General features: G+C 37.2%; 4 protein-coding genes, 1 non-coding gene and 1 pseudogene across 7 annotated transcripts; 2 read left to right on the forward strand and 4 right to left on the reverse strand.

The window, feature by feature from the left end:
* Window positions 1–3,546: 3,546 nt before the first annotated feature.
* On the reverse strand, window positions 3,547–13,934 carry LOC104229955 (serine/threonine-protein kinase ATG1c-like). 2 transcript variants are annotated; one of them, XR_011404271.1, is made up of 13 exons: window positions 13,402–13,934; window positions 12,262–12,382; window positions 12,080–12,138; window positions 11,259–11,323; window positions 10,756–10,849; window positions 10,597–10,677; window positions 10,363–10,471; window positions 10,097–10,169; window positions 9,664–10,025; window positions 9,145–9,535; window positions 4,568–4,856; window positions 4,047–4,117; window positions 3,547–3,916 (listed from the first exon to the last, which is right to left on the reverse strand). XR_011404271.1 is itself a non-coding variant. In XM_009782689.2 (13 exons), exons 1-13 carry the CDS (start codon window positions 13,648–13,650, stop codon window positions 3,677–3,679), a joined length of 2,169 nt encoding a protein of 722 aa, XP_009780991.1. In that variant the 5' UTR covers window positions 13,651–13,934; the 3' UTR covers window positions 3,547–3,676. The 2 variants fall into 2 exon arrangements, 1 of the variants encoding a protein (XP_009780991.1); XM_009782689.2 differs by having other exon boundaries at window positions 9,180–9,535.
* Window positions 13,935–47,450: 33,516 nt separating this feature from the next.
* Window positions 47,451–47,524, forward strand: TRNAV-CAC (transfer RNA valine (anticodon CAC)). Its single transcript has one exon. It is a non-coding gene; the product is annotated as a tRNA-Val (tRNA).
* Window positions 47,525–47,577: 53 nt separating this feature from the next.
* On the forward strand, window positions 47,578–50,352 carry LOC104239751 (PRA1 family protein A1-like). Of its 2 annotated transcripts, none has more exons than XM_009794473.2 (7): window positions 47,578–47,944; window positions 48,030–48,070; window positions 48,173–48,251; window positions 49,457–49,543; window positions 49,622–49,710; window positions 49,834–49,905; window positions 50,009–50,352. In XM_009794473.2, exons 1-7 carry the CDS (start codon window positions 47,787–47,789, stop codon window positions 50,110–50,112), a joined length of 630 nt encoding a protein of 209 aa, XP_009792775.1. In that variant the 5' UTR covers window positions 47,578–47,786; the 3' UTR covers window positions 50,113–50,352. The 2 variants fall into 2 exon arrangements, with proteins under 2 accessions (XP_009792775.1, XP_009792776.1); XM_009794474.2 differs by having other exon boundaries at window positions 47,600–47,944; window positions 50,034–50,352.
* A 5,645-nt stretch (window positions 50,353–55,997) lies between these two features.
* LOC104239753 (cell wall / vacuolar inhibitor of fructosidase 2-like) lies at window positions 55,998–56,501 on the reverse strand. Its single transcript, XM_009794475.1, has one exon. The coding sequence runs from the start codon at window positions 56,499–56,501 to the stop codon at window positions 55,998–56,000; it is 504 nt and encodes a 167-aa protein (XP_009792777.1).
* A 22,514-nt stretch (window positions 56,502–79,015) lies between these two features.
* Window positions 79,016–88,300, reverse strand: LOC104243360 (NADPH-dependent aldo-keto reductase, chloroplastic-like; annotated as a pseudogene).
* A 10,430-nt stretch (window positions 88,301–98,730) lies between these two features.
* LOC104238278 (uncharacterized) lies at window positions 98,731–100,120 on the reverse strand. Its single transcript, XM_009792602.2, has 2 exons — window positions 99,528–100,120; window positions 98,731–99,049 (listed from the first exon to the last, which is right to left on the reverse strand). The coding sequence occupies exons 1-2, from the start codon at window positions 100,118–100,120 to the stop codon at window positions 98,731–98,733; spliced, it is 912 nt and encodes a 303-aa protein (XP_009790904.2).
* Window positions 100,121–141,178: the final 41,058 nt, after the last annotated feature.

Genomic DNA, 141,178 nt, shown 5'->3' on the forward strand with positions numbered 1-141,178 from the left:
TTGAGTGAGGTTGAACGTTTCTCGTTTTTCTTTGATGGCGAAGGCCCTTGGTTTTAAAGGGTGTTATTTCGAACTTATCAAAATAACAGCCCGTCATAGTTCGTAGTTCCTGGGGAGTCGGGCATCTTTTGTAGAAGTCCCAGTTTGCTTGGTATTGCTTGCATCATATGGTCCAACGCTGGTGGACACGAGGTGTCAACGTTTCATGTGGGCTCGCGCTGTGCACGCGTTATACTTTTCCTGCCCGACTTCGACCGTTTATCTTGGAGATACTGCCGGCAGGGAGGGTTTCGGCTGCATCGAAATAGTTTTTTTGGTCAATCTAGATGTCCCTGTGTACGTTCGCCCACGTGGATCTTATGTACCCGTTTTGGCGAAGTGCGGGAGGCGAGGGTGAGATGTTCTTCGCTTCCGTCTGGTAGTTCGAGGGGGGGAAGCTGGATTGTAGCGCCGTTTGCCTTGTTTAGGATGTTCACAGTCGATAGGGCGAGGAATTCCAGGCTTCGCGAATCCGTTTGGTTCTCCTTCCCTCAACGCGTTGTTTCCGTGTCTCGCGTGAGTTAGGTTCTCCTTTCGTGCTTCTTTCGGTGAATGATCATGTTTCTCAGCTTATCTGGGAAAAACTAGGGGTTTTCACTAGGAAATCCCCACAGACGGCGCCAAATTGTTTGACTCAAAAGATATTAAAATCTTTTGAACAAATCAATCAAAGATGAAGGGGTAAATCGTAGTCAAACTTAATTGATTCCAGACCAAGCGATTTCATAACAATGAATATATATGAGATGAACAAGATATCGTCAGTCTCATTAAGATTCAATATTGCATTCCTCCTCAGTTTCTGAGGAAAGAGAGCTACAATTGCTTTTTCTTTTTATACAAGAATGGAGCTCTTTGCTCTATTTTTCCTAGATGAACCTGGAGAAGCCCCCTCTTTGAAAGCCTTCCTGGGCTATATATATAGTCGAAACCTCTTGATCCCCACTGTGACTTGGTGTGCTGGGGTCAGTGGTGCGTTCTGGTCGTGACTTTAGGCATTGCTCTTTTCGATGTATCGGATATTTTGGAGGAGAAATGAAGTGGACCCTATTGACTTCCATTACCCGATCAGTTAGGGTCAGGTAATCTGCATCCTGAGGCTTAGATCAGTTTTTAAACTGCTTCTAGTCCTTGGCATGTAGATTACCTATCTCTCACTGCCAATATGCAAAACTTTTCCTCTGTCAAGTTCTATGGTGCGTTGTTGTAGCTATGACAACGAGCTATAAGGTAAAGTACATTGTCATTCACTGAGGAACTATTAGCATTTTTTTGTTTCTTATAAGCGCTGTTGTGTTTGGATTGTCTATTGAATAAGATGCCTACACTTTCTTTTACACTTTATAGATACCACACGTATGCTTTTTGAGAACGCCCAACTATGTCTTATAAAAAGGATTAAGCGGTTGCTGTAAATATAATCCGGTTTTAAGTCCGGAATCGAATCCTCAGGGAAGTAACCTATCTATTACACTCTTCGGCAATGTTATTATCAACTCAATCAATCTCTAGATGCAAGATTTTTTATCAATAAAGATTGGGTTTTTGTTTAACTACTTCAACTACTATTAAAAACAACAGTAAGCTAAAACAAAGATAATTCAATGGTAAGAAGTTCTAGGGCAGTGATTTCCCCAATTGCTAGTTTAGGTCTTGACTCTTCCGCTATAATCTCGCCATAATACTCTATGAGGATTAAGAGTTATGGATTATCGTAATTATCTCTCGATCAACCACGATAATTTACTAGAGCATTCTCTCGAACTACTCTAGCTGACAATAGTTATGCAACTCTAAATTATCCCACCAAAGTTTTGTTATCTCTAAACCCGCTTTTAAGTTCAAGTAATGAATCTCTTCAATTACCCAAAAGTGGTGTTGTTCAACAGCTATCTAACCTAATATTCTTTCTCAAGCAATATAAGGTAATTAGACACGATTAATCAAGGGCTCATTCAATTAATCACCATACAAAACGTAGTTGAACAATCATATCATACATCCGGCTCGATTATAACAACTTGAGTCAAAACTTCAACCAACAATTGGTTCCATCAACCCTAGATAAGTATTTAGCTACTCATAACAAAATAAGAGAAAACTACTAAAGTGTTCATAATGTAAAGTTGCAAGAATTAAAAGGAGATAGAAAAACTCTAATGTTTGGTTGATCTTCTCACTCTTGTTTTTACCTCCAAAAGTAGTCTAAAATCAGCTTTTTTTCATCTTGGGCGAGTTTCTAAAGCATATAAGGGTTTTACAAAAGTTTTCCCGATTTACACTTTGGTCCTCAAACTTTCCAGCAGCGTGAACAGTGCACCGCGGTCGCGGCCAACCGCGGTGACCTTTCTGCCTCGCGTTGTTAATCTACCGTGGCCTTCTTGCCCAGGCCATTTATGCTTCTTTGTGTTCGGGTACTTCTTGAGTGGGCGTTTTTCTTCACATTATCGCCTCCAAAACACTCCATGTTACTTCCTCTCATATAATATTCCCTGCTAAACAAAAGAACACTATTTAGAGCATTTTGTTGGCAATTTATCTAAAACAACAACAAAGTATGATCATATTAAGGTGTAAATATCAACTATATAGCCTACTATCACTTATAAAATTATTCCTTGACACCAAATTCAGTCTTAAAATGATTAAAATATGCATCATAAGCCCGGAAAAGATTTACAATCATATACAACTAATTTTTAAATCAAATATGTAAGAAAATGTGCCTTTCATGATCCCGAAATATCTTGCTACAAAAAAATCAGCGACGAAGTAAGATGAAAGGATACTCACTAAATACACGTTGTCTTTCGCACTCGCAAGGCCTACGCAGACTAAGCGATGTCGATATGTAAAGAAGTTAATAAATAAATAAATAAATCACTGATATCATATATAAAAAAATATAATTCAAATACACTACTACAAATTCGACCAATTTTTCCAAAATTTAAGGTTTAAAGGATGTTCGAATAATCCCATCTAGAATGGTTTTAAACTACATGTTGTCAATAAGACCAATTTTTCCAAATTTTAAGGCTTAAAGGTTGTTCGAATAATCCCATCTAGAATGGTTTTAAATTACTTCTTGTCAATAATTATGTGCCAGCTCCTGTGGTTTAATTTTGGAGTCCCCTTCCCATTTATTCCATATTTTCTTGTTCCAGACAGTATTTCTGGATTTAAGACTATGTTGCATTCCAATTAGTAGCTCATGATTTGTATAACCGGATTTTGGAAATTGATGTAGTATTTCCGCACTTGATGTGAGAGGACTGCAGCCTTGATAGAGAATAGTGAAAGCAGGTTTGATCTAAAGAGTTGTCAGAAAGAACCAAGAGCGAACAAAAATTACAGTAACTAGAAAGTAGAAACCAATGTGACTTAACTAAATTAAAGAAACACACACAAGACTTCTGCCAAATTCTCCAAGGAAATCAAATTTTTGAAATTGCCGAAGAAAATTTTTTTTAATTGCAGTAATAGCTTTCGGAACTCGAAACCAAGTAAAAGAACATTTCACTTTCCTTAAATTAGTGAAGAAATAACTGTACAGATAAAGAGCTATACAGAATAAGTTGTGATATGTTAATCGTCATTATATATTAACAGTTTTCTCTCACTCGGTCTATCGCCTTCACGGGGAACAGTGCCGATCCTCACACTTGAGGAGAGTCATGATTTGAGACCTCGAAACACTTTGCCTATTATTGAGAATATCAATGTAACTTCCAAGCCTATAGCGATCGGAGTCTGTCAGTGAGAATGGAGGGTTTAGAAGAAGTAATGGTGCTTCCACCTGAAGGAATGCTAACAAGCGCACTGCTTTTGAATAAAAAACCACTGCACTTTCAGTCCGACCCATGTACTCTTCAACCTGCCACATATTTCAATATCCAGTAAATCATTTGAGTTGAATCTAAGAGATTTAAGGATTTTTGTGTCCCCTAAATGTTGCTGGTGGAAATTTGTTCCACCAAAAACTACAAGATATAATAAATACTTACAGCCCCCTTTCTGCCGAGATCAAGCGCAGATTGAAATATCATCTCCATTGCATCTGGCACCTCTGTATTTCCTAGAAACAAGCAACAAACATACATAAATTTCTTCATCTTGTTAGCTACGGCCATAAAAGTAGCTCTGGGATGCTCTCAAGCTGTGATGTAAAACAATAGCTAATGATAACATTTGATGCATGTAAACATAATACAAGTAGCAGCTACAGAAAAGAGAGATAATTCTATATCTCCAGATCCTTCTCAGAAACAATCAAGATGGCTAGCATACTTGATAATACCAATGGCATTAAAGCTACGCCAGGCATATGACAACTAGAATCATCCTACTAGAAGAGCGAAAAAACAGAGAACAGAGGACAAGCCAAAAGCAGAGTAGCCTTTAATAATGTTCACCTATAAGCACAAAGAGGCCGGATAAAACAAGGGAGGCACACAGCACAAGTTTCAATACATGTTTTTTAATTTATAAAGACACAAGTTTCACTACTTAGTCACCAAATACATACCAGGCTCTATATGTTTGGCAAGTTCCTCTGCCTTCCCAATTTCATTCAGAAATGCTCTTTCAATATGAGAGTACACATTCTCTGGCCGCAAAATGTTACAAGTGTCCTCTTTAATGTTGAGACCAACTCGACTCTCCCTCAAAATCTCCCTCAATTTGGTAGTCTCTTGGTTTGGAATTCCTTCAATTGCCGATGCCACTTGCATATGACATACATCCAAGGCTTGTTTCCATATTGCAAGCATGACAAGCTCAATTGAAAATGCTTCCAGATGCCTCTCTGCGGCAATCTATAAACAGAACAGAGAAGTATTAGTGAGAATATATCAGTAATGATCCAGTAGTAGCTTAAACAGCAGAATTGTCTGCCAAGTCAAAAGGAATCACGAAGAGGCAGTACTTCTGCAATATAGTATCTAGTGAACATTGACAAGTTGAATGTGTACATTTCCGCAAACAAAAAATTCTAAAGAGTAGGCAGATACAGATACAGATACAAGGGAAAAGGTTCGGGTTTGCCCCTCTACAATGTATATTGTTTACATTCATCCCCGTTACACTTTTCGTCCAGATCAACCCCTACCGTTAACAAACTTGTTCGAATTGCCCCTAGCCCCAACAGTCCTCCACCGTGGCAGCCGACCTCTCTAATATTTTGTCCATGTCAACATCCTAGTCAGCAGGTCCCACCAAATAAAAACTCCCTAGATCCATAACAACCATCTAAAATTCTCCATTGTTTAACTACCCGATTTTAACTCTGAAGGAAACCACCAAGGAAGAATGTGAATAAGCTAATGAAACTTGACAGTTTTAAGGACGAGCAACTATGAAGCTTAAACCAAAACGAAAATCTCTTGGGAACTGAGAGACAACGGGTCAATATCATGTTTATCAACACAAAGCACAAAATAGTAAAGAGAAGGGAAAGAGATGGACCTCAGTAAGCAAATTCATTGTAATTAAATTTTGGTTGAGTGTACAAGCAAATGAAATGCCGATGACAAAAGCTCGACCGGAACAGAAATGAAACAACAACAAAACGAACAAACTCTATGGTTTAGTGTAGTAATAGAGAGTGTGCGTGTGTGTTTGTCGGATGAGACAGTGGCGCTTTATGATGGTGTTTCCGAAGTGGGTTTACATGGAGTTCAGGTGGTTGTTTAGGACTTTAGGGTAGTTTTCATGGGGGTTTTGCGGTGTTTGGATGGTGCTTAACGACTTGTTTAAGGGGGTAAGCTACGGTTCGACGGAATGGTAATATTTCTCGGGGCTAAATGAGTGGGTTATGTGGTGGTTAACAGATGAAAGGAAAGTTCTAAAAAAGGTGAAATCGAAGAGGACAGGGATGGTGCTTATGGATCTAGGGAGTTTTAATTTGGTAGGACCTGCTGACTAGGAAGCAGATACGGACAAAATATCAGAGGAGTCAGCTGCTACAGTGGAGGACCGTTAGGGCTAGGGGCAATTCCGATAAGTCTGTTAACAGTAGGGGTTGATCTGGACGAAAAGTGTAACGGGGGACGAATGTAAACAATATACCATAGTAAAGGGACAAATTCGGACCTTTTCCCCAGATACAAATACAAAGAGACACCAGCATCCAAACATTTCGCACCACCTGATATTAACAAGGTTGGTGCATGTTCAAGATATATCAACCAGATTGCTATAGTTGTAAAGGACCGAGGAGTTTAGACTCAGAGCTAAAGTTTTGATCAGAAGACTTGATTTACTGAATGAATCCAGAGCAGAAATCACAGCTCATTCTTTTCATTTTCGTCTTTTTTCTTTTACACTCTCAGAAATGAGAAAAGGCAAGTTTTAAAGAATCGGGTGGCAAATATGGAGCAGCAGATTGGAGCAGTATACAAGAGGGGCGGAGCCAGCATTGTGGCTCCGGGTTCAGCTAACCCGGTAGCTTTGGTTCAATTCCTGTATTTGTCTTGAAAAATTCATTAATTAGTTATAAATTAATAATTTAGAACCCAGTAACTTAAAAGGCTTAGAATGCTGAACCCATAAGCTTGAAATTCTAGCTCCACCTCTGTACAAGAGGAAGATATCCTACAAAGTGAGACAAACTTCATAGAACATTTGTGAGCCCAGTAATGTTATGAGGGGGTAAAGGTTGTGCCTCATAGAAATACGAATGTTAACATGGATTTGCAATCACACAAAATTAAACATATTAGTCACATCAAGCAGAGGATCAAGTAGCACATAAAGAATAAATAAGAGGTCATCTAAGATGATTTTGGTCATATTCTAGATGGACCTTCATATGTACTGTTCAGTAGGTGCCACTATGATGATTGAACGTGACAAAAAGGGACTATATAAACTTAAAATCAGAGGGAAGTCCTCTCAGAAAACCTATGATCTCGCGAATCAATACGGACTTAAAGAACAAAACCAATAGGAGACATCAACTAGATATGATTAGGCTAAGATCTTATCATTGCACTTGCATTTGGTCCGACATTATCAGTCACTTGTATATCTTGGTAAAAGTGCAAGATATAAAGAACACCTCGTTTTGGAGAAATCCTGCCTTAAAAGACGAACTATCTAGTGTTGAAATAAAATAGGAATGAATGGAGCGAAACAGAACAAAGGATTCGTTAGCCGACACAATTAATTTGGGATTGAGGGCAGTTCGGTGTTGATCACACAAGTGTAATGTTTGGCTAAGTCGAACGTGCAAAACTAGATATCTCCAATATAAGTAGAAATTTATTTTTGGGAAAATGCATAAAGTACCCATTAAACTTGTCCGGAAAAATTATTTACACACCTAAATTTTATGGGCAACCTTTTACCTCACTATTCACATCTAAACTAAATTTAATACTTCCTTCAAAATACTGAACCAGTCTTGTGGTGGGTTGTGCAAACACGCGCCATACATGTATCAAATGCTACACTATTTCATTTTTTTCTTTTGCTTCTTCTTTCCTTTTCTACTCTTTTTTTCATTTCATCTTCCTCACCTTCATTCCTCATTATTTTTGCCGCCACTACCTTGAAAGTCATTCACAGTCATAACCTCCCTTAAACCCATCAACTCTATCTCTATTCTTCTCTTTTCATTGTAGATAAATTTATTTGTGGCTTTGACATTACACGAAATTAAGGAGAAAAAGAGTCGGAAAGCTTGGGATAGAGAGAAATGTTTGGTTGGCCGGAAAGCTTGGTGTCGTCGGTACCGTATTTTTTGACAAGGGGGTTTGTGCTCCTAATTCCCTTCGTCTGGGTTTCCGTAGGAGAATTTTGTCACTTTAATCCTCCTAGTTTTGTATTGGAAGAGTGAACAAAACCTGAGATAAAGCCATTGGTTAAGGACCTATAAATTTTCTCCGGCCGAAGAATTTTCCGGTGACACCTTTTCTTCTTTTCAACACTACTTCTGGTTCTAAAGAAGTATTTTTCAGCAAATAGATGAAAAATCGAATGGAGAAAAACTCAATTGAAGAAGGACGGAGATCAGAATAAGGTCACCGGAAATGGATATTTTAGCCAAGCTAGAGCCATTGGTTCACTGCTTCTATTAAAATGAAGAAAGATAAAAAAAACGAAAAAGAAAAGAAAAATGAATAAGAAAAGAGAAAAAAAATAGTAATAAGTTTAATTAGTTATAATATCCAATAGGAAAGTGACACGAGGACAATTAAATTAGTTTTAAGCTGTTTTGTTTTTTTTTGCCTTCACACGCACCTACAAAATGAACTACACGTTTTACGCCAGGTCATCACTCAAGAGGTATTAAATTCACGTAAGTTTAGAATAAGGGGGTAAAAGGTCGCCCGTAAAGTTTAGGTGTGTAAATGATTTTTCCGGACAAGTTTAATGGGTACTTTATGCATTTTCTCTTTATTTTTCCTAGAAAGATAAATAAATGAACCTCGGATCATAAGTTACAAAACCAAATAGAACATTTATACCATGTAAATGACCTGGTCCACCACAGAAAAAGCTTTGCTTTGCTTTATGAAATTTTTTAAAAGGTTTTTTCAGAAATTAAAAAGTTGACTTTATGTATGTAAAGCATACTTCAGAAACAACTCAAGTTTGTACTGTACACCTTCTATTCACATTTGTCACAACAGAGACTGTTACAACTCAGACAAAGAAAATAATTTCGAACTTATGACAGTGAACACAATCCACAGCAACAAATACGTTCAACCAAATTTCCAGGAATAAACAGAAAAAGGTGAAGCGAAGGTCTATCTGCACCAAGATGAAGATGTTCATACTTCTGCTTTTTATTATTGATAAATGATTAGGAAACACACATTTTCATCATGCCTAGGTAACTTTGAAGTATACTTTTTGAAGTACACAGAGATGAACAAGTTGATAAAGTTAGATGAGTCCACTTGAGCAAACTTGTTAGACTCCTATGGTCCTACCTTGGATGCCACAAAATCAATGCTAAACAAAAGTGGCAAGGCTGCTACAGAACTGTATTACGCTCTAAACGAAGCTTAGGAGAAAAAAAATTGCGGATTCATAATGAAGTAGACAGAACTGTAGAACCACGTAACTAGCTTAATAAGATAGAGAACCACCCACATTTTTAAAGGGAAGACGCCATCGACGTGAGTTACCTTCTCATTTACTAAATCTGTGATAGCAGAAGCAAATTGTTGCAGTGATCCAATTCTGGCCATGCCATCAGTCGGCTGCTCCAGAGGGTCTATAATATCTGCGGATCCTTGTGAAGCTCCTGGAACAAAAGAGGAACTTTCCAACCTTCCTACAGGACCTATTCTATTAGTTGCAGGACCAACAGTAAGCACCGGCTCACTTACTCTAGTTTCTATGTTCCCAGAGGCTTGCAGAGAAAAACTTGATCTGAATTGCATATTGCTAAGCCTAGATGCAGCTGCTGAAGAAGATGAGTCCATGAGGGACCTAGATACAAGGACATATTCCTTCTCAATCAGCTCGAATGAATCCGACACTGTTGAATCAGGCGAATATCAAATCAGGAAATTCAATTCTGATCAAACTAATTATAGATAAGCAAAAGGCAATTTAACTAAATATGTAGGCAAAAATAAAATTGGGAACATTATTGCAAAAGAGCACCTTTTGAACATAGTCTATGGTCCATTAAACTAGATTCCTTCAGGTTCCCTTCTGAAGGTCCGTGTTCGCTAGGGCTAAAACCAGTAGTATCTGATTTGTGTGTGATGTTACTACAATCCAGAGGAGGATCAGTTTTGCTTGGTGCACTAGAAAATTCTTTCCTGTCAGCTCTTGCATCCTGAGAAAATCCACACGAAGATCTCTGTGGTATTCCAGCAAAAGAAGGACCACCACGATGACTGCTGGAATCATCATCTAGAATAAAAGGTAAACCATCTTCTTGAAAAGTTTCCTCAGTGCTCCTTCCAGGATTGGATTTTTCCAGAGAAAAACCATCTATTACCCTTTGAGGTTGCTGATTCCTGTGTACCATGTCCAACGCATAAAGTCCGAGTATATGGAGCCAAGAACTCTAATTCATCAACTAGCTTACCGAGACAGCTCATCTGGCTGCTTCTGTGCAAGAAATGGGTGGTTAAAGAACTCTTCAAATGTCAAGCGCTCCACTGTGTTTTCAGATATGCAGAAAAAGAAAATTTTGAACTTCGCATTAGAAAATGGCAGGTAATGGTTACTCTGGCTTTAAATCTTATGGCCTTCTCAATGTCAAAGCATGTAGAGAACTACGACATATGTACTCAAGTTACCGTACATGAGGGAGTTTAAACTGTTGAAATCTAGACAACATAAATGAAGTACCTGGATAACGGCGCAATAATTTTTGACACAAATCTATGCAATGAGGACTTAAATGCTTGGCATCTAGAGGAAACTGCAATTTAGTGGACTTCACTATGTTTTGGAGCAACTACAGGAAGAATGGAGAGAAATTTTTTAGAACAAGGCTACAAGGCATTTGAATTTCACCGATCAAACTGAAAATGAAAGAAACAATAAGGTAAGTTACTATGCACAGCTGAAAAGGTATTAAACCTGTATTTGATTGTTTCCAGTAAACGGGGTTTTGCCAGTTACAAGCTGAAACAGAATGGCACCAACACTCCAGAGATCTGCCTGTGTTCGGGGCCAAAAGTTAACAGGAACTTAAAAGAGAATAGCCTATGGACTGGTTTCGTAGAAAGAGAATACCACCTTCGCATCATACTTCTGAAGCTGCATTATTTCAGGAGCCATGTACAATGGCGACCCACATAGAGTTTCTGCAAGCACCCAAGGCTGCAAAGACCTGATAAGAAGGAATGGTACTTTTTAGTCGTTTGGAGTTTTGAGTGAATTACTTAGGAGAACCTTTAACCCTAAGGGGTCGTTTGGCTGGAAAAAAGTTATCCCAGGATTAATTATCCTGGGATTAGTTATTCCACCATTTCATGGGGATAAAAAAGCACTACAATCCCGGGATTAATTATACCTCAATTTTCTCCCAACCAAACATGGGATAACCTCTTCTTAAATTTAGTCCCGGGATTAATCTATTTCTTATCCCTCATACCAAACGTACCCTAAGGCTGCAAATCTAAAACAGAAGGGAAGAATGAAAGAAAATCTGGCAAATGTGTTTTCTGAAAAGAGATGAAATGTAAAGGAAGGGTGGGCATTAGGAGAATGACGTATCAAACAATGTACTATAACTTCACCTTGCAAACCCAAAATCAGCAATCTTCAGGGTGGAGTTGTCATCAGCTGCGGACAACAGAAGATTCTGTTTGATCAAGGCAAAGGACACCAGTCAATGAGTTGACAATTCTACCTAAAAAACCATTCAATTTCTGAAAAAGTTTCCAAAATAGCTCCTATCTCCCAAAGAAAGAATTACTACCAAAGAGACACTATTCATTCATAGAAAACCACATATTTGGTTCCGTTCCCTCAACTAAGATACCAAATTGCGGATGAAAATACTAATATCTCTGTCTACAGACAGTCATCTCATTGAATGAGCTTCCTTTTCCATTGGTATTTCGTTTTGACTAATGAGTTAATAATGAGAAACCTACATTGGAGAAATGTGATTTGCTATTCAAGAATAAAGCAACTGAATGCCTCAATCACCTGTAAGTCATGCCAAGTACTTCCTAAAGTTAATTTTTTTTTTTCTCCAAAGCCTTAGCTACTAGAGCTGGTTATAAATATAACATGTGGCTTAAAAAGAACATGGGTGGTTCTACTTGAACTCAAATCATTAGTAAATGACTAACGAGTAGTCCCTTTGAAACTGTTGTTTTCTAATATTTATACATAGAGAAAAGCTACAGTGATAGACATTACATGCTCATGACTTCAAAGAATCAAAGTGAACTTCTGGAAAGGAACACAGATTTCAGCAGCTAAATGCTCCTCCTTAAACCCAAAAAAAAAAAAGAAAAAAAAAAATCATATGTTTAAATTTGTAACATAGGTTGTCAAGGCAACCACCAAAGCAAACTAAATTTAGTGCAACACTGGAAGTAAAGCATACCTGAGGCTTTAGGTCCCTATGGATTAGATTGTTTTCGCGAAGGATTTTTAGACCTGATGCTGTGACATGGATATGAATATGAACATGAATATTACCACGTGGAATTCATCTAGAAAAGAATGATTCAGTCTAAAAGTGAGAAGAGGAAAATAGGCAAAAGAAAATAGAAGCTTTACACAAACCTAGCTGCTGCATGAAATGTTTTGCAGTTGCTTCTGCGATCCTCCCTTGGCGTCGTTGTATGTACATTGAAAGATCACCTCCTCTGCAGTACTCCAAAACAAAATATATTTTTCCCGGCTCCTATAAACCATGCACATGAGGGTTCATTTAAGAAAAAGCAAAAGCACAGAAATGAAGGTCGAGAACACATTCTGTTAATCTTCTAAGCAGATTATAAATCAGTCACGCCACGCAACTCCAAATAGAAAAGATACAATGCCAATGTGTAAATCTAGGATGGATTTACTAATCAGGTCTCAGATACTAGTATCAAAATCCATCCATAGCTAGGAATATATTATCATGTAGAGTTACAACAACAACAATTACAACAACTACGACTCAGTCCCAAACAAGTTTGGGTTGACTATATGATTCCTCACTTCTCCATTGAAGCTCAACTCATGTCATCATTAGTTGAGCTTCCATTGAACTTAAGAGAACAAAGCTACTCTTTACACTGGGAGCTAAATCTCCCTAAAACCAAGTTAGACACTTATCATAATTAAACAATATGTTGTTTGTTTAACTTATTATTTCTTCCTAAGATTTTCAAATCAGATTTCTTAACCCAAAAAAATATATATAAAAAAATTAAGCGCTGGATTTGTCGCTTGAAGATACAACAGCATAAAACATGATCCCAGAACTCCATTCAACGAAACAAGCAGTCAGATAAACCTTCACTGTTTCCTTCTTATTTGCATAATCCTTGGTATGTAGATTTATCCAAAAAGTGCAATGATACTCAGCGGGAATAGTCGAGGTGTGCACAAGTTGATCCAAATACAATTGTTAAAATAAATCAATAAATAGATCTCTATCATTTTCAATTCTTCTCTAGTACTCAAAACAAAACAGCACACAAGCACCTAGATGTAAATTCACATGACAACCTACATATAATAGTATTTTGCAAAGCAGAAAATTACACTTCCTTGTCTCTTAAGTTGGTGGGTGATGGGTGCAAAATTTCGGAGCCACTATAGTTTGTAACATCTACGAACTTGAATAAAAATATACTAACATATTACTCTAAAATTGTGCAACTAAATATGAAGTTAAAACGCTGAAATTGAATTAGAGTTGAGTAGTGGGACCTCAATCATGTCATGCAAACGAATAATATTAGGATGATTAATCTTCTGCAAAATGATAATTTCCGACTTGAGGCTCTCCCGGAGTTTCGGGTCGAGCCTAGCAGTAGCAATCTCCTTGATTGCAACGTCTGTACCATCGACACGGTGGCACCCGTGCCACACCGTTGAAAACGAACCCGTCCCGATTTGCTTCACAATCACATAATCCCCAATCATAAACCTCCCACCTCTGTTCATCGATTGAGCCATCCCCGCAAAAATTATGCCAATTGCAGAATAATTCAAAATTTTCCTCTTGTTTTTTAAAAAAAAAAATTCTGATACGGGAGGCGTACAGAGATGGAGATGATACTAGGCAGAGGGGATTTAGAATTTTAGATTATCAGTAAGAACTCTGTTGATGGTGACTGAACATCAAAATAATATTACTACTGTATTGAGTAGAGAGATAACAAACAATGGCCTTCGCCTTCTTTTATCAGTGTCTGTATTGGATTTGGAAGTTTGATGATAGTGTGCCGTGTCACTGTACTTGGTGAACATATTGACTTTGCTTCAACTGGATTCTTTATTTATGTACTCCTCTTGTTTTAATTTATGTGTCGCTATTTTAATCAAATTTTTTAATTTTAATAATAAATTTGTAGGTTAAAGAAAAATTAATTAACTCATGCTCATACAATTAATTCATTTATACCTATTCTAAATTCTCTATTGTAAGAATTGGTGATAATTTGTTTTGTCGGTTTCATGAACGATTTTTGATCGAGTAAAATCATATATCATATATTATATCATCATATATGATATCATATACTAGATTATAAGTGTGAAGACCAAAGTATAAGATTAAATTAGCAAAGTATTCATCAAAAGTTGAAAGACCATTTTGCCCTTTACTTTACTACACTCTCTCTCAATAAATAGTGTGAATGAAAAGACAATAACTACGGACTACCCAAAAAATAAATTTGCATTTTAATTATAATAATAAGGTAAATCAAAAGACAATTATTGCTTGGACGTTCCTTCATTTCTGCAGCCACTTGAATTATTTTGGAAAAATGCATAAATACCTCCTAAACCTATACCTGGATTTCCAACTATATATTTTTTCTTTGCGTGAATCTATTACCCCTAAACTTATAGGAGTACAATTTATCTAAACCTTCGGAATATTTTTCTTTTCAGATTTCAACAATTATGCACATTAATATACGCCTCCTCTCATTTTTATTTTCTTTAAAAGCATGAGCTGAACTAGATTTAAGAGTTACCTATTCTATCTCTGAAACAAAATATTTATCTACACCTATCAAATTAAGGTAAACTTTCTTCTTTACATGTTATTTTTCATTTGAGTTTTGTTAATTTCTAAACTCTTTCTTTTGCTCTTCTTTACCAATTCTTTAAACACGATAGTAATTGGATAGTGTAGGCATATAAATTTTATTAAAATTAAATCCATAAAATAATTTGGATTATATTTTAAATTCAAGATAATATTGGCACAAATAAATATTATGAGCTAATATAATTGGATTAATTATATAAATCAAGTATATATGGATTAAATAAATAGGTCTTAATCCATTGGGCTAGCCCATTTAATTGGGCTAAAGTGATGAGCCCACTTCATTAAGCCCAAGATAACATCTTTCTAGAGGCCCAGTTTGGTGCCACGTGTCAAATGATGTGGCGTGCCAAGTCAAACAGAAGAGCCAATAGGATCATGCCACGTGTCAAAATGACAAGGCATGCCAAGTCACACTAAAAAGCCAATAAAATCGTGCCACGTGTGCAAGTGACATGTTCTGGCTAATCAAATGCGGCCATGTCACACTTCAATTTGATTGGTCGGAAAGAGTTTGTTCTTATCACAACTCTTCCCTCCCACAATTATAAATAGGGGTCTTCATAACCTAGAAAAGACACTAGAAGTTATAACAAGAAGCAAGAGAGAGCTCGGGGATCAAGCGTCGCAAATTTCTCTACAAGTTTCAGACTTCAAGCAACCAAGTTCAAGTTCAAGAACAAAGAACAAATCAAGTATTCAAGCTCAAGAACGAAGAACAATTCAAGTATTCAAGATCAAGAACGAAGTCAAATCGAATACAAGGCGTTCAAGATCAAGGTTACTTGTTCGTGATACAATTCGTGGCAACAATCAAAGTGTTCGCGACGGTTAAATCAAATTCAAATTCAAGATCAAGCTCAAAGGCCCTTAAATTTATACTAGAAAAGTAGAATCAGAGGAATCATAGAGATTGTACACTCAAATATTCAAAATAAAATACTACGATTGTTGCGATATTTTTCGGTCTTGATTTTATTTTCTCGACGCAATTTATTGTCTACAAATTCTGGCACGCCCAGTGGGACAATCTCTACCTCTCATCTCAACTTTTCAATCACCAAAGTCCAAGAACATTGAAATGGCTTCAAAGAAAATCAACTCCAGTTCAACTTCCACCAAGGCTGCTAACTCCAGGTTCTATGCTGATATGGAAAGCATCCTCGATGTTACCTTTGGAGGCTTCAGACAAGTTACGAGGAGCAAAGCAAGTTCTTTAGGACAACAAGCACCCCAAGTGTTGTCCGCATCAACCCCTGTTTTCGTATTTTCATCCTCAAAAGGAGCAAGATCTTCCACAAACGCATCTGAAGGAGGAAGCGATGTTGCTGAAAAGATCAAGAAAACTCTTGCTCTGCTTGACCTCTCCGGATCCAAGCACTCTGCTGTGAAGGAGGATGATGATGTTTTAAGTGATGGATCCTCTCCATTTACACCACATAGCGTGAGCCGATCAAGGATCAATCTGTGTGAAAATCCATGCTACTCTCCGTCGTCCACGATAATCATACAAGCCATGGTGACAAATACTTCATCCGTTGAAGAGCAGTTGGCAAACTTGATGGAAGCAATCGTTGGCTTGACCAAATGCATGAAAAATCAAGAGGCTAGAATCGATAAGCTAACAAATAGGGTAGGAATCTTGATGGAAGAAGAATCCAACCATGCACCTGGTAAGCTCCTAAAAGCTCTAGAGAGTAACTCTCCCCCAAGACAAGTAGCATCCACTAAGGCTATCCCTGTCTCATCTGAAGGGATGATTCCAATCGATCAACTGAAGGAGTACATTGAAGGAACCATTAAGAACAAATATGAGGTTGCTGCCAAATCCTCCCTTACGTATGCAAAGCCGTACACTGCAAGGGTCGATATGTTGAAGATGTCTACTGGCTATCAACCTCCAAAGTTTTAACAATTTGATGGTAAAGGTAACCCAAAGCAACATGTGGCGCACTTCGTGGAGATGTGCAACAATGTTGTGACTTATGGAGATTACCTCATCAAGAAGTTTGCCCGCTCGCTAAAAGGAAATGCATTTGACTGGTACACAGACCTCGAGGCTGGATCTATTGATAGCTGGGATCAACTAGAGCAAGAGTTCCTCAATCGGTTTTATAGTACGAGACACACTGTGAGTATGATAGAACTTACAAATACTCGTCAACGAAAGGGGGAACCAGTTATCAACTTTATCAATCGTTGGAGGAATGCAAGCCTCAACTGCAAAGACAGGCTTAGTAAAACTTCAGGCATAGAGATGTGCATCCAAGGCATGCATTGGGGATTGCGCTACATCTTGCAAGGTATCAAGCCTGGCATATTTGAAGAACTTGTAACTCGTGCCCATGACATGGAATTGAACATGGCCTCCATTGGAAATGAAAGGCTGCCCATCTATGAACCTCGCAAAGGGAATGACAAGCAAGAAGTCGAGAAGTGGGGCAAGTTCGTACAAAAGTCTGAAAGCAAAGAAGCTATGAATGTCAATACGTCATCTGTGAAGTTCACGACGAAGGTGAGAAAGAAGTAGAGTATGAAATCCACTTCTTTTCAAGATAAGCCAAGTGGAAAGTTGACTCTAAAAGAAATGTAAGAGAAGGAGTACCCATTTCTGGATTTTGATGTGCCAGCCATTTTCAAAGAACTCCTCGAGTTAAATCTTATTGAGCTTCCGGAGATGAAGCGACCAAATGAAGCTAGGAAAACAAATGACCCAAATTACTGCAAATATCACCGACTTGTAAGCCACCCTCTGGAGAAGTGTTTTGTCTTTAAGGACAAAGCCATGGACTTGGCTCGCAAAAAGAAGATCGTGCTTGAAGATGAGAAAGCAAGCGCAAACCAAGTCTCTATCACTTTTGGCTCATTCAGTCCGGATGAATTATGTGGTTTTAAAAAAATTAAAGATGAATAATTACTGGAGAGCGACAAAGCCGAAGTCAATCAACCTGATGATGATGAAGGTTGGACATTGGTGACTTGTCGTAGGCACCACAAAAGGAGCCTACGAAAAGAATCAATAGAACAACCAACAAGGAAAATGATGGTGAAAAGACCAAGGAGATGTAATCCAGTTAAATATTTGAAGAAAGCAAAAGTAGAGGTGCACCATCCTCAAAAGTCACGACATCCAGTGACCTTGGAGGAGTTCTTACCAAGTTAGTTTCGCACGAAGATTTCCCATGAGGTTATTGAGGCCTCTTGTTGCAATGCTGATAAAGGGGAAGAAGAGAGTGATGTCCTACCGTTGGCACCATCTTTGGAAAAGCTCATCGAGTACACTCGTCAAGAAGTTAATACTTGTGAGGAAAAAGTCACGTTCACAAATGACGATCTTTTGCTAGGTGACACTCTTCATAACCGCCCATTGTACCTAATTGGCTATATGCGTGATGAAAAGGTAAATCGAATTTTAGTTGATGGAGGATCCTTAGTGAACATTTTACTAATTTGCACTGTGAAAGAACTTGGTATCCCTATGAACGAACTCTCAGAAAGTCGTGTGATGATCCAAGGATTCAACCAAGGGGGTCAAAGAGTCATAGGCGCGATCAGGTTGGAAATCACCATTGAAGATATTCAATCAAGTGCATGGCTACATGTGATCGATGCAAAGACTTCATACAATGTCTTGCTTGGAAGGCCTTGGATACATGAGAACAAAGTGGTTCCATCTACCTACCATCAATGTCTTTCTTGTGGCCCAAAATCGTTTGCAGAATGTGGCACTCCCTACAAAGCGAACAGATGAAGGTTTTGATCCTAACGCTTACACTCTATTTGCAAAAACTGGATACAATCCTAATGAGCCATCAAAGTTAGGGAAGCTACCATCAGAAGCTGCAACGAGACAACCACGTGACGATTTAGGATACAAGTAACCTTCACCAGTGCGCATCTCAATAAGAAGGGTGAGTAGCAATTATATCACTGTAGAAGACGAATATGCCGCTTCTAATAGGACTTCCGTCTTTGACTGACTTGGAAAATCAACTGCGAGAACTTCTGTATTTGAGAGATTGGGTCCATTAAAGAAGGGGAACAAGTTCCAGAGAAATTTTCAAAGCATAAGAACACCCGCTCCACCCAAAATTCAAAAGATCTCTAATGATTTCCAAAGTTTGGTTCCTTCAAGAATGAGGCGACAAAAAAAACTTGTGGTTTCAAGGTAAAGCCATATACTGTGGTCTACACTAAGGAACATGACGAAGATGAAGAAAGTGTGGGTTCTTCGTATCATGTCACTGTACAAGGCGAGAATGGTGTTCCGTATTTGATGGAGGATAATGCAGAGTTGGAACATGTTTCACTGTATTATCACATATCCTTCAACGATGGGGACCCTCAAGAAGATGAAGATGCAAAAGATGCTCCACCTGAACTTGAAGAAGTAGTGAAGACGACAGTTGATGCCTTAAAAGAAGTCAACTTTGGCACCGACGAAGAGCCAAGATCCACCTACCTAAGTGCTTTACTATATGCTGATGAAGAGAGCACTTATATTGAGTTACTCAAAGAGTTCAGGGACGTCTTCGCTTGGAGTTACAAAGAGATGCCTAGCTTGGACCCGAAAGTAGCAGTCCATCACCTTGCAGTCAAAAATGGTTCTCGCATGTTAAACAAGCTCAAAGGCATTTTAGGTCGGACTTGGTTCCCTTGATTGAAATAGAAGTTAACAAACTCATCGAAGTTGGCTTTATTCATGAAGTTAAATACCCAACATGGGTTTCAAGTAATGTCCCTATAAGGAAGAAAAATAGCCAGATTTGAGTGTGCATTGACTTTAGGGATCTTAACAATGCATGTCCGAAAGATGAGTTTCCGCTTCCCATTCCAGAACTGATGATCGATGCTACTACTAGGTACGAGGCAATGTCATTTATGGATGGTTCATCGGCTATAACCAAATATGCATGGCGCCAAAAGATGAAGAGCTTACTGCATTCCGTACCCCAAGGGTATTTACTGCTACAAGGTAATGCCTTTTGGCTTGAAAAATGCTAGTGCTACTTACCAAAGGGCTATGCAGAATATTTTTGACGGTCTTCTCCACAAGAATGTCGAATGCTATGTTGACGACTTAGTGGTAAAATCAAGAGAGAAAGGCGACTACTTAAAAGACTTGAGAGTGGTGTTTGAGTTGCTCCGGAGGTACCAACTTAGGATGAATCCATTGAAATGCGCCTTTGCAGTTATTTCCGGAAAGTTCCTTAGTTTCATTGTTCGACATCGAGGGATTGAAATGATCAAACCAAAATGCCTGAGCCTCAGTACATTCACGAGTTGAAAAGTCTACAGGGAAAGTTAGCGTACCTTAGGAGATTCATCTCAAACCTAGCTAGGAGGTGCCAACCGTTCAGTCGCCTTATGAAGAAAGGTGTCCCTTTCAAATAGGACCAAGCGTGTAGCAATGCCTTTGAGAGCATTAAATACTACTTGATGAAGCCTCCTGTTCTGGAATCCCTATACTTGGAAAGCCGCTGATACTATATATTTCAGCAGAAGAAAGTTCTGTTGGAGCACTATTGGCCCAAGAAAATAGTGAAGGGAAAGAAAACTCCCTTTACTACTTGAGCAGGATGATGACACCAAATGAGCTAAATTATTCACCAATTGAAAATTTATGTTTGGCACTAGTCTTCTCAATCCAAAATTTGAAGCACTATTTTCAAGCTCATGTCGTTCGTTTGATTTCTAGAGCAAATTCCATCAAGTTCGTGATGTCAAAACCTGTCCTTAGTGATTGACTAGCAAGGTGGTACCTCCAGTTTCAACAATTTGAAATCGTATACATCCCTCGAAAGGCTATAAAAGGACAAACGTTGGCAGACTTCTTGGCAGATCACCCTATACCTTATGATTGGGAGCTAACTGACGAACTACCTGATGAGGACGCCATAGTCATCGAAGTTCAGCCTCCATGGAAGATCTACTTTGATGGTGCTGCACATCGCGGAGGAGCTAGTGCTGGTTAGTATTTGTCACTTCTCAAGGTGAAGTTATGCCCTACTCTTTTACGTTGACGCAACTCTGCTCTAACAACGTTGCTGAGTATCAAGCACTAATACTTGGGCTCGAAATGGTTGTCGAAATGAAGCGATTGCAATTGCAAGTCTTTGGTGACTCTCAGTTAGTGGTCAATCAACTTTTAGATAGTTACGAGGTCAAGAAGCCTGAACTACGCCCATATTATGATTACGCAAAAAAGTTAATAGGGTGGCTCGATGATGTGACTATTCAGCATGTGCCAAGGAAAGAAAATTAGAAGTCGGATACTTTAGATGCCCTAGCTTCATCTTTAACCCTGCCTGATCAAGCGCAAGTTAATATCTGCCAAAAATGGGTAGTACCACTACCAAATGAGGCTGAAGATGAAGAAAATGAACTCAAGCATCTTGTCGATGTTTTTGAAGTCGAGAAAGAAGAATGGAGACAACCCATTATCGACTACTTGTGCTATGGGATACTTCCAGAGAATCCGTGGAGAAAAACTGAAATCCGTCGTCGTGCACCTCACTTCCTTTACTATAAAGATACCCTATACAGAAGATCATTAGAGGGAGTACTCTTGCGATACTTAGGGGAAGATGAAGCATTCCAAGCTTTGCAAGAAGCGCATTATGGGGTATGTGGGTCACACCAGTCTGGACCAAAGCTCCACTTCCATATAAAAAGGATGGGATATTACTGGCCAACGATGGTAAAAGACTGCTTGGACTATGCTCGAAAATGCAAGACTTGTCAATTCCATGCGAATATTATTCATCAACCTCCTGAAGTGTTGCACCCAACTGTTGTATCTTGGCCGTTTGACGCTTGGGGATTGGATGTTGTTGGACCACTGCTAAAGTCCTCTGGTGGGAACCTATACATCTTGGCTGCAACTGACTACTTCTCAAAATGGGTCGAAGTTGTTGCTCTTAAGGAAGTAAAGAAGTAAAATGTTGCAAGTTTCATCCGAGTAAACATTATTTATCATTTTGGCATTCCTCGTTACATAATAACGGATAATGGAAAGCCATTCGATAATATGCTGATAAACAAGATTTGTGATCTCTTTGGCTTCAAGCAACGTAACTCTTCGATGTACAGTGTTGCCGCCAATGGTCTAGCTGAGGCATTCAACAAGACTCTATGCAACTTGTTAAAGAAAGTCGTCTCCAAATCCAAACGAGATTGGAATGACCGTATGGAAGAAGCTCTATGGGCATATAGGACGACTCACCGCGCGCCAACACAGGGGACTCCTTATTCACTCATTTATGGAGTCAAAGTTGTCTTGCCACTTGAGCATCAAATACCTTCATTACGATTGGCTATTCAAGAAGGGATCAATGATGAAGAAAATGCTCGACTTCGATTAGCAGAGTTGGAGGCTCTTGATAAGAAGAGGTTAGAATCTCAACAGAGTCTTGAATGTTATCAAGCTCGATTATCTCGCGCCTTCAATAAAAGAGTTCGCCCGAGATCCTTTCAAGTAGGAGATCAAGTCCTTGTTGTACGAAGACCCATAATTACTTACCATAAACCTGTAGAAAAGTTCACTTCAAAATGGGATGGGCCATATGTCGTACAAGAAGCTTACTCAAGTGGGGCTTACAAGTTGGTTGATGCAGATGGCATGAGAATTGGCCCTATCAATGGCAAGTTTTTGAAGAAGTATTATCCTTAAAGTTACAATGCTCCTTGACGCATGATCCTAAACTGCATGTTGCTACACTCCTGGCCCGCATGAGTCTAAACTGTGTACGACCCCTGCAATAAAAAAAAATCACCCAGTCTGAACTACGGTATGACTTGATCCTCTTCACCGAGGTATGGAGGCAGCTTAGAGTTTCATTCTAAGTTCAGTTGCATAAGTTCAAAAGATATATATTGCCCCAATTGTTGTTCGAATGAAGTATGAAGGAATGTAAGATCAAGCTGAAATGCCAACCTTCTGTTGAACTTTGATCTCATTTGATTTAAAGGGGGCAACCCTCCATGGTAAATTGATATTTTTTCAATAGGCCGATTTTAGGAGGATGTCAAGTATTTGCATTGAAGTCCAGGGATTCTCTATGTCTTCAGGTTCACCAAACCTTCAAGTTTGTTGGTCTCCAAGTCCGCCTCTGCCTTAAAAAAAGGGAAGAGAAGAGAGGCGTCAAAAGGAAACACAAGTATAAGGAAAAGATTGCTTGGCACTACGTTTCAAATTCAGTGAGACTTGAACCCAAAATATTTGTGAGAATATAGCTCTTGAATTCCGATTGAAGGCAAGTAATACATCTTCTGATCTCGAGGCTTCCATACCAAGATACAAAAACTTTGGTGAAGTCGCACAATCTGAAATCGTCAGGGTGTCAGAATTTTATGTTAATTTTGGAATATTATTTGAAACTATCCTTAAATTATTAAATTTTGCATTTTGGATATGTTCTAGATCTTGAAGTCTAGTTTTTATGAAATCAAACGGTTCACAATTTTGACGTTTCTGCACCAAGATATGTTTTTTTGGTGAGACTACGCAAATCTGGAATTGATAGCATAGTACAATATAAAGTTGATTTCAAAATATTATCTGGGACGATTCTGAAGTTTTTTGATAGAAAATTTTGGATATTTTTTAGATCTTGAAGTCTAGTTTTCAAGAAATCAAACGGTTCATAATTTCAACATTCCTACACCAAGATATGATTTTTTTTGTGAGACTGCGCAAATCTGGAATTAATAGCATGGTGTAATATAAAATTGATTTCAAAATATTATCTGGGACGATTCTGAAGTTGTTTGATTGAGAATTTTGGATATATTATAGATTTTGAAGTCTAGTTTTCAAGAAATCAAACGGTTTGCAATTTCAATATTTCTATACCAAGATATGATTTTTTTGGTGAGACTGCGCAAATCTGAAATTTTTAACGTGGTGGAATCTAAAGTTGGTTTCAAAATATTATCTGGGGCGATTCTGAAGGTGTTTGATTCTAAATTTGGATATATTTTAGATATTGAAGTCTAATTTTCGATAAATCAAATGGTTCATTATTTGGACTCTCCCACGACAAAATATGAATCTTTTGTTTCAAGCGCTTAAAGCTGAAAATATGCAACTAGATAAAAGTCGAACAATGTAAAGCAAAAGAGAAGCTAAAAGATTTAAACCCTCGAAGTCTCTAAGTTGAATTTTTCAAGTTCGTCGGTCTTCAAGTTGAAGTTTTCACGTTCGTCACCCTTCAAGTTGAGATAACTAAGCCCTCCAGGTCTCCAAGTTGAAGTCTTCAAGTTGAAGTCCTCAAACTAGTCGGTCTTCAAGTGGAAGAATTTGAGCCCTCAATTTTTCACATTGAAACATCAAAGTCCACCGAATCTTCAAGTTTGTCGGTCTTCAAGTTGAAGTCTGCAAAGTCCACCGAATCGTCAAAGTTTTTCAAGTGTTCAAGTCGACGTCATCAAGTCCATGAAGTCTTCGAGTTGAATCTTTATAACTTTCCAATCTTAAGGTGGACATATAAGTCCCTTTGCACCTTAATCGGCCTCTTTGTGGGTTTTTCCTTAAAAGGAACTATAATTTTCCAATCTTAAGGTGGACATATGAGTCCCTTTGCACCTTAAGTTGGTGTCTCCGGTAGTCAGGTCACATTGAGAGTAATCTCTCCGGTAGTCGGACCACTTTGACCGTAATCCCTCCGATAGTCGGGTCATTTTGAGAGTAATCTCTCCGATAGTCGGGTCACATAGAGAGTAATCTCTCCGATAGTCGGGCCACATTGAGAGTAATCTCTTCGATAGTCGGGCCATATTGAGAGTAATCGCTCCAATAGTCGGGGCACATTGAGAGTAATCTCTCTGATAGTCGGGGCACACTAAGAGTAATCGCTCCGATAATCGGGCCACACTGAGAATAATCTCTCCGATAGTCGGGCCACATTGAGAGTAATCTCTCCGATAATTAGGCCATGAGAATAATCTCTCCGATATTCGGACAAGGATAAATACTCATCCCTTCACACCCCCAAAATTAACTTCTTCATGCATGGATCATCTCATTAAACAAAGATACACCCTTCTCGCCCCAAAATTAACTTCTTCATGCATGGATCATCTCATTAAACAAAGATACACCCTTCTCGTTTGACCTACAAAAAAAAGCTAAAAAGAAAAAACGAAAATTCGGACAAGGATACCTTCACCGATAATCGTCAAAGGCCAACGTGAAGCAGCTTGTTAAGGTTGCAAGTTGATGTTTACAACTGAAGAACATCGTGATATATATAGAGGCAAGTTGCTCTAACCGAACGAATTTGTCACGATGTGGGACAAGATTTCGTTCCCAACATGAAAAGGGAATAAAGTGTTTGAAGTTGCCTTTTAGAATTCTAATAGTCACGGCAGTGTTCTTGTTAGAGACAAAAAGGGAGTGCTTTGCCAAAAAAAGATGGCAAACCAAGTTCAATAAGGATTGCAGAGCCACAACGGAGTGCCAGAATGATCTTGGAATTTAAGTTTAATAGCTTTTACATTCTATGTGTTTGAGGCATTTAACATTGATATTTGAAATATAAAGTTCAAATACTTTAATATTTCATATGATTAATTCAAGCCAGTTCAAGTATACTACAAGCCTAGTATTCAAAAGTTTAGACATTCGACAAGTCTTGAAGTAGGGGGTATTTGTAGACATATAAATTTTATTAAAATTAAATTCATAAAATAATTTGAATTATATTTTAAATTCAAGATAATATTGGCCCAAATAAATACTATGGGCTAATATAATTGGATTAATTATATAAATCAAATATATATGGATTAAATAAATAGGTCTTAATCCATTGAGGCCCAGTTTAGTGCCACGTGTCAAATGACGTGGCGCGCCAAGTCAAACGGAAGAGCCAATAGGATCATGCCACGTGTCAAAATGACAAGGCATGCCAAGCCACACTAAAAAGCCAATGAAATCGCACTACATATGCAAGTGACATGTTCTGGCTAATCAAATGCGGCCATGTCATACTTCAATTTGATTGGTCGGAAAGAGTTTGTTCTTATCACAACTCTTCCCTCCCACAACTATAAATAAGGGTCTTCATAACCTAGAAAAGACACCAGAAGTATAACAAGAAGCAAGAGAGAGCTCGTGGGTCAAACGTCACAAATTTCTCTACAAGTTTCAGACTTCAAGCAACCAAGTTCAAGTTCAAGAAATCAAGCTCAAGTTCAAGAACGAAGAACAAATCAAGTATTCAAGCTCAAGAACGAAGAATAATTCAAGTATTCAAGATCAAGAACGAAGTCAAATCAAATACAAGGTGTTCAAGATCAAGGCTACTTGTTCGTGATACAATTCGTGGCAACAATCAAAGTGTTCGCGACGGTTAAATCAAATTCAAATTCTGTGAGCGTAACTGTGTTAAAACAAAAATCAGAAAACTGTTAGAAGAATAAAGAAATGTATAAAACAGTAAAGAATCAGAAATATTCCGAGTCCACAATTTTTCTTGTGCGTCCTTAAGGAATTTTAACCCCCTCACACATTGCCAAGGTAATGGATTAAATCCTCCCAGGATAAAACGGAATAAACCTTCCTGCAACAGTGGCAATACAAACTGCAGGATACCAACGAACTCAAAGAACGGAGCAAAATCACACTTACGAATTTGAGAGAGAGAGACTGCGAATTAGGATGTAGTATATTCAGAAAGAAAGAAATTCTAGAGTGTTTTTCGTGTCATGAAGATGCAGCCTTGCCTCAGAATTTATAGGCAAATATCAAAAGAGGTGTCTGGAAAGGTGCCTTTGAAGAAAATACGCGGCCTGCCGCGAACCGCGGCCTGCCGCGAACCGCGGCCAGAGAGCCTCTCTGAATCTGACTGCCGCGATTCTACCGCGATCGCGGCAGAACTGCGGCCAGCGAGGTCCTCTGAACTTTCAGCAGTGTTCTGGCGTATTTTCAGCAGTGATTTGGCATTTAATTAATTATTAAATAATTAAATAAATTTTGTCCAAAAATAATCTTATCGATCATTTGACAAATCCGAATCCGAATCCGAGCCGAGCGAGCGACGACGACGGCGCGAGGGTTCATTCTCTTCAACTCCTTTTAAGAGTTTTAAGAAGTGAATCTATATATAAGCACACAAATGTGATTGTCCCTCACCAATGAGGGACAAAGTGCAAGACAAAAGTTCACTTCTTCAAATTTTCATTTTCCCTCCATTTTATTTCCCTCCATTTCCAATTCACACTTCTTCTACTTTAAAGCCCAATGGCTTAAAGTCCAACAATCCCCCACATGAATGAGAATGGTTGTATCAAGAAAGATCATAGATGAAAGCTATGTGATTTTGCAAGTAAGGATTAATTGCATCTGGATAAGTAGGTTTCCCTTTGAACTTTCCGTAGTGAACATATGTCGGATATACTCGGTCAATCGGTAGATTTGATATCTTTGAACCGTCGAACTTTAGTGTATACCTAGACAACCATATGTCACACAACCAACCCTTAACCATCTTTTGGTTCTCATTGTTGTGTTCGTTTTAGCCATGAACACCGCCTGGTTTCATAAGTGCGTAGAGAATTGGCCTTACAGAATTCTCATTGAAGCGGCTTCCACTTCACACTTACATAGGTGATTCCTAAACGTGTAATCCTTTAGATTGACACTATTTGATAAATACCTCATCAAACTTAGGTAATCATTAAAGAACGTGTAAAGTTTTATCCTTGTTACTGAACATTGTCTTCATCACGAGAATGGACCAAAGTTTTTTATTTTGACAATGTTGAACCGGTCAATCATAACTTTGTTTGAGCTCCTTGAACCTAGATCTCGGAACAACCAAAATTCTAGGTAGAGTTACCGCCATGTTGACTTGTCCTCGACCATAGTCCCATTCCCTTGGATGATTTCTCAACTCCCTCTCTAGTTAAGCCTTTTGTAAGTGGATCCGCAACATTATTCTTTGATCTTACATAATCAATAGTGATAATTCCACTAGAAAGTAGTTGTCTCAAAGGCCCTTAAATTTATACTAGAAAAGTAGAATCAAAGGAATCATAGAGATTGTACACTCAAATATTCGAAATAAAATACTACGATTGTAGCGATATTTTTCGGTCTTGATTTTATTTTCTTGACGCAATTTATTGTCTACAAATAGTATCAACATAAGGTAAAATAAACCAATCATCTTGTGAGGGTGAAAAGTTTGAAGCATTGTAAATTCTTGCGGGACTGCTCGAAAACTAAAGATTGATTATGCAGACACAATGCTAAAATTGGGAAGAGGAGAAAATCAGGAACAACTTATAGGTAAATTATATTAGTTAATTAAAAATTAAAAATGTCGAGAACTCTCCTACGTTTTCACTCTTCTTTAAATTCCGTGTAGTTATGGTAGACGAAGCTAAAAAAAATAATAAACAATAAATAAAAGGGGTTAGGATCGGGGAGGAGAGTGGATTAGGGGAATGGGTTGAATATGTAAATAGAGGTAGTGCTGTATTCTGGGCCGGGCCCGGGCCTAAATGGGCCAAACGGGTCGGGTTTAACGGGCCTGGACTCTGGCGGTCCCGGGATTCGTGAGCTCAACGGGTGGAACCAGCCCGTGACGGGCCTAAGCCCATATGGTCCTGGGCTAAATGGGTCGGGCTCGTGGGCTTAGCGGGCCTAACGGGCTTTTTTATTTCGGGGCTTCTTTTTAAAAAAAATGTTTGTTTAAGGCAATTTCTTGTAAAATAAAAAATATATATGTAGAAATTTAATTATTAAAGTGCTTGACGAAAAAGTAAAATAACAAAACAATAGTAAAACTAAATTGTCATGCATAATAAATTAATAAGAAAGTACAACATGAAGCATAAATACGTCTAATAATTTTAAAATAACACAAATTGTTGAAATATCTTAAAGACGAATTTGCGGATAAATACCATCAACACAATACGTTATATGCCTCCTTAAAATGCCTGTGGTACACCCTGAACGAAAATTTAAGACTCTTCTACAGTTCTTGCATTTTAATATTTGGCCTTCTTCATTTTCTTCAAGCAGTTCATAGTAGTGCGAAACAAATAAGCGCACTCTTTCCGAACGAGGCATGATGTAACTTGAAAATTAAGATTGAGACTTGAAGTCTTGAAAATTGGAGATTGAGAGATTGAGAGAAATTTAGATTGAGAAATGAGTATTGAGTATTGAAATGAAGAAGAGGGAGGGGGTATTTATAGTGTTAGAGAAGGTTAGTTTTGTAAATTAAAAAAAACGGCTATTTGTGCAATATGGCCGTTGGTGGTCATTGGGGGTGGGGCCCTCATTTTGAATTTTGAAAAATCTTGTTTTGTAGTATATATAGTATACTAGTATAGTATATAATATATATATATATATATATATACTAGTATACTATATATAGTATGTTATGTATATATATTTCCAAATATAATTTCTTATAATGTTTTGTAATATATATATATATATATATATAGATTTTCTTGTAGTATATATTGTATGTTATGTATATATATTACCTTATATATTTTCTTGTAGTATATATTGTATGTTATGTATATATATTACCTTAGAGATTTTCTTGTAGTAGATATTGTATGTTATGTATATATATTACCTTATATATTTTCTTGTAGTATATATTGTATGTTATGTATATATATAGAGAGAGAGATTTTCTTGTAGTAGATATTGTATGTTATGTATATATATTACCTTATATATTTTCTTGTAGTATATATTGTATGTTATGTATATATATTATAGCTTATAAATAATTGCAAGTTAAAGACAAAAAAATATTGCAAAAAGATATTCAAGGGCATGTATTATAATTTTTATTACCAAAAATGGCATATCTTTCTTAGTCTTCCTCCCCCCAAATGGAATGAGCACAATAAGGTACTAATACCACCATTAAAAGGGAAAAAACTAAAAGAAGATATGCCAAAGTACAAGTTACACCATAATCTACATTGTATCTCTAACAAATTTTATAAATCCTTCAAGGTTCGGAGGCGGTTGCGTTGGTGGTGGTGGAAAAGAAGCTTGTTCATCACCACTTCCGGGCGAAGCAGCATCCTCCGCAAGTTCCGCCATCATTTCTTCATAAGCTTCATCTATCGCCGGTTGTGATTCCGCAATTCCAAAGTTTCTTCTTTCCGAGCGGATCCAATCTCTGAACAATACAGATTTTTCCAAGCTCTCCCTCATTGACGCTCTGTGATCACCTATTTGAAGTCTTGCTTGACTGAAAGCGCTCTCTGATGCAACAGTTGAAGCTTGAATAGATAAAATATCCCGAGCCATCCTTGCAAGAACCGGAAAATATTTTTCCCTTGTTTTCCACTATTCCAAAAGATCAAAAGTGTCGTCTGGATTTTCCTTTTCAAGTCCCTGGGACAAATAAACTTGAAGCTCATTTAGATGTGAAGTTTCATCATAATTATCACCTTGAGAACCCCTGAACTCCGTCCAAGATTTAAGTGCTTTTAAGCCCGCAGCTCTTTTAGACGATTGTGAACTAGACGAAGTAGGGGTTGGAACATTTGGCCTAGCATGCTCTAAGGCAAGTTGATAATCATTATAAATTGTTTGAGCATTAATTTTAATTGAGGCTTTTGCATCTGCAAGTGTAGCAAATTCCTCATTTGAAAGATCTAAAGCCTTATAAATATTTGAGTACCAAAAATGAGGACCTCTTAATTTCATTGTAGGATTTAACATTGCAGCAACACCATAAATTGGAGGGATAGAGAAAAAATATTTTTTAAACTTTTCTTTCATTGCATTTATAGCAAGTTGATAAATTTCCCCACCCTCCGAAAATTCAACAAACAAATCACATAGTGCTGCAATATAAACTAAACAGTTTGAAATAGTAGGATAATATTGTCCAGAAAATGCATTTGTAGCAATTTGAAAATGTTCTAAAAAATCTATAAGAATTTTAACATTCGTCCAATCTTGAGTAGTAAGCATTTCATCATCATCCTCACCACCTACCCGAGCATTAAACGTTGCATTAATTGGGTTTCTATATTCATATGCAACTACTAAACTTTCGTACATATAATTCCATCTAGTCGGGCAAGGTTTAGGAACCTTTCTTTCTCTAAGGCCATATTCATCACATTTTTTAAAATATTCTCTTAGTCTACTTCTACGGTTTGAATAAAAAAGTCAATTAAGAACCATTCTAATCTTTTCAATTTCTAAATTTAAAATTCGCATACCATCACCGACAATTAAATGATAAATATGACAAATACATCTAACATGGAATATATTTCTAAATGCGGGATTTAGTGTTGTTGTAAGTATGCCTATAGCACTAGTGTTACTAGAAGCATTATCCATAGAAATTGACATTATTTTATCTCTAAAGCAAAAATATCTACAAATATCTGCAACAGTGTTAGCTATAAACTTACCTGTGTGACATGAATTAATTATTCTATATGCAATAATGCGTTTTTGCATTGTCCACTCCACATCTATCCAATGACTTGTAACAGTTAGATAATCGCAATCATTACCACTTCTACCAATATCAGTATTAATAGAAATTCGATTACTTATATGAGTAAATAAATACCGCAAATATTGTTCATATTCATGTTTATATTTATAAATATCGTTCTTAACTGTTGCGCGAGGCCAACCTTTATAAGTAGGATTAAAAACTCTTCTAATATAATGCACCCAATTAGGATTAGAGGGAAAAGAATAGGGTAAGCACATAACGGTAACCATCTTTGCTAATTCTTCACGATCTCTATTTGGATCGTAATATAAAATACCTCCGGTCACAGTGTTAATTCCTGGTTGAACTAGATTTGAACCTGTACTAGGGTTAACATCAGAATCTACATGTGTTCTCTCTATCTGCGCTTTCATTTGTAAATATCTAGCTTTATCTCTAGGGTGTGTTTCTATATGCCTAGTCAAACTACCCGTGCCGCTACGGTCTCCAGTATATTTATGCGTCAGTAATTTCCCACATGTTTTACACTTAGCCTTATTTTGTTCTCTTACTTGAGTAAAAAAATTTCAAACTAATGATGTTTCTAGGCGTTTAGAAGGTTGTCTATTAAAACTAGGGGTTTCTACAGGTGGGTCGGGCGGTACATCAGTTGGGTTATTAAAAGGACTAGTATGTGTATCATCTAAATCCGGTTGGGTTTCATCTTCATCCTCATTTTCAAAGATAGTTTCATTAGGATAAAGAGCATTCATAGTTTCATCATCTAAATTTTCACCTGGTGCAACATTATGGCAAAATTGACTATCGAAAAATTGAAAACAGGGGTTATCACTATCAAGAATAATAGGAGTAGCAGGACGTCTACCAGGTCTGGGTCGGGGAGCCGGGGGAAGGGTAGTAGGTTGGCCACTACTTTCACCAATTTTAGCTTTACCCTTACCACCAAAAATATTTTTCAAAGAAAATGCCATATTAATTATAATTATACTAAATAAAACTAACAAAACTATAATATTAAAACTTAAGAGTTGGAACGCGTTTACCGAATTGCCGAACAACTTCTTGAAAATTGAAAATCGTTGAAGACTTGAATACTTCAATTCACCAACTTCACAATTTTTCACGAAATTTCAAAAATAAAATAAGCAATTATAGTAGAGAGATAGAAAGAGATTGATGAATTGGTGAGTAAAAATAAAAGAATGAGGGGGTATTTATAGTTGAGAATTGGGAAAAAGTGTAATTATATAAAGTTTGAGGGCCAAATGGCTATTTTCTAAACATCCAAACGGTCAAAATTGCAGCCCAAACGGCTACTTTTTAAATTTTGACCGTTGGAATTTTTAAATTTTTTTTTAAAATAAAAACTAGCCGTTAGGCCCGGCCCATGCCCGCCAGCCGGTCCCGGGCTTAGCGGTCCCGGGCTCGTGTGCTTTCTAGGAAGAACCGGCCCGCCACTGTCTTTAAAGAACTGTTAAGACCACCCCACCAGGACCGGTCCACCAGGCCCGTTAGGTCCGTTAGGACCGCGGGCCCGGTCCGGTTCAGGCCCGGCCCGCAGTGCACCATTAAATAGAGAATTGCATATTTGTCACTTCTTATTTTTTTTATAAATAAAATTAATGCATAATGTACATGGAACTTATTTTGAATGTTTATAGGAGCAGTTGTATATATTTGAATTTTTAAATCCAAATCTAAATTATGAAATTTTATTTTGGTGAAGTCTAATAAATATATTTTTTCTTATAAATATGCAACAGTGCAGTATATGATCTATATTCTATGTCGAATATGATTCAGATCGTTATCAGTCCAATGAAGTAGTTTTAATAGTCAGAGGAAAAAAATTAGTTATATAATAGTTTTGTTTGATGGAATATATTAGATTGGTGACATATCTGGAAAAAAATATATTAAGCCATTGCTCTCAATTCTCATTTATGGACTTAAATAATTCCAAATTGCTACTTATTTTATCCATTGAGAAAATAGAACTATATTTGTTGTCGACGAACCTTAGAAGCACTTCACATTTACCCACCTCTTGTTCATTTTGCTCTCTAATTTCTCTTTTTACTTATTGTTAGTTGTTGTCAACAAAACTACTTATTTATATTTTTTTCTTGTGTGTTTATAGAATTTTTACATCAAGGTTGTATATTTATATGATTTTTAAAAAGTTAATATTAATTGATATTAAAGTATACGCGCAATGCGCGTGTCCAAAAGTTTTTATGCAGTTCATAAATTTTAATTGTACAAATAAAATTTCTTTGTATATGAAATGTTTTATTTAAATTATATAAGTCATAATTTTAATTTCTTACTGAATAATATTGCCCGATTTGTGTCATTTTCTTAATGGTACGTTTTGCTAGAAGTTTTGTTTGCCGTTAAGTTTCAGTGTGTTTATTCAATTTTTCCTGCCAAGATTGTTTCTATTGAACGGCTAAAACTTTATGTCTCTGACTGAGTAAAAAAAGAAAAGCAAAGTCCAAAACATGTTCATAAGAGCCCAATAAAAATATATAACTAATTAATTTACTAGAAATAACGCTAAAAGTTTGACCTTCCATGGTACATGACGACCAAGCTAAGGCCACATATATATCTATATCTATCTATATCTATTTATCTATCCATATTTATTATAAAAACATGAATATAATATCGATTTACCAAAATACCCTTAAAATATTAAATATAATAACTCCTAAAGAAAGGCCATAATCGGAATTCCAATGTCGGCCCTCTAATCCTATTAACCATAGGACACAACATGTTAAACTTAAAAATTTCCATATACATGAATAGACTAAATCTATCCTAGGAACACATTAAACTTAAAAACTCCTATATACATGAACAGATCCACACGTCCCTAAACCTATCCTAGAAACACATGAAACTTAAAAATTGCTATTTTGATGATGTGATCGCACAAGTAGGTCCATATGATGTTTTTGAGTTAGTATGCACACTTGGTTTGGAGTTCCGAGGGCTCGAGTACGTTTCGGGTAGGTTCCGGGATGTCGTAGACTTAAAAACATAGTTGTTACAGGTTCAGAGGGGTCGAAGACCTCTGAACAGACCAGTGCGGTCCGCACAAAGAGGAATGTTGCCACGGAGGGGCTTGTGCGGCCGCACTGGATTTTGTGCGGACCGCGGTGAGGGCTTTGCGGCCTCACTAGATTCTGTGCAGTCCGCGGTGAAGAACATTTCACTGGTCCAATTTCGGAAGCCTATATCGTTTGATCTACAAGGAAGTTTGAGATAATTCAAAAACAACAGTTGTAGCCCTTCGTGTCTAGTTTCCAGAAAGGTAAAGAAATCACAATTTGGATATCAGTAGAGAAAGTTATGGCCAAAATACTAGAACATGTCACTGCAGTCAACCTGGTGAGCTGCGCGGCCGCACTCCATTTTGTGCGGTCCGCACAGGGGGTCTGAGAGGGGTATATTAAAACGGGATTTTCAGTTATTTTTCATTTTTCAAAACTCCAAAAACATAAGAGGCGATTTTTTAAATAACCTTTCTTCTCCAAAATATTGGTAAGTGATTTCTAACTCGTTTTCTTCAATCATTAATATCTTTTCATATAATTTCAACTCAAAATCAATGATTTTCATGGGGGAAATTGAGTGTTTTGGGTAGAACCTAGGTTTTTCAAAAATTGGGGATTTGGACCTCGATTTGAGGTCCGATTTCAAAACAAATCATATATTTGGGTTCGTGGGGAATGGGTAATCGGGTTTTGGTTCGAACCTCGGGTTTCGACCATGTGGGCCCGGGGGCGATTTTTGACTTTTTGGGTAAAAACTTTGGAAAACTCATTTTCATGCATTGGGGTCGATTCATTTGGCGTTTATTGATGTAATTAAGTAATTTGTGACTAGAGACGAGCGAATTGGCGGTGGAATCAAGGGGTAAAACTGTAATTGAATCGTGAATTGTATACGTGACATCGAGGTAAGTGTTTGGTCTAACCTTAGCTTGAGGGATTAGGAGTTGTGTTCTATTTTCTAATTGCTTATTGTTGAGTACGACGTATAGTCATGGTGACGAGTATCTATACGTTGGTGTCGAGCATGACCGTGAGTCTTAAATTGACATGTGTTATGTTCTTGAATGATTCTACGGATGTTCTGATTGGTGATTCTCAATGTTGAGCAAAGCTTTAGTTTATTTACGTGGAAATTAATTAAGGTTGAGTATTGGTGTTAGCTGAGATGAGTAGGGATTGAGTTGAGATTGGTTATAGCTGATTCTCCCTTGCCGGGACGTATATACTTCAATGTTGAATTCGCTTGCTGGGATAGTGTAGTTTATTGTTGATCCCTTGCCGGGAATCGTGGTACGATTGAGTTTAAGGTATATAAATATATTGGATCGGGTTTCACGCCGCAACAATGCTATATATATTGGATCGGGTTGCACGCCACAATAATGTTATATATATTGGATCGAGTTGCACGCCGCAACAATGTTATATATATATTGGATCGGGTTGCACGCCGTAACAATGTTATATATATTGGATCGGGTTGCACGTCGCAACAATGTTATATATATATATATGGATCGGGTTGCACGCCGCAACTATGTCAGATATATACTGGATTAGGTTGCCGCAACAGTGTTATTATTACTTTTTGTAGATTTTGAGCCGTTTCTCTCATATTTCTCTTTATTTCTGCTGGATTTGATATGTTCCCCGAAGCATGTACCCCCTCCTATTTAAACTGCTTATTCCTGTTTATTTTTTGGCGTATATTATGTAATTGCACAGGTTTATCTGGAGTCTGATCCTAGCCTCGTCACTACCTCATTGGGGTTAGGCCAGGCACTTACCAGCACATAGGATCGATTGTGCTGATACAGCACTCTGCACTCTGTGCAGATATCGGAGCAACACTGGGACAGTAGCACTTGGGGAGCCAGCCTTCAGTCCACAGGGACCCCGAGGTAGTCCTGCCGGTATCCGCATGCTCGTCGTCTCTTCTATCTACTTATATGTTCTGTTTTCATTTGTATCCTGGACAGATTGCATTCCTTTTCTTTAGACATCTGTATGTAGTATTCATAGATAGTCCGTGAATATTGTGACACCGGTTTCTGGGTAGAGACGTATGTTGATATTTTCGTACTGATTTTGGTATTATATTAGTCTAATACTTCCGCATATTTTCGTCTTCCACTATTATTTAAATATGGATCACCTGTTATTACAAATTGTTAAAAAAGACTAAAAATGAAGGAGTTAAAATTTCTAAATTTCGTGGCTTGCCTAGCTCATACGAGTAGGCGCCATCACGACTCCCGAGGGTGAGAAATCTGGGTCGTGATAAGTTGGTATCAGAGGCCTATCAGAGGCAGTTCGAGCGTCTCCAGCAGGGTTCCATGACTGTTACACAGTATGAGACCAGATTCATCAACTTGGCTTGCCATGCTCTTGTCATACTTCCTACCGAGAGAGAGAGGGTGGGGAGGTTTATTAACGGTCTTATTCAACCGATTCGTCTTCAGATGACTAGAGAGGCTATGAGTGAGATTACTTTTCAGGAGGCGACCAATATGGCCCGTAGAGTTGAGATGGTTCTGTCATAGGGAGGTGGTCATGGGTCGGACAAGAGGCCTCATCATTCAGGCAGATTCAGTGGTACCTCGTCAGGAGGTAGAGATTCATATGGGAGAGGCCATCCTCCTAGGCCTTTCTAGTCAGCACTTTAGGTTTCTCACGGTGCTTCAGGTAGCCGTGGTCCTCAAATGTAGTATTCTGATCAGCAGTCCTACAGTGCACCACCAGCTCCTATTAGTGCACCGCCGCTCTAGAGTTTTTGGGGGGGTCATTCAGGTCGCCAGGGTCAGTCTCAGTTTCCTCAGCCGCAGCACTCAGGTGGATGCTATGAGTGTGGTGAGTATGGTCATATCAGGAGGGCTTGTCCGAGATTAGAGGGTACTCAGTCGCAGCAGCAGGGTCCCCGTGCCATGGTTCAGGCACTAGGTGTTCCACTGCCCGCCCAGCTCGCTAGAGGTGGGGGTAGAGGTGCTAGAGGTGGAGGTAGAGGATTTAGAGGTGGAGGTCATCCCGTTGCAGGCCATCCTAGAGATGTAGTCCAGGGTGGTAGGGCCCAGCCCCCGATGTTATGCCCTTCCAGCCAGGCCCGAGGCTGAGGCTTCAGATGCAGTTATTACATGTACGGTTCTGGTTTGTGATAGAGATGCTTTAGTGTTATTTGATCTAGGGTCTACTACTCATATGTGTCCTCTTATTTTGCACCATATCTGGTTATGCCTATGATTTTTTGAGTGATCCTATTTATGTGTCTATGCCGGTGGATGATTTTATTGTGGTAGATCGAGTCCATCGTTCATGTATAGTTGTGATTGGGGGTCTTGAGACTCGTGTAAATTTGTTGCTTCTGGACATGGTAGATTTCGATGTTATATTGGGAATGGACTGGTTATCACCTTACCACGCTATCTTGGTCTGTCATGCCAAGACTGTGACCTTAGTTTTACCAGGTTTGCCTTGTTTAGAGTGGAGAGGGACTCCTGGTCATTCTACTCGTAGTGTTATCTCTTATGTGAAGGCTCAGCGCATGGTCGAGAAGGGGTGTTTGGCCTATTTGGCATATGTACGTGATTCTAGTGTTGAGGTTTCTTCTATTGATTCTGTGCCCATTATTCGTGAGTTTCCTGAGGTTTTCCCTTTAGACCTGTCGGGTATGCCACTAGACAGGGATATTGATTTCTGTATTGATTTGGCTCCGGGCACTCAGCCCATTTCTATCCTGCTGTATCGTATGGCCTCGCCTGAGTTGAAAGAGTTGAAGGAGCAGTTGCAAGACTTGCTTGAGAAGGGTTTCATTAGGCTGAGTGTTTCATCTTGGGGTGCGCCGGTGTTGTTTGTTAAGAAGGAGGGCGGATCGATGATAATGTGTATTGATTACCGACAGTTGAACAAGGTTAGAATCAAGAATAAGTATCCATTGTTGAGGATTGATGATTTGTTTGATCAGCTTCAGGGTGCCAAGATATTTTCGAAGATTGACTTGAGATCTGGCTACCATCAGTTGAGGATTAGGGCATCTGATGTCCCTAAGACAGCTTTCCGCACTTGGTACGGGAATTATGAGTTCTTGATTATGTCATTCGGGTTGACAAATGCCCCAGCAGCTTTTATGGATTTGATGAACCGAGTGTTCCGACCTTATTTGGATTCGTTCGTGATAGTCTTCATTGATGATATCTTGATATATTCCCGCAGCCGGGAAGAAAACCAGCAACACCTTAGAGTGGTTCTTCAGACCTTGAGGGATAGTCAGTTATATGCTAAGTTCTCGAAGTGTGAGTTTTGGTTGAGTTCAGTTGCATTCCTGGGTCATGTTGTATCAGCGGAGGGTATTCAGGTTGATCTGAAGAAGATTGAGGCAGTCAAGAACTGGCCTAGACCAGCATCAGCTACAGAGATTCGGAGTTTCTTGGGATTGGCAGGCTACTATCATCGGTTCGTGAAGGGGTTTTCATCTATCGCAGCCCCGGTGACCAGGTTGACCTAGAAGGGTGCCCCGTTCAGATGGTCGGATGAATGTGAGGCAAGCTTTCAGAAGCTCAAGACAGCTCTGACTACGACACCGGTGTTGGTTTTGCCCACAGGTTCAGGGCCTTATACAGTTTATTGTGATGCATCTCGCATTGGACTTGGTGCAGTGTTGATGCAGGATGTCAAGGTCATTGCCTATGCTTCGCGGCAGTTGAAGATTCATGAGAAGAACTATCCAGTTCATGATTTGGAGTTGGCAACCATTGTTCACGCGTTGAAGATTTGGAGGCATTATCTGTATGGCGTGGCATATGAGGTGTTCACAGATCACAAGAGTCTTCAGTATTTGTTCAAACAAAAAGATTTGATTTTGAGGCAGAGGAGGTGGTTGGAGTTGTTAAAAGATTATGATATCACCATCTTATATCATCCCGGAAAGGGCAATGTGGTGGCCGATGCTTTGAGGAGGAAGTCAGCCAGTATGGGCAGTCTTGCTTATATTCCGGTCGATGAGACCGCTTGCTTTGAATGTTCAGGCTTTGGCCAATCTGTTCGTGAGGTTGGATGTCTCTGAGCCCAGTCGTGTGTTGGCTTGCACGATCGCTCGTTCTTCTTTATTGGAGTGTATCCATGATCGGCAGTATGATGATCCCCATTTGTGTGTCCTTAGAGACACGGTGCAACATAGAAGTGCCAAGCAGGTTACCTTAGGTAATGATGGAGTTTTGAGATTGCAGGGCCGAGTTTGTGTGCCTAATGTAGATGGGCTCCGAGAGTTGATTTTAAAGGAGGCCCATAGTTCCAGGTACTCTATTCATCCGGGCGCCGCTAAGATGTATCAGGATTTGCGGCAGCATTATTGGTGGCGGAGAATGAAAAAGGATATCGTTGCATATGTGGCTCGGTGTTTGAATTGTCAGCAGGTTAAGTACGAGCATCAGAGGCCTGGTGGTCTATTTCAGAGGATTGAGCTTCCTGAGTGGAAATGGGAACGGATCACTATAGACTTCGTTGTTGGACTCCCACAGACTCAGAGGAAGTTCGATGCAGTGTGGGTTATTGTTGATAGGCTGACCAAGTCAGTGCATTTCATTCCTGTGGTAGTCTCTTATTTTTTCGAGAGGTTAGCTGAGATCTATATTCATGAGATTGTTCATCTTTCTGGTGTGCCCAAGTCTATCATTTCGGATCGAGGTACGTAGTTTACCTCATATTTCTGGAGAGCAGTTCAGCAAAATTTGGGCATTCGGGTTGAGTTGAGCACAACGTTTCATCCTCAAACGGACGGGCAGTCCGAGCAGACTATTTAGATTTTAGAGGATATGCTCCGAGCTTGTGTCATTGACTTTGGAGGCTTGTGGGATCAGTTTTTTCCCTTAGCAAAGTTTGCCTACAATAACAGCTACCAGTCGAGTATTCAGATGGCTCCGTATGAGGTTTTATATGGTAGGCGATTTCAGTCTCCGGTTGGATGGTTTGAGCCGGGAGAGGCTCGGTTGTTGGGTACGGATATGGTTCAGGATGCCTTAGAAAAGGTCAGGATCATTCATGATAGGCTCCGTATAGCTCAGTCCAGGCAAAAAATTTATGCCGATCGCAATGTTCGAGATTTGGCATTCATGGTCGGTGAGGGGGTATTACTTCGAGTGTCGCCTATGAAGGGCGTGATGAGATTTGTGAAGAAGGGCAAGCTTAGCCCTAGGTTCATTAGCCCATTTGAGATTCTTGATTGAGTGGGAGGTGGCTTATAAACTTGCGTTGCTGCCGAGTTTATCAGCCGTGCATCCAGTGTTTCATGTGTCCATGCTTTAGAAGTATCACGGTGATCCATCCCACGTGTTAGATTTCAGCACTGTCTAGTTGGATGGACTTGTCTTATGAGGAGGAGCCGGTAGCTATTCTAGACCGACAGGTTCGTCAATTGAGATCGAAGAGTTTTCCTTCTGTTCGTGTTCAGTGGAGAGGTCGGCATGGGAGTCCGAGTCCGATATGCGGAGCCGTTATCCCCATCTTTTTCCCAACTAAGGTACTTCCTTCTTATGTTCGTTCGAGGACGAACGGTTGTTTTAGAGGTGGTGAATGTGATGACCCAAAAGGTCATCACTTGTGTTGCAAGTGCATTCAGTGTTCCAAGGCCTAAAAACCTCTCTTTTACCCCACCTTGATTTGCGTGCATGGTCCGGACATATATCCGGAAAGCCTTCTATGTGAAAATAAGAGAAATAGAAATTTTAGAGTTAAAAATTTGATTATGGTTGACTTTGGTCAATATTATAAGCAAACGGACCCGGATCCGTGTTCTGACTATCCCGGGAGGTCCGCAGTAAAATATGTAACTTGGGCGTATGCCCGGAAATGAATTTCGAGGTTCCAACCCTTAAAAATAAATTTTTGAAAGAAATTGTTTTACTGAATTATCTAAGAAATAAAGAAAAGAATTAATGTTTGAAACCATTGTTATCGGGACCGTATTTTGGTTCTGGATCCCGACACAAACTTGTTATAGTATTTAAAAGATAACTGTGATGTTTGGTGAAAAACGGAGTTTATTTGACGTGAGTTGGACTTCCGGTTGAAGAGTTACGAACTTTGAGAGTTCTTGATGAAAATGTTGAGTTTTGAGGTTTAATTCATGTTTTTACATGTTATTTTGATGATGTGATTGCACGAGTAGGTCCATATGATGTTTTTGAGTTAGTATGCACACTTGGTTTGGAATTCCGAGGGCTCGAGTGCGTTTCGGGTAGGTTCCGGGATGTCGTAGGCTTAAAAACATAGTTGTTACAGGTTCAGAGGGGTGGAAGGCCTCTGAACAGACCAGTGCGGTCCGCACAAAGAGGAATGCTGCCGCGGAGGGGCTTGTGCGGCCGCACTGGATTTTGTGCGGACCGCGATGAGGGCTTTGCGGCCGCACTAGATTCTGTGCAGTCCGCGATGAAGAACATTTCACTGGTCCAACTTCGGAAGCCTATATCGTTTGATCTACAAGGAAATTTGAGATAATTCAAAAACAACAGTTGTAGCCCTTCGTGTCTAGTTTCCAGAAAGGTAAAGAAATCACAATTTGGATATCTGTAGAGAAAGTTATGGCCAAAATACTAGAATATGTCACTGCAGTCAACCTGGTGAGCTGCGCGGCCGCACTCCATTTTGTGCGGTCCGCACAGGGGGTCTGAGAGGGGTATATTAAAACGGGATTTTCAGTTATTTTTTATTTTTCAAAACCCCAAAAACATAAGAGGCGATTTTTTAAATAACCTTTCTTCTCCAAAACATTGGTAAGTGATTTCTAACTCGTTTTCTTCAATCATTAATATCTTTTCATATAATTTCAACTCAAAATCAATGATTTTCATGGGGAAATTGGGTGTTTTGGGTAGAACCTAGGTTTTTCAAAAATTGGGGATTTGGACCTCGATTTGAGGTCCGATTTCAAAACAAATCATATATTTGGGTTCGTGGGGAATGGGTAATCGAGTTTTGGTTCGAACCTCGGGTTTCGACCATGTGGGCCCGGGGGCGATTTTTGACTTTTTGGGTAAAACTTTGGAAAACTCATTTTCATGCATTGGGGTTGATTCATTTGGTGTTTATTGATGTAATTAAGTAATTTGTGACTAGAGACAAGCAAATTGGCGGTGAAATTAAGGGGTAAAGCTACAATTGAATCGTGAATTGTGTACGTGACATCGAGGTTAGTGTTTGTCCTAACCTTAGCTTGAGGGATTAGGAGTTGTGTCCTATTTTCTAATTGCTTCTTGTTGAGTACGACGTATAGGCATGGTGACGAGTATCTATACGCTGGTGTCGACCATGACCGTGAGTCTTAAATTGACATGTGTTATGGTCTTGATTGATTCTACGGATGTTCTGACTGGTGATTCTCGATGTTGAGCAAAGCTTTAGTTTATTTACGTGGAAATTAATTAAGGTTGAGTATTGGTGTTAGCTGAGATGAGTAGGTATTGAGTTTAGATTGGTTATAGCTGATTCTCCCTTGCCGGGACGTATATACTTCACTGTTGAATTTCCTTGCCGGGATAGTGTAGTTTATTATTGATCCCTTGCCGGGACTCGTGGTATGATTGAGTTTAATGTATATAAATATGTTAGATCGGGTTGCACGCCGCAATAATGCTATATATATTGGATCGGGTTGCACACCGCAACAATGTTATATATATTGGATCGGTTGCACGCCGCAACAATGTTATATATATTGGATCGGGTTGCATGCCGCAACAATGTTATATATATATTGGATCGGGTTGCACTCCGCAACAATGTTAGATATATATTGGATCGGGTTGCGCGCCGCAACAGTGTTATTATTACTTGTTGTAGATTTTGAGCCGTTTCTCTCATATTTCTCTTTATTTCTGCTGGATTTGATATGTTCCCCGAAGCATGTACCCCTTCCCATTTAAATTGCTTATTCCTGTTTATTTTCCGCCATATATTATGTAATTGCACAGGTTTATCTAGAGTCTGGTCCTAGCCTCGTCACTACCTCGTCGGGGTTAGGCCAGCCACTTACCAGCACATATGGTCGGTTGTGCTGATACTACACTCTGCACTCTGTGCAGATAGCGGAGCAACACTGGGACAGTAGCACTTGAGGAGCCAGCCTTCAGTTCACAGAGGCCCCGAGGTAGGCCCGACGTCTCTTCTATCTACCTATATGTTCTGTTTTCATTTGTATCCGGGATAAATTGTATTCCTTTTCTTCAGACATCTGTATGTAGTATTCATAGACAGTCCATAAATATTGTGACACCGGTTTCTGGGTAGAGACGTATGTTGATATTTTCGTACTGATTTTGGTATTATATTAGTCTAAGTCTTTCACATATTTTCGTCTTCCGCTATTATTTAAATATTGATCACCTGTTGTTACAAATTGTTAAAAAAGACTAAAAATGAAGGAGTTAAAATTTCTAAATTTCTTGGCTTGCCTAGCTCCTACGAGTATGCGCCATCACGACTCCCAAGGGTGGGAAATCCGGGTCGTGACATGCAATAACCTAATTTTTGGACTACAATACCTTCTTTGATAATTTTTAATATTTAAAATTTTAAAATTAATAATAAAATTCTATTCAATTTTTATTAAAAATATGTAAGAAGGTTTAGTAAAATCAATTTCGGAAGAATTCTCCGTATCATTATCACTCCATAATGTTTAATACCAAAAATAAGTAATATTAGATGGACTTCATAAAGGGTTGAAATTGAGAAAAAAAATATGCCCACGATAGTATATTTTCATATTGTATTTGAACTATTTTTCTACTCAAATAATATTTTTAATCAATTTTTCGTGTAATATTGAAAAATATTCAATTATTAAACAACAACTATAAATGTGTGAGAAAGAGAAAAAAATAGTTAATAAGAGTCAATATCACTAATAATTTTTACAAACATATGTGAAATGTCATATCAATATTTTACTCTTTAAAAATAAAATATATAATATATACAATTATAATTAAGATTAAATATTCAAAACAAGAGATGAACTAATATTAAGATCTGAATCAACATAGAATAAATTATTTTTTATATTAAAATCCAATAATTAAATCTTTTAATTAATTTTTAGCAAGTAAATCTAATTCGATTATTTTTTAAATTCATCATATGAGTAAAAATTTTATTCAAGTTAAAAAAAACTTAGGATACATAAATTTATTCCATAAAAAGAGCGTTAAAATACAAAGTAAAAAGGTTAGTCTATTATTACGAATCAAAATGCTATACAAGCGTCTGCGGAAGTACAACCAAAGCTAAATCATAATCAATAAAAAGCTTTTCAAGACTATATTATAAAGAGTCGACTCTGGTATAACGAGATTATTCTTTATAGATGCCTCCGACAGAATCAAAATAATATTTCTATGTCATACATTACTTGCAAATATCATACAAGAGACATGATATTGTTAGCAATAATAGCAAGTGATGTACCATATATAATTTTATTGTGAGGCAACCCACTTTAGATTTGATATACCTATTCAAACAACTTAAATAAGCATCACAAATATATCAAAGCATAACAATGATGCTATATTTATAAGGAAAGCAAAATTGATAATATGGGATGAAGCACTTATGACAAAGTGTCAAACGATCGAAATAATGCCCAGAATGAACCATTTGGTGGAAAAATTAATGGTTTGGGAGGTGATTTCTGTCAAGTACTACCAGTAGTTCCAAAATCGACAAAATATTGTAAAAGCTAGTATGCCAAAGTTACACTTCTAGCTTCAAATGAAAAAGATTCAACTGACTAGAAATACAAAGTAAGAACAGATCCAGTATTCAGTGTCTTCTTGCTTCGTATCGGAAACGACTAAGAGTATCCAATAAAAGATGATTTGATTTTTCTTGAACACTTGGTTATCAATCTCAATGGTAATAGTAGTGCATTTAATAAGAGAAATATTTCTATCATAAGATTAAAACGTAATTTGTGCAAATCACATGATAGAATTAAAAAGATATCTTAACTAGCAAAAATAAATATGTGATGAACTAAATAAAAGGTTGATTGCAAAATTTTATAATAAAAATAAAATATTTTTTCAAATTTGACTCAGCAGAAATGATACCAATAATTATTACCAAGAAGAATACTTAAATACTTTAATACCATATGACCTTCTACCATACATGTTTGTTGTTAAGTTTAATATTTCTTACGTATTAGCGTCACCGTATATATAATAGACTAGGTTAAAGTTGATCTTCCATTATATAAGTTAATTTTGAAAACAAAAATTGTCCGTCATGCTACTAGAAAACTTAGATATGCCGAATAACTTATGTAATAGCACACAAATGGTATATAAAAAGTTTTGACAATAACATCATACATGCAAAAATTATGATACTGGTCAATGTGCTTCTAAGTACATTCTTAGCCCTCAATTCAACTTTCGTCTTCCGAAACTAAGGAATGTCCTTTTAAATTTGTGTGAAAATAATTTTGAGTATGTTTATGTTTTGAAAATATAACAAATAAAGAACAAGGATAAATATCCTAAATATTGGACTATATTTACCGCAATATTTTTTTGCACGAGCAACTGTATGTTACACTTTCAAGAGGTATATCGAGATCGACAACAAGAATTTTGGTTAAGGTAGAGCAACTAAAGCATTAAGAGAAAACATACACAAAAAAGTATTGTCCACAAAGAATTGTTCGTTAATATACCAGCACATTAAATACTTTTAAACTATAATAGTACATAATTATCTAACTAACATGACAAAATTGATCATTTGTGTAAGTTTTGATGATGTCCTTTTATTTTAAATTCATGTATTATGTATAATAATATTTTTCGGCATTTAGATGATTGTTGTATTATTATATATAAAATTTATCTCTTTAACTAAAATTTATTGTTCTTTCATATAAATAAATATTTAAACCATCACATGTCATTATTAACGTACAACGCACGTTCATAGATACTAGTATACTATAAAATGTCTATTCGTTTATAAAATAATAGTAGTGAGAGACAAAGCTTGTACCTCGTCCATTCCTCGTAACTTTATTTTACTACACATTTAAGGAATATATATACTGCTAATGCAATCTACGCTGTAACTTTTAAGTTCATGGCATGTAACGACTCGACGGGTCGTTTTGAAAATTTAAGCTCTGTTTAATGGCGTAAGGTCTTGAGCAGCTTCATATTATCTGTATCGACCTGTGTGGCATGGTTGAATTCAGTTACCGGGGGTTCGAAGTCGAATTGAAGAAGGATTTTAGTGTGTGTGTATATATATAATTACTATCAAAAGTTATGGTAGAGTGGTAAATACTCATCCATTCTTAATTTTAAGTTAAACTTCACAGCGCAAATCTGAATTAATAGAATACTGGATAGAAAACAATAGACCCTTGTCGTCCAACTCTTCTCTGGACCCGCGCATAACGGGAACTTAGTGCATCAGGCTGCCCTTGGATAGAAAATAAAAAATGAAGGTCCCGCACATCATTAGATATTTATCATTTTTCTTATAAATTAATTTCTAATAAACATCAGTGAATAGTAAATCAAGTTCTCTTTAGACTCGCAAATTTGTTCCTTTGGTTGATTATAGTTACTTAACGTCTATAAATTTCATATTTATCCTTTCCGAATGAGCATTTCGTTTAACGGGTTATCCGTTTATGTTCAGTTCACCTCATTATGTATGCTATATCTTTTTTCTCTTTAACTTATTAATCTTTATTTGTTCACTTTTGAAAAAGTGAAGCTTCAATAATAAAGATGATGAAAATATATAATTTACTGGTGACTGTACAAGAGATTTTAGCTATATATTGAGAATTACAAGGTATTTTCATAAAAAAAATTGTCTTTATCTTAGTTTTTTTGTAAAATTATGCTCTCTAATTTTCTCCTAAAGGTTTTTGAGATTGCAATAACTTTTCGTTACTTTATTGAAAAATATTTTCATGAATTAGTATGAGATAGGCTGAAGACTAGTAAAATTAGAAACAAAAAAAAAATCTCATATCAGACCGTGCTAAATTCAAGAACAATATTGGTCATCTAAAATTTGATTTAGTGCAGTTTTGAAATTTGCATCAAGAGATAAACATTTAGATAAATATCGGATCGATCGTACGTCAGATGTGTCTGGGTGGTGTAGCTGGTTATCACGCTAGTCTCACACACTAGAGGTCCCCGGTTCGAACCCGGGCTCAGACATTTTTTTTTCCCTTTTCTTTTTGTTTTGTTTTGGTATTCTTCATCATTTGTCTAGTGACGTATCATTTGTCCAGTATACTCCCTTTGTTATCATCCTCAAAATTTTGAACCGTTTTACTAGTTACTACTCTCCGGAGGTCATACTTGAATTTTCAGAAGCCTCCACGTTCCACTTTCTTTGTTTTCTCTACCTTTTCTCCTTTCTCTTATCGTAGCTTTGTGTTCCTCTGAATTCTAGGGTTTCGCATAATAATTCTTAGCAATGGATTGGGGCAACGTGAGCACACAAGATCTAATTGAGGCTCTACGCGAAGTCGAGTGGTCATCTCCGCCACGTCCGCCCTCTGAATTCTTCTCTCGATTCACTTTCCCTCGATCTTATACCAAATGGAACAGTCGCCTCAAGTGTAATCTCTACTAGTACGTTTTCCATGCTTTGCTGAAAAAACTGCAAATTTAATAATGAAAAGTCTTTCTGAATTATTTTTAATTTTTTTTTTTGCAGTTACAGGACGAATTACTTTATTATGATTGTGGTTATTCTTGGTAAGGGAAAATTGTTGGGTTTGTTCATTTCAGATATGATTTCAGCATAACAGTTTTTATTTGGAACTAACAAGTACAACTCATGTGTATTTCGTATTGCAGCATTGGGGTTTCTAAGGGGGCCACTTGCAATTGTTGCTGCCCTTTTGACAGCGCTTAGTATTGCTTTTCTAAATGACAGGTATTTCTATTCTATGGATTCTTTTATTAGTGGTGAGGTTTTTGTTTGCCATCAGAGTTTCCCTTCCTACCTTCGGGAACATCCTATAAAATTGAAACGATACTGTGAAGAAGGAAAAAAAAAAAAACAGATTTTTAGTTTACATTTCTTTGGTCTGTTTTTTGCATTTTTGTCTTGGCTTTTCTAAATGACAAGTCGAGGATGGGGAAGAAGGGTAGAGGGGGTTTAAATGGTTAGGGTGACTGACGGGAGGGGGGTTGTTAATGGGTAGAGGGGGTGGTTTTTTTCACGTGCAAATGTGGCAATTTAATAAAGCCAACATGAATTAAATGGGCGAATTGAAGCTTCGTTAGCAAAGAAAGGCAAATATATATGAATAATGGTGAGGGTATTTTTGTTGCCAACTTCTAATAGAGGGCAAAGTTAAGGAAAGTCAATAAGTGGGGAAAATTTGGACCTTTTTTAGATAAAGTAATAACCTTGGTACAAATGAAATATTTTCAATTTTTTGTTAACGCATGGCTAGCGGGTCATCTTGAGTTTGAGTTAACACCTTTGTCATTTCTCCCCTTCTTGGTTTTCTTTTATGCTTTTGTGCAGGTTATATCTTTTGACTTGAACTAAACCTGAAGTTCTGCCCTCTAGACACCATTTTGCAAGTTCTCTCCTATTTACTAAAGGGTTAAATATTAGCTTTTCTAGCCTTGAGTTAATTTCTTAGAGTTGTTTTTTTTTAAAACTGCAGTAGTTTGAACGGCATAGTCTTTTGGTCTTTGGTCTACAAGAAAATAGTATCCTCCTGATGCAGGGATGTAGTAGTGAACTAAATGCGTTTTCATTTGTTACCCATTAGCGTATTCTGCACTCTGTATGGAGAGAAAACGTCCCAAGTCATTTCTGCTTTTGTGAAAGTTTTTCTATGTTTTCCTAGTCAATAGTATTTCTTATGCTTCATATTAGGCTGAACAAGAAGGAAAAGCTTTCATGCTAGTTTGATGTTTCAGTTTTTCTGGTGATGCGTCAATAGTTAGAACAATAACCGATTTCAAATCAGTTTTTTTTTTTTTTTTTTTTTTTTTCTACAGAGATTTTTTATTCAGATATGCATGGGAAACAAAATTTGCTGCTTAAAGATTCTAAGTTTTATAAGTGCATTCATACTTTATTCTTGCATCTTTTAATGTTGCTAAGTGTTGTTCCCGCAGTTTTGCAGGTACTTTTAGTGAAAAGGTGACAAGAACTGTCAGGCAGTTTTCACCTCATTTAGCTGCAAAAATGAGGCCTCCACTCACGTGAGTACACATGTACATTTGGGTTATTATAGCACACTGAGTCTGTGTCGCTGCTTACATATGTTTGATAATGTTCAGGCCTGTTATTCGAGGGCGGCCATCCGCTAAAAGAGCAATATTCATTTGTGGGAGGCCTCGTTGGGTGTTTGTCTTTGTATTTTCTATAGGTACTGGAAGTGTTTGATCTCTTATATGTTTATTATCTTCTTTTCTCTTCCTTTTCCTTCTTGTTGAATCATTGGTAGCTGTAATATGAAATTCTGTTTGATCGCTGTTGTGCAATTATGCAGTGAGTTTCTTCCTCTGGTTTGTTTCCTGTGGCCTCTTAACCGTCTTATGGGCACTTGGTATAGGCCTCCTTGGTAAGTTCTGTCGTTCTAATTGTAAATTTTGTTCAAATTCTATGTATGGATTTAATAAAACACTCTCTCTCTCTCTCTCTCTCTCTCTCTCTCTCTCTCTCAGCCACTCTTGTTCATGCAAGCTTCAGGACTCCTAATCTGAAGGCTCGTCTCAATACATTTCGTGAAGAATTCCGAGCTGTCTGGCGCAACTATAGTGAGCTGTAGCTTCAATGGACTTCCGGTTGCTTTACTGTGATTGCCCATCATATGTATTGATTCATTCATTATATTTTTCTCTGTCTTACTGTCTGTAAATTAACATGGTCTAATCAGTCTTGAAATAGTAACAAATACTTGTGGTTTGGCATTTTACACGCTTGCCAGATAAGGTGTATATTTTCCTTTCTTTAGAAAAAAGTAAATTACGGTCGATCCTGTATTTTTGAATCCAGTTCGAACTGCAAATAATGAAATGTTGTCCTGATAGCAAACTGGATTGATCTATATAGTGTAAGCTCAGATTTAAGCTGCTAAGATCATATGAACTACAAGGTATTGGTTTTGACTGTTATACTGAAGCTTTAAGTAGCTGGTGCATATTCTATAGCAGAGACAGTGTCCCTCTCTATTCACTCATGCAATTTCTTATCCTTACTTGAGAGAAATATCAAACAGGATATGGTATGCCTGCTTCTCGGCTTAAGAAAGCTCTGCATTGATAGCTTGAGCATTATAAAAGGCTTGGGTTATATAAAGCCAAGAGAGGACTGGATCTAGGCCCTAGGGCCAGTAGGAACTGTTATTTGCGGAAGTTTTATCAGTTGCACCACATGACAGTTTTTGGGGCTTTTAGAAATATGTGGTGAGAAAAGTAGAGCCCGTTTGACTTAGCTGATTTAGAGTAGCTGATAAACATTAGGTGTTGAAAAGCACTTTTAAGTGCTAAAACTAATTTAAAAAATAAATAGTTATGTGTTTGGATAAAAGAGCTGAAATTAATAATATGCAGCTGAAGAACTGGGTATATGAAGAGTTTTGTTTTAAAAAGAAGTATTTCAGGGATAGAATAGTAAATATTTTGGTCAAACTTAAAGTGCTTATAAGCTGAAATTTGATAAGTTGGGGGAGACCAACTTATGGCTTTTGGCTTATTTTTGGCTTATAAGCACTTAACTTATAAGCACTTTAAATTTTACCAAACGCATAGATAAGCCAAAAAGTGCTTATAAACCAGTTTGACCAGCTTATAAGCTTAGCCAAACACCTCTTACCCACTGTGCTTGTGACTAGCATGAAATGAAACCACCCGTAATCTTGGATGGAAAGAGAAGGACCAAAGGAAAGATAGTTCAATAGTTGTACTGAATTATCTGAACACATGAATAAAATATTCTCATGATCAAGTTCGACAGCTGAGAGACAATATCACTTGGGTATCCTATATACAGATATAAATTTGATTGGCTTCCTATTGCTTTATATTGCAGTTTGTTGCAGCATAGCATAGAAACTGATTAAATTGCAGTATTAGCAGTAAACTCATCAAACTAATAGCTCCAGGTTACATATATTTTGCTTATTTTCCTTGAAAGTGACTGCTATTTAGACGTGTGTGATAGTCTCACGGCTATTTGTATTGAAGTAGCAGCTTTGGAATATTGCCATCATCGACTGTAGACTTTGTTAAATTCTTACCTCTGTGGTGTATTAAGTTTGTGCAATTATATACATCTGAGAAGCTTTGGGATATCGACGCGCAGCTAGAGTAGTATTTCGTAGAATGTGGCTGTTTCTTTTTCAAGTGCATTTGTAGTGCCTATAGGAAACAAGTCTCTCATAACAATGCACTGTCAAATTAGTAATTCATTAAAGCTTTTCATGTGATTTACTTTAAAATTCAGTGGGTGTGTTTATACCATAGATTCTATGACATAGCGTCTTCTTGATTGTGGCTATTTTTCAATTACTGCAATTACTAACGCACTTAAAAGAGGTCCATGCTTATGACAATCTTTGGTTGTCACCAAAAAATGCCTATAAATAGAGGCACTGGAATTCAATATACTGAATAGTTCTCCTTTTGGGATCTGTGATTTATGTCAAATCGCTCCCTAAACTTCTCCTCTTCCTGCTTAGCCAGACCCTAGAGTAATTTTCTGTTAATTTGACGACTCTTATTGTCCATTAATGAAAACAACAACTTTAAAATATTAGATCCATCAACAACAACAACAAATCCAATGTTAAAAAAACATTAGATCCATCAATTGTAAGCAAATACAACGAGAAACATTTCAAAATTAACGACCAAAAGTGAGTACAAACACGAAATCAGTGTCAATTGTCCAATTAAAATTGCATCACATTTTAATGATCAAATGACAATATTGCTCCGGTTTAATAGCATGAAAGGATAGCGCTGCCAATGTGCAGCCAATAAACAACAAAATCTTAAAAATTAAAAAATCAGCCAATTAATTTATTATTAAAAGGAGAGGACAAAGCCATCTCCTTAAGCCAAGTGGCAGCCTAAAAAAAGCCACATGGCATAATTAGTTACTAATTAGTTATTATTTTTAAATTTAAATATCTATAAAAAACAAAAAAATAAAAAATAAAAAACTACCAACTATATATATATATATATATATATATATATATATATAATTAACTATAATAAAAAACGAAAATATAAATATATAAAAAAATAACTATCATTCAAATTGGGTGGGAGTAGTTTCAAGTTGGAGTTTCAAATTAATTTTAAAATAAAAATGATATTAAAAAAATAAAAAATTACCAATTCAAATTGGGTTGGAGTTTTAAAATTATTTTAAAATAAAAAACAAAAATAAAGAAATAAAAAACTCTTGATTCAAATTGTGGAGTAGTTTCTTTCTAATATTGTAGTGTGTGTGTATTATATATATAAAGAGAAGTAAATAATTATATGATGCCAAGTGCGGTATAACCATAAAACAATAAGTGTAGATTTTTAGGACAAAGCTCCAACAAAGTTGGAACTTTTAATTTATTTTATAATAAATATCGAAATAAAAAAATAAAAAAATCTATATCTATGTCTATATATATATTATTATATTTATATTATATTATTTATATTTTATATCTTCTATCTATAATTAAAAGCAGAAGACAAAAGCACCTCATGAAGCCAAATGGCAGAACAATAGAATGACACATGGCATAATTAGTTATTAAATTAGTTATTGGTTATTCTTTTAATTTAAATATATTAAAAAAACTACCATATATATGTATGTATATATATATATCTAAAAATGAAAAATATTAAAAAAACTACCATATATATATATAATTGGTTATATATATATATTAATTGGTTACTTTAATTTAATTAATAAATATAGATTTCTTATCTATATCTATATTAATAATTAACTATAATAAAAAAAATAAAAAACAAATATATAAAAAAATAACTGCCCATTCAAATTGGGTGGGAGTAGTTTCAAGTTGGAATTTTCAAATTATTTTAAAATCAAAAAGCAAAAAAAAAAATAAAGCTATAAAAAACGGAAAAAAACAGAAGAAAAACTATCCATTCAAATCGGGGAATAGTTTCAAGTTGGAGTTTTAAAATAATTAAAATAAAAAAAGATATCTTATAATTAACTATAATAAAAAAACGAAAATATAAATATATAAGAAAATAATTACCCATTCAAATTGGTAGTTATTTTTAATTAATAATTAGTTATTGGTTATTATTTTTGAATTTAAATATATATAAAAACGAAAATTAAAAAAATACAAAACTACCATATATATATTGGTTACTTTAATTGAATTAATAAATATAGATATCTTATAATTAACTATAATAAAAAAATCAAAATATAAATATATGTAAAAATAACTACTCATTCAAATTGGGTGGGATTAGTTTAAAGTTGGAGTTTTTAAATTATTTTAAAATAAAAAATCAAAAAAAAAACTATAAAAAACAAAAAACAATAGAAGAAAAACAATTCATTCAAATCATGGAGTAGTTTCAAGTTGGTGTTTTAAAATAATTTTAAAATAAAAATAGATATCTTATAATTAACTATAATAAAAAAACAAAAATATAAATATATAAGAAAATAACTACCCATTCAAATTGGTAGTTATTTTTAATTAATAATTAGTTATTGGTTACTTTATTTAAATTAATAAATATAGATATCTTATAATTGACTATAATATAAAAACAAAAATATAAATATATAAAAAAATAACTACCCATTTAAATTGGGTGGGAGTATTTTCAAGTTGGAGCTTTTAAATTATTTTTTTTAAAAAGCAAAAAAAGAAAAGCTATAAAAAACGAAAAAAGAGAAGAAAAACTACCCATCCAAATCGGGAGTAATCTCAAAAATAAAAAACAAAATTAAAAAATAATAAATTATCAATTCAAATTGGGGAGTAGTTTTAAGTTGGAGTTTTAAAATTATTTGAAAATCAAAAAACAAAAATAAAGAAATAAAGAAAACTTCAGAGAAAAATATTAAATAACTTAATATGCTAATGAAACTTTCTATTAACAATGTAGTAGCATTAAATATTTGAAAATATAATAAAAAAAATACATAGCAAAAAAGTTATTCGATGTGCTGTCTGTATAAGTCCCGTTAGTTTAACAAAGATTTTATTCACTAAAATTTAGATAATATTATTAAGAACAACAGAATCTATATATTACTAAAAGGAGAGGAAAAAGCCCTTTCGTTAAGCCAAGTGGCAGCTTAAAAAAAAGCCACATGATATAATTAGTTACTAAATTTATTATTTAGTTAATAATTAATTATTGGTTATTCTTTTTGAATTTAAATATATATAAAAAATAAAAAATATAAAACTACCATATATATGAATATATTCATATATATATATATATATATATATATATATATATTAATTGATTACTTTATTTGAATTAATAAATATAGATATCTTATAATTAACTATATAAAAAACGAAAATATAAATATAAAAAAAACCACCCATTTAAATTGGGTGGGAGTAGTTTCAAGTTGGAGTTTTTAAATTATTTTAAAATAAAAAAGAAAAAAAAATCTATAAAAAAACAAAAAAAAAGAGAAGAAAAACTACCCATTCAAATCGGGGAGTAGTTTCAAGTTGGAGTTTTAAAATAATTTTAAAATAAAAATAGATATCTTATAATTAACTATAATTAGAAAATGAAAATATAAATATATAAAAAAGTAACTACCCATTCAAACTGGGTGAGAGTAGTTTCAAGTTGAAGTTTTTAAATTATTTTAAAATAAAAAAGCTATAAAAAACGAAAAAAAGAGAAAAAACTACCCATTCAAATTGGGGAGTAGTTCAAGTTGGAATTTTAATATAAAAAATAAAATAAAAAAATAATAAATTACCAATTCAAATTGGGGAGTAGTTTTAAGTTGGAGTTTTAAAATTATTTAAAAATAAAAAAACAAAAATAAAATAATAAAAAAACTTCAGAGAAAAATATTAAATAACGTAATATGCTAATGAAACTTTCTATTAACAAAGTAATAGTATTAAATATTGAAAGATATAATAAAGAAAAATACATAACAAAAACGTTATTCGATGCGCTGCCTGTATAAGTCCCGTTAGTTTAACATAGATTTTATTCACTAAAATTTAGATAATATTATTAAGAACAACATAATAAAATTTAAAAAAAAATTCAATAGTAATAAATTATATATCTTCTCATATATTACAAAAAGAAAGCGAATACTAAATATTGTTTAATATAATAAAGAAAAATAAAACAAAAAAGTTATTCACTGACTATATAAGTACGTTTGATTTAATAGAGATTTCATTATTGGATATATCGTATTGACAAACAGGATGACAATTGAATTTTATTAAAGCAATACGATCTAATAGGATCAAACAAGCCTGATATAATTTAATTTAATTAATATTTTTTTAATATTGACCGCGCATCGCGCGGGTACGACTACTAGTAAACATTAATTACGTATCATAACATAAAGAACAAGTTATCATTGACACCCCGAAAATATAATAAAGAACAAAACGTCTTAATCATATCCTTTAAAAGATTACACCCCGTTAACGAGGATTACTTGAATAATTGACAACAAATTATCATTATCACCTGAAAGAGGATTTGGTAATTTCTTAACACCTAAAGCTTGGTTACACTTAGAAACAGCAAGCCTAGCATCTGCTCCTTGTTCTCCTATAGTTCCTCCAGATTGAAAAGCTGCTTTTATGCTTGAAATATCCAAACTGAGCAGATTATAATCTTGTAAACAAGAACTTATAGCAGCCTTTACATTTGGATCTTTTGCACTTTGGGAGAGTGATATAGCTTTATTAGTTACTGCTCTTACGGTCTTGGACCCCAAATCAATTGTTATTCCCTCAAGATCATGATCAGTTTTTGCTGTTTTAGAACGAGGATCGGATCCAAGAAACTTTAAGCAAAAGTTTTCTACGAATACTGCTCTATGACAAAAGTTTGACACTAACGGGGTTTGGCTTGTGGCAAGTTTTGCAAGTGTAGTAACACATAAAAAGATGAGAAAAATCAGTTTGGCCATTTTCTTTTGATGTGAAACTGAAGGAAAAAATGGAGTTATATGATGTAATATAATGAACCTTTCATGTCTTTTTATTGTGAAATTTATGAAGAAATTTAAGATTGTGAAGATCTGTCATATTGTGAAAAATCTTCATTAAGATGCATTTTTGGCAAGTAATAAAGAATTGAAAAACAAAGAAGAAGTCTAAGAAAGCTTTTGATATTGTATTTGTGTCTCTGTTATATTACACTGTGTATATGTCTATATTTATACAAAAGAATAAAAAGACAAAGAACTCTTAACAGACTCTGTACCATAGGACAACTGTACAATGAGACAAAATTAATATAAACTTTATTATCCTAAATGTGATTCTAGAATATTCTAAAGAGAAACTTTCAGAAACCACTATATTTTAGTGTTTATTAGCTACTTGTAGCTACGATTTACTATATTACTTCCTATAGCTATATTTTTAGATTTTTTAGAGTGTATTCATGAATACAGTAGCATTTCTAGGCGTGAAATAGGGGATTACAGCTAGACAGATTTTTGTATTCGAGTGTATTCGACTGTATTCATGGCGTGAACCATGGGATTATAGCTTGACAGATTATTGTATTCGACTGTATTCACGACGTGAAATAGGGAATTACATTGTTTTTAAACGGAAAGTGAATCAATCAACATAATAGACTCCTAATATAACTCAACAAACTCAATTATAACACACAAAATTTATATTTCCAGTTATAAAAAAGATTCTCAACCGAAAAACACCCCATAAACATAGCAATCTTCAGAGAAATTATATAATACATCTGAATACATAAATTATATTAATTAAAAAAAATATATGAATACATTCATGAAATATAGCGAGACACTGCATACAATGAAATACATAGAATACAACGGCATACATTGAGATACAATGAAAAAAAGATAATGAATACAATGAAATGCAGCGAGATACATTGAAATTTATTGAAATATATTAACAGAAAATTCAAGTTGCTCAGCCTCAACTTCGTCGTCTTTGTTCAAGAGCAACCCTAATGTCGTCTCGTTGAAGCAGCATCAGTATCCAGTCCTCGCTTGCCGTCACTGTTGCCTCCGGTTGCCGACGATCCAACGCCGTCTTTAATTCCAAATGTTGATGCATCGGAGATCATATGTGATCGAGGTTTCCATGGATTCCAGAAGTAGTAGGAAATCAATCACGAGTAGTACCATTCAGAATCTGCAGGGGCCTTCACCACCGACGACAAAGGCTTCGATAGAGGCATTGCCAATTGTTGAAATTGTACAAGAAGAATAAAAGAGGATATGAGATCGGGAAATAGAGAGAGAGAGAGGGAGAATAGATATGGGGCAGGGGATAGGAGAAATTTGAGGGGATATGAGAGAGAAAAATAGTACAAAGCTTATTTTATGGCTTAAGGGTAGGAGGTGACCATAAATAGATATTTGGCTATAAAAAATTAAAAGGTAGCTATGGAATATAATTTTTTTAAAAGATATTTATTTAAAATAAATAAGGTATCAACCTTTACTATAGGTGGTAACTAATCCTATTTTAAATTGCTCTTATCTTCATATCTCTTCCTTGTCCAGATATACACATCATTGTAGGCCCAAAATGTATTGTTGTTGAAAGCTTGGACCAATAACATTAGAGATATTAAGCAGGTTCATGTCTCTTCCTTGTTTAGATATACACATCATTGTAGGCCCAAAATGTATTGTTGTTGAAGCCAAAATAGCATGGTATAGCCAGTTTTCGGACTGATCATTCAAAAATAGCTAGCGTTTACGACGTCAATGAAAAATAGCCATTATTTTGCTGCAACAGAGATAGGTCCAGCATAATATACTGGAGTTCGGTGCACCTGTGTATGAACTCCAGCATATTATGCTGGACTGATATACTTTGCTGACTCTAGTATAATATACTGGAGACTGGAGCACCGGTGCTCCAAACTCCAGTATATTATACTGGACAATTATATTTGCTGAAACTTCAATATATTATGCTGGAGTTCTAGTGTACTTATGCTGGAACTCCATCATATTATACTGGAGTTCCAGCATATTTATCCTGGAACTCCAGTATAATATGCTGGAGTTCAAGCATACTTATGTTGGAACTCCAGTATAATATACTGGCATATTTTTCGGGTTTTGAACAGTGTTTTCGCTCAGATTTATCTTTACATGAAAAATGGCTAAATTTCGATTACTTTTAAAACTGGGCTATTTTTGAACGACTAGTTGTAAATCTGGCTAGTTTTGAATTTCTCCCGTTGTTGAAAGCTTGGCCCAATAACATAAGAGATATTAAGGAGTCCGGAACCAAAATGTGGTTCTTTTGGACAAGTAGCACCTTAATAGGTGTAAAAAAAAAAGATGACATTTTTATATATAACGCCCAAATACTGGCCGTTATATATTAACGTTAACTGTGCCGTTAATGTATCGCGCCCAGTATTTGGGCGCTATATATAAAAAGATGACAGTAACAAGTATAGCGCCCAAATACTGGACGCTATACATAAAACTTTATGTATAGCGTCCAGTATTTGGGCATTATACACCTTTTTCCTGGCCCCACCAATAATTCCTAACTTCAATAATTCAAAAGCGTATAGTGCCCAGTTTTTGGGTGCTATATATAAAAAAAGAAAATTTCCCGGCTAGCCATTTTCTATATAAAGAGGTTAAGATTGTATAGAAATTCATTCAAAAGGTGTATAGCGTAGAAATTTCCTGGCTAGCCATTTCCATACTCTTGTTGAAACGTTTATTGTTGTTAAATTCTCCAGCATTTTTTCATTATGTTTGAAGAGCGTAGAATAAGAGTTTCATTATATTGAGGGGGGGAGGAGTGAGGTTGTGATGGAGAATAACTCTGTAGGCTACAGTTTACCTGCTCAGTGTCATGTTAAATTATCACTTACAATGGAGTACGATAAATTGATATCGTTGTTATGTAAAAAAATGAGTGTGAGGAAACGTTCAGTGATACTTAAAGTAACCGGAAGATATCCGTATTCCGTCACTCCGCAAGGGGTTGCTTTTTACTCGGAGTTTAACATCGACGATGATGAAACTTTGAGTGATTTTCTGAGGACTCTGGATGAATGCCTGAAATTTCTTATAATCACAATGTTGGAGATGTAAGTAAAGGTCGAAGACGTTCCAAAAAATGAGGTTGTGCGTAGTAGAGATAACCCCCAGTCATCGGGTGGTTATTCTGGAGCAGTTTTTGCCGGACAGGTTCCGGATGAAAGAGTTTTCCTTGATTTAAACTTATCACCGCCGGCGAATGAGCAACGAAAAAATAATTTATACCCTGCTTTCCATAATTCACAAGACAAATGGTAAACTTCAGTTTTCATTTGTGTTAATTATGTATATTTTTGGTGTATTGAATTTGTATTAACGCTCATATATTTAATAGGGGGTACCGGCCGGATATGAATTTTACAAGTGGCCTATCCGGTAGTCATCACCTAATTGAAAACGTTCATCATGGAATTTCATCACATTACGACTTGTAAGTGAAGTGATATAACCATATGGAAAGCATTTATTAATTCAGTAGCTTATATTTTTGTTGGTTGTGCAGTGAAAATGAGCAAGTTGAACCACCCGTACTCACAGCTGAAAATACATATTACATCGGGATTTGGCAGAAGAACAGAGTGAGGAACAGAACAGTGATTATGATAACAATGCCGATGAATCCGGAGACGAGACATCCTTTCCTCGTGAGGATGGTGATGCGCAGGATGAGGAGGAAGGACCTGATTTGAAGAGAGATCCCCCTAGACGAAAAGTGTACAAGTCCGAAGTGTCGTTTCATTCAAGGGAGATTCCTTACATTGATAACTTGCCAACCGTGCCGGATGTGGAAGCTCTCACAAGGGATTTTGATGAAATCTGGACAGCAATGTGAGATGAGTCCAGACCAATGGTGCTTGCAAAGGGGATGCTTTTTCTTGATAAAGCGCGCGTAAGCAGGGCTTGTAAAATGCACAACGTAAAAGAGTGTCGTGAGATTCAGGTATGGGAGTCAAGTCCGATAGTATACAAGGTTGTTTGCCGCAGGTAGTTTTGGCCATGTAATTGGATGTTGCGTGCGACCAAGAAGAAGACAGGTATGTGGAAAGTGGGTAAATACATTCCTACCCACACATGCGAAATGGACACATTCAACGGAAATCACTTCAACTTGGATATTAACTTGATTTCTCTTGTACTTATTCCGCACCTCGAAGCATCCATAAGGTATAAAATCAAAGAGTGCATTACATTAGTCCACCAGGAATACCATTACTAAAAGAAAGGCATTTCTCGGGCGCAAACGAGCGTTTGAAATTGTCTACGATAATTGGGATAAGTCATTTGCATCTCTGCCAAAGTACATGGCCGCAGTGCAGTACTTTAACCCCGGGACAATTGTTGAATGGAAGCTTGAGCGGAGTTCGGGAACACCAGAATACATATTCAATTACGTGTTCTGGGAGTTTAAGCCAGCAATTGATGGTTTTTCACATTGCCGGCCCGTAATATCCATAGACGAAACTCATGTCTATAGAAAGTACGATATCAAGCTATTGATAGCCGTGGTAGTGGATGCTAATGGACAGATATTTCCTCTAGCTTTTGCTATTTGTGCCAATGAAAACACAGAGACGTGGACGCTGTTTTTGAACCACCTGAAAGAGCACGTTGTCAAACAACGTTCAGGTATTTGTCTAATATCTGATCGGCACAGTGATATATTAAGTTTTGTGGAGAACTTACCTGTATGGCAAGAACCTTATGCATACCACCGTTACTGTGTGAGACACTTTAAGGCCAATTTCTAGAAGGCACATCCCAACAAGGATCTACATGATTTGATGTGGATGGCAGCAACAGACCACCATCAGCATAAATTTCGGAGGTATATGGATTCTATCAGGCAAGAAGACAAGGCAGCCTATTGTTGGTTAATGCGACATCACCCGGAAAAGTGGACTTTGCATGCGGATGGTGGCAGACGATGGGGAATTCTTACTACAAACGTGTCAGAGTCCTTCAACGAGTTATTAAAGTCGGCAAGAGGATTTCCTGTCACGGCCATGGTGCGAATGTCGTTCAAGCAGATGGCGGGGAAGTTTGTTGAAAGGTCTGCAACTGCAACGTCATTGATGGAAAGGAGTGTTGAATTTATGCCAGTGCCGATGCAAAGATTTGAGAAATACAGACGGCGAACACATTGACATTCATTTTTGCAGTATGATAATGAAAGAGATATTTTTGAAGTTCGCACCGCTATCCATAATAATCGGGGTAATAATGTACATACTATAAATGAATCAGCAAGGTTATGCTCTTGTGGGAAATGGTCCATCTACCACATGCCTTGCTCACATGCCATCAAGTGTTTTCAACGTGTTAGTTATGCGGAGACCAACTATGTTGATCAACAATATAGTATTTCCAAGTACCTAAACACATATAGTGGTCAGTTGCAGTCAGTGGGTGCTGAGCATTATTGGCCTCCGGAACCATTTAAAATGGTGTGTAACAAGTCTTATCTGCGTAAAATACAGGTGCAGAAGAGAACGCGTATACAAAACCAAATGGATGTTAGTGATACCCGTTTATGCACGCAAATGTGGTATATGCTCGCAAACAGGACACGACCATCGTAAATGTCCTTCAGCTGGTTTGGGTGGAAAAACTAATCAAGCTCGTGGTGGGTGTTCTTCTAGTGTACCTAACTACCCATGAGTTGGTGTTGTAATAATTAGTTGTTATGTCTATGTTGCAAGATTTATGAAATAAAATTATGCTTGTTAATTATGATTTGTACTTTCCCATTTTACCTATTTAAATAATAATTTAATAAAATTATCTATATATTTAGCGCGGTTAAATATACAGTTTTGTGTGTGTTGCCTTGTCGAACTGAAAAAGCTGACCAGCTGACCTAAAGTTGTCTTGTCAACATCATGATATTTAACACGCAAAATATAGCGCCATTAGATAGTACGTTATGTATTAGCGTGGTTGAACACTACGTTATGTGTGTTGTCTTGTCGAACTGAAAAAGCTGACCAGCTGACATAGTCTTGTCAACATCATGATATTTAACACGCAAAATATAGCGCCATTATATAGTACGTCATGTATTTAGCGCGGTTAAACACTACATTATGTGGGTGTTGTCTCGCCTATAAATAACGGGCTCATTGTAGTTATTTTGTGTACTCAAAATTTACTAAAAGCAAATATTTCATTAAAAGTAATGTTTTTTTTACTAAAAGCAAATATTTCACAAATGACTCAACCTCTTCGTCCACCAAAGTGCAAGTGTGAAAAAGCATGCTTGATGCAAAATTGTTGGGACGGTGGTGAAGTTGGACGCCGCTACTAGCATTGTATGAACCAGTTTTACAAGGTTCCCGGCGAACCTATTTGTGATTTTGAGGAATGGGTTGATGAACCATGTTATCAGGAATGCTACAGAGAACAACTGCAATATCTTCATAATGTGTGTTTAAGACAACGAGAACATGAAAAAGAAAGTAATAGAATTAATGCAGACTTGAGGGAGAAACTGAAGGAGGTGGGAGAAGAAAAATGGAAAACACAATGGAATTGGGAAGCACAAAAGGAACGTAAAAAAAATATAAATGGGAACTTGCGGAGGTGAAACCGAAACTGAAAGAGGTAGAAGAAGAAAAAGAACAACTGAAAAAATGATTTAAGTGGTTGGAGCGAAGAATAAATGGCAACCGGGGCTAAACATTGGCATGTATGTGTTTAGTGTATTTTTCATATTTCATGTATTTTTATTATGTTGGTCTGCTATGTTTGTGTTTGTGCTGTAGTAATGTTTTCCTTGTTTGTTGTACTAAATTTTATTTTAATTGAAGTGAAAGTTAAGTTTAAGTGCTTATATTGTTATATGAAACTATCAAACGAATGAGAAACTAAAAAAAGTAATGGGCATATTCGATTAAATATTGTTATTAATGTATACAAAATTATTATTTACACCAAATAAAAAAAGGAAGGCAGAATCAATGTGTCCCGCATCCGGTGTGTCTCAATGCATTCGCTGGCCTGAGGCACGTCCCCTCCCACCCGGGTGCGCTATCAAGATTAGCATCATCAAGTCGTCTCCTTATAGCTGGATGCGGCGCAGGATGACATTTGTCGGTGGTGCTGTCAGGTCCAGTAGAAGGCTACATAATAATATGAAACATAGTATAGAAAACTACATAACAATTCACAATAATTCGAATAAGGTCAAATGTAAGTCAATTCGAGCGAGGTCAAATGATGACTTTTAATTAATTCGAACGAGGTCGAATGTAGATCCTGAATGTAGTCATCTATCGCAGCATCGCATGAAGCCTTAAAAAAGAAATTGATAAAGTTAAAGAAAATAAATAAGTTACAGTTAAAACAAATTCAAATTCAATACTAATAAACTCGTACCTGCGCATGTGATGTGGAGCCATAACTTAGTCGGCGCCCACTATAAAAATCTCGGGTCGATAGATCCTCATCAGTGGCAGACGGGCCTGGGAAGTATCTACCCCAATCCACTCCTTGAATATCTGAGCCCGTGATCAATAATTGACCCGATGAGGTCACCTGCGATGGCACTGGAGTGCAATAAATTCCAAGGCTGTAAGCCGGCATGTCCGTCTCATGCATGCCACCTGCCATATCGCATCAACATCATCAGCAGGAGCCTCAACGCCCCCTTGCTGGGAACCACCTCCTCTCCGCCCACGACCACGTCATCCGTCACCACCAGCTCATCGGGCACGTCCAGCTCATGGGATACCACGACCTCGCTGGTACTGCGCTGGGTCCATATAATCAGCCTCGTGTGCCAAAAGCTGATCCGATCGAGCTCACTGCAGTGTCTGGGCAACCACATCCATGAATCGACGACTATACTCCTGCATGGCCACAGGATCATAGACATGACTCTGCATCTGCTGGCCCATATGATAGACAGTATGCAATCCAATCGCCTGTATAAAGTAAAAAATATAAACTACGTATTTGTCACTAAATTACAGGTATATAATTAATAATAATAGAAAACATACCAGGGCCTCGTGTCTCCCGGCGTATGGGACGTACCGACCGTGTGCCTGATGAACTGGGTTCCCGATAAAAAGTCAGGAAGCAGTGCGGTACCATGCCATATAACGTTGAATAGGAAAGTGCCGCGGAGGTGGGGTCAAGACCCCCGCATGTCCCAAGTACCCAACTGATCGTCAAGCCATGCCATAAATGTGTCCTCCGCCCTGGACCAATCATCCCTCTCATAATGTAAAGCAAGCCATGCAGGCAGACTCGGTATAGGCTGCGGCAGGCCAAACTGATGATATACCCGCTCGGAGGCATGATGCTTGACAATATCGAGGCATATGAGTGGGACAGAAGCCCTCCAAATATGTCGGCCAAACGTGCAATACGTTGGCAGGGTACCTATCACCTCATCGTTGTACGGCGTCCAGATGAACTATCAAATAAGAACACAAACCGTTAGTATGCGCAACACTAAGTTAATCTATAACAGGTAAGTTTAGTTAGATATTCACCTATGTGTCCTCCAGCAGATCCTACACATCCCTGTAGAAGGGGAGATTATGATGGGCATCATACTCTCGTGCAAGAGTACGACACATAATCCACCTACATGCTAGAAGGAGATGCGGAATTTCTACATTAACCGGTAGCTGTGGTAGAGGTGGCTGAAACTGCAGAAATCGCTCCCAGGCCCAAACCTAACATACAAAGTTGACGTAAAGTATAAGATTAACTATAACTAGGTAGAATTGTAACTAATAGACATATTATTTGAATATGTTATCACCTGTAGAAGCGGCAGAAAGCTACCAACGTCTCTCTATGTGTCGATGCAAGCCCGATACATCTGCCTGTACAAATATGAGATGACAGCACCACCCTAGCTGTAGATGGCTATATCCTCGAACCAGCCAATATGATACAGAAAACAGAGGCTCACTAGGTTCCCGAAGTGTTCGGGAATAAGACCCCCCAAGTAGAAGGAGCAATAACAGCCTCGTATATCGCTGTACATCCACCTCCACTGACTCGTCAGTGATAGTATGGTGGATCTGCTCCAAGTGGTCTCTAATGGGGACCAACTACATACGATTGGACCCAGACGCTACAGTCTTGTCCTCTGGCCTGAAACCCGTGAGCATGTGCAGCATATCCCAATAAGACTGCCGCGAATAATATCTCATGGTCGCAGGCAGTAAAACTAGCAAGCCATCAGCGGACAAGCCATATAAAATCTCAGCATCCTCGAGTGTGATGGTAGCCTCGCCGATGGGCAGATGGAAAGTGTGCGTCTTCGGTCGCCACCGCTCAATCAAGGCCGTGATCAAAGCCTAGTCGAGCTGTAACCGACCAATCATAATAATCCTATATAATCTCATCTCCTCCAGGTAATGGACCACGCGGGGATGTAGAACTCTATGACTCAAAAACTCCTACAATAGATCCACTCTCCTGGCCCAGAAAGTCTGCGTAAGCAACTGTCCGTCCCATATATACTCGGATCTATGCTGGGGCTGTAGGGCTAATAGATCCAAAGTCCGAGAGCCGGGATGTATAGTCGCGTCCATGTCGTCAACTGTAAATTAAAACAACATTAATTGTATTTTATTCTGTATATTAAATATTAATTATTTGAGATACACAATTTTTAGCATTATACAAAAATTATACCTATGGGTTCCAGGCTCGATATTTGAATCCCAGTAGCACCAAACTATCATTAATAATTATGTGTTTATTTTATAATTTAAATTCATATTTTTAATAACTTAATTGTACAAATTATATATATATATATATATATATATATATATATATATATATATATATATATCCGGGCTCGATATTTTGAGGCCCAGTGGCACCAAACTATCATTAATAATTATGTGTTTGTTTTATAATTTAAATTCATATTTTTCAATAACTTAATTGTACAAATTATATATATATACCTATGGGTTCCGGACTCGATATTTTGAGGCCCAGTGACACCAAATTAACATTAGTAATTATGTGTGTTGATACAATTATTAACTTAATTGTACAAAGTTTGTATTTTCAACTACCAGTATAAGATACTTAAACAAAAGGAATTCTAAGCTAAAATACTACACATTACTACGCTACAAGGCTCTAAATTTTACTACGCTCAAAGGGTCTACATTTTACTATGCTAAAAAGGTCTAGATTTTACTACGCTAAAAAGTAATCTAAACTAAACATAAACAACAAATAAATTTAATTGCAAATAAAACATAAAACAACATGAAAACACATATATATAAATCAAGATATTAACAGACAAATTTATATTTTTTTATAAAACACTAATATTAAATTCGGATAAATTTAACATACTAGTTTCGAAAAAAAAATACAAACCGAAATAGAACACATACAAATCAAATAGTATGAATTATTATAAAAGTTTCAACTTAAAATAAACCGAAATACCTCGATTTAGAATTTTTGGAAAGCAAATAGATTGAAATTTTGACTCCGGAAGTGTGAATCAATAATAATATGAAGCTCAACTCGAATGTGGGACCTACGTTCTTCACCTTTTATGTGACGGGGGACCCAAATTTTTTTTTCTTTTTAAAATGGTAGGGCAGCGGTGTTTAACCAAAAATTTGGGTCTTTGGTCAAAGCTAAAAATAAATTCGGGTTACTGATAATCAAGAGACGAAAATAAAATACTTTTAAGAATGATGGTAAAATAGTAAATAATTTTGTATTTCAATGAGTTCCCAATAGTATTCTGTGTCCTTACAAATGATGATACTTCTTCCTTTTATAGGTAATTCTAGGTAAAGGAATGAAGCCTCAGCTTTAATGGTATAATTATGAGTAATAAATCATACTAAATAAGCCGTTGTACAATCATTTCTATTAAATACCAATTTTCTAACGTATCAGGTATTTAATAATGAATTTGGACTCCTTTATGTCATCAGATCTTTGTCTTTAATGCCTTCTAATCCGTTGGCTGTAAATGACTTGAATTGGTACGAGACTCGTATCTGCACTTCGTCTCGTGCCTATTTAAATTCCTCTTCCCGTGGCTGTCTCTATCCGTGCCTCTTAGTCAATTGTTGCGCTTTGACCATTTAACTAAACAACGTGTCATGCCACGTCATCTTTAATATAAACTCAGTTTTTTCCCAATACAGATAGTCCCCCCACTTTCCATTTATTTATCAATTAAATAATTGGGAAGTTGATCTTCATAAAAAAGGAATTTTCGCCACAATTAATGCTTATGACATTATTAACGTCTCAGTAGTCTTTTCCATTTAATGTTCCGCCCATGTGTCATTTTCTGATTGATTCTGCTATTTACACCCTTTTTCAAGACTTCTTCATTCTCACTATTCACGAAGTGATAGTTGCCTTTATTATAGGCTTTCCATCATTACACTTCTAAGTTTGACGGTTCCCATTATATACATAATTTTTTCTTCCTTTGCCTTCTTCACAAATCTTCAGCAAACACTTTCTTCTTTACTTCTACTTTCTTTCGACTTATCCTTCTTAACAATGTCTTCTTCAAACCCTAACCGTAAAAAAGTTCCAATTCTAGACCAATTCCCCAACGCCCCTGTTAGACACAGAAGAGGCGGAGGAGGTAGGCTTTGAACAAGGTTAGAATCTACTTGAGGCGGCTCCTCTGGTTCTTCTTCAAGGAGTTATATCCCAAAGTCCCCCTCTTCTAGAAGTAGGGAAATTATTGATTCTTCTCAAGAACCCTCAGTTGATGAGATAGTTCCCAGCGATTTTTCTTTTGAAAGTGACAAAACGTCTCTGCAAAAGCAAATTGCAAATTTAGAAAAAGCTGATACTTACCCTACAATAGTAACCGAACTTACAATCCCCACCATAAGAAAAGATTGTAACTGGAAGGATAGTCTTCGAATGTCAATTCCTTCCCCAAATCAGAGAATTTCCTCCTTTAGAAGTGGGTATTCTTTTGTTTATACTTACCCCTTCACTTTAGGTTTTAATCCTCCGATTGACCCAGTTATTCTTGATTTTTGCCGTTTCTTTACAATTTGTTTGGCCCAAATCGGTCCACTAGTGTGGAGAACAGTGACTTGTTTGAGATACTTATCCTCCAAAGCCAATGTTAATTTCACCTTCTCTCACCTCATTCATTTATACCACCCTAACTTAATACGCCATGGGGTTTTTACCTTAACTGCAAGGAGCAAAAATGTTCTGGTAAATCCTGAATATGACAAAGATCGTGGATGGTATATCCGTTACGTTGCTGTTCGTACGGTGGACTTGATTGGCGAAACTAATACTCCCTTCCTTGAGAAGTGGAATTTTGAACGTAGGTTTCCTTTTATTTACCGTACCTACTTTTGAGAATTTCAAAAGAAATTTATTTTTAACCTCGTCTCTTCTTGGTTTTTTGTAGCAACCATGGGAGATGTGGAACCTATTCCCAACTTCCGTGGTTGGGTAGATTCACTTTTGAAGATTGCTTCTAGGGAGCAAAGAACTTGGAAATCGATTTCTTCCTTACATGGCTGGAAGGTCAAAACACATGGTATGCCCCTTTATATATATATATATATTTTAATATGTTAAGCATTTTTTCCTCAATTTTGATCATGTATATCAATCCTTTAATCAGGATTTGGCATTAGAGGAATGACGGCTGAAGTAGCTATGGCCATTCGCATGTCTGCGAATGCTACTCTTGATTTGGATAAGGCTCGAGCCTTGCTGCCAATAAAGAAAGCTATAAAAGAAAGTTCTGAAGAAGAGGAGGGTACCTCCCTAATTACCAGGCCAAGGGTCAGGAGGCGAATAATCATTGATGATGAAATTGAAGACACTCCTGCTCGAACCTCCACCACCGAGCCTGTTTCGATCCATTCTGACGAGGACACCGAACCAAGAGATAATAATGAGTCAATTCAGCATATTTTTGATAGTGGTTTCGGGAGTGGCGAGCTCGGCCCTGTTTTTGATGAAGCTCCTCTTTCCTCATTCGTTCCTATTTCCTCCATTCCTCTGCCAACCGTAAGTATTTCTTTACCAGTTTTGACGACTTCTGTTCTTTTGCCAGTTTCTACCGCTCCTATGTCCGTTCCTGCGTTGGTTTCTACATCTTCTCCTTCCATTCCTGTTTCTATATCTTCTCCTTCCATTCCTTCCATTGCTCCTCTTCCCTCTGTTCATCATACAGAGACGGGTTCTAGCAGTGGAAGTATGACTATGAGAAGTGTTACTCTGGAAGTTCCTGCCAACCATAGCCTCTTGAGAAAGACTGGTAGAGCCGATGTTTGGCTTGAGCCCCTAATTGGAAATATTGAGAAGAAGAAGATGGAGAGCCATAGCTGTTTGACTTTGATGAATGACATAGTTCATTCCACTTTGAAGGTATTTTTCCTCTTCTTACCAACACGTTTTTTTTTATCTTCAATCCCTCATTTCTATGAGTTGTCTCTGTAGGCTAACCTCATTGGTATGGAATTAATGGGAAGAATTTCCCTTCTGGAAAGAAAATCCCGTGAGTCTGAAAAAACTGTCCACGAGGCCGAAGAAATAGCCAGGGGAGCCCAGCTTGAAGCAGCCAATTGGAAAGAACAGTTTGAGAATGCTCAAGGGACCATAGAGGAGTTGCAAGAAAATAAAAACCTCCTGGAGCAGCAAAACCGTGGTTTGACTTCTGAACTGGCAACTGCCAAGGCTTCTTCAAGCCAATTTAAAAGAGACAAAGAGCTTTTGGAATGCTCTTTGTCAGAACAATTATCAAAGGCTAGTGAAGAAGTTAGGGAGCTTAAGGCACTTTTGGCTAAGAAAGAAGAGTATGCAGGAGAGTTAGTGCAAAGCTTGACTCAAGCTCAAGCTGACTTACAGACCTCCTATGACGAAATTCATGCCTTGAAGAGTTCTCATGCCTCTCTTGAAGCTTCCCTTGATTCCCATTTAGCTGAGCACCAAATCTTGAAAAACAATCTTGCTATGTGGGAAAAGGAATATGGGCTTCTGGAAGAGAACTTCAACATAGAAGTGAGTTGGGCATTCCTAAAATCTCGCCGTGATGCTTTAATGGAAGCTGCTCAGGAAGGCTTTGACTTGCAGTCTGAACTGGCCAAAGTCGTAGATACCATCGAGAAAAGTCAACAATCTACTAATACTCCTTCTCCTGTACTTGAAGCTCCTGTAACGGAAGAACTTTTAAATGAAGAAGTGGCTACTGCAGCAATTGGGGTTGCAATTCCTGCTCCCGAGGGTGAAACTTCTGCTGTTCCAAACCCTTCAGTGACTAGCTGAAAATGAAATTGCTGTAAGGGATCTTTTGATGAAGTCCCTAGTTATCATAATGGGGCATTTGTATAAAACAAATATTTTGTTGATTAAGTTTGTACTTAGTTTTTTTTATATTAAGAAGTTTTATCGGTACTTCTGTATATTCTATTCTTGCCTATTTATCTAGGACTTATGGAATAGCTTAGCATTTTTATCCTTATAAAATGCTTTATGATTCTTCTCATGGATTATCAACATGAGGCTTATAAAAGAGGGCCCTTTTATTTTATCGACACTTAATGAAGAAGACGTCTCAACTTCATAATGGTGTTATAATACGATGAAAGAAATAGGAATACACACGTTTTGTATGAAACAACTTTGGCAAGTTTTTATTCATAAACTTTAACAAGTGTTTGACTATTACATGTATTACAATACATCTACAACTTTCTCGTAACTGTTTTTCTTGTAACAGATTTGTACATAACATAGAATAAACAAGGTTTTTCTTCATAACCTGTTTCAGTACATAGTCATGACCCTATCTTTATATATTAAGAAGGGTTTAAGAGGTGACTTTGTTTATGAGTTTTGAGAGATGACTCTGTTATTCTCATGAATGCTGAAGACTTCGTAACTTTTACTCAACACTTGTCTCTTTGTGGACGACTTTTGTTCGATATTCATATCTGCATTTCTACACGTATCTGTGTACAATATTGTAGTCCCCCAAGTGTTTGAGAGGTGAAGTATGAAGCCTCGAGCACTTGTTTATTTCTTTTACTTTGGCCCTTTTCCTGAAACAGAAAGATATACGGGACTCGACGGTGCGATTATAGATGAAGACTGCCTAACTCGTGTGTATTTCCATCAGATTAATTGTAACCCTGGGCTAGGAATTTAAGAATACTCCATTTTGCCTTGCAGGTTGTGACTCATCATTTGGCACGAGTTAGGGTATTTTGCCTAGCATCTAAAATCGTTAGTAAAATATTAATAATCCAAGAGAGAAATTTTAACACGGTGATACCTGACCGTAAGTACTTTCTCAAAAGTAATATCTTTTTAAGTGGACGGCATTCCAATGTGAGGGTAAAATTTTACCGTCCATTGTCTCCAACTGGTATGCTCCTTTTCCCGCAATGTCACAGACTTTGTACGGTCCTTCCCATTTTGGACTTAACTTTCCTGAGTTGGCAGCCTTCGCAGATTGGAACACCTTTTTAAGCACGAAGTCCCCAATTTTGAAAAATCTGTGGCGTGCTTTCCTATTGTAATATCGTTCAATTACTTGCTTTTGTGCTGCCATCCTTATCAATGCATCTTCTCTTCTTCCTTCAAGTAAATCAAGGTTGATCCGCATCTCTTCATCATTAGATTCCTCCGTTGCGTGATCGTACCGTGTGCTTGGCTCACCTATTTCAACTGGAATTAAGGCTTCCGCACCATAAACCATTGAAAATGGCGTTTCTCCAGTGCCTGTTTTAGTCATTGTACGATAAGCCCATAATACTCCAGGTAACACCTCAGGCCAATTACCTTTTGAATCCTGTAACCTCTTCTTCAAGTTATTGATAATGACTTTGTTTGTGGATTCCGCTTGTCCATTAGCTACTGGATGGTATGGCGTAGATGTTATCCTTTTAATCTGCCAACTTTGAAGAAATTCTGTGATTTGAGCTCCAATGAATTGTGGTCCATTGTCACACACGATCTCCTTTGGTGCTCCAAAGCGGCATATTATATTTCGCCATATGAAGTCTTTAACTTCTTTCTCTCGTACCTGTTTAAATGCCCCTGCTTCTACCCATTTAGTGAAGTAATCTGTAAGTACAAGTAGAAACTTTACCTGACCTTTTGCTTGTGGAAGTGGACCTACGATATCCATTCCCCATTTCATAAAGGGCCACAGGGCTATAACAGGATGTAGTAACTCAGCTGGTCTGTGCATATTATTGCCGTACCTTTGACATTTATCACATTTGGACACGAAACTGGTTGCTTCTTCTTCCATCTTAGGCCAATAATATCCTGTGCGAATTAATGTTCTTACCAGTGACCGTCCCCCTGCGTGATTCCCACAATGTCCTTCGTGTACTTCTCTCATCACATATTCTGTTTGAGAGGGTCCGAGACACCTTGCTAGTGGTTCACCGAACATCTTTCGATAAAGATTTCCTTGATATAAACAATATCGAGAAGCTTTTTTGCGAAGCGCGTGAGCCTTTCCTTTGTCATTAGGCACGGTACAGTGCTGTAAAAAAGCAACAATTTCGTTTCTCCAATCCCATGTTAAATGATTAAAATTTACCTCGTTTTTATCAGGTTCGAGAACGGAATGAAATAGATGTATGACTGAAGCATTTGTATTGTTTGCTACGTCTGCTACAGATGCGAGATTTGCTAAAGCATCTGCCTCTACATTCTTATCTCTTGGGATCTGCACTACTTTCCAAGTTTGGAATTGTTTTATTAACTCCCGTACCTTTGCGAGGTACTCTTTCATTCACGTCTCTCTGGCTGTATAAGTCCCCAGCATTTGATTGACCACGAGTTGAGAATCACTCTTGATTATAATCTGTGTTATGCCGAGTTCTCGTGCCAATTCTAAACCTGCAATTACAGCCTCATACTCTGCTTCATTGTTAGTTATAGAATGACATTTTATAGCCTGTCTTATAGTCTCACCCACAGGTGGTACAAGGACTATTCCTAGGCCTGCCCCTTTTACATTAGATGAACCGTCAGTGAATAAAACCCAAGTCCCCGGGTTTGCACCATTAAAAACTAGTAATTCTTTTTCTGCTTCTAAATGCATCCCCTGGCTAAAATCAGCCACGAAATCAGCTAGTACTTGAGACTTTATAGCGGTCCTGGGTTGATAAACAACTTCATATTCACTTAGTTCTATAGCCCATTTTGCTAATCTTCCTGAAAGTTCGTGTTTATGCAAAATATTTCGAAGCGGAAAAAAAGTAACTACATTAATGGGATGACACTGAAAATAAAGTCTTAATTTTCTAGATGCCATGATCAAAGCTAATGCTAATTTTTCTAGCTGTGGGTATCGTGTCTCAGCTTCCAATAAGGACTTACTTACATAATAAATAGGAGATTGTTTACCTTGGTCCTCGCGGACTAAAACAGCACTTACTGCGACTTCAGATACGACCAGATAGATGAGAAGTTTTTCCCCCACCTTTGGTTTTGCCAACAATGGTGGTTTTGACAAATAAGCTTTCAAATTTCTAAGGGCTTGTTGACAATCTTCATTCCATTCAAAATGATCTTGCTTTTTGAGTGCAGAGAAAAACTTAAAACACCTTTATGAGGATTTGGAAATAAATCTCCCCAAAGCTGCAATTCTTCCCGTTAATCTTTGTACTTCCTTTTTATTAGTAAGGATATCAGGGATTTCTTCTATTGCTTTGATCTGAGAAGGATTTACTTCAATACCACGGTTAGAAACAAGAAAACCCAAAAACTTACCTGATGCAACTCCAAATGCACATTTTTCTGGGTTGAGTTTCATATTAAATTTTCGCAAAATTTCAAATGTAACAGACAAATGTGAAATATGATCATGAGATCGCTGGGTTTTGACGAGCATATCGTCTATATATACCTCCATTGTTTTCCCTAAATGTTCTTGGAACATTTTGGTGACTAACCTTTGATAGGTTGCCCCAGCATTTTTGAGACCAAAGGGCATTACATTATAACAGTAAGTCCCTCTGTCTGTGATGAAAGAAGTTTTTTCTTCATCACCAGGATCCATTTTAATTTGGTTATATCCCGAGTATGCATCTAAAAAACTTAAAAGTTCATGACCTGCGGTTGCATCAATTAGTTGGTCTATATGCGGTAAGGGAAAGGAATCTTTTGGACAGGCTTTATTTAAATCGGTATAATCCACACAAACACGCCACTTACCATTTTTCTTGGGTACGACCACCGTGTTAGCTAACCAATTAGGATACTTTACCTCACGGATCGATCCGATTTTTAATAATTTTTGGACCTCATCCTGAATCACCTGGTTCTTGAAAGCACCTTGCTTTCTTTTCTTTTGCTTTATTGGTGTGAAAGAAGGGTCCTCATTGAGTTTGTGAGTCATCACATCCGGTGGTATCCCTGTCATATCAGCGTGGGACCAAGCAAAGCAGTCTAAGTTAGCTTTTAAAAATTCGATTATCATACCTCGCATGTTTAAGCTTAAATTGGCCCCGACATAAACCTTCCGTTCAGGCCATTGCTCAAATAACATCACTGCCTCAAGCTCTTCAATTGCCGTTTTGATGCTTTCATTTTCTTCAGGTTCCTGAATTGTGTCAGGCCTTGAGTCCAAATCTGTCTTTTCTTGTTCAGCTGAAGTTTGATCTTTTTTACCTTCAACTGTTTCCTGTAATTGCTATTTTTCTTTACTTACGGTGCTCGTACTTGTTACAGCATTAACACTTCTAGCCATCTGCTGATCCCCACGAATTTGGCAAATTCCCCATGGTGATGGGAATTTAATAACCTGATGCAAAGTTGATGGGACAACATCCATATCGTGTATCCATGGTCTCCCCATGATCATATTGTAGGCCATTTCCATATCAACTACCTGAAATTTAGTTTCTTTAACAACACCCGTAGTAAAAGTTGTTAGAATTACCTCTCCTTTTGTTACTACACTTGAATTGTCGAAGCCTGACAAGGTGTGCGCCTTGGGTATCATTTTGTCTTCAGCTTGCATTTCCCGTAGTACCCTTAGTAATATAATATTTACAGAACTCCCTGAATCAATGAAAACTCGTTTTACATTAGTATCATGTACAAGTAAAGATATTACCAGTGCGTCATTATGTGGAGTTGTCACTCCTTCGGTATCTGCATCATCGAACGAGATACTTTCATTTTCTAGGAACTGTCGCACCCGTTTCCCGTGTGTAATTGTTACCTTAGAAACCTTGTTGGAGGCTGTGTAGGTTATGCCATGAATATCTTCTCCCCCGCTTATGACATTCACTGTCCTCTTGGGTGAAGGAGGTTGCGGTGGCTCTTGCCTGTTTTTCATATAAGCTTGTTTTCCTTTCTCGCTAAATAACTCAGTGAGGTATCCTTGCTTCAATAGATGATCTACTTCACTCTGCAAGAATCTACATTCGGAAGTTTTGTGCCCGTGATCATTGTGGAATTCACACCAATGATCTGGATTGTGTCTACTTGGATTTGACCGCATCTCTTTTGGCCACCGTACCTTATCTCCCATGCTTCTTAAAACAGCTACGAGCTCGGAGGTAGAGACATTAAAATTATATCCGCCGAATCGTGCCTTTAAACTTCTGTCATCATCTCGTGATTCTTGTCTGTTCCGATCATTCCTGAACTTTGAAGAAGAGCCAGAGTCCCTGTTCCTCGATTTTTGATCATATTGCTGGCTATCTTGTTTCGACCGTGGGTCTTTTCCTGCAGGTCCCATATATGGATCGTACCTATTTTTACCTGATCTTTTTTCGGTTTCTGATCTTCGGCGACCACCCTTTTCTTCATGATGAAACTTAGGTACGGTATCTTCTTCAATTCGCAGCTTCGTACTATACCTGTTGTAAACATCATTCCACGTGGTTGCAGGAAATTCTCGAAGGCTTTCTTTGAGTCGTCTCGTGGCTTCAGAACTTTTGTCATTTAAATTACTTGCAAAGGCTATTGCAGCCCAATTGTCAGGCACACGAGGTAGAGTCATTCTTTCACGCTGGAATCTATCAACAAAATTTCTAAGCAACTCCGAATCCCCTTGTTTGATTTTGAAAATATCTTCCATTCTTTTCTCAACCTTTTGTGCTCCCGAATGTGCTTTAATAAAAGAATCTGCAAGCTCAGCAAAAGAATTAATAGAATTTTCAGATAAAAGAGAATACCAGGTTAATGCACCCTTGGTGAGTGTTTCTCCAAATTTCTTGACCAATACTGATTCAATTTCTTGTTTGGTCAAGTCGTTGCCTTTTACGCCGGTTGTAAATGCAGTCACGTGGTCACGTGGGTCTGTAGTACCATCATATTTCGGGATGTCAGGCATTTTGAACTTTTTCGGAATTGGAAGGGGAGCAGCACTAGGCTTCCATGGTTGTTGTGAGTATTTGTCCATGTCTACTCCTTTTATTACAGGTGGAACTCCAGGGATTTGTTCAATACGCTCATTTTGTTCCTTAAGCTGTTTCTGCAAGGTTAGTACTAAATTTTGCAAATACGAATTATTTAAATTACCTGGTCCCCCTTCTTGTGGTTCACTGGGGGTTGCTCCGTTTCCAGAATTATCAAGACCAGAACGGGGGTTCTCCAATGTATTATTATTAGGAGTTGGTGTAGGTGGTGCAACAGGAAATCGACTAACAAGTGCCTGAAGAGCTTTGCCGACGTGTGCATCAATTAGCTTTTGTAAAGCTTCAGTTGTAACTCCTTCAAAGTGTTCAGATTGTTCTTGTTGATCAGCACGAGATTCAGTAACAGGAGTGCCTTCACGAGATTGACGTGGGGAATCTGGAGGGGAGGGAACCATGTCATCTTGATTTTGATGAAATTGATTTTCATGGTTTCCCAATGTGTTATTATTGTTATTGTCGGTGTTGTTGTTTGACATGGTGACGACAATCGACAAGATATAGCTTAAAAGAAAAGATTATCAGATTCCTGGTAACGGAACCAATTTGTTTAACCAAAAATTTGGGTCTTTGGTCAAAGCTAAAAATAAATTCGGGTTACTAATAATCAAGAGACGAAAATAAAATACTTTTGAGAATGATGGTAAAATAATAAATAATTTTGTATTTCAATGAGTTCCCAATAGTATTCCGTGTCCTTACAAATGATGATACTTCTTCCTTTTATAGGTAATTCTAGGTAAAGGAATGAAGCCTCAGCTTTAATGGTATAATTATGAGTAATAAATGATATTAAATAAGCCGTTATACAATCATTCCTATTAAATACCAATTTTCTAACGTATCAGGTATTTAATAATGAATTTGGACTCCTTTCTGTCATCAGATCTTTGTCTTTAATGCCTTCTAATCCGTTGGCTGTAAATGACTTGAATTGGTACGAGACTCGTATCTGCACTTCGTCTCGTGCCTATTTAAATTCCTCTTCCCGTGGCTGTCTCTATCCGTGCCTCTTAGTCAATTGTTGCGCTTTGACCATTTAACCAAACCACGTGTCATGCCACGTCATCTTTAATATAAACTCAGTTTTTTCCCAATACAAGCGGGTCTTGGAGTGGGGGATCAAGAAGAAAAATATGTAAAATATTGAGGAAGAAGAAGCAGAATCGTCGTCTTGAAGAAGACGGCTCGATTTTTGACGTTAATGTATAGCGCCCAGTATTTGGGCGCTATATATAAAAATATCATCTTTTTTTTAACACCTATTAAGGTGCTATTTGTCCAAAAGAACCACATTTTGGTTCCGGACGCAGATATTAAGCAAGTCCATCATTTAATCAACCCAACCTTTAATATATCTGAAATCTCTTCAACACTGTAGACCATCAGCGATAAAATCAAACGTAGCTAGTTGGAGTCCGAACATCGGACTCCTAACTTGCCTAAAAAGCTGCGATGAAGAGGCCCTGCTAATCCTTTTGTAAAAATGTCTGCTATTTGAGAAGAGGATGGAACAAATGACAAGGAAATAAGTCATCAAGCAATTTTTCACGGATGAAATGATAATCAATTTCGATGTGTTTCGTTCGTTCGTAAAAAACCGGGTTTCGCGCTATGTGAATTGCTGTTTGATTGTCACAACAAACAGAAATCGAAAGCGAGGGAGAAACGGACAGATCGGAGAGGAGACGCACAACCCACGAAAGTTCTGCTACTAGACGCAGGATAGAGCGATATTCAGCTTCCGCCGAAGAGAGAGACGACTTGTTGTTTCTTCGATTTCCAAGAGATAGGGCAATTGCCCATGCTTAAGAAGAATCCACTCACTAATCGACGAGTATCTGAGCAAGACGCCCAATCGGCATCACAAAAACCCACAATTTGAAAGGATGACGCCCAATCACAGAGCATGTCCACAGCAAATCAAATTATGGAAATGTTTCCTTTTTATCGGATATCCCCAAAGGGACATGAAAAATATTATCTGCTGTAACCAGAGGGTTGGGGATTCTAATCGTTTTAAGTTATTGAGTTGTAAATAAATAATTTATACATATTCAATGGATTTTTAATGAGACAAAAACAAGGTTTGAATTATAGCTACTGGGTTCGGCCGAACCCGCTCTCGGCACTCTAGCTCCGCCCCTGACTGTAACTCTAGAAGTCACCATCCAATATCTCTTCAAGAACTTTGGCAAATGGAGTGGCTCTAAACAGGCTTGCCTGCACAATGCAAAAATAATGCCAAGAATCCAATTAAAATATATCCAGAAAAGTTCTTGATGAATATATCTGGTAAATGCATTTATAGAGAAAATCTTCAACCATCAAAGTTTAATTCAATGAGTCTGCAACGATATTATAAAAGAATTAGGGGCAGTGGTGAGACAATGGTAAATGGTAATAAAACTTAGTAAACTAACGATTCAAGCTCCTTATAGAAGATAGTTTAGATTGATAACTCGAAAAGCTACATTGACAAAACAAAATCACTCTTTCAGAGATCACTCCCATCCTACGTTTCTTAGCCTAATCGACTATTCATGGATATCAAAAAGTCTTGCCACAGTAACAAAACTTTTTCTGTTATCTATTTGGTGGGGGAGTGGGAAGGTTGTGTAACTAGCCAATTAAACTACTATCTGGTTCAGTCATATAGCCATGACCCATGAGTTTTCAAGGAAGGGCCGGACCACAAGGATCTATAGTACGCAGCCTTACTCTGCATTTCTGCAAGGCGCTGTTTTCATGGCTCGAACCTGTGACCAAGGCTCCCTTTCAAATATCAAAATACTGAGTTCTTCTAAAGTCTAACAACCACAAAACGCAGGCTGAAGTATTTTTATCAATTTGTTTACTTCTTTTCTTTTTCCTTCCATGGAAAAGGGATTAATGCTATCTCCTGAGAAGATATAATATTTTTTGGTCCTAATGCATTTTCACATTTAAATCTGGTAAAAAGTAACTACTGATATATAATTGCAACCTTAATCATATGAAATGACTTGAAAGTACAAAAGGTATGAACAAGGGTCGTGGTGGAGTGGTAAGTACTTCATCCTTAACTAGAATATGGTTGCCTTCGTTGGGGAGGGCTTTACCCCCCCTCCCCCCCAAAAAAAAAAAATATAGGACTTCCTGGCACGAATTCGGATTTAATCGGGCCCCAATGCAGGTACCAGATATCGGGTGAGAAACCAAAATAAAGTACAAAAGGTATTGAATAAGAAGGAAAACATAAACAACTTGCCTGCTGAATTTCGGAGAACTTGGAGAACAAGTCATCGGGTATGGACCAGTCAAAAATATCGAAATTCTCTTTGATCCTGGATTCATTTGTGCTTTTAGGAAGTACACTATGCCCCATCTGCACACCCCAGCGAAGACAAATCTGAGCCGGAGTCTTTCCCAATTTCTCAGCAACTGAGAGTACAACAGGCTGCTTCAGAACCTCATCACCCTTAAGGAATACAAAACCGGGAGAACCGAGCGGTGAATAACCCTGAAAGAAATAAACAAATGAAAAGACTTAAATAAATGAATGTAATAGTCCGCAGTCTACTCATGAAACTGATTAACAGTAATAGATCAACCAATTCAAAGCAGGCAGAAAATATATGCAACAAATCTGAAAACTGCTTTTTGTTAGTGAGCTTACAGAGAGATGCACTCCCCTGGATTTGCATAATTCCTGCAATTTTGTTCGCTGACATGTAGGGTGGCACTCCACTTGGTTAACAGCAGGAGGAATACGAGCTATTTCCAAAAGATCTCCTAGTTTTTAGTAGAGAAATTGCTAATCCCGATAGCTCTAGCCTTCGTAGAATCATAAAGTTTCTCCATTGCTTGCCATGTGCTAGGTATATCTGCTGGAATTAGATTTTCAGGTTTAAAGGCATCGGCAGTATTCTTCATCCGGACAGGCCAGTGAATCTTCCAAAAAAGATAAAACCAAAAAGGAAAACCGAAAATGTAAGTACTCAGAATTCGAGTCAAAGCACAATATAGCAGCAGATATTTCTAAAAGATAGTAAATCAAAACTGAAAGAATCACAAACAGTAGCATATGAAAAGCTTCCGTTAAGCAGTACTCACAAGGTACAGATCAATGTAGTCAAGTTGCAAATCATCTAGAGTCTTTTTGAACGCCACCGGTACATCTTCAGGTGCATGATCAGTACACCTACACAAGTTGATACATCACAATCTGTTCATATCTTTAAAAACAAGGAACAAAAGTTAATGGAAAAGAACCAGAGTTCACCAACATTGAAATTGCTTCAATGCATGTCATCTGAATCAACTAGGACACGTCTTTGTTCTTGTAAAACTCAGAAACAAAGAAGATTCTTTTGCATATAAATGAAGAAAAGAGTGTATCAGTGAATTAAAACATCTCGTTGTTAAAGGCAGCTTAGAGTATTTATTCCATTATCAAAATATTCAAAAGCACCATTACGTCCCATAAAACAAAAGAGATAGAGAGAGAGAGTACGTGAGTGAGAGCTCAACAATACTAAATGAAAGAGCGATGCTAAATAATTGATGATATCACAAACATTGAATAAGTCAACTTCCAAAAGGATAGAAATCTGACTGTTATATTAAGGGTGACAAAAGAAGAAAAAGGCGTCATTTATTAATTCGTTTGAATCTTGATTACCAGAGTTTGGATGTAATAAAGAGATCTTCCCTCTTGACAACACCATCTTTGAACAGTCTCTTCAGAACTTCACCAATCTAAATAAAAATAAAAAAGTAAGCAGAGGTAGTACTTTCAGTTCTAGATTACTGTAGAAAAGAGGAACACAAATATTGATCACATCTTACATTCAATAGGAATAAATCATAGTTTAAACAGAGAGTAATAAATTATTAGTCCGGCAAATGGTTTGCAAGATTAATCTCGAGCGAAAACCATAAACATTGTACAAAAAGAAGTTCAAAGCTTCTAACATTAAGATGTTATTCCTGTTAAGTTTGGCAAATATTTTTGTCCCACATCGGTGGGAAAAGAAGAGTTGGGGGGATTTTCCCACTATAAAAGAAGGCTTAATGTTTAGGATTTAAACACACCTCTCATTTGCCTTCTTATCTTCTTAGGGTATTTGTATCTTCTCTTTTAGTATTATTTCACTTGTATTTTGGAGTGAAATAAAATATTGATTGTGTCCGAGGAGTATGCAAAATTAGCCGAACCTCGTAAATTCTGGTGTTCCTTTTATTGTTGCTTTATTCGCTTATTTATTATTTGGTGGCTGTCATAATTTTTGGTATAGTAGTTGTGACTTATTCACACTATATACATTTGGCTTCCGCAACAATCGGTATCAGAGCCAATGTACTGTCTAAGTATGCTCTGTGGTTGCAGCATAGTCTGATCTTCCACATCATAAAAGATTTATCTTGGTAACTGTGTCAAGGTTCTGTCTTAGTATGCTCTGTGGTTGCAACTTAGTCTAATCTTCCACACCAGAAATGAAATAACCTTGATTTGTGTCGTCAGCTATTAAATAATATTTGTGTCAAAATGGGAGACAACAAACAAGAAGAATCTACATCAAGTGTCAATAATACGTCATCGTTGGCATCTTTGCTTATGACAAGAATTGTGTCAAATGCGAAATTTGCGGTAGAAATTTTTGACGGATCAGGACATTTTGGGATGTGGCAAGGCGAGGTTCTAGATGTCCTTTTTCAACAAGGGCTAGATCTTGCCATTGAAGAAAAAAGACCAGATGTTATTGGAGAAGAAGATTGGAGAATTATCAACCGTGTTGCTTGCGGTACCATTCGATCCTACCTTGCTAGAGAGCAGAAATATCCATACACAAAGGAAACTTCTGCAAGTAAATTATGGAAAGCACTGGAGGATAAATTTTTGAAGAAAAACAGTCAAAATAAATTGTACATGAAGAAGAGACTGTTTCACTTCACCTATGTTCCTGGTACCACGATGAATGAACATATCACCAGTTTCAATAAGTTGGTCACAGATTTGCAAAATATGGATACAACTTATGATGATGGTGACTTGGCCTTGATGTTGTTGGCGTCACTTCCTGATGAGTACGAGCACCTTGAAACTACTCTACTCCATGGAAATGACGAAGTTTCTCTCAGAGAAGTTTGTTCGGCTTTGTACAGCTATGAACAAAGAAAGCGAGAAAAACAGAAGGGCGGAGAAGGAGAAGCACTATTTGTGAGGGGTCGTCCTCAAAATCAAACGAGGACAAAGAAGGGAAGATCCAAGTCAAGATCCAGACCCAGCAAAGATGAATGTGCCTTTTGTCGAGAAAAAGGGCACTGGAAGAAAGACTGTCCGAAGTTGAAGAATAAGGCCAAACATAACAATGGAAAGGCCATTATGGATTCAAATGTAGCTGATTGTGATGATTCAGACTTCTCATTAGTTACAACAGAGTCATCAACATCATCAGACATATGGTTGATGGACTCGGCTTGTAGCTATCATATGTGTCCCAACAGGGACTGGTTCGTGGAATTTCAAGAAGGAGAATATGGAGTCATCCACACAGCGGATAACAGCCCTCTTACCTCATATGGCATTGGTTCAATACGATTAAGGAACCATGATGGAATGATCAGAACATTGATAGATGTTCGATATGTACCGGATTTGAAGAAGAATCTCATCTCTGTGGGAGCCCTAGAATCAAAAGGGTTCAAAATCATTGCAGAAAATGGAGTGATGAGAGTATGCTCCGGTGCACTAGTGGTAATGAAGGCTAATCGGAAGAATAATAATATGTACCGCTATCGTGGCAGTACAGTTATTGGGACAGCGACAGTGACATCCAGTGACGACAAAGAGGCAGAAGCAACCAAGCTATGGCACATGCGCTTGGGACATGCTGGAGGAAAATCCTTGAAAACTCTATCAGATCAAGGATTGTTAAAAGGAGTAAAGGCTTGCAACTTGGAGTTTTGTGAGCATTGTGTTAAAGGGAAACAGACAAGGGTTAAATTTGGTACAGCGATCCATAATACTAAAGGCATTTTGGATTATGTACACTCTGATGTTTGGGGTCCTTCCAAAACACCTTCATTGGGTGGGAAGCACTATTTTGTAACCTTTGTTGATGATTTTTCTCGAAGAGTGTGGGTGTATACAATGAAAAACAAAGATGAAGTGCTGGGAATTTTTCTCAAATGGAAGACGATGGTGGAGAATCAAACAGGCAGGAGGATCAAGTGTATTCGCACAGACAATGGAGGTGAATACAAAAATGATCATTTCAATAAGGTCTGTGAAAATGATGGCATCGTCCGACACTTCACTGTTAGACATACACCACAACAGAATGGAGTGGCAGAACGTATGAACCGGACCTTGCTGGAGAAGGTACGGTGTATGTTGTCCAATGCTGGCTTGGGCAAAGAATTTTGGGCTGAGGCAATTACATATGCATGCCACCTCATTAATCGTCTACCATCTGCTGCTATTGATGGCAAAACACCATTTGAAAAATGGTACGGAAAACCTGCTGTAGATTATAACTCTTTGCACGTGTTTGGCTCAACTGCATATTATCATGTGACAGAGTCAAAATTGGATCCAAGGGCAAAGAAGGCTATTTTTATGGGAATTACTTCTGGAGTCAAAGGATATCGCTTATGGTGTCCTATGACAAAGAAAGTAATATTCAGCAGGGATGTTACCTTTGATGAATCTGCTATGGTAAATAAGGTAACAGAAGATACCAAACAAAATGAAGGTGCTTCTAAGCAGGTGGAGTTTGAGGGAAAATTTATTTTTCCTACACAAGAAGCAGAGGAGGAAACAAATGAAGATTACCCTCTGGAAGGAGAGCCAGTAGAGGAGATTCCAACTCAGGAACCTCAACAACAACTTGAATCAATAGCAACCAGCAGGCCAAAAAGAACAATAACGAAACCTGTTCGTCTCATAGAGACAGTTGCTTGTGCAACCTCAATTGTAGCTGATGATGTTCCTACCACTTATAAAGACGCAGTCCAAAGTTCAGAAGAAGATAAGTGGAGGATTGCCATGAATGATGAAATACAGTCCCTTCATCAGAATCATACATGGAGATTGGCCAATCTCCCGAAGGGAAAGAAAGCAATTGGGTGCAAATGGGTATTTGCAAAGAAGGAAGGATTTCCTAACCAAGTAGATGTTCGCTACAAAGCAAGATTGGTGGCCAAAGGATATGCTCAAAAGGAGGGAATTGATTACAATGAAGTATTTTCTCCAGTTGTAAAACATTCCTCCATTAGAATTATGTTGGCTTTGGTAGCACAATTGGATTTGGAACTAGTTCAGATGGATGTAAAAACTGTGTTTTTACATGGAAACTTGGAGGAGGAAATCTACATGACTCAGCCAGAAGGATTCAAAGTTGCTGGAAAAGAAAATATGGTGTGCAAACTTGAAAAATCGTTGTACAGATTGAAACAATCTTCTAGACAATGGTACAAGCGATTTGACGAGTTTATGTTGCGGCAAGGGTACAAGAGAAGCAAATACGATCATTGTGTGTATTTGCACAAGCTTAAAGATGGTTCCTTTGTATATCTTCTCCTATATGTTGATGATATGTTGATAGCTTCCAAGAATTCAGAAGAAATTGATAAGTTGAAGATTCAACTGAAGAAGGAGTTCGAGATGAAGGATTTGGGTGAGGCAAAGAAAATTCTTGGCATGGAGATAATTAAAGATAGACGTTCAAAGAAACTCTGTTTATCTCAAAAGGAATATTTGAAGAGAGTACTTCAACGTTTTGGCATAGATGACAAGACTAAGCCAGTTAATACTCCACTTGCTTCCCATTTTAAGCTAAGTACTACTATGTCGCCAATGGATGAAGCTGAACGAGAGTATATGTCAAAGGTACCATACGCAAATGTTGTTGGTAGCTTGATGTATGCAATGGTTTGCACAAGGCCTGACATTTCACAAGCTGTTGGAGTTATTAGCAGATATATGCACAATCCAGGGAAGGAGCATTGGCAAGCTGTGAAGTGGATTCTACGGTATATTCATAATACTGTAGATGTCGGGTTAGTTTTTGAGCAGGAAGACAATCAGTCTGTAGTTGGATATTGTGACTCAGATTTTGCGGGTGATCTGGACAAACGAAGATCAACTACTGGTTATGTGTTTACTTTTGCAAAGGCACCAGTTAGTTGGAAGTCTACTTTGCAGTCAACAGTTGCTTTGTCTACAACAGAGGCAGAGTACATGGCTATTACAGAGGCTGTGAAAGAGGCAATTTGGCTTCAAGGATTGCTAAAGGAGCTTGGTGTTGAACAAAAAGGTATCACAATTTTTTGTGATAGTCAAAGTGCTATTCAATTAGCGAAGAACCAAGTTTATCATGCAAGGACGAAGCACATTGATGTTCGGTATCATTTCGTACGAGAAATCATAGAAGAAGGTGGAGTCACGGTGAAGAAAATTCATACTACGGAGAATCCTGCTGATATGCTGACAAAGGTGGTGACTGCGGTCAAGTTTCAACATTGTTTGGATTTGATCAACATTGTTGAAAACTGAAGATTGAAGATGAAGACACAATCAAAATTTGTTATTGAGAGAAAATTGAAGATGTGGAATTTTGCCAAGGTGGAGATTTGTTAAGTTTGGCAGAAATGTTTTTGTCCCACATCGGTGGGAAAAGAAGAGTTGGGGGGATTTTCCCCCTATAAAAGAAGGCTTAATGTTTAGGATTTAAACACACCTCTCATTTGCCTTCTTATCTTCTTAAGGCATTTGTATCTTCTCTCTTTAGTATTATTTCACTTGTATTTTGGAGTGGAATAAAATATTGGTTGTGTCCGAGGAGTAGGCAAAATTAGCCGAACATCGTAAATTCTGGTGTTCCTTTTATTGTTGCTTTATTGTCTTATTTATTATTTGGTGGTTGTCATAATTTTTGGTATAGTAGTTGTGACTTATTCACATTATATACATTTGGCTTCCGCAACAATTCCAACTTTGACAGGAGACACAAATACTAGACACGGCTTGCAAAAGAGTGCATGTTCTTAATAAAATTCACTCCTCTAAACACATTATGGATTTTGTACTGATATCTGAGATCCAAGATAAAATGCATAAAGCTTTTCACTCTGCACCAGCATTTGAGGAACATGTACAAGACATATGAAAGGGAAGTAATAACTTAGAAACGCTTCGGCAAAAACAGACATTTCAACATAACACCCTATATTGTATCTAGGCAAGTGATAGATTAACAAGGCCATTTGTAATAACATGAGTATGCTAGATATATTTATCTATGAAAAGCCTATATTTGCTCTATTGTTAACTCAAATTACCTCCTTTTCATTGCCATAAGCTTGAGCACAATCAATATGACAGTATCCAACTTGCAGCGTAAACGACAAATGAATAATTAACTCAGAAACTGTGCCGAATACCAAAAATGACATAGCTCTAATTTCTTACACTAAACAATCATCCCTTTGCTACCCAAATAGCATATAATTCACGATTATAGATATGGGATCGCTTAATTGCATGTGACACTTCAAAGTGGGTGACTTTCTAAAATTGATCCATAAAAGCATATATTAGTAGCAAAATAGTGTAACAATTGTAGTACTCCAACTTTTTCGGCATTGGAAATGTTATGCCAAATTCTAATAGTAATATAATTATGTGAGAAAGAAAATTTGACATGTGAATCATGTGATTTTATTAGTTAACGACAGTTAAAAAGGGTAACCCGGTGCACTAAGCTCCCGCTATGCGAAGGTCCGGGGAAGGACCGGACCACTGCAAGAGACTGTTTCTATGGCTCGAATCAGTGACCTCCTGATCACATGACAACAACTTTACCAGTTACAACAAGGCTCCCCTCCTTGTTAACGACATTTAATTAGTAGTATATATTAAAACAATTTAGTAAAATAATTTAAGTCTATGCTAGTGTAAAAATTATGTATATATAACTTAAATACTTTAATAAATGAATTTATATTCTATGCATTGACGATATTAAAAATATTTAAACAATCAAGTCATTTAAAAGATAATTGCAGGTAATCGCAATGGAACAGAGGACCTTGATAGCAGTCTCAATGGCTTGGCCGACGACACCAGGATCGGACTGCCACGTGCCCAAACCAATTGACGGAATTTTAGTTCCGGTATTCAATTCAAAGTATTGTATAGCTTCCGCCATTGACACACACTCGTTGAAACCAAAGCTTAGAACTAATTGGAGTCAAGGAGAAGGACATTAAAGAGAAGAAGAAAGAGAATTGTAAAGTGAAATGAGAAGTATTAGTGAACACACAAGCTGTCAACTAAGGTACAGAGAGCCACGATATTTTAAATTTCTATGGAGGAGATTGTTCAAGAGAAATGGACTATATATTTTTTAAATAAAAGAGTATTTTATTTAAAGAAATCTTTTTTCGTTAGCTTTTGAGCAGTACATTTAAACCTTCGTTTATTTCGATATTCTTAGACTTTTATGATAAATGACTATTATTTTTTGACCATTATAAATAAAACTTATCCAAAAATTAATTATTTTTCTTTTTTAGTGTTACATATAAAAGATAAGAAAATTATTCACATTTAAAATCTTAGAAGATATGCATATTTCACTAGGTAAGTATAGAAGAAAGCTAATAACTAAAAACGTACAAAGATTAAAACTCAAAGGCATACATTTTAAAGCTACTAGAAAAATAAATTCTTTCAAGATAGATGGAAAAACATTGTAATTGTAGCTGTTTTGTAGATTTCATTCTTTACTACTGATATAATTCTTTGGATTGACGAAGATTCGTATCCAAATTTTTAGTAAAAATAGTATCTAATGAAAAATATATCATGTGCAAATCTTCAAATCTTATGTCTTATGCAAGATAGAAACTTTATTTAATGGAAAAGATTGGGTGCATATTTCTAGAATTATTATTAGTAATCTTTAAAATTCTATATGGCTGTTATAGAGGGAAAATTTTATAAAGAGCGTTCTGCTATAAATATGGTTGTTGTTGTTATAGGTAAAAAGCTGTTATAAAGAGGTAAAATATAAATTAAAAAATCGATTCTAAAAAAAAACTTTGCTTTTATAGTAAATGATTGTTATATAGGGATGCTGTTATAAAGATGTCTTACTGTACATGCAACAACAATATCTAAGTGTTCATTAAAATAAATTACATAAAATAAGAGTCGTAAAATAAAATGCATTCAACCACTAGTATTTTTTGAAGGAAAATATTTTTTCATACATTGAAAAATATTTTCTTCAATAACCGCTTGATTTGTTTTTGTTGGAGTAGGAATTTAAATATCAAGAATATTATATTAATATTAAAATGTATGATCTTTCATCTGTTTTTAGAGGCTATAAACTGTAAAAATCGATCATAATATCTTCGTATCCATTATTCAGAAAGTGGCCATAATTTCATTCATCCACCTTATTGCTTAACCACTAAATAGTTTAGTGATTTTCATAATACTTAATAAAGTTAAGTGTTTTATTAATTACAAAAATAATTTAATAAGTTGAATAACTATCTATGAGAGGGTTAATTTTATAAAAGATCTCGAACTTATAGTCAAATTGCAGCAAAGTAATCAAATTAATTTTTATAACAAAAAAATTACTGAAGTTTCACTATATATTTTAGAATATTATTTTGCTCAAAATTCTGCCAACCCCCACCTGAAGTTACCCAAAATAAATTTAAAATCTTTTCTCTCCAGTATATTTTTTTTTCTTGAGTTCAAAAATCATTTTTTAAGAAAATTGCTTCCTAACACGAATCCGCCACGTTAAAGCTATCAACTGAATGTTAAAGGGCGCCCACCTTATCTAATTAAAGGTCAAAAGTGTAGAATTGAAGAGCACATGGACAAAAATTGAACTGAATCAATAAATCGGGACCAAATCCGTCACATTTCCTTGAGGATTATCTTTGTCAACTGGATAAACGAGCACCCATATACAAACAAAAAAGAATTGACTTTAATTATAAGTGACTCGAATTAAATTCTTACAACTAGCTCTTAATATAGAACAACCTCGAATACACCTAAGCTTCAAATTAATTCCAGTTCAGAAACAAACCTTTGTTTCCTTCCAAGTGTGCTCTCTTATTTAGGTCTAACAATATATTCTATCGGTAATAATCCAGTATCTCGTGCTTTACAAATATAAAAATATGGTGACGAGACAATCGGCCTGTCTAACTAGGAACAATCTCCAAATTTCGTCCTTCCAATTTATATTTGTAAGGGCTTGGCTGGCCGCTTGCATAAGCAGAAAAAAGCGTGCTTTTCTTTACTCTTTGTAATTGGTGTTACTAACAGGTCAGTAAAAATTAATTTTAATAAATGTTTGTACTACGCATGGTTAGTGAGTTTTTAAGAAATATCAAGTAACCTGGTGCCACAAGATGATTAATGGGAGAATTACAATTAGAGAAAGATCCAAAATTTAAAGTTTATGGATTTTTATGGGGATCTCAAGTTAATATACAATAATAAATGAGTTTAAAGTCAAATAATTGTAAATATTTAGTGGATTTTTAAGTATATCTACAAGTTCTGGACAAAAGCTACTGAGTTCCTATCAACCCATTTCTTCCACTATTAATCAAGACAGCTTTTTTATTTTTAAGATTGGGAGGAACACCATCTGGAGATTGAAGGATCTTCAGCCGGGAGAGATTTGCTATCGGTAACTTTTTTTTCGACGTACATGAAAAAAAGAGAGTGACACCTCATTTTTATTCAGCCATAAGATAATCTAAATTAAAGAACAGAAACGAGTAAAGCCCTAACGTCACAATAGCAAAAATACTGTTAACAAATCTCTGGAAACCTTGAGAATGGACGCACATCTCATGTTGTCTAAGTTACTATGTGCACTTCGGCAAATTAATCAGGAAATGAAATCTAACCTGTTGAAATCAACAAAATTAAATTAACTATGTAAAAGCCGATGTGTCAATTAATTTTTTAGCTCTTTAAAAACTTGTTTTTAGTTTATAATCCTAACTCTTCTTTTATACATGAAATATTTACTTTTTTTACGTAAAAAATCTGTCTTTTACACATAAAAGGTCTAAACCTGTTAAAATCAACAAAATTAAATTAACTATGTAAAAGCCGACGTGTCAATTAATTTTTTGGCTCTTTAAAAACTTGTTTTTAGTTTATAATCCTAACTCTTTTTTTTATACATGAAATATTTACTTTTATACATAAGAAATCTGTCTTTTATACATAAAAGGTCTAAAAAGATTATTTTCTTAAATTTAAAATTGTAAAAGGACAATGATATACAAAGAGGGTGCTTTATACTATGTCCGTAAATAAAGATAAAATTTAGCCTACTTAGGACTAAGGAGAAGTGTCAATATCTAAGATGACGTGAATAGTAACATGCGACTTGCCTATTGAGATCATGCGCTGCCACATCATAGCTAGGGACTGTTAGGCAAAGGCCAAACAGATATAGCTGCACACGACATACAATAAAGGAGAATAAACAAATAGGTAAAGATTACTTTTAGTTTAGCCCGATTTTAACTATACAGTATCAATTTTCCTACATTTTTTTTTATTAGTTGAAAATCCACCATGATGGTGGGGGTTAAGGCTATACCCCAACCTGTGTATTACCAAAAGGCATTAGTACATAGAGGATGTAAACCATTGCCTCCAATACAAAGTGCATACTGCAATATTTCATTATTAAAAATATTGGGGCATCATAACATAAAGTACTTCCTATGTTGCTATCCCTTGCCTTTTGTATGAGAGGATCTTCAAATGAGATTGTTGTATTTGGTGCCACTAAGAGGATTTCAATCAATAAGAACATCATCAACAACAAACTGATTCTTTTTCGGCTTGAATCTGAAACTCGAAATTCCTTCTTTGTCTATTATAACAGCAGTTCTAATTGTTGGACTTTAAGCCATTGAACTTTAAAGTAGAAGAAGTGTGAATTGGAAGTGGAGGAAAATAAAATGAAGGAAAAATGAAAAATTTGAAGAAGTAAACTTTTGTCTTGCACTTTGTCCCTCATTGGTGAGGGACAACCACATTTGTGTGCTTATATATAGAATCACTTCTTAAAGCTCTTAAAAGGAGTTGAAGAGAATGAACCCTCGCGCCGTCGTCGCTCGCTCGGCTTGGATTTGGATTTGTCAAATGATCGATAAGATTATTTTTTGGACAAAATTTATTTAATTATTTAAATTAAATGCCAAATCACTGCTGAAAATACGCCAAAATCCTGCTGAAGATTCAGAGGGTCTCTTTGGCCGCGGTTCTACCGCGACCGCGGTGGAACCGCGGCAGGGAGATTCAGAGAGCCTCTCTGACCGCAGTTCTGCCGCGGTGGGAGATTCAGAGAGCCTCTCTGACCGCGGTTCTGTCGCGGTCGTGGTAGAACCGCAGCAGGCAGCGTATTCTTCTGAAAAAGCACTTTTTCTAGACACCTCTTCTGATAATTGCCTATAAATTCTGAGGCAAGGCTCCATTTTCTACACACGAAAAATATTCCAGAACTTATTTCTTTCTGAATACACTGCATCCTAATTCGTAGTTTCTCTCTCTCAAATTCGTAAGTGTGATTTTGCTTCGTTCTTTAAGTTCGTTGGTATCCTGCAGTTTGTATTGCCACTGTTGCAGGAAGGTTTATTCCGTTTTATCCTGGGAGGATTTAATCTATTACCTTGACAACGTGTGAGGGGGTTAATATTCCTTAAGGACGCACAAGAAAATTGTGGACTCGGAATATTTCTGATTTTTTATTATTTTATAGATTTCTTTATTCTTCTAACAGTTTTGTTTTCTAATTTTTGTTTTAACACAGTAACGTTCACATGCTTAAGGAAATTTACAATTACTAATGTTTCTGTGTTGATTATTAAACTGTTTTCTATATACTCTGTTGGAGACTAAAGCCTTGTTGCTTTCTACTCCTATAATTGTTTCTGTCCGGTTTAAAGTACATAAAAAAAACTTTGCCGGAATAATAAACGTACGGGTTTGAAGTATATAAAAACTTCACCATTGTTACGTGTTGTATGTTTGGTTTGGTATTCAGTTTGAAGATAGCAAAACTTCACTGATTTAACAAGTTCTATATTGTTTTCAACTTTACAGAAATATGACGAATGAAAACCAAACTAATGGAAGTATTGCGGGAACGGGTGCTACTGTTATGGGTGCTGCTGCCTCGTCAAGCCGTTCTACTCCTGCTATGGCACCGGCAGAAACCCAGAAAATTTTCCGGTATTGACTTCAAACGCTGGCAAATAAAGATGCTCTTCTATCTTACTACGTTGAGTTTGCAACATTTCATCAAGGAGGATCCTCCGGTCATGGCTGAAAATACTCCGGATGATGAACGACTTGTTGTAACTGAAGCATGAAAACATTCTGATTTCTTGTGCAAAAACTACATATTGAGTTTTTTGGAAGATGGCTTGTACAATGTCTATAGTGTCATGGAAACTTCAAAAGCGTTATGGAATGCGCTTGAGAAGAAGTACAAGACTGAGGATGCCGGACTTAAGAAGTTCGTGGCTGCAAGGTTTATGGATTTCAAGATGATTGACACTAGGTCAGTCATAACTCAAGTCCAAGAATTACAAGTCATTGTGCATGACCTCCTTGCTGAAGGTATGACCCGAATCAATAATTTTATTAATAAGATTTATCTTATTATTAATTATGAATTTGTTATTGAAGGTATGGTCATAAATGAGGCCTTTCAAGTCGCTGCTTTCATTGAGAAGTTACCTCCGTTGTGGAAGGATTTTAAGAACTATCTTAAACACAATCGAAAGGAGATGACATTAGAAGACTTGATTGTTCATTTGAGGATAGAAGAAGACAACAAAAATGCTGAAAAGTAGTCACGTGGAAACTCGACAATAATGGGGGAAAACGTTGTTGAGGAGGCGCCACAAAATAAGAAGAGGAAGAAGGCTTCTGGACCAAAGAATTACCCAAGCAAGAAAAAGTTCAAGGGTAATTGCCACAACTGTGGAAAATTTGGGCATAAGGCCGTGGATTGTCGTGCGCCAAAGAATGATAAGAAGAAAAAGAATCAAGCTAACATGGTTGAAGATGAAATGGAGGACTTATGTGCCATGTTGTCTGAATGCAACTTGGTAGGAAATCCAAAAGAATGGTGGATAGATTCTGGAGCCACCTGCCATGTTTGTGCTAACAAGGAGTTATTTTCTTCTTATGCCCCCGCAGGACACGACGAGACAATCTTCATGGGAAATTCATCTACGACCAAAATTGAAGGAGTTGGCAAGATTTCATTGAAGATGACGTCGGGAAAAATAGTGACTCTAAACCAAGTCCTCCATGTTCCAGAAATTCGCAAGAATCTTGTGTCTACCTCACTTCTTGTCAAGAATGGATTCAAATGTATTTTTGTTTCTAATAGTGTTGTACTAAGTAAGAACGATGTATATGTAGGAAAAGGTTACCTAAATGAGGGCCTTTTTAAGCTAAATGTAATAGCAGTTCCTATCAATAAAGTGAATGTTTCTTCTTACTTACTTGAGTCAAACACTTTATGGCATTCGCGTTTAGGTCACGTAAACTTCAAAACATTGCGGAAGATGATAAATCTAGAAGTATTGCCAAAATTTGATTGCATTAATTCCAAATGTCAAATATGTGTGGAATCAAAGTATGCTAAGCATCCATATAAGTCCATTGAAAGGAATTCAAGTCCTTTAGACTTAATTCACACAGATATTTGCGACATGAAGTCAACACCATCTCGTGGTGGGAAAAAGTATTTTATTACTTTTATTGACGATAGCACGAGATACTTCTATGTTTATTTACTTAATAGTAAAGATGAGGCAATTGATGCTTTCAAGCAATACAAAAGTAAAGTTGAAACGCAACTAAACAAAAAGATCAAAATGATAAGAAGTGATAGGGGTGGCGAATATGAATCTCCTTTTGAAGAAATTTGTTTGGAAAATGGTATTATTCACCAAACAACTGCCCCTTACTCTCCACAATCTAATGGAATTGCGGAGAGGAAGAATCGAACGTTGAAGGAGATGATGAATGCATTACTAATAAGTTCTGGCTTACCACAGAACTTGTGGGGGAAGCTATACTTACAGCTAACCGGATAATCAACCGTGTACCTCATAGTAAAACACAGTCCATTCCTTATGAAAAGTGGAAAGGAAGGAAGCCTAGCTTGAAATACTTCAAAGTGTGGGGGTGTTTAGCTAAGGTACAAGTTCCTAAACCTAAAAGGGTTAAGATAGGTCCAAAAACGGTTGATTGTGTGTTTATTGGATATGTAACCAATAGCAAGGCATATCGTTTTCTGGTTCATAAATCAGAAAATCCTGAGATTCACATTAATACGATAATAGAATCAGATAATGCTGAATTCTTTGAAACTATTTATCCGTATAAAAAGGAAAGTGAAGTGACCTGCCAAAAGTCAAAACGACCTCGGGAGGAAATAACAGATGGTATGCCTAATGAAGAAAATCCAAGAAGAAGTAAACGTCAAAGGATATCTACTTCATTCGGTCCAGATTTTCTGACTTTTCTGTTAGAAAATGAGCCTCGTACCTTCAAGGAAGCAATGTCTTCCTCAGAAGCACAATATTGGAAAGAAGCTGTCAATAGTGAAATAGAATCCATATTGAGCAACCATACCTGGGAATTGGTTGATCTTCCTCCAGGTAACAAAACGTTGGGTTCTAAATGGATTTTCAAGAAGAAAATGAAGGACGATGGTACTATTGACAAATACAAGGCAAGACTTGTTGTCAAAGGATTTAGACAACGAGAAGGTCTTGACTATTTTGACACATACTCGCCGGTAACAAGAATTACATTCATTCGGATGCTAATAGCGTTAGCCGCCTTGTATGGTCTTCAAATCCATCAAATGGATGTAAAAACAACATTCTTAAATGGTGATCTTGAGGAAGAAATTTACATGAACCAACTGAAGTGTTTGTGGTTCCGGGAAAAGAAAAAAAGGTGTGTAGACTTGTCAAGTCCCTTTATGGAAGCACCCAAGCAATGGCATGCGAAATTTGACCAAACAATGTTGTCAAATGGTTTTAAGATTAATGAATGGGATAAATGTGTTTACATTAAGAACGTTCCAAATCATATAGTCATTGTTTGCTTATATGTTGATGATATGCTAATAATGAGCAAAGACATTGCTGACATTCAAGCTACTAAACGTATGCTTGCTAGTAAGTTTGATATGAAAGACTTAGGAGTTGCCGATGTAATTCTAGGAATTAAAATCCAGAGGACTCCTCAAGGTATAGCTTGGTCTCAGTCACATTACGTGAAAATGGTGCTGGAAAAATTCAAACACTTGGAATTTAGAAGTGCAAGAACTCCAATTGACTTAAACCATCATCTTATAAAGAATAAAGGTGAAAATACGTCTCAATTGGAGTATGCTCGTGTGTTGGGAAGCTTAATGTACATCATGAACTGTACACGACCTTATATAGCTTGTGCAATAAGTAAACTTAGTCGATTCACAAGTAATCCCATCAAACATCACTGGGTGGCAATGAAACGAGTTCTGGGATACTTGGAGTATACCCAAGACTACGCCTTACACTACATACATATCCTGTGGTTATCGAAGGATATAGTGATGTAACTTGGATAACCGGCTCAACAGAAACAAAGTCCACAAGTAGATATGTTTTTACTGTTGGTGGAGGAGCAGTATCTTGGAAATATTCCAAACAAACGTGTATCGCTCGTTCTAAAATGGAATCAGAGTTTATAGCTTTGGATAAAGCCGGTGAAGAAGCTGAATGGCTTCGAAATTTCTTAGAAGACATTCCGTTCTGGACAAAGCCTTTGGCTCCTATTTGCATACATTGTGATAGTGAGGCTGCCATAGGACGAGTAGGGAGCGTTATGTACAACGGAAAGTCTCGTCATATACGACGAAGACATAACACCGTTAGACAACTACTTTCTAGTGGAATTATCACTATTGATTATGTAAAATCAAAGGATAATGTGGCGGATCCGCTTACAAAAGGATTAACTAGAGAGGGAGTTGAGAAATCATCTAAGGGAATGGGACTATGGCCGAGGACAAGTCAACAAGGCGGTAACTCTACCTAGAATCTTGGATGTTCCGAGATCTAGGTTCAAGAAGCTCAAACAAAGTTGTGATTAACCGGTTCAACATTGTCAAAATAAAATCTTTGGTCCATTCTCGTGATGAAGACAATGTTCAGTAACAAGATAGAACTTTACACGTTCTTTAATGATTACCAAAGTTTGATGAGGTATCTATCAAATAGTGTCAATCCAAAGGATTACACGTTTAGGAATCACCTACGTAAGTGTGAAGTGTAAGCCGTTTCAAGGAGAATTCTGTAAGGCCAATTTTCTACGCACTTATGAGACCAGGTGGTGTTCATGGCTAAAACGAACACAACAATGAGAACTAAAAGACGGTTAAGGGTTGGTTGTGTGATATTTGGTTGTCTAGGTATACACTAAAGTTCGACGGTTCAAAGATATCAAATCTACCGATTGACCGAGTATATCCGACATATGTTCACTACGAAAAGTTCAAAGGGAAACCTACTTATCCAGATGCAATTAATCCTTACTTGCAAAATCACATAGCTTTCATCTATGATCTTTCTTGATACAACCATTCCCATTCATGTTGGGGATTGTTGGACTTTAAGCCATTAGGCTTTAAAGTAGAAGAAGTGTGAATTGGAAATGGAGGGAAATAAAATGGAGGGAAAATGAAAAATTTGAAGAAGTGAACTTTTGTCTTGCACTTTGTCCCTCATTGGTGAGGGACAACCACATTTGTGTGCTTATATATAGAATCACTTCTTAAAGCTCTTAAAAGGAGTTGAAGAGAATGAACCCTCGCGCCGTCGTCATCATCGCTCGCTTGGCTTTGGATTTGGATTTGGATTTTGGATTTGTCAAATGATCGATCGATAAGATTATTTTTTGGACAAAATTTATTTAATTATTTAATAATTAAATGCCAAATCACTGCTGAAAATACGCCAGAATCCTGCTGAAGATTCAGAGGGTCTCTCTGGCCGAGGTTATACCGCGACCGCGGTGGAACCGCGACAGGGAGATTCAGAGAGCCTCTCTGACCGCGGTTCTGCCGCGGTCGTGGTAGAACCCCAGCAGGCAGCGTATTCTTCTGAAAAGGCACTTTTTCCAGACACCTCTTCTGATAATTGCCTATAAATTCTGAGGCAAGGCTACATTTTCTACAAACGAAAAACATTCTAGAACTTCTTTCTTTCTGAATACACTACATCCTAATTCGCAGTTTCTCTCTCTCAAATTCGTAAGTGTGATTTTGCTCCGTTCTTTGAGTTCGTTGGTATCCTGCAGTTTGTATTGCCACTGTTGCAGGAAGGTTTATTCCGTTTTATCTTGGGAGGATTTAATCCATTACCTTGGCAACGTGTGAGGGGGCTAATATTCCTTAAGGACGCACAAGAAAATTGTGGACTCGGAATATTTCTGATTCTTTATTGTTTTCTAGATTTCTTTATTCTTCTAACAATTTTGTTTTCTGATTTTTGTTTTAACACAGTAACGCTCACACTAATATTGTTGGACAATGATGTTACATCATTGTAAACTCTGTTGTTCTTCATTCTCTCCCCCAAATTAGCTAATAGGTCAGCCGCACTATTCCCTTCTCTGAAAATATGAGTTGCTGTACAATTTCTTTGCCGGCACAGTCAACAATTTTTTCCATAATGCCTTTAATTTCCCATGGGGGTCTGGCATTGTTGTTAATAATATTGACAAGAAGCTGGGAGTCTGTTTCCACAGTGATGTGTCCGCTGAACTTGTCCTTGCGCAGAATAATGCCCTTCAACATTGCCTTTGCTTCAGCCATGTTATTGCTACAATTACCATAGAACTCAGAGAAGGCACCTACCATATCACCAGCATCGTTTCTAATCACCCCACCCCACCTAAACTTCCTGGATTACCCTTATTACATCCATCTATATTAAGCTTAATACAATTTGATCTTGGTTTGTTCCATCTGACCATATGACTAGACAGAACATGCTTTGCCTTATCCAAAGCCACACATAGACCCTACCACGATTGAGGAATGTTGACCTTAGGAAACTTACAATTGACCAATATCAAAATGTGTCTATGGACTTGGTTGATGATGTTTCTGGCAGACATACGTGTTCCTTCATATTTTGCATTGCATCTGCTCCTCCAAATCTTCCAGCATATAATGGAAGGAATGGATTGAATCACAATATCCTGTAATATGTTCTTTGTCTTAGTTAACCACCAGACCATCACAAGTTGTCTAAGTCTTCCCGGTTGGGTCTAACTCCACAAGAATTGGCAAAGAAGCTCCAAACTTGTCTAGCAAGATGGCTATTACAAAAGAGGTGTTGAATGGATTCTTCATCGTTTGTATTATAGCATACATACTTAGATGTGATGATGATTCCAATTCTCTGTATCCTATCATCAGTAGGTAGTCTGCCTTCGAGAACCCTCTTCATGAGGAAGGATACTTTGAAAGGTATTTTCTTTTGCCATATCATGTTAGAAGTTAAAGATCTTCCTCCCTGCTTCCTCATCTTTTCCCAAGCTGATCTACAAGTAAAATCTCCACTAGGATTTAAGGTCCAAATAAAAGAGTCTTCTTTCCCATCCTGAATCTGAATATTTGCAATCGAGTTGACCAACTGTAGCAACAGAGTCGGAGAAGGTTTGGCTATATTCCATGTCCCTGCTTCAATGAAATCAGAAACTTTAGTCCTTCTATTAACCATAGTAGAAGGATTTAATTTAGCTAGAGGACCTTTTCCAGTCCAATTATCCCACCAAAATGATATGTTTCCCTTTCCAACCTTCCATAACAAATATTTTTCAGCCTCGATCTTGATGTCCATTAATCTTCTACACGCATGAGAATGGTCATAGAATGCTTTTCTGGCAACATGATGTTTTATCTTACAATATTTTAATTCCAAAAACACTGTCAAGGGTGATTTTTTTGTCCTGAAATTCCACCACATCTTGGCGGCAAAAGCCTTGCATGTGTCATGAAGTGACCTGAACCCCACTCCTCCCTCCTTCACTGGGTAGCATAAAGATTTTCAAGCTACCCAATGATGTTTCTCCTTATCATCTATCTTCCCCCAAAAGAAACTGGCCATGATTTTTTCTGCTTGATTTAAGGCAGTTTTAGGAGGATTTATAGCAACAAATAAGTGAATAGGAAGTGCTGCCGGGATGGATTTTACCAAAACAGCTTTACCACCAAAAGATAGTAACCTTCCTTGCCATCCCTGAAGTTTGTTAGAGAACTTGGCCACCATGTTGTTGAAATAAGCAACCTTCTTTCTCCCAGAAAAAATAGGGCAACCTAAGTATTGCATAGAAAATTGAAAGTGAGGAAAACCAATAGAAGCTCTAATCTCACGAATTCTGTTGCAATTGATCTTAGAAGAGACATAAAATCCAGATTTTATTTGTTCACCATCTGGCCAGAAATCCGTTCATAAGCTTCTAGTTTTGACATCATCTTTAGAGACAAAGGATCTCCAGAAGAAAAGAGAATGGTGTCATGTGCATAGCATAAATGAGTCAGAGTAGGCCCCTTCTTTTCACATGAGAATGGGATGAACCCTTCCACCAACAAGGAATCCATTAATCTGGAAAAAATCTCAGCTCCAATCACAAAGAGTGAGGGGGAGATATGATCTCCCAGCCTAATACCCCTGCTAGATTTGGAAAATTCATGTCTTGATCCATTGATGTTGATAGAGTACCAGACATTTGAAATTAATCTCTATATTCTATCAATCCATATTTCTGCAAATCCTATATGCCTTAGGACTTGACATAAAAACTCCATGAAACCCTGTCATAGGCCTTGGCCATGTCTAGTTTCATTACCACATTTCCATTTTTTTGCAGGTTTATTGATGTTATGCACCATCTATTGAGTCAAGAGAAAATTCTCTGTAATGTTTCTCCCTTTGATGAACCCAGTCTGATAGGGTGTAATCAACTTTTGCATGACATGGCATTATCTCTAATTTATCAACTTTGAAATGATCTTACAAGAGAAGTTTCCAAGACTGATAGGTCTTAGTTCATTGAATTGCTGAGGGCATTCCACCTTAGGTATTAGAGTTAGGCAAGTATGTGTGAATGCCTTTGGTAGTTCTGAACCTGCAAAAATATCAAACACCATTAGCAATAAATCCTTCTTGATGATTTTCCAACAAACATGAAAGAATTTTCCAGAGATTCCATCAGGTCTAGGGGCACTATGGACACTCATGGAAAACACTACATCTTTTAGCTCCTCCATCGTTGGAAGTGCAATCAGTTTGTCATTATCTTCTTCATCAATAATATTTGGAATCAAATTCAGTAAACAGAAATCATTCTGATGATCCTCTTTAGTTAATTGCTTTTGGAAGAATTGGATGGCTTCATTTGCAATTTCATTATCACCTTCAATCTAGGAACCATCTTCCTTCTTTATTTTCTTTTGAGATAATCTTCTTCTCTTTCCATTGACCACAAAGTGAAAGAATTTAGAGTTAACTTCACACTCGATAAGCCATCTAATCCCTGATTTTTTATTCCAGTAGTCCTCCTTCTTCTTTAAGGCAATAATCAACTCAACATTAGCTTTATTCAATTCTGCCCTGTTAGTATCAGAATTATAAGCAATTGACATTTCCTCCAGATCAACAACTTTCTCTTCTAGAGCCTTAGTATTATCAAATATATTACCAAGGTGTTTTTTTGACCACACAGACAACCTCCTCCACGTATTTTTAAGTTTCAGGTGAAATTTCCAAGAGGGGATCCCTGCACTTCCTCATTCTAGGCTTGCTCTACTACATCCATAAAACCTTCTTCTTCTGTCCAGAAGTTCAGAAATTTAAACAATTTGACAGGGTTAGACATCTTATGCTTCACTTGAGATAGCAATAGTGAATGATCGGATCCCGTTCTCACTAGGTGACTAACTGTAGTGCTGTCAAAAAGATTCAACCAATTATGATTGACTAGAACTCTATCCAACCTTTGCCAAATTCTCCTCTTAGGGCACCATCCATTGCACAAGGTGAATGTTGAACCACTATAGCCTGCGTCTACCAGTTCACAATCCATAATGCATTGAATAAAAGAGAAACGTTTGGAGATTTTATGAGGATTCCCACCCTTCTTCTCAGAGGGGTCAATGATATAGTTAAAATCACCTACTATAAACCAAGGAAGATTATACTTAGCATTAATGACCCTTAGTTTGTCCCACATGCATTCTCTCAACTCATCATTACATTTAGCATACACAGAAGATATAAGAAGGGATACACCATCTTGATTAATGATACATGTTACCTGTTGATCATCCTCTTCAACCACTGAACAATCTAGGTTTTCCTCCCAGAATATCTATATTTGACCATTGCAATTTGCAAAGGCATGACTAAATCCCAAAACTCTTTTGTACTTCTCTAGTTTGTCAACCTTATAGAATGGCTCAGCTAAGGCAATGAATGGGAACTTGCTTGCTCTAACCAATTGTTTAAGTTTTTCAAGAGCACCATTGGACTTAATGCTCCTAATATTCCAGAATAAGGACTTAAACATCATTACTGGTTTGAGGGGGTTTGTTTCTTTGAGGCCTTCGAAGGACTTTGAGAATATTGTCTGCCACCCCTTCCTCTTGTTGTTCCTCTGCCTCCTCTTGGTCCATACTTGCCTCTAGGTGATAGGTGACCTAAGTTGATAGCACTAGTCATGGCTTGATGCATAGTAGCTTCACATACAAAGACTTCCACCAGATTTGAGGCAATGTCATTGCTAACCTCTTCTTCATTGTCCACACTTTCATCACTCTTCATTGAGCCCCCATCATCTTCATCATCAGAGCTATCATCTTGTTCTTCTTCTTCAGTTGATTGAATTATGCCATCATCACCTGAGTCAGGATCATGATTCTTCTCCAGGTTAGATCCTAGAATCAATTTATTGAAATTCTTCTATGCTTCTCCTGGATCATTGTTATGGGTAATTTCTTTATTTTCTTCATTATGTTCTGGTTGTTGTTGTGTGGTCTCTATGCTTGCCTAAAGGATTTCATCCTCTTGCCTTTGTCTACTATGCTCCCCTTTCTCAATTGCATTACTCTGGGCTATTGGTCTTGCAAGACCCTTGGTATGGACTCCACTTTGTTTCTCTGCTTGCTGTACTTGTACCATAACTTCTCCCCCTGCCGCCACCTTTGTTTGATTTGAACTCTTCTTATTTTTCTTCTTGCTAGTCTCACCCCTGCTTGCACCATGTTGGACTTTTGGGCATGTGGAGATTTTTTTTGGATCCTCTGTATCAATTCTCTTCCCTTTCCCTGGCACTTCTTGGACTCTTTCCCTTTGTGGAACTATGACTGGTTCTCTAATTACAATGGTTCCATTCCTTCTGTTCTCCTTATCACTCCCTTTCCTCTGCTCAGAATTTCTTTGTTCTGTTCCCATGTGTTGGTCCATTTTAGTATTCTTAATTTTTGTGTTCTTTCTCCTAGTTACTGTTTGGACCTCCTCCTCCCTATTCTGGTCTAAAGCAATAGTTGTTGTGACCTCCTACTGAGTATTCATATTTTCCATGTTGCTTCTTTCTTCCCTCTCCCTTTTTATTCTATCATCCCTCACTTTGTTCCAGCATTGACTTTCCATATGACCTTGCATTTTATAGTAAATGCAGTAGGAAGGAACTCCTTCATATTCAATATCAAGTCATACCCCATCATCTTCCCCTTCTAGCCTTTTAAAACCAAGCCACAACTGATCCAACTTTAGTTTTAATAGATTAATTTCCACCTTTATTTTAGCTACATTACCTCTGGACTTCGAGTAAGTATCCTGATCATGTGCAATAGCAACCTCTATAGATTGTACCATTCTTGATATGACGTCCCACCTAAACAAATGCCATGGGAGCTGATGGATGAGAATCCACACTGGGACAATAGGTGTTTCAGCTTCTGGCTTAAAATCAGGAGACCACAATAAAATCTTCATCGGAGTCCCACTAATATCCACAAATTTCTTGAGTTTAATATGAGTATAATCAACTTTATTAGTAAAATCAATATACACATGCTGGAAATCATAAAAGGCTATTTTAACCTTTCCTTTCAAATGGAATTGACTGATGAAGGCCTTTCTTATATCTTCCATTGGTGGCTTTGTCTTGTAGAATTTACCAATTAAGGTGAATCTACACTCTTGTGCCAAATTAACAAAGTAGTCCTCTGCCTTAAATAACACTGTTGGTTTTCCCAGGTGAGTGCCGTGCGTGATATCCACATTCTTTGCCCCTTCACTGAGTGTTGGAAGCTCCGATTGAACCGCTGCAGCAAAAGATGGTTTAGAAGTACCTTGGTTCCATTTATTAGCAGCAAATGATGTCTCTTTATCCCCAGTCACTAGCACTTTTGTAGCTAGCTCTTGGGATGGGTCTGTGATCTTCTCTACCTTCCCTTGGTCCTGCATACTAACATCCACTTTATTTTTGTTCCTTCGGTCATATTTATCAAAGTTTACTGAGATCTTTGGTTGGTTAGGTAATGTGATTGTAGTGGTGGTGATGAGCTAGGTAAAATTTGGAGTGCCAGAATCATTGGGACCCTTTCCGGTCTAGGAATTAGTGGTTTCTTGATTGGAGTTATCAGCGTTGGTGGTGATTATTTGGTGGAGTTGTGGTGTTCTGTTCTTTTCATAGGGAATAGTAGGCATTGAGTCACTCAAATGTTTCCCATCTAGGTTAACTTCAGTCATTGTCTTAGAGAGATAAAGTTAGAGAGAGGCGAGAGGTTTTCCCCAAAATCTCTACTACTCAATTTTCCTACATAAATATCACAATTGAATACTAAATTAACCATAAAGTTTGACTAAAAACCAACTTGGGTGGGCATTGTCCTCAAATTCAAATGTTACCATACACGTTTCTCAAATCCATATAAAAATTTCTGTAGATTAGGCTAATTGCTTTTGACGACTTAATCACCTAACAACATCCACTTATGTTATTCACTTTTTTTTGGGAGATTTCAGAATGAAAGAGCCTATTAAATCAGTTAATTTTTGGTGGTTATTGATTATGAATACTCAGGTAATCACACAAAAATCATATAACTATGCATTTTTTTCACCAAAGTCATATAACTATGTTTTCTCACACAAATATCATAGTGATCTAAAAATACAAAATTTCCAGCAGTATTTTCTTATTTTGTGATTTTTATTTTTAGTCTAGTAAATAATAATCCAACTAAAATAGGGATGATCCAACCCGACCCACCCGACCCAATACTCATATATATAATTAAAATAAAACTAAAAATGAATATTAAATCCTTTAAAACATGATACTTTTCTCTTTTATTTTTCTTTTCAAGATTTTTGTTCAAATTGATAGTATTTTGTTTCAAGTTCTCTCTAATTATACCTTTTATTTCTTTATTTTTTTGTCAGAATCTCATGCATTCCGAACTAAGTTTTTTATGGGGGAAGAATTCACTTTTCGTATTATTTTAACTTGCATATATGGTTATTGGGTCAGACTGGGTTAAGTCATTCTTATTTAAGGGATGGGTTGGTTCATTTCTATTTTAAGAAAAAAAAATTAATCGACTGATCGAAACTAATTACATTTGCAAACCAAAAAACATATAAAATGTGTATGTTATATGTATATAACACACACACGCGCGCGCGCGCGTGCACACACACACATACACACACACACACACACACATATATATATATATATATATATATATATAATACAAGATGGGGTTGAATTGTTTATTTTTTAAAATTAATCGTTACCAGTTGACTAGTTTTCTAATTAGTCGACTAGATATAATAACTTGATAACAGTAAGGACATAATTTAAGATGCAGAAATTAAATGTAGGAATTAAAGACACCAAAATTTTTATACTGGTTCGAATTTAATGTGAATCCTAGTCCAGTCCCTTTGGGTTGCAAGGGAATTCTCTTTCAGTGAATGAGTTTCTTGAGTACACAGTGAATGGTGTGATCTACTCCGATAGCTCAGTTCCTATGTCACTCGTTTCTCTTTGATACAATGCCTCACCAGTGTTGTTATCTCTTTCTTCTCTAACTTGTTACATCGCAGATCTAGTAGAGCTACAATGTTTGTTTGTAGTAGAACAAAGATAGGGTATTTGGTTTGATCAAAGTATGTGTGCTAAGGTACGAATACAAGTTTAAATACTTTGAAAGATGCTTGATTTCTGAAGAGATTTACCAACACAAGAGATTTGATCCTTGAAAAGAGATTGATCTTTTCCAAGAATAAGGTTATTCAGTAACGACTCGGCTTTGACTTGACGAGAGACTTTAATGACTTCCCTTATACATGACTTGATAGCGCCGGATATCCTTCCTTGAATCTTGATCCTTCCAAATTTAGGATACTTGATTGATTATCTTGCAAGATCTTCGATACTCTTGATTGATTTGATTCCTTCAGTCTAGCCTTAATTGATTTCGTCAGTATTGGACACTATCATTGATTCCTTTAATCTTGGATGCTTTCCTTGATTTTCTCTGATTGATTCCTTCAATTTTGAATGCTATCCATGAGTTCTTTGATCTTCTCTGATTGATTCCTTCAATCTTGAATGTTATCCATGAGTTCCTATACAAAGAACAAATATATTATTTTCATCATTAAAATCAGATCTAACAATCTCCCCCTTTCTGATGATGACAAAATAATATATATATATATATATATATATATATATATATATATATATATATATATATATATATATAAACATTAGTTGACTTTCATGTATTTTACTCTCCCTCAACGAGAGCAGTTGACTTTCTCTAGTTATAGTTGTTGATGCTCTTGTAGTCGACTTCTTCTGCAGGATCTATGACTCCCCTCAAAAAGTGTCGTGAACTTCTACCTGTATTTACTCTTCAGTCGACTTATCCTTATTTGTAACTATACAAATACATATATCTTTTCTCCTCCTTTTTGACATCGCAAAGAGGGAATAGTAAAATAAATTACATTCTAAAACATGATTTATAGCATGACAAAATTGCAAAGTTATAGCAAAACAAAAGAAAACAAAAAAATCATCCACCGAATGGTTATCTAGTCCAAAAAAAGCACATCAAAAAATTGTCTTAAACTTCCACATTAACGATGCAGAAAATATGTAAGAGTATTGCAAATCGCTTCCTTTAGTCGATCAAAGCTGGCATTGGCTGAAACACTCATTCCATCAAGCCTGTTATGAACCTCATTGAATGCCTTGACAGCGTTTTCCCTTACTCTCAAAACTGTAACTCTTATCTTGGAAACATCAGACCTTGTTTCTTTGGAGATAGCATGAATGTCACCAACAATGGACTGAGTGGCTGTGAGAAGATCTTTGATTGCAGAAAGCTGATTGTCAATGGCACTAAGCTTTTCATCAAAGTCAGGATCACTGTGGTTAGGATGAGAATAGAAGGTTTGGGTTTGGAATCTGTTTGAGCATGCTTGACTTCTCCTTCTTGTTTTTAACCCATGAGCCATTCACACACACATACCCCATACTCTCAAACACTCTGAAATTTTAAGATTTCAAAACAGAGATAAAGGGATATGCAGGTAGGGAAATATTATGAGCCTTCAGGATGTGAGTGATGGTCATTCCATAGGGTAGACTAGTGGGATCATCTGCACTTTCAATCATAAAATTTATGACCCAGGAGGACAGCTTGATTTTGAGTTTAGTCACAAGGCAATAGACCAGAAATGTGTCTCTTTGAGAGAAGGTGGAGAAAGAGCCAGTATGAGGAAGCAAAGTGGTTGCAACAATGTGGGCCAGAACACGAGTTTCAAAACTAACATCACTAGGACCTAACTTGTTTGGGAGAGATTTAGATGGACACTCAACAATACACCTTTTAGCTTGATCAAAAGAAATATCAAAATCATCGGGCCAGGAATTTTTGAAAAGCATGGGGAAACCAGAACACTTACACTGAAATATTGAATCAAACATGGCACAATAAAAAAATACGCTTTCCTTACACTAAGGACTCCAACTTATCAGACTTACTAGAGCGAAGGTTTGCATAAAACATTCTCACTAGGGGTTCATAGACCTTAGGTGGAGGAACAGAAAAGAACTTACCACCCTTGATAAATGAAAAGATCTTTTACCTTACAATTTAGGGCTTCCATGTCATCAAGGCTGACTACCCTCCCATGAGCAATAGGCTTGTCTTTCAGGGCAATGAAAAAGTCTCTATTTAGAGAATCCCAGAAATTTAGGTTTGACTCTAGAGAACTAGAAAGATATATTTTTGATTTCTTTGGAGTGAAGGAAATAGGGGGTTCTTCCATAAGTCATTTTCACAAAGCTTTTTCTCCTAGTGTGTGATAATGATTAGAAACATCAGCTTGAGAAGAGGCAAAACCTTTAAAATGGTCGGACCCTAGGTCTACTTGTTCTGGGGGCGGAGAAGAGGGTTTTGCTCTAGAGTGAGTACTCTTCCTGGTGGAGGCAAAGGGATTTTTGGGGTGTTTGGCCATTGAAGTGTTTTTGGTTGGGGAAAGCTTCTGAGAAGGGTTTCTAGGTGATGGGGACGATGCATATTGAAAAGAAGTTTCAATATTAAAAAGAGGGTGATGACGGTTGAGTACAGAAAAGCAAGGGGCGTCAGTTGATCAGACGTGATGATTGGTTTTCTTTATTTGAACTTTGAAACCAATATGAAAAGAGAAGAAAAGAGAGGGAAATCGGAGGTGCAATTAATGATTAAGAAAAGAAATAAAACATTAGGCATACAGAACAAAAAATAATAGCACATAGGTCCTAATATTAACTATTAGTGCAAATAATGCCAAGTAATTCTCTTATAAAGCAAAATCTTTCTTCTAATAAAGGCTTAGTAAAAATATCCACTAATTGATCAGTTGTTCCAACAAAAGATAGTTCTATGTTTCCTTTAAGAACATGATCTCCAATGAAATGATACTTAATGTCTATATGCTTTGCCTTAGAATGATGCACAAGATTTTTAGAGAGACATATAACACTAGAATTATCACAGAAAATTGGTATAGGCTTAAATGATAATTCATAATCACCAAGTTGATGTGACATCCATAGTAATTGTGAACAACATTGTCCAATAGCGGTGTATTCAGCTTCAGTCATGGATAATGCAACTGATTTTTATTTTTACTGTTCCAAGATATCAATGCTTTGCCAAGTAATTGACATGTTCCACTTGTGCTTTTTCTGTCTTCCTTATCACCTGCAAGATCAGCATCTGAAAAACCTTCTAATTTAAACGAGTTAGAACGAGGATACCATAGTCCATGAGAGACAGTTCCAATGAGATATCGAATAATTCTTTTTACTACAGTCAGATGTGATTCCTTAGGAGCTGACTGAAACCTGGCACATTTACAGACACTAAACATAATATCTGGTCGACTAGAAATTAGGTAAAAAAGTGAGCCAATCATTTAACGATACTTAGTTTCATCAATAAGAATTCCCTGTTCGTCTTTGTCGAGACTTGTTAAAGGACTCATTGGTGTTCCAATAAGATTGGAATTGCTCATACCGAGTTTTTGGATCAACTCCTTTGTATATTTGGTTTGACATATGAACGTTCCTTCTTCAGATTGTTGGATTTCAAGTCTAAGGAAGAACGTTAGTTCTCCCATCATGCTCATTTCGAACTCACTTTGCATAAGATTTGAAAATTCCTTGCACATAAGAGGATTAACACTACCATATTTAATATCATCAACATAAATTTGAATAATGAGATTACCTTCTGATGATCTTTTAATAAACAGAGTAGTGTCTACTTTACCTCTTGTAAATCCATGATCAATAAAAATTGAACTGTGTCTTTCGTGCATGCTCGTGGAGCTTGCTTCAGTCCATACAGCGCTTTGGTTAGATTATACACATGATAGGGAAACTTTGAATCTACAAACCCAGGAGGTTGTCACGTATACTTCTTGTTCAATGAAACCATTCAAAAAAGCACTTTTAATATCCATCTAAAATAGCCTGAATCCCTTAAAAGATGCATATGCTAGAAGAATTCATATAGATTCCAGTCGAGCTACTAGGGCAAAGGTTTCGTCATAGTCGAATCCTTCTTGTTGTGAATATCCTTGAGTAACTAATCTAGCTTTGTTTCTTGCAACTTTTCCATCCTCATTTAGTTTATTTCTGAAGACCCATTTTGTTCCAATTATAGGAACACTTTCAGGTTTGGGTATCAGTTTCCATACTTGATTTTTGTCAAATTGATCTAGCTCTTCCTGCATCGCTTGCAGCCAGCTTGAGTCTTTCAGAGCTTCCTCTATTTTTTTGGCTCAATTTGAGAGATTAGTGCTATGTTTGCTTTCTTCTTCAGAGCTCCTCTGGTTTTCATTCCTTTGCTTGGATCTCGTATGATGAATTTTTGAGGATATTCAAGTTCACTTCTCCATTCATTTGGATGAACTATATGAGTAGTTGACTCCTTTGGAGGTTCTGGTGGATTGTTGCTGGTTTCATTAGTTGACTCTATCACAACATTAGATCCATTAGTCGACTTTTGACATTTGCTTGTCTCCTGAATTTCTTGAGCTTGATCTTCATCACTTGCAATAATTTCTTTCTCGGACGAAGAGTTATTTTCATCAAATATAACATGTACAAATTCTTCCACACATAATGTACGTTTATTATAGACTCTAAAAGATCTAATATTCAATGAATAACTCAGAAAAATATCTTCATCACTTTTTGGATCGAATTTTTCAAGATTGTCCTTACCATTATTGTGAATGAAACACTTACTTCTAAACGGATTAAAGTAACTAATATTAGGACGTTTACCTTTCCACAGTTCATAAGGCGTTTTCTTCAGAATAGGCCTTATGAGGTATCGGTTGAGAATATGACATGTTGTACATACTCCTTCTGCCCAGAAATGATTTGGCAATGAATGTTCTAGTATCATAGTTCTTGCCATATCTTGCAGGGTTCTATTTTTCCTTTCAACGATTCCATTCTGTTGGGGTGATCTTGGTGCAGAGAAATTGTGAGTATATCCTTGATCATTATAGAAGTCTTCAAATGCTCTACTTTTAAATTCTACTCCATGATCACTTTGAATTGTTGTAATCAGATATCCTTTTCTCTTTCAATCTTCTTACAGAAAATCTCAAAAACTTTCAATGCTTCATCTTTATGAGATAAGAAAATCACCCAAGTAAAACGTAAGTAATCATCAACAATGACAAAAGCATATTGTTTCCCTCCTATGCTAGCACTTCTAGTAGGCCCAAATAAATCTATATGAAGCAGATGCAAAGGCTTAGAGGTAGACATAATATCCTTGTTTTTGAAAGAATTTCTAGTTTGATTTCCAATTTGACAAGCATCACATATATGATTTCTAGAGAAATTTAGTTTGGGTATACCAATAACTAACTCATGCTTGGAAAGTTTTTCTATCAAATCCATGCTTGCATGACCAAGTTTCTTATGCCATAATCAAAGATCATCAGATATGGATGTTAAACAGATATGACCATCTGTATTTTCAAATCCATCAAGAATGTAAACATTTCCATACCTTTTACCTGGGAGGATTATTTTACATGTCTCATCTTCAATAGCACAACCTGTTTTCTTGAATTTTACCTCATACCCTGAGTCGTATAGTTGACTTATACTCAGAAGATTGTAGTTAAGTCCATCAATGAGATAAACCTCAATGATATCACAGTTGTTATTGAAGGGAACTGTTCCGGTACCGAATATTTTTCCTTTTGATTCATCACCAAACTTAACACTTCCTCCATCTATTTTTGTAACTCTCTTAAACAAGATTTTATCACCTGTCATGTGGCAAAAACACCACTATCTAAGTACCATTTTTCTTTGTGATTTCTCCTGTGGTGTTCCTGCAAGACATAGTGATTACTTTCTTTTAGGTACCCAAGATTACTTGGGTCCTGGTTGGTTAGTATTACTAGGTTCAGAATTATTTTTGGGTTTCCAAATCCATCCTGAAATATTTGATTTATGAAATCGTCAAAAGGAATATATATGTCTGTCGTGCCCCCTTTTTCTAGAGCGAAATCGAGTTTATGACATTTGGAGGGACAACTCATTCCTTTTGGGAATTGGGTTTGCGTTTGAAGAGTCACCACCTAATGATTACGGTGCATTAGGACACCAAAAGAGTTTGATTTTGAATAACCAGAGATTAGGGTAAGGGCTTGAAATTATTCCAAGGGGAAGCTGTTAGGCACCCCTCAGAATCCACTAGTGTAGTTCCCGGCCAGACAGTTATTGTGAATTAACATGTAGACAAATAGGTCTCAAATAAGAGGGGGTTTCATATAATGGTTTGCAAATAAACAAAGTTTGGAAGAGCAAAGAAAGCTGATGTTTTTAGCGAAGGAGTTGAAATGATAAAAGAAATAAAGAAATAAGGGAAAAGGGTCCTAGGTTTATTAATAATATGGATCTCCCCACACAATGCCCGGTAATCACTCCTCAATGAGGGGCTACACGTGACATTACCGCGTGGTCATCATATCTATATCTACCCTTCCCACCCCGTTAAGGTATTTAAAGCGCGAATTGGTCTCGATTACTTATTGCATGTTATTACTTGCCCCAATACTATCAGTCCCGGAGGCATAGTACTACTAATCCTAAAAGGGAGGGATATTAGGCTTATTTATAGTTTCAAAGGTAAAAAAACTCTAAGGCGACATACAAAACACATATTGCAAATTGGAGGAAAGCATATAACAAATAGAGGCTCAGATATACCTCCTTAAAAAAAGAAGCACGTAATTAACATGACTTACACGTACTATTTTAGGTTTGATTTAAAAGGTATTAAAGATGAGTGAGAGGAAATTGTTGAGACAGTTTCAGCTTATCACATAACTCAGATAAGAAGTCCGAATCAGGCCTGCCTGCTGGTTGTAATTATTAACAGAAGCAGATTCAGTTTATATTTATTGCCTTAGGGCTTGCCTAAGTGTTGAACAAGGATCCTATAAGCATGGTATCTACTGGATTCAGAAAGTAATGAAACAGTAAGGCTCGAAATGAACTGTTTGAATGCATACTCGTTAACTTGCTAAGTGAGGGACTCTGATTATTGAAAGAGAGAGGCAGAATTTAAACGAATTGATTACAAGTTCTGCAAACAATAACAGCCATTACTACTGGTTTTATATCTAACACTGAGTGAGGCAAATCCGATTTTTTATTAGAAACTCCTATAGGCATGCTTTCTAGGCGTTACTGATTTTAAGGCCTTGTAGACGTGGTATCTAAATGCGGACCTTGTTTTAAACCTTATGCAAAATTGAACATTTCTATAGGCATAATATCTATATGAAATTAAATATGCAAAATCCTATAGACATGATTTCTAAGTGAAGTTTGAACATGCGAAATTCAGAACATCCTATAGGCATAATTTCTATATGAAGTTAAATATGCAGAACCCTAGAGACATGATTTCTAGATGTAATTGAATATGCAGAATCCTATAGACGTGGTTTCTATATGAGGTTGAATATGCAGGAATATAATAGTCCTATAGTCATGATTTCTACCCTTTGCATGCATAGTTACCCACCCTTTTTCACTAACCAACCCCAAATATTTAGTACAAATTATTACAAATCAGAATAAATAAAATTACATCAGGAAAAGTAAAAATCGTACAACCCGAGGAAGCCTAATTCTGACTTCCTCTCTGAGTTACATGATAGACCCAACTCAAAGACCATTGATCCAAAGCCTTTCTCCAATCTGAGTGTGTCAAAGTTCCCTAAGAGCCTCAATGGGACTCCGGGCAATGCTCACACCCAAATTGCATTATCAGAATGGGGATAAGTGCAGTGTGGAAGGGCTAGCCCTCAAGTGTCCAAGTTCAGAGGGAGATCAATGGGTCCCAAGGTAAGGCTCACAAGAGGGGGGCAGAACTTAAAGTCTAAGAGAGAGTGCAAGTGAGGAACAGAGTTCTAAAGGGGTGAAGGAGACGGAAACAACTACACAAAAAGGGTTCAGGAGAATAGGGAAGTTGCAAAGAGTCCATGTGCTTAGACATTTAGCTAATTCTGGGCATGCACAACAATAGAGAGTGCTGCTATGCTTACAAATCAACAAGGATACGCAACATAGGATAGTGACATAAAGGTTACGATTCCAAGGGAATCAAGTTTGGGCCATAGACAATAATACTTAATATTGTCATGCCTCAAACAAACCATTAGGATCAAACACATTAGGTAGGGGTTTGAGATTCATAATAGGAAGGAAATTACAGCATGCTAAAGTAAATTCTGAACTAAACACAAGCAATCGACAGACATGCAAGTGAAGGTATTAAAGAAACACATTGTTGTGGTTGCTGAAAACCTTAATCAGGGCATACCAGTTTCAAAGAAGCAAATACAACATTAGCAGTACTTGAAAGAAAACATGCCATAGTACAAGTAACAAAAGAGAGTGCTTTTTGAATGTGAGAGTGAGTTCAGAAAACTAAGAGTGTTCGTGTGTCTGTGTTAATGAAAGAGTATGGTATTTATAGTTTGAAAACAGGCAGAGAATAAGGGAAGAAAATAACCATGTACCAATTAAAATCAATTAGTAGAAGAACTTCCTTTAATTAAGGAGTTCAAACTTAAACGGTAATGAACAGAAATCATTTAAGGAAAGAGATCAAATAAATATCTTGTGAAAAGTAGACAATTAGGGGTAAATACATAGGAGTTTAATTAAGGGAAAAATCTTTGAAATACACGGTTAGACAAATAAGGTAAGAATCAATCAGTACATAGTAAATCAGGGAGTAAGAGATTCGAAATTACTGGTTCATGAATAAACCAAGTCAGAAAGGCTAAGGAAAGTTTTCAAATCAAACCAAGAAACAGGGAAATTAGTAAAACAAGGAAAGAATCAATCAGACTTACACAAGGAGGTCTGATATCAGTCAAAAATTGAAAGTCATTTTAGAGGGGAAGCTCAACATATATAAAGAGCACAGAAGTAATAGGCATGCGAGGCTGAATTTAGGACAAAGAAAAGTGTCATGCAATTGCAAAATCAGTAAGTAGTGGACTATAGGAACAAGGTAGTCACATAGGTCAGTTTCGCTAACTCAGCAATGAAGAAGGGAGAGAGTGTCAAATTGCATGCAGAGGGTCCAATAGAAAGACCTTAGAAGAGTTTAGCAGGGATTCATAATCATATAAAGAAACAAAAGATTTTGAAATTCAGTCGAGCAACAGATGAAACAACTTCAGAAACTCAAATAGGTCCAAAGAAATTAGGGTTTTGAAACCAAACAAGTTCAGAGATAAGGAACAAACAAGTCACATAACAAATAATATCAAAACTCGAATGAACCCCAAATCTTAGGGTTTTTGCCATCAATTGAGTGTAGAGATGAAAGACAAGAGAATTAGGCAAAAATATCAACAAAGAAAATAAAATCAGAAACCCTAATAAAGAACTTAAGACTTTAAAACACAGTAGAAGAATCAACATAAGAAACATAGTAGAAGAACAACATAAGAAATACAGTAGAACATGCTAAAGATCAGAGAGACTTCTAAATATCTTGCCAAAACCCTAAATCGAAAAAGATAAAGGTTTTGAAAGCAGAGTTTTGAAAGAAACTTTGAGAAAACGTTTGAATGTTTAGGGAAAACATGGATCAAGAACAGATCTCAAGAAATCAGAAGAACCTCAAAAGTTAGGGTTTTAGAAGAACCCAAATGGTGAGAAAGGCTTGGAAAGTCATTGATCTAAGCAGGAGAAGTCGAGATCAGGCTCGAATAGCCATGGATGGCCGGAGCAATATCGGAGACGGCCATAGAACTTGAATCGAACAAAGTCTGGGCCAAGCTTCTTCAGGGTCAGGCCTTGAAACTATAGTAACCAGGCGTGTAGGAGTTATAGGAGGCCGGTATAGGACTTCAATGGCCTTGGAAGCCATGGATTCCGGTGATTTTAGGGTGGAAGCGGAGGGAGGAGGCTAGGGTTTGAGGGGAGCTTAAGAGAGAACTGGGAGAAAGGGGGGATTCAAGGGCGGCTACAGGAGGGAAATGATTAGGTTTAGGGGTTAGGTGAGGTTAAAAAAGGAAGCGGTTAAGGGTGGCCGTTGATCATTTTGATCAACGACCTGGATTGAAGGGGAATCCGGGCGGGTTATTTTAATGGGTCGTGGGTCGGGTAGATTTAGGATTTGGGCTGGGTAATTGTATTTGAAATTGGGTTTAATTGGGGTGTCAAATCTGCAAATTAAAATGCAAATGGGCTAACATTTACATAGCCATTTTTCCCTTATTTATTTTATAAAAAATAGTAAAATAATTTTTGGAAATAAATTAAAGGTACTAAAATTATTAATAATACATAATTATCAAATTAAAAATACTGGAGTCGATTTTATAAATATAATTACAATTAAATCTTGAAAGAGGCCAATATTGCAATTATATGCAATTTAGCTTTAAAAATACTAAATAAATTTGTAAAAATATGGAAAACTTATGCTAGCTATAGTTTAATATAAATATGAGAATCCAATAAATGATCACCCAAAATGATAATTTTGGGGATAATTACTGTGTTTTTCTTGATAAAATAGGGCAATAAATTGATTTAAAAATCTTTAATAATTAAGAGAAAAATAATAAAATCTTGGTACATACCTATATATGCACATACATGCTATTTTGAGAGTATTTTGCATATTAAAAATATACAAGGAAAAATTGGGTATCAACAGCTGTCCCTCTTTTCCCGGGAAGGATGAAAGAGTTGTCGGGTAAAGATATGATGACCAACTTTGACCGAACGAAATGGTTCGAGGAGACTTAGGACGTAATCATATTTCTGATGTGCCTACATATCCCTAGTTCTACAGGAATCAGGCCGTATGTAGTTTGGGATCCGTTAGCGAAATATGCCGATGGAGACTTTTCAAGAACGGACGCAATATTCAGGTTGGGGTGAATGGTTTGAAACCTGATAGGGCTGCGAGAACTGGAGAAGGATTGCTCCTGAAGAGGTGGCCGTTGCTCGCTGGTTTACCTACAAGTAAGCGATACAAGCATATATTGTGCGTAAATTTAAACATGATGCAAATTCCCGTTGGACCATGAAAGTTGTCTTTGGACGGTTAGGATGACGTCTTTAGACCATGACATCCTGGGCCATGAAGCGTATAATAAAGGATTCGCAGGCCTTGAAATGATCCTCTCGGGCTATGAGAATGATGCCTCCAAACTATGATGTCTTTGAATAATGTTATGCAAAATATAAAAGGGGTCCTCAAGCCATGAAATGGTGTTCTCGGGCTATGAGAATGGTGCCTCCGAACAATGTTGCCTTCAGATAATTTGGCAATTTTTCAGCCCATGAGATGCAGTGTCTGGCTATCTTTCAGCCTATGCAATGCAGTAGGTGGCGATCTTTCAGCCAATGCAAATATAAATAAGGTGGCGATCTTTCAGCCATGCATATGTAAATAAGGTGGCGATCTTTCAGCCGTGCAAGTGTAAATAAGGTGGCGATATTTCATCCATGCAAATGTAAATAAGGTGGCGATCTTTCAGCCAATACAAATGTAAATAAGGTGGTGATCTTTCAGCCGATGCGAATATAAATAAGGTGGCGATCTTTCAGCCAATGTAAAATGTAAATAAGGTGGCGATCTTTCAGCCGATGTGAATGTAAATAAGGTGGTGATCTTTCAGCCAATGCAAATAGAGGTAGAGCTTAACCTCGGAAGGCAGAATGGTGACCTTATGCAATGCAAGAAATGCAGATGGAGGTAGAGCTTAACCTCTAAAGGCAGAATGGTAGCCTTATGCAATGCAAGAATGCAGATGGAGACAGAGCTTAGTCTCGGAAGGCAGAATGGTAGTCTTATGCAATGCAAGAATGCAGATGGAGATAGAGCTTAGTCTCGGAAGGTAGAATGACAGCCTTATGCAATGCAAGAAATGCGGATGGAGGTAGAGCTTAACCTCGGAAGGCAGAATGGTAGCCTTATGCAATGCAAGAATGCAGATGGAGGTAGAGCTTAACCTCGGAAGGTAGAGTGGTAGGCTTATGCAATGTAAGAATGCAGATGGAGACAGAGCTTAGTCTCGGAAGGTGGAATGGTATCCTTATTCAGAAAATAAAAAGGCAAATAATAATAGAATTTTCTTAGCTGATAGCAGATTGTGATATTGCTACTGCTGGGGATAATGTGTCTGCTGGGGACACTGCGTGCGGATAGCAGCTGTAAGTAAGTGCAACGTTTCTGAGAGTTGTATTTCTGAGCAATGTGATTCTCGTGAGTGTATAGTATATTTGATAATTTTGCAACTCAAGTGCCTGCATCCAAAGAAAAATTGTGAGTTTTTGTAAATGGGGGAGGTTAGTTCGTATTCCCGCTGGCTCTACTTGACCTGCTCGGCTTTGATCTGGTGATACTGTACATATCATTGGGGTAACGTTGCTAAACAAGGCAATTTTGGCAATAAACATGCATGATTTAGTAAAGGCATACATAAATACATAATTAAGAATAGTTTTCTTTAGATGAACCAACGACTGCGACGTAGTTCAAGACATTGCAACCCTTCTTGTTATGGAATTTTGAGGGTCCTCAAATTCTTCCCCCATTTAATGGATTGATGCTTTCGACTGCTGCTAGCGATGATTGGCTGAAATTAACTTCGAAATTTGAGGGTCCTCCTCAAAATTCTGCCCCAGTTTCCAATTGACGGGGAAAATAAAAGTTTCATTGATTTGTGACCGAACCCATAGGGCTGCCTATGTATCCCCTCTTAAACGGGAATCAGGTCAGGCGTAGTTCAAATTACATCATATGAGGAAATCATAAATATTACACATAGTAACGCTTGACTGCATCTGAATTGATCGGCTTCGGCCAGACTTCTCCGTCCATTTCTGTGAGTATGAGAGCTCCTCCTATCAGAAACCAGTGAACCATGTATGGACCCTGCCAGTTGGGAGAGAATTTCCCCTTGGCTTCATCTTGATGCGGAAAATTTTTCTTTAACACTAGCTGCCCCGGTGTGAACCGTATCGGCTTGACTTTTTTGTTGAAGGCTCTGGACATTCTATTCTGATAAAGTTAACCATGGCAAACTGCATTCATTCTCTTTCCATCTATAAGAACCAGCTGCTCGTAACGACTCTTCACCCACTCTGCATCGTCGAGCTCAACTTCCTGTATGATCCTTATGGAGGGAATTTCCACCTCAGTGGGAATGACGACCTCTGTACCGTAAACTAGTATATAGGGGGTTGCCCCGGTTGATTTGTGGACTATGGTGCGATATCCCAATAAAGCAAACGATAACTTCTCATGCCACTGTTTATGCTTCTCTATCATTTTCCTCAATATCTTCTTGATATTCTTATTAGCGGCTTCTACTACTCCGTTCATCTGAGGTCTGTAGGCTGTAGAATTATTATGTCTGATCTTGAAGGATTCACACATGGCTTTCATCAAGTTACTGTTGAGGTTGGAACCGTTATCAGTGATGATTGACTCTGGAATCCCAAATCGACAAACGATGCGGTCGCGAACAAAGTCTGCCACGACTTTCTTAGTTACTGCTATGTAAGATGCTGCTTCGACCCATTTGGTGAAATAGTCAATTGCTACTAGGTTAAACCTGTGCCTGTTGAAAGCGGCAGGTTCGATTGGTCCGATAACATCCATTCCCCATGCGGCGAACGGCCATGGTAAGCTTGTTGCATTAAGCTAGCTTGGAGGTACCTTTATCATGTCTACATGTATTTGACAGCGGTGGAATTTCTGGACATACTGGATGCAGTCCATATCCATGGTCATCCAAAAGTAACCAGCTCGGAGTATCTTCATTGCTAAGACAAAACCATTCATATGTGGACCGCTGGTCCCAGCGTGAATTTTCTCTAGTAGCCTAAATGCTTCCTTTGTGTCGACACACCTTAGTAACCCCAAATTAGGAGTCCTCCTATACAGGATCCCTTCACTATGAAAGAAATTGTTGGCCAACCTCTGAACGGTGCATTTCTGAGTAGGATTTGCAAGTTCTGGGTATTCTTCTTTCATCAAATATTCCTTGATATCATGAAACCAAAGTTTTCCGTCTACTTCTTCCTCAATATGAGCACAATAAGCTGGCTGATCACGGATCTTTACCAGAATGGGATCAATGAAGTTCTTGTCTGGATGTTATATCATGGATAATAGGGTAGCCAATGCATCGACGAATTCATTCTGGAACCTGGGAATATGCTGAAATTCTATCTTTATGAACCACTTTCTCAATTCCTGTACATAATGCAGATACATGAGTATCTTGGAGTTCTTAGTTGCCCATTCTTCTCGGACCTGATGTATAAGTAGGCCCGAGTCTCCGATCACTAGCAACTCTTGAATGTTCATGTCAATAGCCATTTTGAGCCCTAAGATGCAGGCTTCGTACTCGGGCATATTGTTGGTACACGGGAACCTGAGTTTGGCGGACACCGGATAATGCTGACCGATTTCTGATACCAGGACTGCTCCTATGCCAACTCCTTTGAAATTTGCTGCTCCATCAAAAAATAATCTCCAACCTTCATAAGATTCCGCAATGTCTTCTCCTATGAATGACACCTTTTCGTCAGGAAAATACATTTTCAGGGGTTCGTATTCTCCAACTACGGGATTTTCAGCATGGTGATCTGCCAATGCCTGACCCTTGATTGCTTTCTGAGTCACGTAGATAATGTCGAACTCACTCAACAGGATTTGCCACTTGGCTAGCTTGCCAGTGGGCATGGGCTCCTGGAAGATGTACTTTAAAGGACCCATCATTGATATGGGATATGTAGTATAGGCACAAAAGTAGTGCCTCAACTTTTGAGCTACCCAAGTCAAAGCACAGCAGGTGCGCTCTAACAGAGAATACCGAGCCTCGTATGGGGTGAACTTCTTTCTGAGGTAATGAATGGCCTACTCCTTCCTCCCCGTTTCATCATGCTGCCCTAGAACACAACCAAATGCTTCATCCAATATTGCAAGGTAGAGTAATAAGGGTCTACCTAGATCAGGCAAAACTAAGACTGGTGGTGTTGACAGGTATTCCTTGATTCTGTCAAAAGCTTTTTGCAATCATCAGTCCATTTGGTAGCGGCGTCCTTCTTCAACATCTTAAAGATCGACTCACAGATAACTGTAGATTGTGCTATGAGCCTGCTGATGTAGTTAAGTCTCCCCAAGAAACTCATCACGTCCTTCTTGTTCTTTGGCGGCGGCAATTCTTGAATAGGTTTGGCCTTTGATGGATCCACTTCTATTCCTCGGCGACTCACAATAATCCCAAGTAGCTTTCCAGCAGGAACCCCAAATTCACACTTTGCGGGATTCAGTTTTAGGTTGTACCTTCGCAGTCTATTGAAGAATTTCCTCAAATCTTCCATGTGATCAGTGGCTTTCTTGGACTTGATAATAACATCATCTACGTACACCTCTATCTCCTTGTGTATCATATCGTGGAAGATGGTAGTCATGGCCCTCATGAAGGTGGACCCTGCATTCTTCAGGCTGAACAATATCATATTATAACAGTACATTCCCCACGACGTAATGAAAGCCGTTGTCTCAACATCTTCTTCATCCATCCAAATATGATAATACCCAGCGAAACAATCCATAAATGATTGCAATTCATTCTTGGCGCTATTATCGATCAGGATGTGTATGTTTGGCAAGGGGAAGTCATCTTTCGGACTGGCCCGATTGAGATCCCGATAGTCGACAAAGACTCTGACCTTCCCGTCCTTTTTTGGCACTAGCACAATGTTGGCTAACCATGTTGGGTATTCTACTACCTTAAGAACCTTGGATTTGACTTGCTTAGTGACTTATTCCTTGATTTTCAGACTCAAGTCAGGCTTAAACTTTTGAGCTTTTGCTTTACCGGCGGACATGTTGGATCAGTTGGCAGTTTGTGAGACACAATAGATGTACTCAGACCAGTCATGTCATCATACGACCAAGTGAATATGTCTTTATTTTCCCTTAGAAATTTTGTGTATTCCTTCTTTTCTGATGGCGATAAGTGGACACTGATTCTCGTTTCTTTGACGTTTTCTGCATCTCCCAAGTTAACAATCTCAGTCTCGTCCAGGTTGGACTTAGGTTTATTCTCAAAATTCTCAACTTCCTTAACAACATCTTCTGGTATTTCATCTTCCTCTAAATCTGTGTCCGTTTGTTGCGTTGTCTCGTTGTATGTCACAGTCATTGGTTCATCAAGATAAGTAATAGTAATGCTGTATAAGTAAAGTAATGAGAGAAAATAATAGTAATAAGTGTTGATTTATAAGAAAAGTCAAAATGCTTTGATAAATTGCATAATTGTTTTGAACATTGAAGATTTTGTTGCGGGAATTGAAAACAAGCGAGAGAAAAATAACAATCTTTTAGTAAATCAAAACAGTGCTTGTTTTAGCCTTGCTACCCCAAGGCTCGTCGAACTCTGGTTGTCCTGATGGTCCAGTTATTGAGGCGGGACCCTCTGCTTACGGCTTGTATGGAAGGGCCTTCCTCCCCTTCCTCCTCGAGAATGACACAGCAGTTCATATCATTGTCTTCTAAGAACAAATTCTGTACTGCTGCCAATGCTTCCTCTTCTTCTGACCCATAAATAATATCGGCCGGTTGGAAAGTCTACTCCAAATGTGGTATTGGCTACTCCAGCAGATAGTAAGGACCGTACCATGGTGGCGACCAGTTGTTGAATTCTTCCCAAGTGTACTCGTATCCCAGACCGAAAGTGGTGTTGTGTTTCTTGAGTTTTATGGGCTTAGCAATTCCTTGGAGATTCTTTCCGAGTCCTTTGCTAGGTTCGTACCCATACCAATTCAGTATACTGTCGATCTTGTTGTCCCACCATTTATCTTTGTCAATAGCATTCACTCGTTCAATGTGATGGTAAGTCTCTCCACCTAGCTTCTTTCTCCCTTCGATTGACAGAATGGTCTGGCGATTGTATATGGGGTTGCTACCGTCGCCGTGAATGATCACTTCCTGGTGGTTCCATTCAAACTTTACTGCCTGATGCAGTGTTAATGCTACAGCCCCAGCGGCATGGATCCATGACTGTCCCAATAGTAGATTGTAAGATGCCGGCACGTCTATCACTTGGAAATTGACATCAAACCAAGTTGTCCCCATTTGCAAACACAGACTATATTTCCCTAATAGTGGACCTCTAGGAACCGTCGAAGGCTTTCATGTTGATAGCTCCATCCTTTATCTCGTGCAGTTCCTTACCCAACTTCTTGAGTGTTACCAACGGACAAATGTTGAGGCTAGAACCCCCATCAATCAAAATCCTGGTGATAAAGTAATCCTCGCATTGCATAGTGATGTGCAGTGCTTTGTTGTGCCCCAACCCTTCAGGTGGTAGCTCATCCTCAAGAAAAGTAATTTTGTGACTCTCCAATACTTGTCCGACCATGTTAGCCATTTCTCCTCTAGTAATGTTTCTGGGTACGTAGGCTTCACTCAACACCCTCAACAGAGCATTCTTGTGTGACTCTGAGTTTTGTAGCAAAGCAAGTATGGAGATTTGCGTCGGTGTTTTGTTCAACTGGTCGATGACCAAGCATTCCTTGGCCTGTATCTTTCTCCAAATATCATCTGGACCCGTTTCAATGATGGGTGGCCGATTGGAGGCCTTCTTGATTGACTCGGCTAGATGTTCAGGGGTATTAACTCTACCAGTTCTTGTCATACCCTGTGCGGCAACAGTTTCCTTGGTCCTACCCTTGCCTTTTCTTCTTGTCTCGGTTGTATAGTCCCATGGTATAGCCTTGGTATGGAATGGTGTCATGGTGGACATCGCTACTGGGATCGACGTGGACATCTTCACTCTGAACGGGGTGTGTGCTTTGGGAGGTAAAACTGCAACTTCAAATGGTGGAGGTGCATTTGCTGGAGTCACGAATTCGACCTCAATTGGTGTTGGTGTCTTTGCAGTTGCTTCGAACTCAAGTGGCATAAACATGTTTACCTAAGTATCCCCAGATGGCTGAATCTGGACTATGATTGGATTAAGAGTAACTATTGGTTTCTTTGGATCATCACCTTTTGTGATCAACCCAATCGACCCCTCGGGATCCCAATCATCCTCTATTTCAATCATGTAATTGCCTCCACCCTTATGGTCTGGCAAAGGGTTATTGCGGACATTTGGAGCAGGTTCCTTTGCCACAATAATTTTGTTGTTAATCAGAGCCTGGATCTTGTCTTTCAGAGAACAACATTCGTCTATGGCGTGTCCCTTCATGTCGGAATGGTATGCACAGGATTTGTTTGGATTGGCCTATTGAGAAGGGTTCTCAGGGGTTATGGCAAGGATAGGGGTGACATAACCAGCGGCTTTGAGTCTCTTGTATAACTGGTCAATGGGTTCGGCAATGGCTGTATACTGTTTAGGAGATCTGCGGTCAAAATTTGGTCGAGGTCTAGGGAAGTTTTGGCATGTAGGGGGTGATTGATAGTGGGATCATTGAGCATTGTAGGCTTGATAAACAGGTGCGGGTTGGGAGTATCTGGGTGAAGTAGGCTGATATGTGGGAGGGGATGTGACTAATAAGTGGGTGGTAGAGTTTGGTAAGAGGGTGAGGGTGCTTGGTAATTTGGTGTAGGTTGATATGTGAGTGGAGGCATCGGATAGGTTTGGTATTTGATGAGAGATTTGGTTCTCTGTGCAACCATTACGGCCCTTACGTCCCTTTTCTTGGACGCACCATCAGACTGTAAGGACTTGTTTGTAGCTTGCAAGGCCTCAAAGTTCGTGACCATACAGCTTTTGATGCCTTCTTCAATCCTCTCACCCAGCTTGACGATGTCAGAAAATATATGGCTTTCAATCAACATTAGCCGCTCGTAATACTGCAGGTCCTGAGCCCGGATGAAGAATTTGTTCATTTGTTCTTCCGCTAAGGCAGGTCTGACCTTAGCATCTTCGGACCTCCAGCGAGTAGCATACTCTTAGAATGTTTTTATAGGTTTCTTCTTTAGATTCTGAATGAACATATCCGACGCATTTTCTGTGTTGAACCTGAACCTGTCCATAAAATCAGATGCCATACCTACCCAGTTTGACCATTTCTTCGGATCTTGGCTAATGTACCAGGATAGAGCATCTCCTTTCAGACTCCTCATGAACAACTTTATGCGGATTCTTTCGTCTTTCCCTACTCCAACTAGTTTGTCGCAGTATGTTCTTAAATGGACCCTCGGATCACCTGTATCATCAAACATCTCGAACTTCGGAGGTTTGTACCCCTCCGGCAGCTCAACATCTGGTTGTATGCAGAGATCTTCATAGTTCAAACCCTCAATTACCTTGCTTCCTTCGACGCCTTGAATTTGGCTAGTCAGTTTTTTAAGTTCTTCAGCCAGGTTCCTGATGAGCGAGTCTTTATCATCAGACTCGGGTGTGCTTGAGATAGGTTGGGTGGAGTGTGGCATGGTCTACACATAGATGGGGGTATTGAGATGGGTGTAGAAGTGGTCATTTGTGGAGTTCAAGGGTTCTGGGATGAGCAGTAGAGTATTGTTGGAAGTATGGCAGGTGTTGCAGTGGTGGTGAAGAGTAGGATGGTTTTGTGGCTTTGGGATATTTTGTGGAGGTGTGGGGTTCTGAGCATTTGGGAAATTGACATCGGGAGTGGTGAGGGAAAATGACAGATTCGCCAGCTTTCGAACATGATCAAGTTCTTCTTAGAATTTCAGCATCTTTTGTTCAAGCTGGGATGCACTTTCCTTAGAAACCAGAGTACCATGACCATGAATGACCTCTACCCGTTCAGTTGAGTTCTCCTTTCTGGCGTTGTTCGAATCTTCCATTTTTCCTTTGTTCTTATTTTTGACTGGACTAAGAGGATGAGTGGGTGGAGGGACCCTGGATCTCGTTGAATAAGATGATGTTGCCATAGTGCATAAACTAACCTTTGGGGAAGGGGAATAAATAAACAAAAAGTAAAAACAAAAAGGTAACAAGTTAGTGAGGATTATAAGAAAATGTTGCTATATTTAAGCACATAGTGCGAGAATGTAAACCGTGCCCTATTTTGGGAACCTCTATGTGCCCGAGGTAGGACTAGTAACAAATTGATTTGGAGAACTTAAAATACTAAATGCCTCATTTTATTGATAAAAAGTAGACGAATCCCAAATCGACACTAAGTAACAACAAATAAAATGTCACTAGTGGCCATCGACCTTATTACATTCATAAAGCAAAAAAGTAAATTCGTAGCTACTTGGTCCAGAAGGACCTTCCTCAGGTTGAATGCTCTCGCTGATTAAATCCTTCAGCTCACGTAGGTTCATCAGTAAAAATGCCTTTGTCAGGTGTTCTCCTTCGTTTCCCTCAGCGTTCTAGCAGTCGGTGACTCTCTTCCTCACTTTTCCTTCCAATTCCAGCAGACTGTATTCCAGATATTCTAACTTTTCGCTAGCTTTGGCGACTCTCTCTTTCCACTCATTGAATTGGTCATCTGATGGAAAACTCCTCCACCAGTCTAACAAGAGTGGGGGCGTGCTAACAATACCGAACTGGGGACCTCGTTCTTCATTTTCTGCAAGATAAACAAGGTTAGGCCCTTACCCCCGCCAGACTCGACTATTTAACATCAACAATTAGCATAAAAACATTTAGTTCTCAAAATTAATGCACAGAACGTGGTAGTGTCCGTTTGGGTTTTGGAAAAACCCAGTGGACTTTGGACAAGGCTATCTTAAAGAGTCATTATACGGACAACATAACTGACTTGGCTAGGTTTGACCAGATGCATGCACAGTTTAAACAGAGTAAGGTTTCTATGGAATTTTAGACTGGTACCCTTGAGCGGACAACTCAAGGGGGAAAGACACGGAACCATCGACTACATCGTTGATCGATTGGTTTTATCGTAAATACGCCTTTTCTGGATTTAGGGGTGATAATATCGGAAGAGCAAAACCACTCATTATAAGCGTTGCTATGGTATTTTGTTATGCACAAGTGGAATATGATGTTGAGCATGATTATGCAACAATTAAAGCAGGTTGTCACGTATTTGCATGTTAGGAAAGTAGTAAATACAACTGTTTTTCATAATTTAAAGCGGTAGTAAAGGAAAGAAGTAAAGGAAAGTAATAAAGGAAAGAAACAAAAAGACAAGTCAGTTTTGCAATCGAAAAGAAAATTGAACTTGAAAGAAATAAACAGATAATTGCGCATAAAGAAGCATAAATTCGCAATAATAGCCTGAAATAGTAAAAGCTTAAAGATCCCCAGCAGAGTCACCACGATGTCGCGCTCCCTTTTTCTAGAGCGAAATCGGGTTTATGACATTTGGAGGGACAACTCATTCCTTTTAGGAATTGGGTTTGCGTTTGAAGAGTCGCCACCTAATGATTAGGGTGCATTAGGACACCAAAAGAGTTTGATTTTGAATAACTAGAGATTAGGGTAAGGGCTTGAAATTATTCCAAGGGGAAGGTGTTAGGCACCCCTCAAAATTCACTAGTGTGGTTCCCGACCAGACAATTATTGTGAATTAACAAGTAGACAAATAAGGCTCAAATAAGAGGGGTTTCATATAATAGTTTGCAAATAAACAAAGTTTGGAAGAGCAAAGAAAGCTGATTTTTTTAGCGAAGAAGTTGAAATGATAAAAGAAATAAAGAAATAAGGGACAGGGGTCCTAGGTTTATTAACAATATGGATCACCCCACGCAATGCCCGGTAATCACTCCTCAATGAGGGGCTACACTTGACATTATCACGTGGTCATTATATCCATATCTACCCTTCCCACCCCGTTAAGGTATTTAAAGCACGGATTGGTCTCGATTACTTATTGCATGCTATTACTCGCCCCAATACTATCAGTCCCGGAGGCATTGTGACTACTAATTCTAAAAGGGAGGGATATTAGACTTATTTGCAGTTTCAAAGGTAAAAAAAACTCTAAGGCGACATACAACACACATATTGAAAATTGGGGGAAAACATATAACAAACAGAGGCTCAGATATACCTCCTTAAACAAAGAAGCGCGTAATTAGCATGACTTATACGTATTGTTTTCGGTCTGATTTAAAAGGTATTAAAGACGAGTGAGAGGAAATTGTTGAGACAGTTTCAGCTTATCACATAACTCATAAGAAGTCTGAATCAGGCCTGCCTGCTAGTTGTAATTATTAACAGAAGCAGATTAAGTTTGTATTTATTACCCTAGGGCTTGCCTAAGTGTTGGACAAAGATCTTATAAGCATGGTATCTACTGGATTTAGAAAGCAATGAAACAGTAAGGCTCGAAATGAATTGTTTGAATGCATACTCGTTAACTTGTTTTTTATCTAACACTGAGTGAGTCGAATCAGATTTTTTATTAGAAACTCCTATAAGCATGCTTTCTAGGCGTTACTAATTTTAAGACCTCGTAGACGTGGTATCTAAACAAAGTAAATAAGGTAATTAAGGGAAGGATCTTTGAAATACACGGTTAAACAAATAAGGTAAGAATCAATCAGTACATAGTAAATCAGGGAGTAAGAGATTCGAAATTACTGGTTCATGAATAAACCAAGTCAGAAAGGCTAAGAAAAGTTTTCAAATCAAACCAAGAAACAGGGAAATTAGTAAAACAAGGAAAGAATCAATCACACTTACACAAGGAGGTCTGATATCAGTCAAAAATTGAAAGTCATTTTAGAGGGGAAGCTCAGCATATATAAAGAGCACACAAGTAATAGGCATGCGAGGATGAATTTAGGACAAAGAAAAGTGTCATGCAATTGCAAAATCAGTAAGTAGTGTACTATAGGAACAAGGTAGTTACATAGGTCAGTTTCAGTAACTCAGCAATGGAGAAGGGAGAGAGTATCAAATTGCATGCAGAGGGTCCAGTAGAAAGACCTTAGAAGAGTTTAGCTGGGATTCATAATCATATAAAAAAACAAAAGATTTTGAAATTCAGTCGAGCAACAGATGAAACAACTTCAGAAACTCAAATAGGTCCAAAGAAATTACGGTTTTGAAACCAAACAAGTTCAGAGATAAGGAACAAACAAGTCACATAACAAATAATATCAAAACTCGAATGAACCCCAAATCTTAGGGTTTTTGCCATCAATTGAGTGTAGAGATGAAAGACAAGAGAATCAGGCAAAAATATCAACAAAGAAAATAAAATCAGAAACCCTAAGAAAGAACTTAAGACTTTAAAACACAGTAGAAGAATCAACATAAGAAACATAGTAGAAGAACAACATAAGAAATACAGTAGAACATGCTAAAGATCAGAGAGACTTCTAAATATCTTGCCAAAACCCTAAATCAAAAAAGATAAAGGTTTTGAAAGCAGAGTTTTGAAAGAAACTTTGAGAAAACGTTTGAATGTTTAGGGAAAACATGGATCTAGAACAGATCTCAAGAAATCAGAAGAACCTCAAAAGTTAGGGTTTCAGAAGAACCCAAATGGTGAGAAAGGCTTGGAAAGTCATTGATCTAAGCAGGAGAAGTCGAGATCAGGCTCGAATAGCCATGGCTGACCGGAGCAATGTCGGAGACGGCCATAGAACTCGAATCGAACAAAGTTTGGGCCAAGCTTCTTTAGGGTCAGGTCTTGAAACTATAGTAACCAGGCATGTAGGAGTTATAGGAGGCCGGGATAGGACTTCAATGGCCTTGGAAGCCATGGATTCCGGTGATTTTAGGGTGGAAGCGGAGGGAAGCGACTAGGGTTTGAGGGGAGCTTGAGAGAGAACTGGGAGAAAGGGGGGATTCAATGGCGGCTACAGGAGGGAAATGATTAGGTTTAGGGGTTAGGTCAGGTTAAAAAAAGTAAGGGGTTAAGGGTGGCCGTTGATCATTTTGATCAACGACCTGGATTGAAGGGGAATCCGGGCGGGTTATTTTAAAGGGTCATGGGTCGAGTAGATTTAGGATTTGGACTGGGTAATTGGATTTGAAATTGGGTTTAATTGGGGTGTCAAATCTGGCTAAAATTGAAATGCAAATAGGCTAACATTTACATAGCCATTTTTTCCCTTATTTATTTTATAAAAAATAGTAAAATAATTTTTGGAAATACATTAAAGGTACTAAAATAATTGATAATACATAATTATCAAATTAAAAATACTAGAGTCTATTTTATAAATATAATTACAATTAAATCTTGAAAGAGGCCAATATTGTAATTATATGCGATTTAGCTTTAAAAATACTAAATAAATTTGTAAAAATATGCAAAAATTATTCTAGATATATTTTAATATAAATATGAGAATCTAATAAATGAATCACCTAAAATGATAATTTTGGGGATAATTACAGGGTTTTTCTTGATAAAATAGGGCAATAAATTGATTTAAAAATCTTTAATAATTAAGAGAAAAATAATAAAACCTTGGGACATACCTATATATGCACATACATACTATTTTGAGAGTATTTTGTATATTAAAAATATACAAAGAAAAATTGGGTATCAATAATGTCCACTTTTGTTAGAGTAGTGACACGTAACTCCTGATCCATTTTTGGATTTTTCATTAGTGTTAGTACTAGGGGACTCTGTTCTGGCTGGTCCATCTCCAGTTGACTTGTAAGTCACCTAGTTTGACCTGACAGAACTATGACTAGTGGATTTACGCAAGCCATTAGTTGCATTTGCAATTCCTCAAACTCTTCTTGAAGTACTTCTTTTTCGATTTCATATACTTCATGCTTGAGTTTCCAGTCTTTTACTTCTTTGTTGAGTCTCTTTATTTCATTCATCATTTTTAAGACTCTTTCAAAGTAAGATCAAGAATATCCTGCAATTCGTTACATCTTTCACAGTTATAAGATCTTACCTCGCTTGTTTCACCTCGTGCCATGAAACAGTTCTCATTATCATCTTTGCATTCATCATCTGAGGTGTCCTCATTTGTCCAGCATCCTAAAAGTTTGTTCATGTCGTTTTACAGAATTGTCATGAAGCAAAAATTTGCTATTTCTTCGTGTTCTGAAATGTCTTCATCACTTCAGTTTCCAAATGATTTGTTCTTGCGTAAGCCTCTGGAGATTTTTCTTTTTAAATATGGACAATCAGCTTGCACATGTCCAAATCTTCCACACTCATAGAATTTTTCATCATTTTTATCTTGTTCATTATATTGCCTGGATCGCTTAAGTGGTATCCTTCCTCTTCTCGCATTCCTGCATCTTCTTATTAAACCATCCATGTTTCTTGACACCATGGCAATTTCTTCTTGAAGAGCTTCAAGATCATCATCGATATCGTTTTATGCTATTTTAGTTGTGGCCTTGGATGCAACTGTTTTCTTTTTTCTTCTTGGTTTGTTTTCTTGAGATGTATTTTCTCGAAAGCTATGAGTTTTCCTCGAAGTTCATCATATAATAGTTTATTCAGATCCTGTGATTCAAGTGTGACTACTTTGGTCTGCCAAGTAGCGGGTAGGCTTCTAAGAATCTTTCTAACTTGATCACCACTTGAGTATGGTTTGCCTAAAGCTTTTAGATCGCTAATGATTTTGCTGAATCTGGCAAAGATCTCTTCAATAAATTCTCCTTATTTCATCTGAAAGAGTTCATAATCATGAACCAACATGTTGATATGTGTTTCCTTTACTTTGCTGGTTCCTTCGCATGTAACTTAAAACTTACCCCACATCTCTTTGACTGTATCACGACTGGAGATTTTCTCATACTCTTCACCATTTATAGCATTGTAGAGAAAATTTCTTGCCTTATTGTTGACTTATACAACTTCCATTTGCTCACCTGTATATGAATCTATATCTTCGGGATCAACAAGCGGTTGAGCGGCAGCCAACATAGGATAGTTCCCCTTTTTTATAACTCTCCAGACTTTAACATCATAAGCCTTTGCATATATTTCCATACGCACTTTTAAGTGAGAGAAATATTTTCCATTGAAGTATGGCGGTCTTACTTGCGAAGTTCCTTCTTGAAAGAGTGCTTTTATAATAACTTGATTTGCCATGATCTTTTCTCACAAGCTGTTACACAAAAGAAGAATGTGAGCCTTGCTCTGATACCAATTGAAAGTACATGGTTGGAGGGGGGAGGTTGAATTATTTATTTTTTAAAATTTAATCGTTACCAGTTGATTAGTTTTCTAAATAGTTGACTAGATATAAAAACTTGATAACAGTATGGAAAGAATTTAAGATGCAGAAATTAAATGCCGGAATTAAAGACACCGATATACTGGTTCAGATTCAATGTGAATTCTAGTCCAGTCCCCTTGGGTTGCAAGGGAGTTCTCTTTCAGTGAATGAGTTTCTTGAGTACATAGTGAATGGTGTGATCTACACCGATAGCTCAGTTCCTATATCACTCGTTGCTCTTTGATACAATACCTCACTAGTGTTATTCTCTCTTTCTCCTCTAACATGTTACACAACAGATCTAGCAGAGCTACAATGTTTATTTGTAGAGGAATAAAGAAAGAGTATTTGGTTCGATCAAAGTATGTGTGCTAAGGTACGGATACAAGTTTAAATACTTTGAGAGGCTGATTTCTGAAGATATTTGCTAACCCAAGAGATTTGATCCTTGGAAATAGATTGATTCTTTCCAAGAATAAGGTTATTCAACAACAGCTCGACTTTCACTTGACGAGAGGCTTAATGACTTCCCTTATACATGACTTGATAGAGCCGGATATCCTTCCTTGAATCTTGATCCTTCCATATTTAGTATACTTGATTGATTATCTTGCAAAATCATCGATACTCTTGATTGATATGATTCCTTCAGTCTAGCCTTTTTTGATTCCGTCAGTATTGGACACTATCATTAATTCCTTTAATCTTGGTTTCCTTACTTGATTTTCTCTGATTGATTCCTTCAATCTTGAATGCTATCCATGAGTTTCTTGATCTTCTCTGATTGATTCCTTCAATCTTGAATGCTATCCATGGGTTCCTATTCAAAGAACAAATATATTATTTTCATCATTAAAATCAGATCTAACATATATATATATATATATATATATATATATATATATATATATATATATATATATATATATATATATATATATATATATATATATATATCACACCTCCTTTTTTACCTATACACCCCGAAAGGGTATAAGAGAGTTTTTTCCAACTTAAAGTGACAATCGAAACGGGATTTATTTATTAAAGATTCAGAGTCGCCACTTGGGATAATTTATGGTGTCTCAAGTCACTAGTTTAAATTCCCGAATCGAAGAAAAGATTGACTTTGTATTACAGTCCGCGAACCAGAAATCCGGGTAAAGAATTCTGTTAACCCGGGAGAAGGTGTTAGACACTCCCGAGTTCCGCGGTTCTAGCACGGTCGCTCAACTGTTATGTTCAGCTTAATTATCTGATTTTAAACAATTGTGAACCTATGCAAATTTTAACTTTTTAATCGCTTTTATTCATTTTTAGAGGAAATTGCAACGTCATTAAAACATGTCTCAAACCACGTCACATAAATGCACCTGTGGTCTTTGACATATTTTAACATCATTGTGATTTGGATTTGGGTCACATAAATGCGCACCCAAATTTAGGAAAGTAATATTATTAAACTAACGCGCCTAAAGCAATTTCGCATTTGCAGCTTTGCGAGGGCCATAGAAGATTAAACTAATGGCGCACCTCGATTTCTAAAGAGTTAAAATTAATTATCTGAGAGCCATGGATTGTAAATTTTTGTTTGGCATGGCACGTCTAAATTTATTTTAAAAGAAAGCATTCAATTAAAAGAATTATGGATATTCATATTTAAAGCTAATTAGGTATCACAACCACGCCACGGAAACTGTACCCGTAGTTATGATAGTTTTGCTATGCGGCAAAAGCAAGCTACACGTATTTGCAATTCCTCAAACTCTTCTTGAAGTACTTCTTTTTCGATTTCATATACTTCATGCTTGAGTTTCCAGTCTTTTACTTCTTTGTTGAGTCTCTTTATTTCATTCATCATTTTTAAGACTCTTTCAAAGTAAGATCAAGAATATCCTGCAATTCGTTACATCTTTCATAGTTATAAGATATTACCTCGCTTGTTTCACCTCGTGCCATGAAACAGTTCTCATTATCATCTTTGCATTCATCGTCTGAGGTGTCCTCATTTGTCCAGCATCCTAAAAGTTTGTTCATGTCGTTTTACAGAATTGTCATGAAGCAAAAATTTGCTATTTCTTCGTGTTCTGAAATGTCTTCATCACTTCAGTTTCCAAATGATTTGTTCTTGCGTAAGCCTCTGGAGATTTTTCTTTTTAAATATGGACAATCAGCTTGCACATGTCCAAATCTTCCACACTCATAGAATTTTTCATCATTTTTATCTTGTTCATTATATTGCCTGGATCGCTTAAGTGGTATCCTTCCTCTTCTCGCATTCCTGCATCTTCTTATTAAACCATCCATGTTTCTTGACACCATGGCAATTTCTTCTTGAAGAGCTTCAAGATCATCATCGATATCGTTTTATGCTATTTTAGTTGTGGCCTTGGATGCAACTGTTTTCTTTTTTCTTCTTGGTTTGTTTTCTTGAGATGTATTTTCTCGAAAGCTATGAGTTTTCCTCGAAGTTCATCATATAATAGTTTATTCAGATCCTGTGATTCAAGTGTGACTACTTTGGTCTGCCAAGTAGCGGGTAGGCTTCTAAAAATCTTTCTAACTTGATCACCACTTGAGTATGGTTTGCCTAAAGCTTTTAGATCGCTAATGATTTTGCTGAATCTGGCAAAGATCTCTTCAATAAATTCTCCTTATTTCATCTGAAAGAGTTCATAATCATGAACCAACATGTTGATATGTGTTTCCTTTACTTTGCTGGTTCCTTCGCATGTAACTTCAAACTTACCCCACATCTCTTTGACTGTATCACGACTGGAGATTTTCTCATACTCTTCACCATTTATAGCATTGTAGAGCAAATTTCTTGCCTTATTGTTGACTTATACAACTTCCATTTGCTCACCTGTATATGAATCTATATCTTCGGGATCAACAAGCGGTTGAGCGGCAGCCAACATAGGATTTGCCATCATAAGCCTTAACATCATAAGCCTTTGCATATATTTCCATACGCACTTTTAAGTGAGAGAAATATTTTCCATTGAAGTATGGCGGCCTTACTTGCGAAGTTCCTTCTTGGAATAGTGCTTTTATAATAACTTGATTTGCCATGATCTTTTCTCACAAGCTGTTACACAAAAGAAGAATGTAAGCCTTGCTCTGATACCAATTGAAAGTACAAGGTTGGAGGGGGGAGGTTGAATTATTTATTTTTTAAAATTTAATCGTTACCAGTTGATTAGTTTTCTAAATAGTTGACTAGATATAAAAACTTGATAACAGTATGGAAAGAATTTAAGATGCAGAAATTAAATGCAGGAATTAAAGACACCGATATACTGGTTCAGATTCAATGTGAATTCTAGTCCAGTCCCCTTGGGTTGCAAGGGAGTTCTCTTTCAGTGAATGAGTTTCTTGAGTACATAGTGAATGGTGTGATCTACACCGATAGCTCAGTTCCTATATCACTCGTTGCTCTTTGATACAATACCTCACTAGTGTTATTCTCTCTTTCTCCTCTAACATGTTACACAACAGATCTAGCAGAGCTACAATGTTTATTTGTAGAGGAATAAAGAAAGGGTATTTGGTTCGATCAAAGTATGTGTGCTAAGGTACGGATACAAGTTTAAATACTTTGAGAGGCTGATTTCTGAAGAGATTTGCTAACCCAAGAGATTTGATCCTTGGAAATAGATTGATTCTTTCCAAGAATAAGGTTATTCAACAACAGCTCGACTTTCACTTGACGAGAGGCTTAATGACTTCCCTTATACATGACTTGATAGAGCCGGATATCCTTCCTTGAATCTTTATCCTTCCATATTTAGTATACTTGATTGATTATCTTGCAAAATCATCGATACTCTTGATTGATTTGATTCCTTCAGTCTAGCCTTTTTTGATTCCGTCAGTATTGGACACTATCATTAATTCCTTTAATCTTGGTTTCCTTACTTGATTTTCTCTGATTGATTCCTTCAATCTTGAATGCTATCCATGAGTTCCTTGATCTTCTCTGATTGATTCCTTCAATCTTGAATGCTATCCATGGGTTCCTATTCAAAGAACAAATATATTATTTTCATCATTAAAATCAGATCTAACATATATATATAGGGTATAAGAGAGTTTTTTCCAACTTAAAGTGACAATCGAAACGGGATTTATTTATTAAAGATTCAGAGTCGCAACTTGGGATAATTTATGGTGTCTCAAGTCACTAGTTTAAATCCCGAATCGAAGAAAAGATTGACTTTGTATTACAGTCCGCGAACCAGAAATCCGGGTAAAGAATTTTGTTAACCCGGGAGAAGGTGTTAGACACTCCCGAGTTCCGCGGTTCTAGCACGGTCGCTCAACTGTTATATTCAGCTTAATTATCTGATTTTAAACAATTGTGAACCTATGCAAATTTTAACTTTTTAATCGCTTTTATTCATTTTTAGAGAAAATTGCAACGTCATTAAAACATGTCTCAAACCACGTCACATAAATGCACTCGTGGTCTTTGACATATTTTAACATCATTGTGATTTGGATTTGGGTCACATAAATGCGCACCCAAATTTAGGAAAGTAATATTATTAAACTAACGCGCCTAAAGCAATTTCGCATTTGCAGCTTTGCGAGGGCCATAGAAGATTAAACTAATGGCGCACCTCGATTTCTAAAGAGTTAAAATTAATTATCTAAGAGCCATGGATTGTAAATTTTTATTTGGCATGGCACGTCTCAATTTATTTTAAAAGAAAGCATTCAATTAAAAGAATTACGGATATTCATATTTAAAGCTAATTAGGTATCACAACCACGCCACGGAAACTGTACCCGTAGTTATGATAGTTTTGCTATGCGGCAAAAGCAAGCTACACGTATTTGTAATTATTTTCTAAAGCCATTCTAAAGTCACCGTGCACCTACAGCGGGTAACGTGAGGTATGCTTCCATTTGTCATTAATATTGGCGATGCAAAAATGCAATTTCTTACTGTCCATCCCAAATTCAACAGACTTACCGAAGAAATAATAAGACCTTTAAAAGGAATAGAATAATATCATTTCCCTTAATTTTCGACAAAGGCAAGAGTCACAAAAGTCCAAATACGGATTGAAATCAGAAATTCATCTGAAAAGATACATCGAATCCTACTTCCATCACTATTTTTGATTTTAACAAAAGAAATTCGTGAGAACAAGATAATGACATCTACTAATTTGACTAAAACATATGAACAAGTTATAGCATTAAAAATTCCATAGAAAACCACTCAACATGATTAAAATTAATATGACTAAAAGTAACTAAAGAAACTTCAGCAAATTCGAAAATTATCCTACCAACATCAAAATTCATTCCTAGTATTTAAATATCCTAAAACAAGAAATCAACACCATTAGATAAAGTAAGATGGAAAAAATTGAACCTGAAAATTGGAATTTTCAATTTGATGGAGTCGTCCAATAGTTACACAGACAAGAACAGAGCATAATTACAATCAGAACTCAAATCGACAGAAATCTCAAACACGAACCCGGACGGACTCTCGAATCGACCCCAAAAACTCGAAACCAAAGCGACCTTGCTCAAACTCCGCTTCATTTATTGTCGGGATTATGCAACGGGACAATGAAAGGGAAACTCCAAAATAGTAGTCCTCAAGCAAAGCTATGAACTAGAGACTCGAATCGGAACCGGCAACCCCGGACGGACTCGAATCTACTGGGCTTGGACCTTGATTTTGGGCTGATTTCCATACTGATTTTGGGGGCTTTTCACTCTGGTTTTGGTGCAAAAAAAGTGTTGTTTTGGGAGATGAACTTCTGGGTTTTTTGGCAACATTTTGGAGGTGATTTAACTTTGTTCTTGGACTGATTTCCAGCCATTTCGTAGCTGGATATGCTGCTATTTTGAAGCTGTTTTTTAGCTGCTTCTTTGGAGTATTTTTGGAGTTGTTTAATGGCTAAAGTTTGATGCGTATTTCAGCTGAGTTTTGGGGCCATTTCATCTGCAGTTTTGAGCTTAATTTCAGGGGTAAAAGGGTGCATTCTATGGGCTGTTATTTTTGGGTTTCAAGGTGGTTTAAATGGCTGAAATTGAGGCTGTTTGTGGTGAATGTTTATGGGTCTTTTCGGGCTGGATTCGGGGTGTGTTTGACGTCAAAGATGGCTATGTTTGTGTGAAGCTGAAGATATGGGTCCTTGGTTTGGTTAAAGAGAAGCCATGGAATCAGTAGAGGGTGAGGTATTTTTTGTGCAAAACGGCGGATCTATATCTCTGTGTCTTATAAGCTTTCAAATCTCTTTTCTCCTGATTTTAAGCCTTAGTGGACAATTAACTATACTATCTTTAACCCTTAAAATCAGCAAGTGTTGTCTTCACTACTAGTTGTCTTTCCTTTTATACAATCCCACTAACTTAGTGTTTATTAACTAATATTATTGTGTCCCAAGCATTTTTAACGGAAGTGTAGTCCAAACAATTGATCAACACAGTTTCAATTCAAGTTCTTATAAGAGTTCAATGTAAAATACCTAAATATCGAATTAAAAGAAAATCACACAATTTAACTTAAACATTAAAAATGCAAAATACCTATTTTTTTAAATTTTCATATATTTATTAATTAATTCCAAAATGTCAAAGTAAATCCTAAAATTAACTACAATATATCTTTTTGTATTTTTCATTAATTTTACAAATAAACATGCACAAAGAAATGTAAACAATAACAGAAAATATCATGAAAATTCACAAAATTGCATACAAAAATAAAAATTATTTTATTTTGAATTCTTTGGGAGTAATTCGTACAGGGCAAAAATCACGTGCTCACAGCTGCCCCTCTTTGTCCGGAAACACGAAGAATTTTCGTGCAAAGATAAAGTGAGCGGATACGAGCGATTTTTGCCCGTTTGAATACTCCGTATGAAGCATTTTTTTGAAAGCTTTGACCGAACCTCTGCTTCAAAGGTTTCCTACATATCCCTGGCTAAAAGGGAATCAGGTCAATGTAGTTCAGGAAGTTTTGGTAGCTGGGACTACCAAGGAACTGTGATTTTGCTGTTACTGCTGCTACTACTGCTTACTGACCTCCTCATTACACCATGCTACAAATGAAAATAAGAAGCTAGACTAAACTATAGCCTATGAATTACAAAATCTTATCTAGATCTTTAAGACTTGCTCTTGTAGTCTTCTCTTGATTGTCGAACTTGAACTGCTTATTCCCTTCTTGCGAGCTTCAAATTATTTTTCCTTCGAAGCTTGAACTGCCTTCTTCTGACTAGTGTTGCCTTCCTTCTGACTTGCGTTGCCTTCCTTCTGACTTCTGACTTGAATTTATGCTGGGGATTTTTGTTGTAACCCTCCGCTTTACTGACTTCAAACTTCAATGTATTCCTCTGTTATATGGGCGGGCTCCCAACTTCAAGACTTGAAATGTAAAGACTCTATTCTCTAGGCGGGCTCCTGACTTCAACAACTTCTTAAAAATATAACACCTCCATTCTCCAGGCGGGCTCCTGAATTCATCAATGACTTAAAATATAACAACCTCCATTCTCCAGGCGGGCTCCTGACTTTAATAAACAATTTAAAGATAATAACTCCATTCTCCAGGTGGGCTTCTGACTTCGTCAACAACTTGAAAATATAACAACCTCCATTCTCCAGGTAGGCTCCTGACTTCAACAACTTCTTAAAAATATAACACCTCCATTCTCTAGGCGGGCTCCTGACTTCGTCAACAACTTGAAAATATAACACCTCCATTCTCCAGGCGGGCTCCTGACTTCAACAACTTCTTAAAAATATAACACCTCCATTCTCCAGGAGGGCTCCTGACTTCGTCAACAACTTGAAAATATAACACCTCCCTTCTCTAGGCGGGCTCCTGACTTCAACAACTTCTTAAAAATATAACACCTCCATTCTCCAGGCGGGCTCCTGACTTCGTTAACAACTTGAAAATATAACAACCTCCATTCTCCAGGCGGGCTCCTGACTTCGTCAACGACTTAAAAATATAACACCTCCATTCTCCAGGCGGGCTCCTGGCTTTGACTATAACTTGAAAATATAACAACCTCCATTCTCCAGGCGAGCTCCTGACTTCGTCAACGACTTAAAAATATAACACCTCCATTCTCCAGGCGGGTTCCTGACTTCGTCAATGACTTAAAAATATAACACCTCCATTCTCCAGGCGGGCTCCTGACTTCAATTACAATAAAACAATAATACCTCCATTCTCCAGGCGGGCTCCTGACTTCAACAACTTCTTAGAAATACGTTCTATTGCCATTGTTTCTTTCTGCCTCCTGAACCATTTTCCTTCTAACTTGAATAATCTTCTTTCAGAACTGCTTCCCTCAAAACTAGTGTTTCATTCCTCTGAAAACTGTTGGGGGTAACACAGGTGTTTTATTCAAAAATATGTTATTCTCCTCCTTCATAGACTAATTCCCTTAAAGCTCGTGTTTTCCTTCCTCTGGAACTACTTCTCTTAAGACTTGTGTTATCTTCCTCCCGAAATTGCTTTCTTTAAAACTTGTATTGCCTTCTTCTGAAAACTGATGGGGATACCGCTTCCCTCAAAACTTGTGTTAGACTTCCAGAAAATTTTTGAAATGAAAGAAAATTTTCTGCCCCAGTTTGACAATCTTTCTTGTGGCATGTCTTTCCGTCATCAATAACATTTCCTGTCCCTGCTTCAAATCAAAGAAAATTTGTTAGTTTAAAACGTGGGGGACGTTCCTGCTGGGGATGGTTTTCCCTTTTTCTTTTTTCCATGCTCTGCGTTGTTCGACCGTCTTGAAACTTGGCCGATAACTTT

Source organism: Nicotiana sylvestris, chromosome 12 (genome assembly GCF_000393655.2).
Source record: "Nicotiana sylvestris chromosome 12, ASM39365v2, whole genome shotgun sequence".
NCBI lineage: Eukaryota > Viridiplantae > Streptophyta > Magnoliopsida > Solanales > Solanaceae > Nicotiana > Nicotiana sylvestris.

Excerpts from the sequence above, each read along its gene's own strand:
- LOC104239753 (XM_009794475.1), bottom strand. The coding sequence starts at position 56,501 with ATGGCCAAACTGATTTTTCTCATCTTTTTATGTGTTACTACACTTGCA.
- LOC104239751 (XM_009794473.2), top strand. The coding sequence starts at position 47,787 with ATGGATTGGGGCAACGTGAGCACACAAGATCTAATTGAGGCTCTACGC. Across the intron at positions 49,544-49,621 it reads AAAATGAGGCCTCCACTCAC|GCCTGTTATTCGAGGGCGGC; the intron begins GTGAGTACACAT and ends GATAATGTTCAG. Across the intron at positions 49,711-49,833 it reads TGTCTTTGTATTTTCTATAG|TGAGTTTCTTCCTCTGGTTT; the intron begins GTACTGGAAGTG and ends GCAATTATGCAG.
- LOC104229955 (XM_009782689.2), bottom strand. The coding sequence starts at position 13,650 with ATGGCTCAATCGATGAACAGAGGTGGGAGGTTTATGATTGGGGATTAT. Across the intron at positions 10,850-11,258 it reads GCTGATTTTGGGTTTGCAAG|GTCTTTGCAGCCTTGGGTGC; the intron begins GTGAAGTTATAG and ends CCTTCTTATCAG. Across the intron at positions 3,917-4,046 it reads ATCTCGGCAGAAAGGGGGCT|GTTGAAGAGTACATGGGTCG; the intron begins GTAAGTATTTAT and ends AATATGTGGCAG.
- LOC104238278 (XM_009792602.2), bottom strand. The coding sequence starts at position 100,120 with ATGTGGTGGAATTTCAGGACAAAAAAATCACCCTTGACAGTGTTTTTG. Across the intron at positions 99,050-99,527 it reads GGAATCATCATCACATCTAA|GAAGTTTAGGTGGGGTGGGG; the intron begins GTATGTATGCTA and ends AGGGTAATCCAG.